At 46.9% G+C, this 116,477-nt stretch overlaps 3 protein-coding genes, 1 non-coding gene and 1 pseudogene across 7 annotated transcripts in view; 4 read left to right on the forward strand and 1 right to left on the reverse strand.

Moving 5' to 3' along the window:
• Positions 1-3,998, forward strand: part of MMP9 (matrix metallopeptidase 9) — an 11,543-nt gene extending 7,545 nt beyond the window's left edge. The window contains exons 10-13 of the mRNA XM_049779199.1: positions 94-233; positions 791-941; positions 1,025-1,128; positions 3,880-3,998. Of these exons, the coding sequence (XP_049635156.1) occupies positions 94-233; positions 791-941; positions 1,025-1,128; positions 3,880-3,998 (514 nt within the window). The remainder of the gene's footprint in view (positions 1-93; positions 234-790; positions 942-1,024; positions 1,129-3,879) is intronic.
• Positions 3,999-10,290: 6,292 nt separating this feature from the next.
• SLC12A5 (solute carrier family 12 member 5) lies at positions 10,291-57,039 on the forward strand. 2 transcript variants are annotated; one of them, XM_049779137.1, is made up of 27 exons: positions 10,291-10,438; positions 27,384-27,478; positions 27,903-28,034; positions 28,546-28,692; positions 29,783-29,837; positions 30,382-30,512; positions 35,356-35,597; positions 36,286-36,497; positions 39,054-39,224; positions 40,071-40,169; positions 40,303-40,360; positions 43,351-43,525; positions 44,261-44,379; positions 44,642-44,740; positions 45,509-45,628; positions 45,904-46,008; positions 46,823-46,991; positions 48,837-49,032; positions 49,733-49,902; positions 50,265-50,396; positions 51,619-51,726; positions 52,758-52,880; positions 52,972-53,171; positions 53,429-53,443; positions 53,764-53,897; positions 54,451-54,804; positions 55,907-57,039. In XM_049779137.1, the coding sequence occupies exons 1-26, from the start codon at positions 10,318-10,320 to the stop codon at positions 54,540-54,542; spliced, it is 3,420 nt and encodes a 1,139-aa protein (XP_049635094.1). In that variant the 5' UTR covers positions 10,291-10,317; the 3' UTR covers positions 54,543-54,804; positions 55,907-57,039. The 2 variants fall into 2 exon arrangements, with proteins under 2 accessions (XP_049635094.1, XP_049635095.1); XM_049779138.1 differs by lacking the exons at positions 10,291-10,438; positions 55,907-57,039 and adding an exon at positions 20,924-21,204 and having other exon boundaries at positions 54,451-54,683.
• Positions 57,040-58,094: 1,055 nt separating this feature from the next.
• NCOA5 (nuclear receptor coactivator 5) lies at positions 58,095-96,884 on the reverse strand. 3 transcript variants are annotated; one of them, XM_049781137.1, is made up of 8 exons: positions 96,751-96,884; positions 81,228-81,294; positions 71,992-72,300; positions 67,439-67,575; positions 62,643-62,769; positions 61,597-61,796; positions 60,401-60,721; positions 58,095-59,947 (listed from the first exon to the last, which is right to left on the reverse strand). In XM_049781137.1, the coding sequence occupies exons 2-8, from the start codon at positions 81,263-81,265 to the stop codon at positions 59,361-59,363; spliced, it is 1,719 nt and encodes a 572-aa protein (XP_049637094.1). In that variant the 5' UTR covers positions 81,266-81,294; positions 96,751-96,884; the 3' UTR covers positions 58,095-59,360. The 3 variants fall into 3 exon arrangements, with proteins under 3 accessions (XP_049637094.1, XP_049637095.1, XP_049637096.1); XM_049781138.1 differs by having other exon boundaries at positions 59,757-59,947; positions 60,378-60,721; positions 96,751-96,856; XM_049781139.1 differs by lacking the exons at positions 81,228-81,294; positions 96,751-96,884 and having other exon boundaries at positions 59,757-59,947; positions 60,378-60,721; positions 71,992-72,024; positions 72,141-72,631.
• LOC126019574 (uncharacterized) lies at positions 86,640-86,810 on the forward strand (annotated as a pseudogene).
• A 4,253-nt stretch (positions 96,885-101,137) lies between the features above and the next one.
• On the forward strand, positions 101,138-101,241 carry LOC126019849 (U6 spliceosomal RNA). Its single transcript, XR_007499467.1, has one exon. It is a non-coding gene; the product is annotated as a U6 spliceosomal RNA (small nuclear RNA).
• The last annotated feature ends 15,236 nt before the right edge of the window (positions 101,242-116,477 follow it).

Below are 116,477 nucleotides of genomic sequence, written 5' to 3' on the forward strand. Positions count from 1 at the left end.
TGACCGAGGAAGGGGTTGGAGAAGGGATCCATCCTGTCTCCCCAACACTGGCCTTCCGAGGAAGTTCAATGCTCCCCGTACCCATGTTCCCAGGAGGTACTGGAAACTGTCAAGAAACACCAGAGATAGGCTGCAGGGGCCTTTCCTTATCAAGGACACCTGGCCAGCGTTGCCCACTACACTGGACTCTGTCTATGAGGATCCACTAAGCAAGAAGCTTTTCTTCTTCTCTGGTTCGTTTTCTCCTTTACCCTACCCCACCCCTTCCCATCACTTCTGGGGGATCCCAAAGGCAGAGAAACCTAGAATTGTATTAGAAAAAGGCACCCCCTCCTGACCAGCACACTCAGGTACATTTGGCTGACACTGGGACTAAGGGATAGCACAGGTCATTTGCCGTGTGGCTGACTTGGGTTCGATCCCCGGTATCCCATAGTTTTGTGAGCCTGCCAGGAGTGATTTCTAAGCTCAGAGCATCGTCAGGTGTGGCCCCCAAACAAACAAACAAACAAACAAATATGACAGATACTTAAGTGCTGCCCAGTTGCTCACCATGAGAGGCTGCCCTTGCTCCTGGCCCTTGGAACAAGCAGAGCTGGGAAGGGACCTGGCCGGATCCCCCTTTTATACATTTAAAATGAATGTATAAAATAATACATAAAATATATGTAGTAAAATTTAATTTTAAAATACAAAATAATATATAAAATAAGAAATGTATAAAATAAATGGCCCCACCCACCCCCACCCGTTGCCCCTTAGACTAACATGTGACCCTTCTCCCCTGCAGGGCGACAAGTGTGGGTGTACACAGGAACGTCGGTGCTAGGACCCAGGCGTCTGGACAAGCTGGGCTTGGGCCCCAACGTGGCCCAAGTCACTGGGGTTCTCCCCCAGGGCAGGGGTAAAGCGCTTCTGTTCAGCCTGGATCGCTTCTGGAGGTGAGCGCCGCCGCTGCCGCAGGCTGCCGGCAGGGGGAGCCCGGGCGCCGCCTCACACCTGTCTCCTTGCTGCCTTCTTGCAGGTTTGACTTGAAGACACAGAAGGTTGATGCCCAGAGCGCCACCCTAGTGGACGAGCTGTTCCCTGGGGTGCCTTTGAATGCGCACGACATCTTTTGGTACCAAGGTGAGGGCTGAAGATGGGATTCAGAGGTTCCTTACTTGTCCAAACATAACACCCTTGCTCGATTCCTAACCTGCTTTAGTGTTAAGTCAAACTCTTTTTTTGTTTGTTTGTTTTAGGGGCATATCCTGTGGTGCTTAGTGTTTATTCCCGTTTTTGCACTCAGAAATTACTCCTGGTAGGAGAAGGAGACCATATGGTGTTCTGGGGGTTGAACCCTGGCCTGCCACATGCAAGGCAAATGCCCTACCGCTGTACTATTGTTCTGTTCCCAGTGTTAAGTAAAATTCTAGATTAAAAAAAAAAAGGCAGGATCCAAAAAAACCAGACAAACAAACAAAAAAGTGCTGGAGCGGTAGCGCAGCGGCGATAGGGCGCTACCCTTGTAACGCCTTGCATGCATTGACCCAGGATGGACCTTAGTTCAATCCCTGGCGTCCATATTGTCCCCCAAGCCAGGAGCGATTTTTGAGCGCATAGCCAGGAGTAACCCCTTAGCTCCCAACCCCTTGGCTCCCAAAAAACCAAAACCAAAACAAAACAAAACTAAACAAAAAGACAGGATCCCCTTAGACTGATGTAAGTGCCCCGGCACAGATAAGTTCTGATGGAGGTGGAAGGGGGCATCCCTACCTCCTGCAGTGACCCAAGGGCATGACCAAAACGAGAACCCAGATTTCCTGTCCTCCATGGAAGCTCTTTCCTCACATGGTTTGCAAGAAGAAAGACGTTGAGACTGTAATTACAAGTTGTACTATACATGAAGCCTCAGTTTTTGTATCTTTAAAATGGGGGTTATTAGGAATTACATGTCCCTTCTCACTGTTGACTGAGAAAGTGCATTGAAAGTTCTTGCCAAAAGATTCACTTTCACCATCTCCTTTGCAAACACACTAATCCAAGTCATGTAGGATATATAGTGCCTTTATCATATTTTGTGGGAGTAAGAGTGGAGGATAGAGGTCTGGGGTCACCCCACAGACCTATCTCAAGGTCAAAGAATTTCTCAATCCTCTCACTATCCTGTCTTTTTTGTTGCCCATACCCCGATTTGGGACTGGGCTCAAATTTGGAGCCCACATACTATGCATGTACTCTAGTCTTTAAGTAATCTTCCTTGACCCCTACTTATGAACATATCAAGTTCATTCCTCGTCTAGGGTGCCTGGTTGTCTCCTCAGCCCAAAAGATTCCACCCTCAGTGGCCACTAGTTGCCTTTTGTTCTTCATGTCTCAGTACTAAGGCTGTGTGGGATGTGGTCTCCCCCAAAAGGCCTTTACTGGGGGGCCACACCCAGCAATGCTCAGAGCTTATTCCTGACTCTGTGCTCAGGGGACTCCTGGTGGGGCTTGAGGGGTACCAGGGAATCAAATCTGAATTGGACATATGCAAGACAAGTACCTTACCCACTGAATTATTGCTCTGGGCCTCTCACAGAAGGTGCATGTCTAATGATAATCAGATTGGCACCTTTGACCTTCATCCAGCAGGGTAGGGCAGAGAATGAGACAAACAAATGCATAAAGAGACAAAAACACAGACTGTCCACACTTTAGGGATATTGGTGGTCTCATTGGCATGCCATTTAGTCAATGCTACTCCCCACAGAATAGCCATTAGTGAAGCTGACAGAGACATTAAGGACAGATAGTCAACACATCAACATTCACTAAGTACATGTTTTTTTTATTTTAGTTTGTGTTGGTCACACTGGCAGCGCTCAGGGGTTACTCCTTGCTCTGTGCTCAGAAATTGCTCCTGGCAGGCTCTGGGGACCATATGGGATGCCAGGGATTGAACCTAGTTCGTCCTGAGTCAGCCATGTACAAAGGCAAACACCCTACCACTGTGCTATCACTCTGGCTCCTAATAGGCACATGAAGAGCAGAGGCTGGGGTATTTCACAAAGCCTATCTAAAGGCAGCCTTAAAATATAAAGTTGTGAGACTAGAGAGATAGTTCAGTAGATAAGGTACTTATTTTGCAAGAAGCTGCCTGGATTCAATCCCTGGCATCACATAAAGTTCTTTGAGCACTGCCAGAGTGACTCTGAACACAGATCCAGAGGTAACCCCTGAGCATTGCTGGGAATGGCCTCAATATATATATATATATATATATATATATATATATATATATATATATATATATATATATATATATATATATATATATATATATATATATTGTGAGTTCCTATTCTATTTTTGCCCAGGCTGCTTGTACATTGAAGACCCTAGACCAGTGGTTGGCAACCTGCGGCTTGCCAGCCACATGTGGCTCTTTACACTTTTAATTTGGCTCTTCTGTGTGCCGGGCAGCTGCTCCAGGCGTCAGGACTCTGCTTCAAGCCTCTGTCAGTTTGCGCCCTGTGTGGCTCTCAAAATAAATTTCAATCGTGGTTTTGGCGAGATTTGGCTCAGTTGAAAAAAAAGATTGCCGACCACTGCCCTAGACAGTCTTATTCTGTTTGTCTGGCTCATTTGCATTTATTTGTCATCTATTCTGTTCTATTCTTTCCTGGTTGGTTGCAGTTTGCAAATCTTCTGTTTTCTACAACCTAAACCATTTTACCCTGGAGAATATCCTAATCTTGGGCTTTGAGGAAAAATGGAGAGGTTCTATGAGAACCTGGGAACAATTTGTAAGTTATAGGCCAGATGATTGTTGTGCTGTTCCAGAACTGATTCTCAAGTTTTTGGATGTGTATGGAACAAGTGGGGGCTCATTCTGTGTACCCCTTTGTCCTACAGGGAAAGCTTACTTCTGCAAGGATGAATTCTTCTGGAGGGTGATTTCCTGGTCTGATGTGAACAAAGTGGACAGAGTGGGCTACGTGACCTTCGACCTTCTACAGTGCCCTGAGAACTAGAATGTTCTATACTTTCACACTGTTCTGCACTTTCACACTGCAGGGTGGGTGGGTGGACCAACAGCTGAGGAAGGAGCCAGCTTGCTGGCTACAAACTGGGGATCTAGATGACAAGGAGGAGTGGACTTGGGCAAGGCCCACTTTTCACATCTTTTTTTATTGGTATCTTTTTAATAAAATTAATAATAATAACTTTAATAATCTTTTTAATAAACTTAATTCTTGGACTCTTTTTTTTTTTTTTTTTTTTTGGTTTTTGGGCCACACCCGTTTGACGCTCAGGGGTTACTCCTGGCTATGTGCTCAGAAATCGCCCCTGGCTTGGGGGGACCATATGGGACGCCGGGGGATCGAACCGCGGTTCTTCCTTGGCTAGCGCTTGCAAGGCAGACACCTTACCTCCAGCGCCACCTACCCGAGCCCTCTTGGACTCTTTTTTAAAATTAATTCACCATGAGATATACAGTTACAAAGTTGTTGATGGTTGTTTCAGTCATACAATATTCCAATACCCATCCTTTTACCAGTGCACATTTCCCACCACGATTGTCGCCAATTTCCCTCCTGTCCCCCTCTCCCAGCCTTCCTCTATGCAGATATCTCCACCTCTCCCTCCCTCCCTCCCTCCCTCCCTCCCTCCCTCCCTCCCTCCCTCCCTTCCTTCCTTCCTTCCTTCCTTCCTTCCTTCCTTCCTTCCTTCCTTCCTTCCTTCCTTCCTTCCTTCCTTCCTTCCTCCCTCCCTTCCTTCCTCCCTCCCTCTATAGTTAATATCTTCCTCCCTCCCTCTCTCCTTCCCTCCCTCCCTTCCCTTTTTGCCTTTTAGGTACCATGATTTGGATTCCTTTGCCTAGAGGAGCAGATTCATTCACAGATGTTTTAGGGAAAATCAAAGAATCAAGATTACAGCCAAAGCAGGTGAAACAGAAAGGAGTTTATTAGCATGAACCAAGAGTTCATTCAGGTAGCCCTGGAAACTCTCAGTCCTGAACAAAGGGTCCAATCCATTTTTATATCTTCAAAAGCTGGAGCAAACAAGAAAGCAGGTTTACATGAGCAAAATCACAGTTAAGACTGATGTAGCTTTGAAAAACAAAGGCTTTTTGTTTTGTTTGTTTTTGGGCCACACCTGGCCCAGGGGTTACTCCTGGCTCTGCTCTCAGGGATTGATCCTGGCAGGCTCAGGAGACCATCTGAGATGCCAGAATTGAACCCAGGTCGGCCCTGGGTTGGCCGCGCACATGGCAAAGGTCCTACTTATTGTGCTATCATTCTGGCCCAGAACAAAGGGTTTTACATTAAATTAATTAATTGTTTCGCTTTAGTTTCTATGCTCTAGTGACTCAGTTACTTTCATACCCATAAATCGTCTCTGCCTTGTTTTCACCTCTTGTTGTGACCATAAATATTCACCACCTTGTTTTTCTCATTGATGCTTGTAAGTCCTTGTCAACAGTTTCTCAATCCATAGTTTTCCTCAATTTCCCTCACATATTCGAGTTTGTATATGGATTGAAGGATTGCATGCTTACTCTGTGTGTGTGTGCCAGACATTTCATCAATATTGACATTTAGTTCTTCCTATCAGGGAGGTAGGCTGTATTTACTAAGAGGAAGTGGCCAGTTTAGAATTTATTCTTCACACACCCCTTTACATGGATGGACCCAGGCCCTAGGCTGGGTTTTGAGCATAGAAGGATGAAGTGGATAGTTTCTTAAGGACTTCTTAGTGATCGTTCCATATCAGGGTACATCAAACTCTCCTCAGAACATGTCTCAAATGCAGACTTTATACCATATCCAGAGTCCAATTTGATTTCACAGGTGATTCTGAGGCACAAAGGAAGGTGGCAAGAGTATAACCCCTCATCAGGAAGAGAAAGGAGGTGACTGTGTGCCATGGTTACAGCCAGGGAATGTTTTCCAGGTACCATGACCTCAGTTGTAGCCCTGGTTCTAGAAGGAGCAACATCTTCCTGAGCCTGCCAACTGTCTTTGGAGAGGGTATTTTACAACAACCACTGGCCCTAAAAATCACAATTCTCACACATGTGTGCACAAACCAAAACATAGGAGATGCTGAGGGCTGTATTGGATTCATCGAGAGAAATAGCCACTAACTAGAGTACTGGGAACAAGGTGGCTATGCCAACTCTGGATTATGGGCTAAGTGCTGGTCTCTATCCTTGGCCTGCCCTGATACATGCTGGGCTCCATTTTATGTGCTTGGTCATAGTTAATAACTTTAAGCAGTCCTAGGATGCAGGATTGACTCCTACCTTCTAAGTACTACTGCTGTCAGCAGTATCCTGACTCCTGTCTTTCTTTTTCTTTTGCTTTTTTTTTTTTTTTTTTTTTTTGCTTTTTTTTTGGGTCACACCTGGCAGGGCTCAGGCTCTACACTCAGAAATCGCTCCTGGCAGGCTAGGGGGACCATATAAATGCTGGGATTTGAACCACCATCCTTCTACATGCAAGGCAAACATCCTACTTCCATGCTATCTCTCTGGCCCTGACTCCTGTCTTTTAAAATGAGGAAACTGAGGCACAGAGTAAATCTCCCAGCTAGTGAGAGAGTGGGGCAGAAGAAAATAGGTATTTAGGACAAAGGCTGGAAGAGCAAAAGTAGGGGGTGCTGGGGAACAAAGTGCCTTGAAACATGGACTGTATGATTTGAGCAGGTGGAGGGAGCAGGGGTATTTTGGGATGGTTGAGCGAGGCATGGTGGTCTGGGGCAGAGAGTGGCACACAACCATCAGGGAAAAGGAGTTGAGAGCTGGAGCCTTTGGGATAGCAGAGAACCTTGCCTGAAGAGCCAGTGTAGAAGAATTCGGAGTGTGTCAGAGTTGTTCATCTTCATGCCACCCTTGGCATTTCTTCTGAAAACCCTCTGGAACCCTGGCTTTCTCTGGCTGTGGGGTTATTTTTCTAATTCTCTTTTTTTTTGGTGGGGGGGCCACACCCGGCAGTGCTCAGGGGTTACTCCTGGCTATCTGCTCAGAAATAGCTCCTGGCAGGCACGGGGGACCATATGGGACACCGGGATTCGAACCAACCACGCTTGGTCCTGGATCGGCTGCTTTCAAGGCAAACACCGCTGTGCTATCTCTCCGGGCCCTATTTTTCTAATTCTCACCCTCAGACACAGTGAAATGGCTACGAGGGCACAGAGATGACCCACTGGCTGCCAGCACCAAACTTCTTTCCTGTGACAACCAAAAACAGTTTCTGTTGTCAGACATTACTACCAGATAGTGCCTGGTGGGGAACACCACTGGAACCCCTGTTGTAGCTGTCATATTCTCAGAACTAGTTTCAAAATAGTTTCAATTGTTCTGAGAGAACAAATGTCACCCCACAAACAGGCAGAAAAGGTGACCCAGTCAACACGCACATTTCAAGGAGCTGGGATGTGACTTCACATGTCTTACATATGTGAGGCCCTGGATTTGATTCCCAGCATACAAAAGTAAATTTAAAAGTGCACCTTTCAGCATAATTGTGTAATCAAGCAGCATCCAGACCAAGAATTGACATCAAAGTGCCTAGAAGCCACCCCCTCACCTTTTGCCATCACTGCCCTTCACCCCATTCCCCCCCCCCCAAGAATTAACCACAAGCACTTTTTTTTTTTTTTTTTTGGTTTTTGGGCCACACCCAGCGATGCTCAGGGGTTACTCCTGGCTGTCTGCTCAGAAATAGCTCCTGGCAGGCACGGGGGACCATATGGGACACCGGGATTTGAACCAACCATGTTTGGTCCTGGATCGGCTGCTTGCAAGGCAAACACCGCTGTGCTATCTCTCCGGGCCCCCACAAGCACTTCTAATGGCTTCATTAGATTCATAATCTTCACTTCACCTTGATAGTATTTCAGTCCACCTGGTCTTTGGTGTTTGGCTTCTTTACTCAATGTTCTGACTGCCAGATTTGTCTGTATTGTTGGCGAATTACAGATGGTCTCAGTGCCACCACTGGTTCACTGGTTTGATGGTATTTGTGTAAGTTTGAAAATATAATGAATAATGCTGCAATTAACATTCTTGGAGGATTGGGCCACACCCAGTGGGGGTTAAGCTTATACCTTCCTGGCTGTGTCCTCAGGGATCACTCGGTGCTGATGGGGATAAAATTAGGGTGTCTACTTGCAAGGCAAATGTCTTACCTTACTATCTCTCAAGTTCTGAACATCCTTTTTTGGGGGAGTGTCCAAACCTGGTAGTGCTTAAGGGCTAATTCCTTCTGCACACACTCAGGGATCTCTCCTAGTAGAGATCAAGGGACCATAATGGATGCTGGGGATCAAGCCCAGGTCAGTTGCATGCAAGGCAAATGCTCTCTACCTACTGTACTATCTCTCTGGTATCTCACTTGGAACATTCTTTTTTTTTTTTTTTTTTTTTTTTTTTTTTTTTTTTTTTTGGTTTTTTGGGCCACACCCGTTTAACGCTCAGGGGTTACTCCTGGCTATGTGCTCAGAAATCGCCCCTGGCTTGGGTGGACCATATGGGACGCCGGGGGATCGAACCGAGGTCCTTCCTTGGCTAGCGCTTGCAAGGCAGACACCTTACCTCCAGCGCCACCTACCCGGCCCCCACTTGGAACATTCTTGTAAATAATAAACAAGGGCAACTATTTCTTTCAGTGCATATAACCAGAGAGGAGTTGCTGAGCTGAGTTAGTGATAGATAAGTGGGTAATGTTAATTGGTGTGATGACGAGGAGTTAGAGAGACAGTACAAAGGGTAGGGTGCATGCCTTGCATGTGGCCAACCAGGATACCATCCTCGACATTCTATATGGTCCTGGGAGCTCCACCAGGAGTGATTTCTGAGTGCAGAGCAGGAGTAAGCCCTGGACACTGCTGGATGTAGCCCTCAAACAAAACCAATTTGGTGTGATAAAGTTTTGCCTGCCTGTGTACCCACTATATATGAGAATTTCTAGAAGTCTTTCCTGATACCTCTTTCCATCATATCTCCTGCACCCATCCAAATCTAGCAGTAGATCCTGTAGTATTTTCAAGGCATTTCTGGAGGGGCTAAAGAGATACCGCAGCAAGTTGTTAAGGTGATTCCTGGCACCTCATATGGTCTCTCAAGTTACCAGGCATAATCCCTGAGTGCAGAGTCAGGAGTAAGCCCTGAGCACTGATGAATGTGGGCCCCCACCACACACACAAAAGAAAGAAGAGAAAAAAAAAACCTAAGTATCTGGAATCAAGTGATTGCTACTCTTCACAACCAGCATCATCCCACACACCCATCTGCAGAAGCCTGGAATTTGACTCAAGCTTCCACTCCTGCCCTTATTTCCTCATCTTCACCCAGTAGCCAGAGGGACTCTGTTGCAATGGAAATCAGATATCACCTTCCTGCTCAAAAACTTCTATAGGAGGGATGTGGAGAGATAGCACTGTCGTCCATGTATTATCACAAAACCTACCTGGGCCTCCAGGAGTGAGCGAGCACAGAGCCAGGGATAAGCACCAAGCACCTCCAGACATTCCCCTCCCTCCAAAACCCCAGAACTTCTGGAGGCTTCTCTTTAGAAAGGTATCCAGACGCCTCTCTGAAGACTTCTGCAGACCATGTGTTCTGTTCTATTCTCACTCTCCAGTTCACTCAGTTCCAGCAGAGCTACTCAAGAGAGTTTGGCTCCTCCTCAGGACCTTTGCACTCCCTGCTTCTGCTGCCTGACAACTCTGCAGAGTTGCGTTCTTTTCATCAGAGATCTGTACTCAAATATCACCTCTTCTGAGAGTTTTTCCTAGCCCACCCCTAGAGCAGACCTTTTCATAGTCATAATCTCTTGCCTTTTCTCCGTATATACCATAAACTCCATGATCTTGTTGTTTTATTTTTTTTCTCTTCGTGTCTCTTACGAATCTAAGCCACAGGAGGGCAGCTGTTCTCATTGAACCTTGTCTCCAGTGCTTAGCACCACTGTCTGAACTTTATGCAGATGTGCTGAAAGAAGCAGTGAACGAATCAACGGGTCCAAGAGATTCTGGAGACCCCATCAGAAGTGGGTCTGGGCTCCAAGAGTCACCCCCTGGGACTTAACGGTGCGGGGAGAACATCCAGGGGCGGGTGGGCTCATCCTCAGGGGGCTCTGGGTGGGCTGGAGAGCCCAGCAAAGGGGCCCGATGCAGATGTGCAGCCCAGCGGGCACTAGGACCCTGCGCGCGAGGCGGCGCGTCCAGCGGGGGGCGGCGGGCGAGGCGAGGGGGAACCCGCTCTTTCAGCCTCTTGGAGTCGGGCTGCGGCCACTTGTGCGACCGGCGGTGCCGCGGCCGTCCGTCCGGCTCCCTTTCGGCACCATGAGCCGCAGGTTCACCGTCACCTCGCTGCCCCGCGCGGGGCCTGTGGAGACCCCCGACCCAAAGGCCCACCGGCATTCGGCGGCGGACCTCCGCCACCTGGCCGGGGAAGACGCCAAAGGTAGAGGCCGCAGTGGGCGGGGCTGGCAGCCGAGGGCGGGGCCTGCCGCCGCTGTGGGCGGGGCCTGCCGCGACGAGAGGGTCCTCGCGTGGGCGGGGCCTGGCAAGCATGGGCGTGGCTCACGGGGGCGGGGCGGTGGTGGGCGGGGCTTCTCCTAGAAGAGGAGGAGGAGGTGGAGGAAGGTAATTAGGGCTGGGGTGGGGGTGCGGTACCCATGGAGGGCCAGTAAGAAAGAGAAACTGAGGCCCAGGGTCTGTTGGAGAGTGGAAGGCTGGCTGGGGGGGAAACATTGTGAAGGGAGGGGCCAGAGCTGACGTGGGGCGTGGCCACACGGAAGTGGGCGGGGCTACATGACAAATGGGCGGAGTCAGAGGCGAGGGGGCGGGTCTTGGGATGACAGCTCTAGGGGTGGGGGGGCTGCCGCAGCAGAGGGCTCTAAAAGGGCGGGGGTCATGGTGGGCAGCGGAAAGGGTGAGGAGTGGGCCCAGAGCCTTTGCAAAGAGCCAGGACTAGAGCGGTTTGGGGGAACAAAAAAAGGGCAGGATGGTAGAGGAAGGAATTGGGAATGATGGGGATTTATGTGTTAGGTAAGATAAAGGTGGAGGAAAAACAATCCAGCTCGTCCATCACCTAATCTTCGACAGAGTTCCGTTATTCCTGGCAGGAGACAGGAGAAAAAACGAAATTTGGAACCTGGGTAGCTCGATTCTGGGAGGATTCGATGAGAACTCCAGTCCTCACCCTTGGGGAAAGCCCCCCCCCCCCCCCGCACCTTAGCTCCAGCCTAAGCTGGGCTGGTGGAGCCAGCACCGCAGAGTCTGGGTTGTCTTCCTTGAGGGTCCACTGCTGGGTCTTGTAATGCAAGTTATACGCAGGGGAGGGGAGAGAGGGATGGGGGAAAAGATCTTGGGAACCTTCAGTGAGTAAGTGATATCCTGGATGCACATACAGTCAGATCCTCCTGAAGGGGCACGACTCTGGGGTCTCCTCCCTGGTCTTCTCCTTGGCTGGCCCCCCCCCCCCCCCGTGGCTGGGCGGGAACCTAAATTGTCTTGCGGTGGTCCCAGCCGGTGAGGCGGGAAAGCCTTTCTGCACCGCCAGGGGCCGCTGCTGAGCTGCAGGTGAGCTCATCCTGAAACACCCCCCCCCCCATTCAAAAAAAAAGAAACCCCACACACAAACCAAAAAAATACAAGCACAAAACCCTAAGAAGAGGTTCTGCAGGGTGGGCTCGCCCTCCCCCCACTTTCATTTCTTGGCAAACCTCCTGACCAAATGGAAATCTAGATTTTTGAAGGGATTCAGTTTTGCTACTCCTTCCAGTGGCAGCCAGTCATTGCTCAGGTCCTTCCACTGTTCATTGTCATCTCTTGACCCTTTTCTCATGGGGTGAATATTCTGATCATCTTGCCAGACTGAAATGTCAGACTTTCAAGTGTCTTTCTCAATGCATCCTTTTTTCTGTCTTTCTTTTTTCTTCATTTTGGGCCACACCTGGCAGTGCTCGGGGCTTACCTCCTGACTCTGCTCAGGGATTCTTTCTGTTGACCTGGGGTATTATATGCATATCAGGGATTGAATCCAAGTTGGCTTTTTGCGAGGCAAGTGCCCAATTCTCTGTGATATCTCTCCGATCCCTCATAGCCTCCTTTTCTTCTCCATCAGATTTTACTGGTCCACGTTTTACTCCCTCCACCACCAGCATTTCTCCTGACTGGTTCAAGTCATCCTCTCTCTCATGTAACCACAGCCACACCACTGGCCAATCTGCCTCTAGACCTCATCACCTTCCACACCAAAGCCCTGAAGCCCTGTAGCCAGTCATTCACTACCCAGCTGAATCTGCTCCTGGTCTACCTGTCTATCTCCCCTTCTCCATCAGCCAGGGAAACTGCCTTCTCACTCAGTTAGTGATCTTTCACCTCTTCTGTTTTCACCTTCCTTCTTCTGTAGCTGAAACATTCATCCTTTTTTTTTGCTCACCCACTGCAGCACCAGAGCACCTGTCCCTGGGGTGACACTAGTTTCTTAATGCTGCATTGCCTGCATTTTGACAGCAGGGACTGAATCCTTTTCTTTTTGTGTCCTGAAACCCAAAATCTGAGCCATTGGAGGTGCTGATTGCTCCGAAATGCTCCGAAACCAATGGGGTCTTAAACCCCAAGTTTCTCCACCCGTGCACCTTTCTCCTCTCACTCGCCATCTCTCAGTCTGAGAATTAACTGCTTCTCTTTCTTGTCCCAAATTGTATTTTGGTCTCCCCATTCCCATGTTGAAGTAAAAATCCTGCCTCCAGTTCGGGTGTTCAAGTGTGCGTGCAAACCGGATGTGAATCTGGAATGCCAGGGGGCAGAGCTCTGTGTGTGTGTGTGTGTGTGTGTGTGTGTGTGTGTGTGTGACTTGAGGGAGGCACCTCCCACACCAGCTTTGGTGGCCTGCAGGGCTGTCCATGAGTCAGAGCTGCTGTGTGTCATTGACTGTGGTGTGTGGATGGTATATGGAACCTGCCTTTCTGTCTCTCCATACAGGGGGTCTTTATGTGTGTGAGAGTGCAGAAGTCTCAACCTCTGAGATTTGGGGGCACATTCTGTTTATGTCCTGAAATAGATTCGTTCTTGCTCTTGGGCAGGTCACTGTATAGGGAGGTAGATGAGCTCCCTCAGGGATCCAACATCTGGTAGTATCTTTCTCACAGCTGTCCCTGTGCCAACCCTCTGGCCTGAGAGGCTCAATGAAGCTCTAGTCTTAACCCAGGCCTACAAAGAGAGTTGGCAGTATGTGAGGGGCAAGCAAGTTGGCCAGGAAAGGGTTTATAGCTCCTCACTTGCTAGCATTGTCTCCTGTTCAGGACCCAGGGAGGCACTTTCTTTTCTTTTCATTTCTTCTTTTTTATTTTATTTTATTTTTTTTTTTTTTGGTCACACTCAATGGTGCTCAAGGACTACCCTTAACTCTCCTTGCGAATTACTCCTGGTGGTGTTTAGGTGACTATTGGGGATGCAGAAGATTGAACTTGGGTCATGCAAGGCAAGCATCCTACCTGCTTTAGCCCAGGAGATGCTTTCTGCTGCCAGGATGAAACATGAATGAATGGCAGATGAAAGCAGAAGTCAGAGGTGGTACCTGGAATCTGCCATTAGTCCTCACTTTCCTCTTCTGTACCATGGGAAGAGGGAGTATGACCTGGCTAGGCAGAAGTGGACCTGAGAGTAGCTGTGACAGTACTAAATTACCTCCTCATTTCTTCACCATGCCTGGTGTGCCTTGGTTTCTCCTGGAGGATGTTAGGAGCCTAGAAGGAGCCTGGCCCGAGTTAAGATAACAGTAGGGGGGCCGGAGAGATAGCATGGAGGTAAAGCATTTGCTTTGCATGCAGAAGGATGGTGGTTCGAATCCCGGCATCCCATATGGTCCCCGAGCCTGCCAAGAGCGATTTCTGAGCATAGAGTCAGGAGAACATCTGAGCGCTGCCGGGTGTAACCCAAAAACCAAAAACCAAAAACCAAAAAAAAAAAAAAAAAAGATAATAGTAGAGACACATTTCCTTGGAATGAGGGGAGCTATTCAACATTGGGGCTCTAAGAAAGAGTGGCCTGTGTTACTCCTGATCTCTGAGATCATTCCTGATGGGGATGATGGGGATGATATGTGGTGCTAGGGATAGAACATGGGTCTCTTGTATGCAAGGCAGATGCCTAACTTGCCATCCTATCTCTCTGCCTCCCTGCCTCCCCCATCGCTACCCTTTCCTACTGACTGGCCCTTTAGTCTCACTTGGGAGTCCTGTGTACCCCCCTGAGAATATCCTGGTGGTCCTCAGTTGCCTTGAAGCCTCCATTGAGAAATATCTATCTAGTGTATCTACCTCTAACTCAACCCCATTGGTGTAGGTTCATGGGCAGTGTATCCTTTCTCTGGGCTTTAGTTTCCTCATCTGTAGATGACAGGAGTTGGGCTGGAAGTGTTCCATAGGAGTTTTAGAAGAGTGGCCTGATCCCATGCCCAGTCTACCTTTCTGTCAGATGGAAAGAGCAGTCCTGGGCTTTCACACCCTTCACTGGCCAGTACCTCTGGCCAAGGTGCGCCCTGGGAATCTCCATGGTAACAAACTGGTTATGAACGGGGCTGTGGTTGCCATGGTGATGGCTGCCTGCTCTCTCTCATCCTCATCTCCCCTCTTCTCAATGAACCAGAGCGATCTTGCAGGCCTAGGGCTCCAGGTGGGGAGGGGGTGGGGGCAGATTCAGTGAGAAGGGTCCAGATTGAGAAAGAGGGAAGTTGGGCTGAAGCTGCAGGGGAACAGGGGGCTGTTGGGGTGCCACTGTCATGGTGACAGGGCTGCAGCCTGTTAATTAAGCCCTCGGTTGCCACGGAGACGGTGGTGGTTGACGTGATCTGCAGTAAGCCCTGTGTGGAGTGTGCTGGGTGCGGGACTGGCAGGTTCCCATAAGGCTGAGGGTCTGGAGGTTGGGGCCTCAGGATAGGGAGAGCAGGGTGTGTCCTAGCCCCATGAGACCAGCACTGGGGAAACTGAGGGATTGAGGATGAAGCTATGGTGATGAAGGGGAAAGATGAAACCTCTCCTAGGAGAGATCCTCTGCTCTCTGTCCTCCCAGGAGTGCCAGCTTCTACCAAATGGCCCCATATTAGGGCACAGAGCTGGACCTGGAGGTTGGGAAGCTGAGTCCTGTCCCAAACCTGATACAAGTTCATCTTGTAAGAAATAAAGTTCTCATTTGGGCTAGAGAGACAGGTCAGTGGTTAAGGTCAGTGGTTCTATGTAGTCGACCCTGGTTTACTCTCTGTCACTACATATGATCCCATGAACAGTGCAAGGAGTGATTCCTGAGCACAACCGGTGGTCCCCCTACCAAAATGAAAGTATCTTTTTTCATTTCCAAACTCATTTTCACAGGCATGAGAAGTGGAGGGAATAATTTCTAAGGTTTGCAGTTCTCAAATCTCAGTACCTTGAAGGCAGCTTCTTTGAACTTTGTGCTCTCTGAGAAGCAGAAGACAGAACGGATGGAATAAGTGGAGACCTGAATTTAGAGCAAGGGCCCCATCCAAGGCTGTCTTCCATGTGGCAGGAGTGAGAGGAATTCTTTGCTCATGGTCTTTGGGGTGCTGGGTAAGGTTGGGGACCAAGTGAGCAGCTATGGTCCTGGGCTGAGAGCTGAGGATTGCCTTCTAAGTGGTTTCTTTGGGGGACACAACTGCAATGCTGGGGAGGGGGCACCTGCAGTGGGTTTTCTCAGAGCCTCACAAGGCTAAATCTGAGGCCAGAGCAGGGATAATCTCTTTAAGAGATGATGGAGTCAAGCAAAAATGCGGGGGAGGGTCCCCTGATCTGATTCTTTCAGGAATGTTTCTAGATATTAGTTCGAGATAAATGACCAAGCAATGAAAGAAGAAGAGGAGTCTCCCATCCTTGCTTCTGAGAGTCTGGAGAGACAAGGCCCACACAGGGCTCTATTATTCCCATACTGCTCTACATTTGGGGATAAGACCAGGAGTCCCCCTTTTCTCAAACCTGTGAGTCTGAAGGTCAAGGATACTGGAGGGAGGGGAAGGGAAGAGACCCTTCTACTTCAAGAAAACTAAATTGGTTATAGATTCCTAAAAGAGGGTCAAAACCAGATAAGTATAGGCACAGCCTAAGTATAGGCACAGCCCTCAGTGAAGATAAGTCTGAAGGTTCAGGTACAGTCCATTAGTGCAGGTACAGTTTTTTTGTTTGTTTTTTGTTTTGTTTTGTTTTTTTTTGTTTTGGTTTTTTGGGCATACCTGGCAGTGCTCAGGGGTTACTCCTGGCTCTGCACACAGAAATCGCAGGCTTGGGGGACCATATGGGATGCCAGGAATCAAACCACTGTCTGTCCTAGATTGGCTGCTAGCAAGGCAAACACCCTACTATTGTGCTATCTTTCCAGCCCGCAGATACAGTTCTTAAACACAGATACAGTCCCAGATTGTGAATACAGCCTGAGTGCAGGTACAATCCAAAGATGCAGATTTCAGAACAAAATAAGAATACAGGACAGTTCTGGAGTAAATTATAGCCCCCAAGTGCAGGTACAGTCTGAGAGAGCAGGTACATTCCCTGAACAACAGATACAGCCCCTGAGTGTAGGTACAGTCTCTGAGTACAGGTACAATCTCTAAGTGCAAGTATAGTTCCTGGGCCCTGAGAGATAGCACAGCGGTGTTTGCCTTGCAAGCAGCTGATCCATGACCAAAGGTGGTTGGTTCGAATCCCGGTGTCCCATATGGTCCCCCGTGCCTGCCAGGAGCTATTTCTGAGCAGACAGCCAGGAGTAACCCCTGAGCACCGCCGGGTGTGGCCCAGAAACCAAAAAAAAAAAAAAAAAAGTATAGTTCCTGTGTCTACATATGGGTACAGCCCCTGAGTGTACCTACAGTTCTTTTTTTCTTTTTTTTTTTTTTTGGTTTTGGGGCCACACCTGGTGACGCTCAGGGGTTACTCTTGGCCATGTGCTCAAAAATCACTCCTGGCCTGGAGGACCATATGGAATGCCGGGGGATCAAACCTCAGTCCATCCTAGGCTAGCAAGGGCAAAGCAGACACTTTACCGCTTGCGCCACTGCTCTGGCCCTGTAGCTACAGTTCTTGAGTGCAGGTACAGTGCAAGTGCAAGTACAGTCCTTGAGTGCAGGGACAGTTCCTGATTCCAGGTTCAGCCCCTGAGTGTGGGTATAGTCCCTGAGTGAGTTACAGTCCCTGATTTAATTACAGTCTCAGAGTGCAGGTACAGCTCTGAGTACAGGGACAGTTGCTGAGTGCATATACACTCCCTGAGTTTGAGGAAAGCCCCTGATGTCATTACAGTCTCTGTGAATACCATACTAGGTATGTGGAGAGTCCCTGAGTTCAAGTACAGATCCTGAATGGGGGACAGTTCTTGAGAGCAGTTACAATCTATGAGTGCATGCACAGTCCCTGAGTGCACTTACATTTCCTGTGTCAGTGAACCGTCCCTGAGTGCTCTTACATTCCCTGAATGCAGTGACAGTCCCTTCATTGGGGTCTGGAGGGCCACTTCTAGAGTATGGTGTTCCACGTTTGCCAGCTCAGTGCTGGAATACAGGCCTCCATCCCGGATTGTGAACTCTAGCCCACAAAGCACCAGGAGGGAAATCCTTCCCACCCTGGGGATTACTGAAATCTATTGTTTCTTACAGTCTCCAGGGTTCTTTTTAAGTATACCGTGTGTCCTCACTTCTTCCTATCTTTCCACGCTGTGGCACAAAGTATGGAGCTGTCTCAGGTGGTATTTGCACAAATCCAGCACTTTGACATTGTCCAGCACTGGCCTCCCTCTTGTTCTGCATCGAACATACCACAATCTATATTCATCTCTTTCTCCTCCTTTCTGTAATTTTTTCTTAGTGAGAGCCAAAAGACACTTCTCACTCATATCTTAAGAGCTAGCTCAACAATAGGGGAGAGCAATAGTACAATAAGTCATTGCCTTGCATGTGGCTGACCCAGGTTCGATCCCATGCAGCCAGCCAGGAGTGATTCTAAAACAGAGCCAGGAGTAAGCCCTAAATATTGTTGAGTATGACCCCCAAAACAATAACTAAAAACAAAGCTCCAAAAGTAACAACAAAACCCCTCTCTCTCTACTCTACAGTGCCCTCCAGCCTCCTGCGCCCCTCCTCATTTCCCTGTGGTGGCAGTGATGCCATAGTGGTGGATCTTGTAGAGACTTCTTCACTCAGCTACCAGACTCTGTGCTTCACCCAGTCTAAATCACTGAGTGAAGCTTAACCCAGTTAGAGCAATGGTCCCTGCTTTTGGTTATGCAGATATTCTGTACATGGGTCTCTACCCATATGAATACATATTAGGATCCCTTTCAAAGGGGAGCATACCCCAGTTTTTTGGGGTTTATCAGGCATATGCCTGTTGTGTTTAGGAGGCCACATGGTGCCAGGGATTAAACCTGGGGCCCAGTTCATGCCAGATATGCATTCTAGTCATTTGAATCAGCTCCCCTTACTTTACCCTTTCTTTTTTTTTTTTTTTTTTTTTTTTTTTTTGTGGTTTTTGGGTCACACCCGGCAGTGCTCAGGGGTTACTCCTGGCTCCATGCTCAGAAATTGCTCCTGGCAGGCACGGGGGACCATATGGGACGCCGGGATTCGAACCGATGACCTTCTGCATGAAAGGCAAACGCCTTACCTCCATGCTATCTCTCCGGCCCCTTTACCCTTTCTTTATTTCATGGTATAAGGAAGAGATCCCAGGGCCTCCTACCTTCGAGGTAAAAGCTCCATCACTGAGCTCTATCCCAGCTCCTTAGGGTCCTTGAGGTCTGTCCACTAAAGCCATCTGCAGCTACAGACTTAGAGCCCACTCCAGTCTCGAAACTTCAGAAGTTTGAGCATTGGGACATTAAAAGAAAGCTCATCTTTTACTCAGTGCTGCTCCTCTCAGAAAGAATCAGACATTACTGTAGATCAGTTTGGCTAGGATGCTCTTGGATACAGGGCGATTGAAAAATCAGTCTTGGACCAGAGCAATAGCACAGAGGGTAAGGCATTTGCCTTGCACACAGCCAACCTGGGTTTGATCCCATATGGCCCTTTGAGCCTGTTACAAGTGATTTCTTAGCACAAAGTCAGGAGTAACACCTGAGCACTGCCAGGTGTGGCCAAAAAACCAAAACCAAAAAAAAATTTTTTTTAACTTGGGCTGGGGCTATAGGAGAGTGTGGTTATGGCATTTGTCTTGCAAAGTTGAGCAGGGTTTGAACCCTGACATCCCATATGATCCCGAAAACACTATCAGGAGTCATTTTTGAATATAGAGCTAGGAGTAATGTCTGAGCATTACTGAGCTAGGAGTAACGCCAGTCCAAATACAAAAGAAAAATGAATACTAAATTGGCCACAAAGCTATTACACTGGTTCAGGCACTTGCCTCGTATATGGCTGTGAGCCTGGTTTGAGTTCCAGCACTGCATGTGGGTCCCATGCAGTACCCCTGAGCACAGTGCCAGGTGTGGCCTCTTAAGTACCACTCCATGTATCCCCCAAATAAAGATGATTGATCTGAGTGTCTCCAGCTCTGGAAATCTCCTGGAATTTAGGAGGGTGGTGCTGGAAGCTAAGTGAGTGTGCTATCACCCCCCTCATCTGTGCCTCTCTACGTGTATATCCATCATCTAGAAACTCAGAGGCTCCAGTCTTTGGAAGCTGGGTCCTGGGATGTCTCCACTATGGGCTGGAGTTTGTATTCTTGGGGTGCTGAGGGGATTCCAGAACCTTCCAAAGGACTGTTATTGGGGAGGGGAGGAACACAGAAAACATTTCAGCACTGGAATCCTCAGAAAGCAATCCGGGATTAGGGGATTAGACAACCCCTCACCCCCCAGCAGGAAATCTGGATCCAAGCTGACGGTCAGGTTGGGGGCTGGGGGCGGAGCGATAGCACTGCGGAAAGGGCACTTGCCTAGCACAGGACTGACCCGGGTTCAATCTCCAGCATCTCATATGGCCCCCCAAGCACTTCCAGAAGTGATTCCTGAGCAAAAGAGCCAGGAGTAAACCCCTTAGCACTGCGGGTGTGGCCCCAAACTGACATCCAGCAGCACTCTTTCTCCCCCACTCGGTCCCCTCAGTCTGCCCTCCCCTGAGGCTGCACCAAGCTCGGCCGGTGGGGCCTCCGCTCCCATCTCTCAGGGTCCAGCCGCCTATTTCTTGAGGCTCACTCCGCAATGGCAGCCTGTAGGTCTCCCGCTGTGGGCTCCGACGGGACTCCTGCGGGCCAGAGCGCGAGATCCGAGATCCGCAGCCTTCGGTGCGCTCCTCCCCTTCCCGCCCGGGACTAGCCAGACAGTTCAGCCCAGTGACCCTGAACCGCGCCAGGGGGCAACCCAGCGCCTCCTCCCAAAGCTCAGCCTCTGCGGGCGTCCCACCTCTGGAAGCGGCCGGAGATGGGGGTCTCGGTCTCCTTCCTTTAGCCCCTCTTCAGAGGCCGATCTTCATCTCCCAGCTTTGCACAGGTTCCCCAGGGACCTCTATTCCACGACACCCCACCCCGCCCTCTCAGTCCCCCCCTAGTTGCCTCCCCCAGGGGGGTCAGCCCAGATCCCCCAGCGAGGCAGCCGCTGCGGGGCCGCCTCCCCGCGGCCGCGACCTAGTTCCCTGCCGTTATTTTTAGGGCGCGGGATGGCACCTGCCCACGTGCCGGCCCCGCCTGCGCCCGGGAATGGGGGGGGGGGACGGCGGGCGGAGCTGCGTCTGCTCCCGGGAAGCCGAGGCCCCCCGATACCCACAGCACCCTTCCTTCCTGCCTTCCACCCCACCGCGGCACGCCTTCGAGCCCCCTCCCAGTGTCGCCGCTCCGGGGAGGGGGCCCCCAGGCGCGCGCTCCGCCCGTCCCCTCTTCTTCCTCCCTTCCTCCCTCCCGCGCTCTCCCCCCCAAAACCCCGCCAGTGGCTCACGCCTCCTGCATACGGGATGAGGTGAGCAGCGCCGCGGCTGCGAGGGGGCGCGCGCGGGTGTGAGCGTGTGTCCGTGTGTGAGTGTGTGTGTGGTTGTGTGTGTGCGCCGGGCGGGCACTGCAGCGCCTGCCTCGGTGGAGCAGAGAGCGAGCGAGCGAGCGAGCGAGCAAGAGCGAGCGGCGAAGGCGGGTCGAGGGGCGCAGCCATCCCCGGGCCCGGGTACCACCGGCGCCGTCACCATGCTGAACAACCTGACGGACTGCGAGGACGGCGACGGGGGAGCCAACCCCGGTAAGCGGCCGGTCCGGGGGCGGCGAGGTGCGGGGGCAGAGCGGGGGGCCGCCTCCTCGGGAGGAGGAGGAGGAAGAGGAGGAGGAGGAGGAGGAGGAGGAAGAGAGGCTGGGGCGCATCGGGGTGGGGGACCCCGCCGCGGCCTGGACTTGGCTCCATTGGAATGCGCCAGGCAGACGCTGTCCGAGGTGCTGAAACGCGCCGCGCCCGAGGGCAGGGCTGGGGGGCTCCCCAAGTGGCCAGTGCCCGGGGGGTGCCCAGGGTGCCCGGGGCAGACGTGCCTTAGCCTTAGCCGAGCCGGGGAGGTAGGTGGTGGTGGGAAGGGGTCGACTTGGAGCCCAACAGGCAGCAGGAGGGCCCTCCCCCACCTCCCCAGAAGGGACCCTGCATCCTGGCGTGGACCCTGGATGGGGGGCAGACTGCTGCAGTCCCTAGCTCTGAGGCTTCCAACGAAAAGGTGGGGGCAGGTGCCCATGGGGAGCCTGGAGCCCTCTGACAGCCCCCGTGTATCTCCTTAAGGGGCAACTTGGTGCAATCCGGGCCCCCTCCTCCCCACCCCCAGCTGCCCCGAGGTCCAACCTCAGACCATAGCGCACCTCCTCCGGGAAATATTTCAGCTCTACTTTGCGGATTCTCCGCCTTCCCACTCTTGTCCCCCTTTCTGCCTTCCCTGTCCACCCTTTCCTTTGGGCACCGCCGGGTGGCCGTGAGGTTGCCCAGCTGGGACCGAGAGAGCCGAGTCCTTCTGGTCTGCCCAGTTCGCTTCCCCAGGGAGGCCTCGGGAACGGGGTCCCGGCGTCTGAATTTTCTCAGCGCCGCGCCGCGGACACTGCGGACGCGCTGCGGTGGGTGCAGAGACTCGTGAGCTCGGAGCAAGCCTTTGGGTGTTCTGCAATCCCACTTCGCCCTCCTCCGCGGTTCCCTCTGCTTCAGAGGTCTTGGGGCCAGCCACCCCCTCCGGCGGCTCCCTGGCCCCCCGCCGCCCCCCAGCGGTCTCAGCCATCCATCACTGCTGTCAGCCGCCCCCACCCCCCACCCTCCAGCTGCGCTGAGTCCCTTGCGCACTAGCGCCTCCCGCTCCGGCTGTCTGCGCTCAGCACCTCCAAACGCTCTCCTGGGCATTGCTTGACCCTCTGGGCCGAGACTTTTGCTGACCTGGGGCTGGTGGTGGGGAGGGGGGCGACTTGGGAGCCTTGCCCAAAGGACCCCTAAGGACTGATCAAGCAGGATCTTGCAGGGTGTGGACGCCTTGACTTCAAGTCCTTCAGATCTTGGATTCAAGTCAGGGTCAAGTGACCGCTTAGGAAGGCTGGGCACCAGGGTCCTGATTCTTTGTCTCAGAGTCCCCTCTTCTCTGGGACTGGGAGGTGGTGGGGTAACACGGGTCATAACTGTTGGCTGGCAGCTCATCCATTCCACCCCCAGACCTTGGGGTGCCTTATTCTGCAGCTCCCTCCCCCAGGCTTCAGGATTTTTTTTTTTTCTTAAATTCTTTCCCAAAGTGGAATCTTCGGCAGTGCCAAGCAGTCCTACAGAACCCAGGGTAAGAAAAAGGGTCATTTTCCTCTGAAGACAGGTGCTGAGCTGGAGAAAAAAAAAATCCCTGCTCCCCACTACTGCCACCACTGCACACAAGAATCCCCTAGCCCCTACTTTCTCTACCGTGAAAATGGTACTTCTTGTGCCTCTGAATTTGCCTGGGTTCTCCGGATGCCTGGAGAAGAGCCATGAGAGGTTTTGGAATGGAGCTAGGAGCCCCCTCCAGCATTATCCATGCCCACAAGTCTTCAGTTCCAGAGAGGACGTGTGTGCCCTTGCCCCCTCTCCTTGGCTCGAGTACTCACAACTGGAGTGACCAGGCCCTGGGTCAGGCATTTTGGATCCCAGATAGTAAAGCTCCAGTGGCCCCTGGGGTGGTATTTGGGGTCTCTATTGACCTAGTGAGCTAAAAGAACAGGCCTATGGGACCAGGAACCCTTGGATGGGCTGTGATTCTGGGTTCTTGTTAATGTGTGTGTGTGTGGGGGGGGGTTGGACTATACAACCCCCACGCCCCCCCCCCCAATCAAGAGATCTCCTTGGGGCTAAAGAAGAGCCTGTTTCTGGGCCCCAGGTCATCTTTCCCCTTGGGGTCTGCTCCCACCCCTAAACCTGGCTCGGGGATTCCCTAGGCCCTGGGGGAGGCGCCTTCTCCGCCGTCTCCTGTTTCTTCCCGGGTAGCTCTGGCCGCCGCAGCTTAATTGAAAGCCGATTCGGGCTGAGCGCTCCCATGGGGCCTGAGGGCTCGGCCTCAGTTTGGCCCTGCCCTCTCGCCCGTCCCCCTCAACCCCCGCGCTCTCTGCTCTGCGCTCCCCGAGTGGGGAGACGCCGGGCTCTGGGGAATCAGGACGAGCCCCCCCACCCCGTCTCCTCTGCACCCCGGAAGATGTCCCCTCCCTCGCCTTCCGCCGTGCTCCCGGGAGGGGACGGCAGTCCACTGGCCCGGAGCCGGACGTCCCAGGCAGGTGGACAGGCAGTCCGGCCCCCTGAGCCGCCCCTTCCCCTGCCCTCCTCTTCGCCGGGGATCTGCCCGAGTCTGCTTCGCGTTGCGCGTCGCGTTACATAAGCGGCTGCGGGCTCGTGGCCTGCTCCGCGCTGCGCTCTGGGCCGGCTCCGTCGCCATGGAGACAGGCGCGGGGCTGCCTGGTTGCGGGGTCTGGGGCTAGGACGCCCCCGTTCCGGTCCTGCACGTCCCCTGGCCCCGGTTCTGCCGAATGAGGATGGGCTTAGCACAGAGCAAGAAAGGCAACCAGGAGGGCCTCTGGACTGGGTGGTCCTGGCGCACTGGGCCCACCCTGCAGGAAAGCGGCCAGCTCTGAAGCCCACGGACCTCCAAAGTCTTCTTGGGCTTCCGGACAGTTTGGCCAGTCGTCGCTATTTGAATAACGACCCTAGTAGTGGGGATGACTGCCTTGGCGCACCATCAGGTACAGCAGCACAGAGTCCTGCAACGAAGACCTCAACAGGATAGGATGACCCCTTTGTGCAAAGGAGGGCGAAGAGTTCAAAAGACTTGCCCAGAGGCTCCCTTTAGTGAAGCTGGGACTAAAACATGAGTCTCGACCCCAGCCCTTTTTCTTTAATATATATTAAATATATTAATTATGTCTATTAATATATTAAATATATATAATGGGCCCGAAGTGATAGCACAGTGGTAGAACGACAGCATGAGGCCGACCTGGGGCGGACCCGGGTTCGATCTGGTATCTCATATGGTCCCCTGAGCCTGCCAGGAGTAACCCCTGAGCACCGCCAGGTGTGGCCCCCAAACCAATATGTATATTATTGTGTCCTTCCAAGCAGCCTCTGGGAACCAGAGACCATCCTGGCCACACTTCTGGCCCGATTTGGAAGGGTCCTGAATTCACCACGAGGGATTTGGAGTGCAGTGCCAAAGTGCTCCTGTGCCTTTAGGATTACACCTGCGGTGCTGGGGTCCAACCCTTTTTGTAACCATTAAGAAATGTCATCTTGCTGCTCCCCCACCCATCCTGTGTCATGAGAACATGGAATATCCAGTCACTCACTTTTAGTAGGAGAAATTTCTATTTTTCCTGCTCTGGCCACAGTCTGCTATTCTGAGACCTTGAATGGGAGGGAGTGTCAGGAAGGACTTTACTTTCATACCCCCCAGCCCTGTGGGACACAGAGAAAATGCAGTGGGCAGATTGCATTTGGGGAGGCTTCATATATGCTCCCCTGAACCCCATGGGGAGTGATCCTTGAGCACAAGAGTCAAGAGGATCCCTGAACACAACTAGGTGGCCCCAAAACCAAGATTCCCCCCCATCTATTATGTCCCAGGTTTCCCCTGGGAGGTAAGGCCTGCAGTCCCCAGGAGCTTATAGATGTGAGAGGAAAAGCACAGGGTGGTCTCTGTGGGGCCCTGAAATTAATGACTTGCTGGATGAGACAGTGGAGGTGGCAGCATTTGGGTAGGTGATGAGTTTTTCTTGAGCAAATCTACAACTTGGCATCAGGGTGTGACTAGATTCCGCATAGATTATTCACTGGAAATGGGTGGGGGCTGAGCAAATTAAGTGGTAGAGAGATCGACAGGAGGATCTGGGCAGACAGAGATGAGGAGAAATATATCAGGAGCTGAGGGGACAAGAAACTCAGAATATGGACGGCCCCCACCTCTCGTGGGATTTGGTCATGGGGCGTCTCCCTGAGTCCAGAGAGACATTTAGATTCTACTACTGAATTTTGTCCCTGGAAATTTCTGGAGACAACGAATGTGCTTAGCGGGACCCTCTTGATCTCTCTGAAAGAATTTCTCCCCAAAAACCTCAGTTTTACCCTTTGCAGTGCTGAGGACAACACCCAGATCTTAAGCATGCAAAGGCACATGTGTGAAACGTGTCTAAAAAAAATCTGTTTAATGCTCAAGAGATTTTCTCCTTGCAACCCATCAGGCCTTAGCAACTTACCCTTGCCAGCATTATTCCTGTCTCCTTCTCCTGCCCTGTCCATCTCTCGTGTCCCAGACTGATCTGCACATTCAAGTGGCCTCTAGAAATAGTTCCATGAGTGTCCTTTCCCTCCACCCAACCCAGCATCTCTTCCACCTCTCAATTACATCCTTCCCCAGTGATTCAAAAGCACCATCCTCCCTCCCCCCCACCTAGGAACTCAAGCAGGAAACCCAGGCATTAGCTGAGATCCCTCCTTCTCTGTTCTCAAACAGATGGCATAGAACCATTGCCAAGCGTTTTTGAGTCTTCTGAATCCATTGTCCTGCTTCCATCTGAGCTGGGTCATCACCAGCCATTCTTCCTATGGCCATTGCAGGTCTCCAAGAAGCTTCTGCGTTCTTCCTAAGACCATAGCAATTGTTATACAGCACTCCTTGCCTGAAACTCTTCAATGACTTCCCCTGTCCTCTGGATGAAGGCCCAGATCCCTGGCATGGCCTGCCAATTGTTAGGGACCCAGTCAGCAAGGAGCTTGCCAGCTCATCTTTTCACACACCACCACCCATCCTTTAGTACCTTCCCACCCCCTCTTCCTCAGACTTCACCGGGTCAGACTTTTCTCAGCTCCTTGGACCAGCTCTATTTGCTCGCACCTCTGGGACACTGTAAGAGATGCCTCAGGCTCCAAAACTAGACCTGGAGAGATGCAGATCTGGAAGCAAATGTCAGTGCAGGAAATAATCCACAGTGACAGGGTGCAAGAACGGGTTCAGGAATTCCAACATTCAAGCCAGGAATCCCACCACAAAAAACTTTTGCTCCTAAGAAGGAAAGCAGCTTGATGGAAGAAGACTGAAGAATGAGCCCCTGCCTTCCTGAAACCCAGGTTTTTATTAGCAAGAACCAGACTACATCCTAGGGTGGAGAAGGAATACCAAGGAGGGGGGACCTAGTTATCCAATCACCAGATTACACCTTAGGTTGAAGGGTAGAACCAAATAATCCAACAGGCCACCTCACATGCTGTTCTGCTGCCTTTTCTGCCTGGAACACTCTCCCGCCTCCCTCTAAGTCTAGCTCTTACTCATCCTTCAGTTCTCAGCTGACACGTCACTTCCTCTGGGAAGCCTTCCGTGACCTCAGGCTGGGCAGAATGCCGTCCCGTGTTCCCTTGTTCATCACAGCTTAGCACTCTGGGCTAGAAATTCCCACTTACTAATGGGGTTTCCCAGCCTTTGAGTTCCCTGGGGCTGGCATGGTTGTCTGTTCTGTGTTTATGCTCTCCCATGCCCTTTGTGGCACATGCTCTACCTAGTCAATGTATGCAGCATGAAGGTGTGTGAGGAACAGAGACTAAGCAAAGGGGGATACTTTTCTAAGAGGTGGTACATTCTTGGGCTACAGTGTTCTTTGCCCCACACTCCCCTGCTAGGAGTTAGCCTGCTTCTACCTAAAACATCAGGATGGACCCAGTTTTGTTCAAAGAGGTATAATGGAGAGAGTTGGTGAATGACATAGCCTCCCATTCAGAGCAGGGAAGGAAAGATTCCAAACTTGCAAAGAACATTAGGCCCTTGAAAATGCTGCCAGCTCCATTTTGCAAGGAAGGTGGCATTAGCACCATTTCCCTGTGTGCAAACTGAAGCTTGGACAGTTGAGTGGTCACCCTGAGTGACTCTGGAAGGTGATGCCAAAGCCCTGACCCCTCTGCCTTTCCAGGTGATGGCAACCCAAAAGAGAGCAGTCCCTTCATCAACAGCACGGATGCCGAGAAGGGGAAGGAGTATGATGGCAAGAACATGGCCCTGTTTGAGGTGGGTTGTGTGGGGTGTGGTGCACCAAGTTGCACAGTTCTCCCCACTCACTGGCTGCTTCCTTCCTGTCCAGGAATGGTGCTTTTCTCTCCATTTCTCCCTATTTCTTGGAGACTTTTTTTTGTTTTGTTTTGTTTTGTTTTTTTTCGGGCCACACCCATTTGATGCTCTGGGGTTACTTCTGGCTAAGTGCTCAGAAATTGCCCTTGGCTTGGGGGGACCATATGGGACGCCGGGGATCGAACCACGGTCCTTCCTTGGCTAGCGCTTGCAAGGCAGACACCTTACCTCTAGCGCCACCTCGCCGACCCCGACTTTTTTTTCTTTTAATCACACCCTCCTTTCTTTATCACACCCCAGCCTCCTCCATGGGCTCCCCTTCTCTTCCCATCACCCCTCCTAATCACACTGTCTCCCTCTCCAGGAAGAGATGGACACCAGCCCCATGGTGTCCTCCTTGCTCAGTGGCCTGGCCAACTACACCAACCTGCCCCAGGGGAGTCGGGAGCACGAAGAGGCAGAAAACAACGAGGGTGGCAAAAAGAAGCCAGTGCAGGTGGAGGTCTTGGGAAGAAGGGATGAGCTGGGGAGAAAGGCTGGGGGTGTAATGGAACTTCAGAGGAGCATAGACTATTGGCTGGGGAGGGAAACGGAATTCAGATGTGGACAATCTATTGGTTGGGGGGGGGGGAGACGGGATTCAGATGTGAACAGATTATTGGTTGGGGAAGGGAAAGGAATTCAGAGGTGGGCAGACTTCTGGTTGGAGAGTAGTATTGGAAAAGGAATTTAGATGTGGACAGATTACTATTTAAGGGTGGAGGAAGGAGAAGGACAGGAGAGAAGAGATGGAGATGGAAGAGCAAATGGTTGCTTTGAGGGTAAGTGATAAGGCTGGAGGCCAGGACGTGGGAATTGGCAGAGAGGCGGGCTGGGGGCCAGAGAAAATGAGAGGCAAAGGAGATGGAAAGAAGAGGAGAGTGGGAATGAAAGACTTGGGGAGATGTGGGACCGGGGCGTTGGCAGTGGTCAGGTGCTCAAGAAACCAACCTTGACTTTTCTGGCAGGCCCCACGCATGGGCACCTTTATGGGCGTGTACTTGCCATGTCTGCAGAACATTTTTGGGGTGATTCTCTTCCTACGGCTCACATGGGTGGTGGGCATCGCCGGCATCATGGAGTCTTTCTGCATGGTCTTCATCTGCTGCTCCTGTGTGAGTGACAACTCCGACAATCCCACCTTCAGCTGAGGTTAAACAAGGGCATGGGGGTGGTGTGAGGGGAGGGGGCAGCCCTGAATGGAGCTTTTTATAGGAACCACTGACTCTGATCTTGGAGAGTGAATTAGGTCTGACTGGGCATCCTGGTTGCTCCCAGCCTGGTCCCTGATGGCTGGTAAGGAGGTTTTCCCTGGATCTCTGGGGCAGCTTCCGAGTGTGTGTGCCTGCATGAATGTCACCGCACAAACAGTGCAGATTCAGTGGTGAAAAAGCTGTGTGTGCAGAAAAAAAATTTCCAGGGCTGGAAAGCTCGTACAGGGTTGAAGGTTCTTGCCATACACACAGCCAACCTGGGTTTAATCCCTGGCACTGCATATGGTCCCCTGAGCACTACCGGATTTATCCCCAAGTACAGAGGCAGGAGTAAGCTCTGGTCACTTCAAAGTGTGCCTCCAAATTCCTCTCATCTTTCTCAAAATTTTCCTTATCATCTAGCATTTTAGTAGGTCCAGACTCATGAAACTTGGGATGAGGTACCCCGAACAGCTTTGTAATTGCATCCTGCCAAACCTAAGGAAAATCAAATGTAAGGGCGGCTGGAGCTTTACATTCAAGCTCCATACCAAATGTTCTTTCTCCCAAGCACTGCTGGGAATGACCCTGAGCCTGATCCAGGAACAGCTCCCTATAACACTGGGTATGACTCAATCCTCTCCCTCCAAAAAAAAACAAAAAAACAAAAAAACCCAAAAAAACAACAAAAACACTCAAATACTTGCCAAACATTTCTTCTCAGCACAGTAAGTCCTCTCACATATCACTTTTGAGCCTCTGTGTGTCAGATTTTAGGGCAGGGACATTATACTTCCTCCTTATAAAGACCCCAGGGCTTGGAGATAGGCAGGTTTGGGGCTGGGCAGAGGCCAGACCTAACCTCACATACTACGTGCTCATAAATAAGAGGTTTTCTTGACAAGGACTTGGCAGGAGTAGAAGTTGGAGCAGAACCAGGGAGAGGCTTCGCGGATGAGACCTTGTGGGTTTGGAGGGTGAGCTGCCCCACTGACAGTCTCTCTCTGCGCAGACGATGCTCACAGCCATCTCCATGAGTGCCATCGCCACCAATGGCGTGGTGCCCGGTAAGTCTCTGGGCTCCCTGAAAAAAATGGGGGTCTGGCTGGGAGGCCTTGCTAGTTGGAAAAAGAGAAAGTGTTTGGGGTTTTGAGAGGGTATTGGATACCCTGGAAGCAATATTGCAGATCTGGGGCTGAACTTTACTTTTTTTGTTTGTTTTAAATTTTTTTTGGGGGGGTCACACCCGGAAGTGCTCAGGGGTTACTCCTGGCTCTATGTTCAGAAATCGCTCCTGGCAGGCTTGGGGGACCATATGGGATGCCGGGATTTGAACCACCGTCCTTCGGCATGCAAGGCAACTGCCCCACCTCCATGCTATCTCTCTGGCCCCTGAACTTTATTGTTTGAGGGTTCATGGGAATAGCAGTATGTGTGTGTATGTACGTATCTCTGTTTTTAGTGTGTGTGTGTGTGTGTGTGTGTGTGTGTGTGTGTAGCCTATGTAAGGTGGCAGTCTATGAAGACAGAGTGGGCCCTTCCCACCTTTGCACACAAAAGGTAGCCCCGGGATCCTCTCAGCCTCTTGCTGATCCAAGATTCTCTCCACAGCTGGCGGCTCTTACTACATGATTTCCAGGTCCCTGGGACCAGAGTTTGGGGGTGCCGTGGGCCTCTGCTTCTACCTGGGCACTACCTTTGCTGGGGCCATGTACATCTTGGGCACCATTGAAATCCTGCTGGTGAGAAGGGCCAGGGGAATGGTGTGGGACTCTGGGCTACAGACAGCTGGGCACATGTCTTTCAGACTCACCTATCTAGCTGGGGAGATAAAACACTACAGTTATGTAAGGCAGACAACTGTCACCTCAGGCACCCAAAGAGCCCTGAGGACTTTAGAATCATCTGGAATATAATGAGGCTCAAGCACTTGCTTTAAAAGAAGAAGGTCAGAGCAATAATACAGTGGTAGGGCATTTGCATTGCATGCTGCTAAACTGGTTTTATCCCCAGCATCACATATGGTCCCCTGAGCAATACTGGGGATGATTCCTGAGTGCAGAGCCAGGGTAAACCCTGAGCATTGCCAGGTGTGGCCCCTAAAACATAACAAACACCACCCCCCAAAAAAAAATAGCAGATCCCAGAAAGATTGAGTGACTTGCCCAAGGTGGCCAAGATGGCATGGGGAAGGGTCACATCATATTAGAATGAGCTTTCATCAGGGCCGAAGAGATAGCATGGAGGTAAGGCATTTGCCTTAGATGCAGAAGGATGGTGGTTTGAATCCCGGCATCCCATATGGTTCCCCGAGCCTGCCAGGAGCGATTTCTGAGCATAGAGCCAGAAATGGCCCCTGAGCACTGCCAGGTGTGACCAAAAAACAAAACAAAAATAAAAAGAATGAGTTTTCATCTTCCTCAAGCAGAGCCCACTTTGGTGATTGCTGCCATGCACTAAGGACAGGCTAAGTACTGTGTGACAGGGATGGCCAAAGAGAAGAAGAGCACAAGGATGACAAGGCAGGAATGAGGCTTATGTAGTCAAGTACAGGCCTGCATAAGACACTGGGTTGGATCCCCAGCACCATATGGCACCACTGGGAGTGATCCCCACAGCTATCGAATGATGAAAGAATTCTGCTAAAAGGGATAGATGAAAAGAAATGGAGAGACTGGGTGGAGTGTGACATTCATAGTGGCCAATGCCCAGTTCTGCTCTTCCTGTCCCTTTAGGAGGAGGCAGGCATGGAATGAGCAACTTGATACAGAAAGAGTTGCTGATCATCTAGGGACCCCGGGGCCTGCAAACTATAAACTGTATCCTCCTGATCCCCAGGACTTAAGAGACCCCCATTTTACCGATGGGGGAAATCATTGTTCCTAGAGTTTAAGGACTGTGTGGGAGGGTGAGAGGGGCTTTAGTCTTTGCCTTTCTGACCCACAGCCATGCCTGTCTGCTCTGCCACATATTTGCACTGTGACACATTTGGTTTGGGAGGGAATAGAGGACAACAGGGTTAGGGAAGATGAACAGGAAGTGAAAGATCGAAGGGACCAAAGTATAGGGATTTCAATAGGTCCTCACAGAATTCTTGAATCAGAGACTAAAAATATTACTTTAAGGGGCTGGAGACCTAGTTTAGTAGGTCGGGGACTTGCTTTGTACATAGCTTTGTACATAGCTGGGTTTGATCCCCTGTACCTTGAATTAACCAGGAATGATGATCCTGAATGCAGAGCCAGGAGTAAGCTCTGATCATAGCTGGGTATGTCTCAAAAACAAACAAAAATACCATGAAAGGAAATTTTCCAACTGCATAAAATTGGAAGAATAGTGAATATGAATAGGGAAATAACTATCCACAGATAGTCACTATGAATATTTTGGTATCTTATTTCCTCCTAGTCTGTTTTCTTTGGGTGATATTGTATTCTGTGATTGTACATTGTAACTACATAAATTAGGCTAGGACGGACCTCGGTTCAATCCCACCCCCACCCTCCCGTGTCCCATATGGGCGATTTCTGAGCACATAGCCAAGAGTAACCCTTGAGCGTCAAATGGGTATGGCCCAAAACAACAAAAAGTAAAAATTGATGACATAAATTTATGTTAATAAAGATATTGATAGAGGAGGTAAAAAAAGATTTTCATAAATTCAGAACTCTATTGTAAGTATTATTTGCAAGTGAAATTAACTTTTGTAGGAATAGAGTGTGGTTTATTAATACAATAAAGTCTCCCCCTTTATATACAGGGATAAAAATGGGGATAGTATCAAACTTGATGCAGACCAAGTTTTTCTCATAAATTTAATTTACAAATTAGGCATGGTAGAGATAAAATAGAATGCATATAACCACATACCCTAATACAAGTTTGTGAATATTGTTTAATCTATCTCAAGATATCATATTGTGTATATAATTTTCCACATGCAGTGACCACAGCTAACCGACTTCATGCAAAATGAGGCAGCAGATAAGGTGTCTACTCTAGTACAGAAATTCTGGTTAATACAGTTCTGTTAAAGGGATAAGGAAAAGCTATGATGAACATTTTTTTTTTTGGGTCACACCCAGCAGCGCTCAGGGACCACTTCTGGCTCTATGCTCAGAAATCGCTCCTGGCAGGCTCGGGTGACCATATGGAATGCCGGGATTCAAACTACCATCCTTCTGCATGCAAAGCAAACGCCTTACCTCCATGCTATCTCTCCGGCTCTATGATAAACATTTTTGTTTGATTTTTGGGAGGGCTGTACCCTTGATGCGTGTTTATGAAAAGGTGATTAAAAATACGATTTCTTTTGTTTGTTTTTAGGCCACACCCAGTGACACTCAGGTTACTCCTGGCTGTGAGCTCAGAAATCGCTCCTGGCTTGGGGAACCATATGGGATGCCAGAGAATTGAACCACGGTCCGTCCTAGGCTAGCATGGGCGAGGCAGACACCTTATGCACTGTGCTACTGCTGTGGCCCCTAAAAATACAATTTTAAAAAAATCATTTTTTACCTCCTCTATCAATATCTTTATTAACATAAATTTATGTAATCAATTTTTACTTTTTGTTGTTGTTGTTTTGGGCCATACCTGTTTGACGCTCAAGGGTTACTCCTGGCTATGCACTCAGAAATCGCCCCTGGCTTGGGACCATATGGGACACGGAGGGGGGGGGGTAGATTGAACCAAAGTCCGTCCTAGCCTAATGCTTGAAAGTCCGACAGACACCTTACCTCTAGCGCCATCTTTCCGGCCCCCAATTTTTACTTTTTTGTACTTTTTGTTGTTGCTGTTTTTTGGGCCACACCCGGCAGCACTCATGGGTTGCTCCTGGCTCTGTGCTTAGAAATTGCCCCTGGCAGGCTCAGGGGACCATATGGGATGCCCGGAGTTGAATCTGGGTCTGTTCTGTGTCAGCCATGTGCAAGGCAAACGCCCTACTGTTGTACTATCTCTCCAGTCCCTTTTTTGTATTTTTTTTTTAATTTGGTAACATAGCTTTCAAGTTTTCATATCACTGTTCTATACTTGTAATGCCTACTTCATCATCCCCACTCCCAAAGCATCACTAGTGTTCCCCCTACTGTCTCTCTCTCTCTTTTTTTTTTTTTTTGGTTTTTGGGTCACACCCGGTGGTGCTCAGGGGTTACTCCTGGCTGTCTGCTCAGAAATAGCTCCTGGCAGGCACGGGGGACCATATGGGACACCGGGATTCGAACCAACCACCTTAGGTCCTGGATTGGCTGCTTGCAAGGCAAATGCCGCTGTGCTATCTCTCCACCCCCCCTACTGTCTCTAACTTCCCTCTCCCTGCCACTTTAAATGACAGGTGGTGATGTCCTCTCAGAGCTCTTTTCTGGTGGGATTGTCTTATTCTTTGCTTTGGTTCCTTATAGTTCTTATATGAGAAAGTTTTTGTCTTTTTCCTTCCAATGCACTTCACTTAGCATGATCCCTTTCTACTGCATCCATATGCCCTCCCTTTTAAGAGCTTCATGATCTTTACAGAAATATAATGCTGGATGCACCCAATACTTTAGTGATCAATCTCTAATGATTTTCCACCTTTCTGCTGGACAGAATCAAATTTATCTACAGTCATCATTAGATTTTATATAAAAGAATAGAAATAGAAAAAACATTTTAGGGCTGGAGTGGTGGCGCAAGCAGTAGGGCATCTGCCTTGCATGTGCTAACCTGGGACATACCGCGGTTCAATTCCCCCATGTCCCATATGGTTCGCCAAGCCAGGAGTGATTTCTGAGTGCATAGCCAGGAGTAACCCCTGAGCATCACCAGGTATGGCCCAAAAACAAAAACAAAAACAAAAAAGAAAAAAAAATTAAGAAAAGACTTTCTAGAGGCCTGAGAGGTGGCACAGGGTGTAAGGCATCTGCCTTGCTCATGCTAGCCTAGGATGGACTGCAGTTTGATCCCTCAGCATATCCCATATGGTCCCCCAAGCCAGGAGCCAGTTCTGAGTGCATAGCCAGGAGTAACCCCTGAGCATCACCAGGTGTGGCCCAAAACAAAACAAAAACAAACAGAAAAGCAAAAAGAAGAGACTTCTTATGTAAAAGAATAGAAAAAATAGAAATATAAAAGAAAGAAAATGAAAGTTAAAATCTTTCTGATCTTGGTAAATTAATAACTCACAATATTATTTTAGAAACTCTGGAACTTTCTTGTGATATAGACCACATCACCTTGAGCTGTTCCTTTATCACTAGGTGTCATTTCCTATATTACTATATTGCCAATATGCTGCCACGAGCATCACTTTTCTTCTTCTTCTTTTTTTTTTTTTGCCACACCTAGTGTTGCTCTGGGGTAACTCCTGGTGCTGCACTCAGGAATTACTCCTAGTGGTGCTTGGGGGACCATATTGGATGTGTAGGTTCGAACCTGGATCAGCCACATGCAAGACAAACAGTCTACCTGCTGTATTATTGCTCTGGCCCCAAGCATGATTTTTTTGGGTTTTCCCCAAGTCCTTGTACTTCACATTATTCCCTTGGGATTATTCTCAGTTGATTCATCCTGGGGACCTCACCTGACCTCCTAACCCTCTGTTTATAGGCTTACCTCTTCCCGGCCATGGCCATCTTTAAAGCAGAAGATGCAAGTGGAGAGGCAGCAGCCATGTTGAACAACATGCGTGTGTATGGTACCTGCGTGCTCACCTGCATGGCCACTGTGGTCTTTGTGGGTGTCAAGTATGTGAACAAGTTTGCCCTTGTCTTCTTGGGTTGTGTCATCCTCTCCATCCTGGCCATCTATGCCGGTGTCATCAAGTCGGCCTTCGATCCGCCCAACTTCCCGTGAGTGCTATGGCTCTGAGCCTAAGGCAGCTGCCATCTTCCTACCAGGCTAGGGTTTAGACTCCACACACAGCCACTGCCAGTTCCTGCCATTCCACCCCATCTCTCCCAACCTGTGGAGTTGTCTGTTCAAAGCAGCTCTTGTAGGAGGGAAAATGGCTCCTGGTCAGGAATTTCCAGGTGGAGTAATGTTGTGTCATTCATGAGGGGCATTTGCTTCCTGGTGAGGGGTAGACTGAGGAAGAACAAAGTGGGAGTAATTTCTGAAGGAATGGGTGCAGGAGATATTTTCTGGGGTGTGTGTATGGGAAACAGCTTCAGTGTTAGATGCCTTCTCTGTGACTGGAAAGGAGACAAGGTAGGTGTCCCACGGGAGTTATATCCCTGGTTCTGTCTCTCACCCCAATATAGATTCTGTCCACCCCACCTCTGGGCAGCACAGCCTTAGAGTCTACTGTCCGTGGTGCTGAAAGTCAGCTTGCGTGAATCAGTGTTTCTCTGCTACGGCTGCACATCAGAATCGCCAAGGGGAGCTTTGAAACAGAATTGGACTCTGGGCTCCCTCCCAATTAATTCTGAATCTCGGGAGCTGGGCTCTAGCACCTGTGTTTTATAAAGCTCCCCAGGTGTTTTTATTGTGGCAAGGTTATGTCCCTCCTGCATCTCCCTCCTGCGTTTCTCTCCGCAGGATCTGCCTCCTGGGGAACCGCACGCTATCTCGCCATGGCTTTGATGTCTGTGCCAAGTTGGCTTGGGAAGGAAATGAGACAGTGACCACAAGCCTCTGGGGCCTGTTCTGCTCCTCCCGCTTCCTCAATGCCACCTGTGATGAGTACTTCACTCGAAACAATGTCACAGAGATCCAGGGCATCCCTGGAGCTGCCAGTGGCCTCATCAAAGGTCTGGGGGAAGGAGGAGGGCTGGTGTCCAGGGAATTCTGAGGACAGTGGGTTCCACAATGAGGATTAAGGGATTCTTCTTGGGGATTCAGGTCAATTCAGACAGTGGTAGTCGAGCACTTACTCAGAATCGTATCCTGCCCATGGCATCAGGAAGGGATAGAGAGAAAATGGAGCCTATGAGTGTCTTATCACATCATAGGAAAGGAATTGATTTGACTGACTTGCACTGAGCACCGAGTAAGTGCTAGCATGATGCTCTCAGCACCGGGATCACAACAGTACCAGAAGTCACAGTTCTTGTCCTCCTGGCATCTAAATGGGAGACAGTTGTGTTAGCAAAGGAACTACAAAACTCCATGTGCTTGGTGGTAAAGAGGGCATCCTTTTTTTTTTTTTGGCTTGGTTTAGGTTTTGGGTCACACCTGGCAGTGCTCAGTGCTTACTCCTGGCAGCACTCAAGGTACCATATGGGGTACCAAAGATCAAACTTAGGTCAGTGTGTGCAAGGCAAGTGCCCTACCTTGCATACTATTATACTCCCATACTATCTGAGACTTCTCTCAGAAGGAATTTGGAGGGCAAATAAGAGATTTTTCCAGTTCTACGAGGTGAATCTGGGAATTAGAGGCAGAAGAACAGCTTGGCTGAGAGGACACAAGCACAGCTGAGCACATTGTGTCTTTTAAACCATAAGTAATTTGGTCTGACTGGGGCATTGAGTGCAGAGGGATAGAGTATGGTGGGAGCCAGGCTGTGTGGGCCTTTCAGGCGTGCTGAAGACTTTGGCTGTGTGCACAAGAGGGTTTTGAAGAAGGGAGGAGCGTGATGAGATCACCCTTCCGGAGGTTTGAAGAGAGCCAAGGGGGGGAGTACAGGCAGATGGAATGGGGTGCAGGTGAGAGGCGCTGCCTTTCTGACCTCAGATGATATCATCAGAGCAGCTGCTTCCCAAAGGTGCTGTTTGCTGCCCCCATCGCTCCCAGGAGTGAGGTGCTAATGTCTGGGGCCAATTTAGTCTTGACTGGAGCTGTCACAACCAAAAGGTCATGACTGACACCTGGTGGAGGTGGGGCAGCCAAGGTTTTGCTAATCACCCCACAGTCTCTGGGACATTCTTCTGCAACAGAGACTCATCTGGCCCCAAATGGCAAAGTGTGTCAAAGGAGATAGCTAAGAAATATGTAGGGATAGAAATGGTGAGGTGTTAGGGCTGTTTGACATGAAGATGGGAACAGTTGATGCCAGGGCTAAGGTGTTTGGGGACACAGGACTCCACCCCAGGTGTAAAATAAAAATATAATCCAGGGTTCAGGCCCCTGTTCAGATACCAGTTGTAAAATGAAAATATAAATATAAACACGAGTTGGGTGAGACCACACCAGGTGTCGTGTTTCTAACCCATTAGGCTGATCGGTCTGATGGAGCAGGGTAGCTTCATCAGCAGTCAGAAAAGATACTCACTGGAGTCAGCTCACTTTATTCCTCATGGCCTTTCTCTGCCATATGCTTTCACTACCCTGTACTGTCTATGCCATGTGCTTTCTTTTGCCCAAAGCCAGCACTCCTTTCTGTATTATCCAGAACTCTACCCACCAGGGTGGTGAAGGGAGGTCCTGTAATCCAGGTGGGCTTTTACATACCATAAGAAGAGTTTAGAAATAATGGAAGTTGGGGGAAGGGTTACTTTACGCCCAGGGATATGGAAAAGAGGCTGATTTAGAGTGGGGGATTCATTTGAAAGATACGGTGTCCATCTGAGGTAGGCCTGTATGTGTTACCACTCTTGGTGGGATGATTTGAGGGCAGGGACAAGATAGGATGTGGAATCAGTGTCTACATATGGCAAGAAAGTAGGAGATCAGGAAATAGCAGTGGAAATCAAAGGTCTTGGCACCTAAGAGGGGGTTGTGGGCAGTGAAAGGGGACCTGGGGGGCAGAGCAATAGCACAGTGGTAGAGTGTTTGCCTTGCACATAGCTGACCTGGGACCGGGTTTGAATCCCAATATTCCATATATTCCTCCAAGTCTGCCAGGGGTGATTTCTGAACATAGAGCCAGGAATAAAACCTGAGCACTGCCAGGTGTGGTCCAAAAACCAAAAAAAAAAAGGTAAAAAAGAAAAGAAATAAAGGTTGGGGCCGGGCGGTGGCGCAAGAGGTAAGGTGCCTGCCTTGCCTGCGCTAGCCTTGGACGGACCGCGGTTCGATCCCCCGGTGTCCCATATGGTCCCCCAAGCCAGGAGCAACTTCTGAGCGCATAGCCAGGAGTAACCCCTGAGCGTCAACGGGTGTGGCCCAAAAACAAAACAAAAAAAAAGAAATAAAGGAAGGAAGGAGGAAGAAAGGAAGGAAGAAGGAAAGAGGAAGGAAGAAAGGAAAGAAGGAAGGCAGGAAGGAAAGAAGGAAAAAAGGAGGGAAGGAAGGAAGGAAGGAGAAAGAAAGAAATGGGGTTTGGTTTGCCTTCACACTGTTTTGTGTCCACTGCATTCCTGGCTCCCAGATTTACTGGTTCCCTAACTTCTGGTTTTGCTCTGAACATTCTATGTGTCCCACAGAGAACCTGTGGAGTTCGTATCTGACTAAGGGGGTGATTGTGGAGAGACGGGGGATGCCCTCTGTGGAACTGGTAGACGCTGCCCCTGTGGACATGGACCACCCCTATGTCTTCAGCGATATGACCTCCTACTTCACGCTTTTGGTTGGCATCTACTTCCCTTCTGTCACAGGTGAAGGGGAATGGGGAAGGGGGTGCAACTGGGTGGGCTTGGGCAGCAGGGTGGATGAGGTCATGTTGAAGTGGAAGTTCTTCCTTTCTGTGCTCAGGATCATTCCTGGAAAGGCCAAGGGGACCATATAGAGTGCCAGGGATTGAACCAGAATTGTCTGCATGCAAGGCAAATGCCTTACCCACTATCCACAGCTCCAGCTTCTGGAATGTGGGATTCCTTCCTTCCTTCCTTCCTTCCTTCCTTCCTTCCTTCCTTCCTTCCTTCCTTCCTTCCTTCCTTCCTTCCTTCCTTCCTTCCTCCCTCCCTCCCCTCCCTTCCTTCCTTCCTCCCTCCCTCCCCTCCCTTCTATCCCTTCCTTTCTTCCCTTTATTCTGCTTTCCTTCCTTCCCTTTATTCTGCTTTCCTTCCTTCTTTCCTTCCTTTCTTCTTCCCTCCATTCTTCTTTCCTCATTCCTTCCCTTTTCTTTCTCTTTTCTTTCTGTTTTTGGGTCATTAGGAATTACACCTGGCTATGTGCTCAGGGAATTACTCCTGGCTGTCTCAGGAACATATGAGATGTCAGGGATTGAATTTGGGTTGGTTGTGTGCAAGGCAAGTGCCCTACCTGCATTACTATCATTCTAGCCGTTAGAATGTGGAATTTCTTAGTGCAACAACTAAGATGCAGGATGCAGGATGCAGGAGCCAATTGCCCCATGTCCCAGACAGACTGGTGAAGGAAGTCAGTCTGGGTGGTGGTGTCAAGTGACTTCCCCAGGCCCTTATAGTATAATAGGCCCAGATTATGTTTTTGGGATCTTTTCGCCACCTGTCTAGCCTCCTTAGCTGCTTCTCTGATCACAGGCATCATGGCTGGTTCTAACCGCTCTGGGGATCTGCGGGACGCCCAGAAGTCCATTCCCACAGGCACTATCCTGGCCATTGCCACCACCTCTGCTGTCTGTATCCTGCACTACTGGGCTGGGACCATGGTGGGCAGAGGAGAGTGAGTGGGAGGACAGCTGGAGCTGCCAGCTTGGGAGCAGTGGGACTCTGGGCTCTGCCTTCTGCTATTCTCCTTGATCCTCTACTGCAGACATCAGCTCCGTGGTTCTCTTTGGGGCCTGCATTGAGGGCGTTGTCTTGCGGGACAAGTAAGTGGGGGAAGTCATGGTTGCATTGATGGAGGGGGGGTGGTCCAGGATCCTGAAAAGAGAACCAAGTAGGGGTGACGGATGCACCTGTGATTTGGGATCCCTTGTGAGCAAAGTTCATCGACTCCCTGGATTTTCACCTTCTTCTCTTCTATTTCACCTGTACTGTCATCACAGCTCAAGAGGCTTGAGTGGCATATTTCCTGTAGGATAAAGCTTTTTCTTGAATGAACTATGAATTCTATGCTGAAGCCTTACAATAGCAAATAGATTGCTTGTCTTACATGTGGCCAACCCAGGTTCAATCCCTTGCACCCCATACAGTCCCCTGAATACCTCCAGGAGTGATTCCTAAGTGTAGAGCCAGGACTGAACCTAAACATCTCCAGGTGGTGACCCTTAACCCCTACTCCCAAATCTATGGTTACTGAATGTTTGTGTGGGGGTTACTGTCCAGGAATTTGGGGGAATTAAGCTCTATCCACTGCAATTTTTGTTCAGAAGGATCTCATAGGGAAGGGCAGGGATAAACACAGAGACCATAGATTCGCAGTATGTGTCTGTTGAGATGCTGAGGCAAAGCACAGCCCTTTGGAAACACCCAGAAGGGGTGTAGCCAGTTCTTGGAGGGTTGGGGAAGTCTGGAGGTGCCCTGAGCACATCCTACTTCTACTATAGATGTGGAGTTGTGTACCCTTAGGTGACTGGGGGTAAGGTGGGTACTGGGGGCATATGAGAAGAAGTAAAGGGGAGATACTCATGTGTGTATGAGAAACATGTGCTTCCAGCTCTATGAGCAGGTAGCTCTGAGTGCTTCCTGTCCTGTAATGTTTGTATGTGCACATATCAGCAAGGAGGTGGAAGGTGTAGTTTCATTCTGCAGCCTCCATAGCATCAACTTGGCTTCTGCAAAGTACAAATGGGCCACATGAAGCTGAACCTGCCTAAAGCCAGTCCTGAGGCTTGATTTGTAGTGTCAGGAAACTGGAGTTTTATTTAATAGAAAAATAGGGTGTGCTTAAGAATTTTAGGAGGGATGTAAACTGTAAAATCACCCCATGCACCATATTTCTAAACCCAGGCGAATGAATTTGAAATAGGGTCGTGCATGAAATATTCCAAATCAGGCTGAGGGTAAAACATGTGTAGTCTGGCAATATTCTACCTCTACCATGCCTGCCAGAACTGTTTTTTTATTGAGTATAGAGACCACCCCCAGGTGGGACAGTAAAGACAGAGTAAGGACAGATAGCTCAGACTATCCTGAGCCAGTTCTGACCCAGTTCTGGCCAGTTTACATGTAAGACAATCTCTATTTTAGGATAAAACCAAGTTGAAAAACAAATAAAAAGGAACCAGGGATGATCTTTGTTTTGGGTAAAACAAGGTGTAATCTAATAGAAAACAAAATGGACAAGTTGTATGTATCATACCTGTTGGTTTGGGGGAGGCTAATGTAACCTCTACTTTTTCTTTCTCCTTATTATGTATTTTCTTTTTTTTTTGGGGGGGGGCCACACCCGTTTGATGCTCAGGGGTTACTTCTGGCTAAGCGCTCAGAAATTGCTCCTGGCTTGGGGGGACCATATGGGATGCCATGGATCAAACCGCAGTCCTTCCTTGGCTAGCGCTTGCAAGGCAGACACCTTCCCTTTAGCGCCACCTCGCTGGCCCCGAATTTTTTGTTTTGAGGTCAGACTTGGGTGTACTCACTGCTCACTCCTGCGTCTATGCTCAGGGATCACTGCCAGTAGGGCTGGGGGACTTTATGGGTATCCTGGATCAAACCTGGGTCAGCTGCCTGCCAGGCAAGCTCCCTATCCACTATACTACTTCTCTGGCCTATCTGGCCCCTCTCCTTTATTTTGGTATAGACCTCCCATGAGATTGCTAGGGATGTGGTAGGACTTTGGGGAGCCCTCTCCCAGATCCTGACAGTCCTCAGACTCAGAGCCCATCATGTAGCTTGTCTCCACCTTCATGTCTTCAGGGATAGAGCCATGAGCTATTGAGGTGAGATGCCCTACCCATGACAGTGTCATGATCAAAAAATTCTTTTTGGGGGGTCCCACACCCAGTGGTCACTCCTAGCTCTGCTTTCAGAAATCACTCCTGGCAGGCTTGGGGAACCATGTGGGATGCCAGGGATCGAACCGGGGTCCACCCTGGATCAGCTGCATGCAAGGCAAATGTCCTATCGCTGAGCTATCACTCCCACCTCATTGTAAAAAAAAAATCTTGGCAGTGACTATTACACCACATATCATCACCCTGTGCAGAATCCAGAACCCTTGTCCTCTGATGGAGACATTGTGGCCCTGAGTGGCTAAGGGGACATCCTGTGACATTACATGCCCCAGACCCAGGACTCAGCATTTCATAGCTCCTGTGCTCTTTACCTATCCCAGGATGGGAGACTGCTTGGGAATAGCAGGTGCTGTAGACTTTCATGGCTGGAGATATAGTAAAGTGGGGAGGGTGTCTGCCTTGCATGTGGCTGACCTGGGTTTAACCCCCAGCACCACATAAGGTTCCCCAAGTCCACCAGGGGTGATCCCTGAGTGCAGAGCCAGGAGTAAGTCCTGAGCACTGCTGGGAGTAGCCCAAACTTCCTCCCCCCTCAAAATAAAAATAAACTATGAAATATTAGGGGTCTTGACTCCATTCCTGTCTTCTCTGTGTTGGCAATAGAGCTGAAGGGCCTGAAAGATAATATAGGCCTTTTCCTGGCATGCAGTCAGCCAACTCTGGTTAGATCTCTGGCACTACATATGGTCTCTGAGCACTACTAGGGATCACTTCTGAATATAGAGCCAATACTCCTGAGCATTGCTGGGTTCAGCCCCACAGAGCACCCAGATAATAGTAATAATAATGATGGTGATGACAATGACAATGATGATGAAATAAATGCAGGGACCAGAGCGATAGTCCAGCAGGCAGAGCACTTGCCTTGTTTGTGGCCAATGGTCCTTGCTGCTTCATTCCAGGTTCGGCGAAGCTGTGAATGGCAACTTGGTGGTGGGCACACTGGCCTGGCCATCTCCTTGGGTCATTGTCATCGGCTCCTTCTTCTCCACCTGTGGGGCAGGGCTCCAGAGTCTCACGGGGGCACCACGCCTGTTGCAAGCCATCTCCCGAGATGGCATAGTGCCCTTCCTGCAGGTCAGTGTGGGGGGAAACAACCCCCCTCCTCATGCCAGTGAGCCAGGCCAGGGGTGGTGCCATGGCCAGCGTAGAACTGCCTTCTAAATTCAGCTGCTCCGTGCAGGCAAGGTCTGAGTCAGTTGGGCTTTCACCTCTCTCAGTCCTTTGGTGGGGTGACTGTCTGGGTACTTGGCAGGGGTCGAGGGGCCAGAAAAGCAGAATAGGGTGGAACTTCTGCAGTGCTGCCAAACCAGGTCTCAGCACTTGTTTATTTTTCTTTTTTTAATAATTTGTATTTTGACCAAAGTGGATTACACATTTTTCACAGTAATATTTTAGGTACATAGTGACATTGAATCAGGGGCATTCCCACCACCAGTGTTGTCCTCCCTCCACCCCTGTTCCAAGCATGTATCCCATATCCCCCTCCTTTGGGCCCCCTCTCTCCTGGGCTGCTACTATAAGTGGTCCCCTCTGTGTCTAGCTTGTTTATTTTAACCTAGTTCTCCTCTCTGTCCCGCTGGAGATACTTATACTCCCTCTAGTGTCATTTAAACCTCACTGCCCTGGGGTTGGGGGGTGCTACCTGGTGGTTGGACTCGGTACAGCAACTCTGGTGCTCCTTTGGGGTGAGAAATGTCCTCAATGTTTTGGGGGCTTTTGATTCTATGGCTCTGTTCCCCAAAGTTGGAGGAGAGAGGCGCACAAATTGCCTCAGAGCCTCCACCCCCATGATGGTGTCTTTGTCCCCAGGTCTTTGGCCATGGCAAAGCCAATGGAGAGCCAACGTGGGCTTTGCTGCTGACGGCCTGTATCTGTGAGATTGGTATCCTCATTGCATCCCTGGACGAAGTGGCCCCTATCCTCTCCATGTGAGTGCTGACCCTTCTGGCTGTGACCCTTGGAGGCCCTTAAACCCCTGTCCACCAACCCATTACAAAAAAGGGCTCTATGTGTGCATATCTGCTCCAACTCCTGGATCTGGTGTGTGGTCAGGCTTTGGTCTTTGAGACCCTTCCTGAGTAGCAGACCTGACATGGCTGTCTCTCTATTCTCTTTCCTCTCCACTCTTTTTCTGTATCTCTTTCTGCCTCCCCTCACTTCCTGTCTCTCCTGGGCCTTTCTCTGTTTTAGGTTTTTCCTGATGTGCTACATGTTTGTGAACCTGGCCTGTGCCGTGCAGACTCTGCTGAGGACACCCAACTGGAGACCCCGCTTCCGTTATTATCACTGGTGGGCCCCCACTTGCCTTTCCCAATTCCACTGACCCTCCTCTCATTTCCTCCTGGTCTAAGAATCCCAGACTTAAAAAGGGGCCTCCCACACTCTCCAGCTAGCCTAAGAAAGGGGGTCTTCTAGTCACAAGTGATAATGAGGCCACACCGTATAAACGTCCTAGCCAGAACCTTCTTTGTAATGCTCCACCTCTTATCTAGAACTGGGACCCCTGCTTATGTATCTGTGAAATGGGACCCTACGAGCACTGCCGTGCCTGGTGTCAGGAGATGTTCCTTCCTGGCTGTTTCCACCCATCTTTCTGGTGCTTCATTTCCACCCAGTCTCCCTGGAACAGACAGGGCAGGAATATTCCTCCTTTTTCTATAGAAAAGAAATAGAGTATTAGCATGGGGAGAGACTGGGCTAAGGCCACCCAGCAAAACCAGGCACAAGTGGATGAGAACCTAGATTACCCAAGCTTTTTATGGGACTACTACTTACTTGGTCAGTGACCTCTTCTGAGGGACACTCTTCCTAGGAGGTTATGAACTGCCTTTAAGTTCACTGGCAGGGCTGATACCCGGGGCCCACAGTACTGTGGAGATTGAAAAGTTGGGTGGGATTTGAGGTGGGGTCTTCTAGAAAGTTCCACACCTTTGTGAGAAATAGTAGTGTGAGTGCCTCTAGACTCCCTCATGTCCCTGGTCTCCCCTCTAACATTTGCTGTCTGAGTGCAAGTAAGAGCCCCACCAAGCTCAGAGCTGGTGTTCTCATACTATGCAGGACACTCTCCTTCCTGGGCATGAGCCTGTGCCTGGCCCTCATGTTCATCTGCTCCTGGTACTACGCACTGGTGGCCATGCTCATCGCTGGCCTCATCTACAAGTACATCGAGTACCGAGGGTGAGGAAGGGGCAATATGCTGGGCAGATGTGGAAAGGGCAATACTGGTTGGGTGGTGGTGGAGAGGGTAAGGCAAAATGTGAGCTTGGGTCCTGAGGAAAGGAGGGGTGGGTTAGGGGCCAAGACAGAGAAGACTGGGAGTTTTGAGCATGGAGGGGAAGGGTTGAATTTCCAAGGAAATGGAACCAGGGTCTGGCTAAGCCAGGCAGTGGCAGTAAGGGGGCTGACTATGCCAGGGTGGATGTACCTCCTGATTTCCAATTTCTGGCCTCCAGGGCAGAGAAGGAGTGGGGTGATGGCATCCGAGGTCTTTCTCTCAGCGCTGCCCGCTATGCCCTCTTACGTCTGGAGGAGGGGCCTCCGCACACCAAGAACTGGAGGTCAGTGGTGACAGTGGGAATTGATGGCATAGGGCTGGTGGTTTTTTTCCTCACAGCTTAGTACCTGGTGCATCTATTCATCCCTGAATCTCAGCCTCCTTTGAACCCGTCAACCTGCCAGTCCAACCTCTCACCCCATTCGTCTCCCTTAGACTCACCTTGCCAAGAGCAAAGCTTGAAGTCACTCTGCTTTCTGTCCCCACCTCATTATTTTTGGCTGCTACTGGCCAAATTCAGGTTTCCATGATTTGGTCTGTTGTCCTACCAATCCAGGCATACCTTGCCTGTGAATTCTCAAATGTTTAGGTCAGGGTTAAACCCCCCAAATAGTTTCTTGTAGAGTGCCATTGAACTGGTGCGTGGTTAGAGGGATGGAGTAGCTCAGTGAAGAAGGAAAAGAACGGAGAGACAGATGGGCAGGTAGCCGGCTCAGGCTGCATATGAAGGGAGCCCGGCCAGAGGGACTAGGTGGGTGTGTGGATAACTCAGTGAATAATCTGCATTGAGGTGCATTCGTAGGGCTGTGCAGGGATGACTAAATGAGCAAATGGATGGGTTGGTGAGCGTTAGGATGGGTGAGGGGAGGTGAAGTGGATGGAGAGAAAGTGGGCAGATGGATGGGTGGGGGTGGCTGCGTTTGTGGGGATGGCTGGAAGCGTTGCTATTTGTGGCGATGGGCGGATGAGCATTTAGGTGGCTGAGTGGGAGAGTCTCAGCAGAAGAGGGGAGAGGGCGGATGGTCAGTGGGATCACCAGTGTGTGGTGTGAATGTTCAGTGGTGGGGGTGGATCACATGATCCCTCACCCTCCTTAGACCACAGCTGCTGGTGCTGGTGCGTGTGGACCAAGATCAGAATGTGGTACACCCGCAGCTGCTCTCACTGACCTCTCAGCTCAAGGCAGGGAAGGGACTAACCATCGTCGGCTCTGTCCTTGAGGGCACCTTCCTGGACAACCATCCCCAGGCCCAGCGGGCAGAGGAGGTGAGCACAGGCTATGGGGGATGTGTGAGGGGAGAATGGGGTACACAGGAAGTCTTGGTCCCTGCCCGTACCCTCAAGGGCACACTGGACTCTTCCATCATTCTGAGGAGGCTCAGGACTCAGCTGCCAGGCCAAAGTGCATCTGTTGGGTCTATTTTATACATGAAGAAATGGAGGCCTTAAAAACCCAGGTCTTGGGGCCGGAGAGATAGCATGGAGGTAGGGCATTTGCCTTGCATGCAGAAGGATGGTGGTTTGAATCCTGGCATCCTATAATGTCCCGAGCCTGCCAGGAGAGATTTCTAAGTATAGAGCCAGGAGTAACCCCTGAGCGCTGTTGGGTGTGACCCAAAAAGCCCAAAAAACAACAACCAAAGAAAAACAGGTCTTCTAAGGACAAACTCAAAGACTCAGATAAAAATGGCTTGATTCTCATGCCACATTTTCCTATGACCCAAGCAAAGGGTTTCACCTTGTGGCTCATCTGGCACAAGGACCCAAGGCCCCTTGCTGGAAGTCACAGAGCTGACAGGGACCAGCTGGGTTCTGACAAGGGATCCTTGTCCTTGCTCTTGTCCCCATCTCTGGGGCTGTATATGTGGGCTGCTTTGTACAGACAAGCATGAGACAGCCCTGACAGGTGTCTGGTGGGCAGGAGAAGTGGGTTCTTTCTGCAGCCCAGGCCTTAGCGAAGATAGGAAAAAGGGCATGGGGGAGGGGAGAGGTGAAACAGGGAAGGGCAACCCCCTAATGGTTTGTGACAGTTGTTGTTTTCTGCCTCACTGGGCTGTTCACACATATCTGTCAGCACCTAGGACTGGAGGTCTCGGCTGTTTCCATTTTACTCATGTTGTAGCTGAGGATGTGCTGGGTACCAGGATGACCAGTAGGGAAGGGAGCTGGATAAGACACTACTCAGTCCTCTGGGTGCTCACAGGCTTGTGGACATGGTAGAACAGACTCTACACCCAACTGGTACATGTTGTGAGGGTTTGTTTGCTGACAGAAGAACACCAGCAGCATGGGGTGTGCTGGGGTCCTTTCCATCCCATCACTCTCCTCATTCCTCAGTGTCTGAGCCTTAGATTCTAGAGATGAGGAAAGGGTGATTCAGCGATGTGAGGGGATCTGCCTGAGAGGTGGTGGAGGCAGTTCACTCTTAGTGAACCCTTAAATCACACCTATTAGCTGTGTGGTCTGGAGCACATCCTAATTGCTTGGAGTCCCCACTTTCTGTCTATCAGAGGGGAACAGTGCCCATCTCAGGGCATAGGTGGAAAAGGCAGTGAGAAGGCTTGTCATATCTGACTTAGCAAAATCCCAGATGGGACAGATTGCCTGGCCTGCAGAGACCCACTTCCTTCTAGTTTGACCAGTCGAGCTGGGCCTAGCTGGCTGTAACATACAATGGAGAGGTGGGTGAAGAACTTACAGGGAGACTGTGTGAGAAGTGGCAGCAATTTGGGGTGTGAGTAGGGCAAAATCCTATCATAAAGTACTTTAACAAAAACCTGGGTTAAGTGCTTGGGGCCAGAGCAGTGGTGCAAGTGGTAGGGCCTTTGCCTTGCATGCACTAACCTAGGACAGATCACATTTGATCCTTCAGCATCTCATATGGTCCCCCGAACCAGGAGCAATTCTGAGCACAGAGCCAGGAGTAACCCCTGAGCATCACAAGGTGTGGCCCCTCCCCCCCAAAAAAAACAGGGGCCCCAAGTGAGGAGGAATCACACAGGATTCAGGCTCTGGAGATTGTCCCAGTAAGACAGGATAGAGGGAAGGAGCCCGGGAGGTGGAGGGGCCAGACCAGTGACCTGACACCCCTTTTTCTTCTCCCTTCCCCAGTCCATCCGGCGCCTAATGGAGGCAGAGAAGGTGAAAGGCTTCTGCCAGGTGGTGATTTCCTCCAATCTGCGTGATGGTGTGTCCCACCTGATTCAGTCTGGGGGCCTTGGGGGGCTGCAGCACAATACTGTGCTCGTTGGCTGGCCCCGAAACTGGCGGCAGAAGGAGGATCATCAGACGTGGAGGAACTTCATCGGTAAAGCTGTGTGTGCTGGGGGTGAGGGCGGTGGAGGCTAGGGTAGCGGGGTCACCTGGGGTCATCTCCCAGCCATCACTGCTGTGCGTACTGTTGGGCGCCAGGCCCTGTGCTGGTGAGACACTTAGGAGCAGAAGGAAAAACTGGGGCACAGAGGCCGGGTCTGAATCTCTCTCCTGCTCTCCTTCACTGTATTATCATACTCAAAGGGCTCCCTTTCTGAGACTAAGATTCCTTGTTCATTTTCGGTAATAGTGTCAGAAGCAGCAACTCTGCAGATCAGTTAAGGCTTTCTGTGAGCAGGTTCTCCCAGCTGTTCTAAAGGGCTGGGACACTACCTCCATTTTATTGGTGTGAAAGTAAGGCCCAAAGAGCCAGTTGGGTGGGTCACAGTGCTGGTGAAGCCAGAAACTGCACTGTTCACTGTTGGGGATTTTTTGACCCCTATGATTACAGTTAGAGCATGACAAAGGTGGAAAGTTCTCAGCTATGATAAGGGCTGAGTGAGAGGCTTGCCAGTTTCGGGGCTTTCCTAAACCCAGATAACATGACTAGTGAGGTGCAGGAGGTGCTGCATTAGCCATTACTCAGTCCCAGGCTAGGGCTGGCTGGTGGGATGTGGTGGTGGAGGGACTGAGTGCTGCATTCTCGGCTGAGGGTCATTCTTTTGCCCTCTGGCTCTCTCCTTGGCCTCTTCCAGAGCTGGTCCGCGAAACCACAGCTGGTCACCTGGCCCTGCTAGTTACCAAGAACGCATCCATGTTTCCTGGGAACCCGGAGCGCTTCTCTGAAGGCAGCATCGATGTCTGGTGGATCGTGCATGATGGCGGGATGCTCATGTTGCTGCCTTTCCTGCTGCGGCAGCACAAGGTGAGCCTCTGTGCATGCTTGCAGATGGTGCTAGTGATGCAAATGCGCATCCACGGCCCATCTTGCCTCCCTGTCCTTGTCCCCTTCTGCACAATTGGGAAAGGGATTCTAGCATCTCCCTCATGAAGTTCCCTGGCAGGACCCTTTGCTTGGTAAAGGAGAGCACTACCTACCTCTCCTCCCAAAAAACTCTCAGCCCTAAGCAGACAGTTGTTTTTGTTTATTTTATTTCTTTTTTTTCCTTGGTAGGAAGTGACCTGTGAGATGTTTGGGGTCTGCAGGAATGTGTGGGAAGAGGGAGGGACGGCTTCTGGCTCTGGACCTTGTTGCTGCTCTGACTTGGGCCGCCTTACCCCTCGCAGGTCTGGCGGAAGTGCAAGATGCGCATCTTCACGGTGGCGCAGATGGATGACAACAGCATCCAGATGAAGAAGGACCTGACCACATTTCTGTACCATCTACGGATCACTGCGGAGGTGGAGGTGGTGGAGATGGTGCGTCTCTGGAAGCCTCTGCTCCCACGGCTTTGAATCCTCCCCAGTTCTCTTCCTTTGAGCTCTAGAACCCCCTACACACACTGACCCGTGATGCTGGATTCCTCCCCTCCCCAACCACATATTCTTACATTCCACCTTCACCTCAAAGTCACCCCACTTTCCTTTATGAGATTAGCATGTGGGCAACATTCATTCTATGGGAGGTTGCTATTCAGTGTTTATTAATACTCCCCAACTACCAGTTAAATCGGAACCCTGACCAGCACTTTCTTGTACCGAATAGAAAGTTGAGAGAGACCTGGAAAACTGAAGACATTTGCCTGACTATCCTCCACCTTTAGTGTCAGAGCTAGGATTCAGATCCAGGCAGATGGCCACTTGGCATCTTATTCTTCTATCCAACTACATCCTGTCCCTTTACCTCAAACTTTTGTTTGTTTTTGTTTTTTGGCCACACCCAGTGGCATTCAGGTGTTACTCCTAGCTCTGAGCTCAGAAATCGCTCCTGGCAGGCTTGGGGGACCATGTAAGATGCCGGGGATTAAACCTGGGTCTGTCCCGGGTCGTCTGTGTGCAAGGCAAATGCCCTACCACTGTGTTATTGCTCTGGCCCCTTTACTCCAGTCTTTTTTTTTTTTGAGGGGGGGTCACACCTGGCAGCACTCAGGGATTACTCCTGGCTCTATGCTCAGAAATCACTCCTGGCAGGCTCGGGGACCATATGGGATGCTGGGATTCGAACCACCATCCTGCATGCAAGGCAAACACCCTACCTTCATGCTATCTCTCTGGCCCTTACCCCAGTCTTTTATTCATTTCCTCTGCCCTGCAGGCTTCCATGAATTTGTCCAGTTATTCATTACTATATTTATTCACTCACTCACCCATTCATTAATGCACTGTTCATTCATCCCTTTGTTTCGCTGAAAATGTCTCTCCCTTTTTCATTCACCCAGGTAATTAATTATTCAGCCATTCATTCCCTGGTCCTGTGCTGGGATGAGGGTGGGTAAATGGTATTGTTTTCAGGGAAACCACCCTCAGCACTGACCTTGTTTCCCTCAACTGTTGCTCAAACTAGGCCATTGGCCAGGGAAGGCCGGGTATGGTAGAAGGGGGAGGGTACTCTGTCTTCCTTCCCTTCCCTGCGCCTGGTGCTAAGCTCAGAGCTCCCTTTCCTCTCCTGCCTCCTGCCCTGCCCCCTCCCATCCACCCACAGCATGAGAGTGACATCTCGGCTTACACCTACGAAAAGACATTGGTGATGGAGCAGCGTTCCCAGATTCTCAAGCAGATGCACCTCACCAAGAACGAGCGGGAGCGGGAGGTGAGCTGGCCCTATAGGGCTTAGGATACTTGGGTTTGGGATAAGCCAGCAGGGACCCTCCTGGCTGTTGGCACTGCTATTGTCCCTTAGAGCATTACTGACCCCATCCAAAACCCCTACTTCTACACTCTCTCCAAGCCTCTCAACCAGGCACAGAGGTCTTGACATGGGTCATTCTCTATATGTAACTCTGGGGACCTGAGGGAGAACAGTGTCAGCTAACTATGGTTGGATGATGGTTCCTCAGGCCAACAGGCTGCTGTATAGGTAGAAAGTTGAGGTCTGATGGGGCAGGAGAGATAGTACAGTAGTTGGTAGGGCACTTGCTTTGAATATGGCCAATTCAGGTTCAATTGCTGACATCTAGTCCCTAGTCTGTCAGGAATGATCATCTCTGAGCTCAGAGCCAGGAGTAAGTCCTGAGCACTTAAACCAAACCTCAAAAAAAAAAAAAAAAAAAAAAAAAAAAAGGATGAGGCTTAAAAAGTAGGCAACAGACCTTCTGGGAGTGAGTAACTCATAGACCATTTGGGGTTATGAGTAAGGGTATTAGTGATGTCTTCTAAGGGTTAATGAGCAGGTGTATCAGATTTTCCAGAAGTGGGACATGGATGAGGCCCCCTCCTCAGAAAAAGGGGTCTGGGAGGACAGAGCTGGGTTTGAAGAACTTCCAGAGGCAATGACAAGCTCCATGGGAACTGGTGTTTGATGCTGTAGGAGAGGACAGGAGGTCAGGGTGATGGGTCTCTGGGGTATGAGAAAATGTCCTCAGTTTGTGGTTGAGGCCTTCTGGGGGCATTGAGATCCCCTTTGAGGTGGGATGGATATGATGGCACTTTTGTGCTGAGCACTCAGAAGGATGCCAGCCTTAGGGCATGGAGTCTGATGGGATGCCTGTTAGTTCTTCGATAGACAGAGCAGGCAAGTTGGCACTGGCTAGGAGAGTGGGCATTGGTAGCTTGGATACATCAACGCCTTGAGTTCTGGCAGTGTGCACAGGCTGAAAGTCCCTTACTCCTGTCGCTCCCTAGATCCAGAGCATCACAGATGAGTCTCGTGGCTCAATCCGGAGGAAGAACCCAGCCAATACTCGGCTCCGCCTCAATGTTCCAGAGGAGACAGCTGCTGACAGCGAGGAGAAGCCTGAGGAAGAGGTGCAGGGGAGGAGGGAGGTTGGCCCTTGTGAATGGGGCCAAAACCTTGGGGTTCCAGAGTCTAGGAGCTATGCCCTGCCTCACCCTTCAGGTGCAGCTGATCCATGACCAGAGTGCCCCCAGCTGTCCCAGCAGCTCCCCATCTCCTGGGGAGGAGCCTGAGGGGGAAGGGGCGGCGGATCCCGAGAAGGTGCATCTCACCTGGACCAAGGACAAGACGGTGGCAGAGAAGAATAAAGGCCCCAGTCCCGTCTCGTCCGAGGGCATTAAGGACTTCTTCAGCATGAAGCCGTATGGGCCTGGGAAGGCTAAGGGCGGAGGTTTGGGGTAAACATGCAGGATCTTTGCTTTATGCAGAGATCCAACCGCAGAAGGGGGCCTGGTTTGGCTGGTGGGATGGGCCTGATGGCAGTGGCCTGGGGAAGGTAGAGGTTGGGACTGGAAGGGGGCAGGACTGACATGCACACAGAGTGGGTGATGGGGGCTCAAATACTGAGCGTTACCCTCTTTTTCTGATCCTTTCTTTCTTTGCTTCATGCTTTCTGAAGGGAGTGGGAAAACCTGTAAGTATTTTGAATTAAAAAACAAACAAACAAACAAAAATATTACCCTCTTTTCTGAATCAGCGAGAGTCTTCACTCTCTTATTCTAAACTTCCTCCCTTGGTGGCCCGGACTTTCAGGATGCCTGGATAGCTGTGATGTGCTCTTGAGTCACAGAGCAAGTCCTAGTGGCCCCGGGAGGGCTGCGGTTCCACGATCCCATGTGCCTGTCCCCCGCACACACCCACACCCGCTCACGCTCCCATGAGCCTGGATCCTGCATACTCCTGCACAGGTTCCCGTAAGCCTGGGCTCATGCGTGCTTTTGCTCGTTTCCACAGGAACCAGTCTAATGTGCGTCGCATGCACACAGCGGTGCGGCTGAACGAGGTCATCGTGAAGAAATCCCGGGACGCCAAACTTGTTTTACTCAACATGCCCGGGCCTCCTCGCAACCGCAACGGCGACGAAAACTGTATCCTGGATCTAAAGAGGGTGGAGGGGTAGGGGAGGGTCAAAACGCAGGAGTTGGGGCCGAAGCAGTGGTGCAAGGGGTAAGGCGTCTGTCTGCCTTGCCCGCGCTAGCCTAGAACGAACCGCGGTTCGATCCTCCGGCGTCCCATATGGTCCCCCAAGCCAGGGACGATTTCTGAGTACAGAGTCAGGAGTAATCCCTGAGCGTCACTGGGTGTGGCCCCAAAAACCAAACCAAAACAAAACAGAAAAAGACGCTGGAGTCCTTGTTCTTGGACATGGACCTATTCCGGATCAGCACCATGGACAGGGGCGAGGGCTGGCCCTCGAGCCTGTAGCCTAGGAGGGAATCGCTAGGGCTGACTTTCCTTTTTGGGGGGCTGCGTGGATGGGTGGGACCATACCTGCGGTATTCAGGGTTACTCTTGGCGAGGCTTGGGTGGACCACAGTGGGTGCCTCGGCTCGAACCCTGGTCGGCCTCGTGCGGGCAGATAGGCCTTGCCCACTGTCCTATGGTCCCTGGCCTTTTTTTTTCTCCTTGACCAGCGCACAGACATGGAGTTCCTCGAGGTCCTCACCGAGCACCTGGACCGAGTGATGCTGGTCCGCGGCGGCGGCCGCGAGGTCATCACCATCTACTCCTGAGAGCCAGGACCTGCCACCCGGGCCGAGCTCGCCAGGCCGGCGGCCCCGGAGCCCGCGCCGCGCCTCTCCCCCGCCGCTGTCACGGTTTACAGACCCCCGCACCCGCGCCCTTCCCCACCCACCCCTGCCCGCTGCCTGCAGCCCGGAGGCGGACTCGGAGACGACAGTGTGTGCGCCCCGGCAGCGCTGCCCCCTTTTTTAAGACCCCATCTCGTCCCCGCCCGCCGGAGGAGGAGACGCTGCAATAAAGGCCGAGGAGGAGGTGCGGAGAAGAGGGGGGCCCGGCTTTGAGGACCCCCCTTAGGTCGTCCGCGCCGCCCCCTTTCTCCCCTCTGCTCCGCGCTCCCCGTCCTCGCCCACCCGCTCCTCCGATGGGGGGATTCCACGTCCGGCCGCCCGGCAGGATGCGGGCTTGCGGGGTGCGGGGTGGGGAGGCCGCATTCTGCGTCGCCGCCCCAGCTCGCGGAGTCGCCGGGCGGGCCGGCCGAGCCTATATATAGTGTACAGGAGACATCGCGTGTATTTTTAATGTTCCCCATCTTTCTGTGACTAGAAGCGCAACGGACTTGGCGCCACTGTCGCGCTCTCCCGCTGGAGGCGCCCGGGAGACGGAGCGTGGGGGGGGGGGTCGGGGTCGGGCAGGGGGCTTTCTCGGAAGGATGCCCAACATTGAAGAGCGAAGTGCTTTAGGCCCAGGCGGGAGACGTGGTTCTGGTCCCGCTGACGCCTCTCGTCCCGCTCCGCGCGCCCTGCCCGTCCTCTCCCCCTTAGTCTTGGTGAGATGCGCGTCCAGCTGCTTTCTCCGGGACGCGCCTCCCAGCGGTTGTGAGGCTCTGGTTCTCGGCACTTAACGCAAGCTGGAGCCAGGGCGGGGCAGATGGGCGCTCCTCGAAGTGGGGGACACCCACCGAGAGGCCCTCGCCCCACCGAGGAAACCCCCGCCCCGGTGCCTTTGCAGAGGGAGTGGGCGTCTCGCCCAGCAGCTGGCTTGTCGCCTGCTCCCCCCTAGCCCATGGCTCCGAGCCAAAGACTGAAATCCCGGAGCTGGAGGGCGTCTCCTTTCCCGTCCCCCGTCCCCCCCAGTTAGCTCCCTGGGACCTGTGCGGGAAGGAAGGGCAGGATCCTGGGGGTAGGCGTCAGCCAGACCCATCGCGGAGGCCCGCACTTGCGCAGGATGTCCCCCTCCTTTGCACCCATCGGCAGCTCCTGCTCGGCTCCGGGGACCCAAGCCGCCTTCCGACATTGCGGCCAGGCTTCGCTGCCTAGCAGCAGCCTCTAGCTGCAGCTATCTCCCAGAAACCAGGACCTGGGGGAGGCCTGAGTGGCTCTGTGCTGCGTTCTTAGCGCCTCTCTACCTTCCCAAGGACCAAGGCCTCTGGCTTCTCCAATTCCAGTCCTAAGGCGCTTCTGCCCCGCCAGCCCAGAGGAGGCGCCCACTTCTGTATCCCCAGAAGGCGCTATGGCGGATTCACTCACCCCCACAGCCCCCAACGGGGCACATCACTAAAGGGGACTGGCACTGCATGCTCGTTCCACCAGCGCCCTCTCGGGCTGGCTAAGGTGCCTCCAGCCCTAGGGCCCGACTTCTTCGCACCTAGTTGACACCCTACCCCCCCTTCCCAGAGCTGTTGCCACTGGGAACTCCTGATTTCACCACTTACACTTCCTTTGAGCCCAAAGTAGAGCTAGCTGGAGCTGGTGCCGTCTAGACTTGGTCAGGTCTGGCCAAAGATCGAGCCTTCGGAAGGCTGGATCCATTCTTCCTAGGAGCAAATGGTAATGTTGGAAATTTCAGACACCAGTGCACCCCTCCCCAACGTGACAGCCCCAGGGAGGAACGGAGGCTTTAGCACCCCCGGGGGCGACGGGCACTCCATCCCCCAAGCGTAACTGGTGTGTAGGAAGGGCAGGGGGCTGTCAGCGCCAATTAGGGAACCAAAGTTGCACTTTCTGGGCCTGGACCGCCTGTGGTTGGCAAGAGCGAAGTTTCCGTTGATGGAAACTACTATCCCACACAAACACCCAAGTTTTCTGTGCTACATGTGCAATATTTGTTATGAATGTTCTCACGAGTCATCCATCCAGATTATCTTTATGACCATTGTAGCTGGATGTTTCATGTCCATTCAAGTGACTTTAATTCCGAGTGCAATATTTCAATAGCTTTGTAGTGATAACTAGTGTTGCTTTTGTTTTAGACGATCTATGTGCAGGGCAATGCAATGAAGTTGAAAACCCTTGTAAATAGGAGAGGTTGCAAAAATCAAGAGTATTTATTACTATTATTAGGCCTGCCTTTAATTTCCAGTGTAAGTGTTTCGGTATTCCGCATTCTGCCTCAGTATTGATCTTGTGTTCTTTGTGCCAATATGAAAAGGAGAGGGTTGGTTCTTTCCTTTATTGTTGAATGCTCCCATTTAATGCTTTACAGCTTTTACTGTATTTTTTAGACTCCCGTCTGCACAAAATGCAATAAAAATAATTTTATTATACCCTTCACAGCTGTTGGGACACTCAAAGTGGAAGAATTAATGTGGGATATCAAAGTGGTGCCCCAGGAGAAGCCCTTTATTTGGGGGTTCCATGCACTGCTCAGGCCAGAGGCCCCCTCTGATTGAGTCAATGTGCTCTGGGTTCAGTGCTAGGGCTGGAGGATGCAGTGCTGCTTGCTGGGTATTGGGGCCTCCAAAGGACTCAGGGAAACATGTGGTGCTGAGTTGAACTGGGTCAGCCACATGCAAATCATCAGTCCTAACTTATAATAGCTTTCAGCCCCCCACCTCCATCCCCACCCCAAACACTGGAGGAGTCCTCATTGCTTAGGGAACTCTGAGGCCACGACTGGTAATGCTCACTCAGCCTGGTGAGGCTTGGGCTCAGCAGTGCATGGGGCCACTGGGGCTCAGACTTAAGGACAGTCTTGGGGCCTGAAGGGGGATAAAGGAAATGGCAGCATAGTGGTCTCTGATGGCGCTGGCTATTAAAGGCTCTATACGGCACACTAGCTACTGTGAGTTTCCACCACATCTTTGAGATACGAGTACAACAGAGGTTGGCAATTGAGACACAATCAGAATAGGAGTGACCACACTCCACTGGCCACCTCATGGCAGAAATAGCAGGCTCATAGTCTCCCTTTCCTTTCTAAAGAGTTCGAAGACAGGCCTGCATCACACTGCAAGGATGTTCACATTACTGATCTACTGAGATATGTGGACTCTGAACTGATTTATTAAAGCTCCCACTACGTGTGTTATATAGAGAAGCTAGGGTTAGCGGGGTTTTGATGCTGAGGAAGGTGAGGAGACACAGGCTGGAATTAATCAGCACAGCACCAGAGAGCCCCACGATGGAGGGGGCTGTTCCTGCAGTCTGGGGCCAGCGAGATAGCATGGAGGTAAGGTGTTTGCCTTCTATGCAGTGATAGTGGTTCAAATCCTGGCATCCCATATGGTGCCCCAGTGCCTGCCAGGGGCGATTTCTGAGCGTAGAGCCAAGAGTAACCCCTGAGTGCTGCCGGGTGTGATTCCCCCCCAAAAAAAACACAACACAGCCTTTGCTTTTTATTTTAATTAAAAAGTAATCATATCATCTTATTAACAACACAAGAGTTTCAAAGAGGGAAAAGAACCAACACTATATAACACAAACAGGTAAAACGCTGCCATCTGGGGACCTTGAGTTTTGAAACCATTGTTTGTTCAGTCCCTGGCAGGAACCCAGCTGAAGTCACTGCTCTCTGCCCTCCTGCCAGGGGCCCCTTGAGACCGAGATCCACAGAGCTCCAATGAGCACCGTCCCTAGGGAGAAGGCAGCTTCCTTTGGCTCCATTTAGAGCAGTAGCCATAAGTCCTCCCTGTAGTAAACTTTACTCTGGCTCAAAAGTTATGAACAGCCGTCAGTATCAAGAACATGTCCTGCTACCAAAATTCTGACATCAAAATGGTCCCTACCTCCTGCTGCTCAGAAAAAGTAAGAATCTAGATGAAGAGCCTGATATGAGCCCAGAGCTCAAAACAATCACTGGGGAATTAAAAAATGGGTGTTTACTGCCAGAGTCTAGAGTTGCCACCTCAGAACCAACGCCATGAAATGATGCATGGAGAGGGAAAAAGGAACAGAAATGTTAATGGGAATCCAAAGTTAGCAAGATTGGGGGCTGTATTATATGTAGTCATGTATTAGACTGCTGGTGACTGGAGCTCTTCAATCCACTGGAAAAGTTTCCAATGAAATAAAAACAAAAGGAAAACAAAATCAACCCTGGGTTGGGTAGCAAAGTGCTGGCCAACTCTCCTATGCAGGAAGGGGGCATGGTGACACTGTGCCTGCCCAGCCCACCCCACAACCCTGGGAGGAGCTGCAGGCAGAAGGTAAATTTGACCAGCCTGCCAGAGGCTGGCAAAACTGGACAGGCTCCAAATGAAGGCAGAGGCTATTACCAAGAAAATGACATTCCAAACTCAGTCAACTGGGGTTTTGCTCCTTCTACAACCCCCAAACTGAGATGTCAAAGAACAGGGAAACCCCTAAAATAAGAATCGATGCCAGATACCTATACTGCCTAGTGAACCCAGAGGTATTTTCTACCCCTTAAGAAAAAAAAAAAGCCAGGAAAAAGATATACCTCAAAACAGTTTAAACTCTGGCTCTGGAAGAAATAAGCTACACAGGCTTGTGCAGAAGTGAGAGCAGGTGGTAGAAACTTACGACATTCTATGTGGACCTGGACAAGCGCAAAGGACATCCTCCAAATAACCCTTATTAGAATGCAGTGAGTGGGAGGAGCCAGGGGGCAGGGGTGGTTGAGCTTTAGCCTCAGTAATGCCTCTGGTAAGATCCTATGGGGGCCTGAGGCCGCCCCACCTGTGCTGTGGTCTGGCTAACCAGGTGGGAGAGTGCTGGACCACTCTGGATCAGGGTGTCCAGAGCTTTCTGTACACTTGGATTGTCAAAGTTGATACCTGTGGAAGATACAGGTCTCTGGCTAGCCATGCTGCTGGCAGGTGCCAGGCGACTGGGAGGCTGGCCAAAGAGCCCCTGGGAGGGAGCCCCAGGCCTGGGGCCCATGTTCCGAGTAGATCCCGCCTGTCCCAAAAGGTTTGGAGGCTGACTGCCAGAGGTCTGTGACCTTTGCTGAGGCTGGCTGTTCACTGCTGTGGAAAAATTCTGGTTCTGGTTTCCGGCAGCAACCGAGGGAGAGGCAGAGCTGCTATTGGCCGCAACCGTGCCACTATTGAAGAGGCTGAGGATTTTGGCCTGAAGCTCTTGTTGAGAGGTGGGGGGTGCAGTTGGAGTGGGTGCAGCAGAGGAAAGCACTTGGCTGCTCTGGAGCGACTGGGAGCTTGGCTGTGTCTTCAGTGAGGCACCCGAAGTCGCCCCGAGTGGTTGGCGGGAAATCGGGCCTAGAAGACAAAAGGAAGTGTCTGGTTGAAAGTGTCTGCCAGGGGTAGGAGGCTTCACAGCCCAGGGCAGCACAATAATCACTAGTCACATCAATCACACAGTAACAGATTATAACATCAATTTCCCAAAGGGGCCAGTGCATGGTCTGGATTTTCCAGAAAATGGCCTGTCTTCCCAAAGAACTACTTAGAAAAACAAAGGCAACCACTCTGGTTAGCAGGGAGCCAGCACTGCCAGTCCACCCACCACATTAGTTGTAGGGATCATAATTCAGCACCCCAATCTTAAGTAATTAATGTATTATATCCATATGGATGACCCGCCGGGAGCCCAAGGATGGGCTCATTTCCCTTATCCACCCAGAGGTCAGGGCTTGCCACCCTCCCAACAGAGTTTGGGGATTAGAGAAATGCAGAGTCAGAACTTCACCTCGGCCCTGCCACGTAGCTCACCAGGCAGAGAGTCGGTGCTGCTCCTCATCAGCCGCTCCTTCCGCTCCCGCAGGTAGTTGATGATCTTGTCAGTCTCTTCAGCCGTCAGGTACCGGTTGTCAGCCAGCAGATTGATGAGGCTCTGCATGGCTGGGGGGTGTCCCCCACGCAGTCCTTCCTCCGGGCCTCCGTGCTCTCGTTCCTGGAGGATGGCTTCATCAGCCATCTTGGCTGCCTCTCTGGCAATCTCCTCACGTTCCTTTTCCCGGCACTCATTCTTGTAACGCTCATAATTTCTGGCTACCAGCACCATGGCATCTGCCTGGGGCATGTTTCGATGCTCTGCAGGAGAGAAGAGCAAAAGTTATTTTCTCCAATGACTGATCTGCATGCCCAGCTGCTAAACACTGTCCAGCCTTCCTAACCTCAAACTAGAATGCAAACTATTTTAGGGACAAACGTCTTGGGAGGTCAGAGTGGGATAGTGTGGCTGGACAACAAGAAAGATGGAAAGATGAACATGCACCTTTGTTTGGAACTGACTCTTAGGGGACATTTCATGATCACAGACTTAAACCACAGGAACATGACATCTCCCACAGATTGACAAATACCATGTGAAAAACCACAGGAAGCAGCGGCAGGATAGCCTGGCTTTCTGCTGTGCTCCTCAGGATGGAACCAGACTTCTGTTTTTTAACTCATTAGTTCAAAGGTCACAGATTAAGATCAAACTGTGACCCTAAATAATCTCCTTTCCTCACCAATAAGCAATATAAATACACATACACAATAATGGACTGCCATGGTCTCTGTAAAGTTTAATGAGAGCAAGGATCCTATCTATCCTACTGAGTGCAGTATGTGTCCAGGTATGCTACAGCCAATTGCACACCAACTCTGAAATGACTTCACGTTAATAGCTTTAAACATGTTATTTACATATCCCCCATTGCCTAAACTGGCTGTTAAACATTCACCGTATACTGTAATATATCTAAGGACTAATATCATAACTAGTATTAAGCCACCCCAAACACTATCCATAGAATGGACCATCAAATAAAAGACTAAGTTTCCTTGAATGCACATCTAATAGAGTCATATATTTCAGTGATCAAAAAATCATTTGCACAACACCCACTTCTGCGTCTGGCACAAGGGAATGAATGGACTAGTGACTACACTGGGAATTCAGGCCCACTTAAACCCTGTACCTTGTGGGGTTCCAAACATGATGTTGACTGTGCAAGAACGGTGAATCTGGTGTTGCTGAGTGATGACAATAGCAAAGGGGGACCCTCCCCTGCTGACATCCTCCAAGGCTTGTGACAGAGACACCTCTGTGTTAAGGAAGATCAAGTCTACTACCATACCTAGGTCTCGTACCTTCCGCCCCACAGATTCAGCATAATCTCTGCAGAGAGAAACAGTATCCAGGTCAGTGCCCCTGCCCAACTCTAGAGCTGCCCCACTGACTCCTATGAAGAGTTTAAGTACCCAGCAAACAAGCTGCTATCCTCCAAGTAGTAAACAACACTGAAAATTCTGGCTGCGTAATCTAACGTTCTGAGAGCTGTGGCATGTCACAAAGAAGGCCAGCTACTCTCCCATCCAGTCTATAGTGGTAATCTCATCGTCACTAATTAAGAGGTTCACACAGGGCCCAGAGAGATAGCACAGTGGTGTTTGCCTTGCAAGCAGCCAATCCAGGACCTAAGGTGGTTGGTTCGAATCCCATATGGTCCCCCGTGCCTGCCAGGAGCTATTTCTGAGCAGACAGCAGGAGTAACCCCTGAGCACTGCCGGTGTACCCCCCCCCCCCCCACAAAAAAATGAGTTTGGGGCCAGAGAGATAGCATGGAGGTAAGGCGTTTGCCTTTCATGCAGGAAGTCATTGGTTTGAATCCCAGCGTCTAATATGGTCTCCCATGCCTGCCAGGAGCAATTTCTGAGCCTGGAGCCAAGGATAACCCCTGAGCACTGCTGGGTGTGACCCAAAAACCACACACACACACACACACACACACACACACACACACACACAAAAAGAGGTTCACACAAACCAATAACATCATCCCAGCACAGCTGACCAAAGTTCAGAAATGAAAAAGTGAGCCAGTTTTCAGGGGGCCTTCTGTCACCTACAATTGGAAGAACACAGGCTCACAGAACAGTACACTTCAAATTCAGTGGCTAGAGCCAACAAGAATTTAAATCTCTTCTCTGACCCTTGTCCTTATTGGGAGAACTGGGCTCTTACTTAGTCTGCTTGTTCACTACAATCACAGAACAATCAACAGGTCGCTCAGCATCAAATCGTCTCTGGATTTCCTCAAAATATTGACGATAAAGCTCTTCTCTACGCCGTTCTTCCCGTTTCAAACGCTCTGCAAGAAACCACCAGGGAAAAATAATACATATGCTATGCCTTTCTAAAAATAAGTCAGATAAAAAAATAAATAAATAAAAATAAGTCACAGTCTATCTTTTGAGTCCTAAGTTACCTAGGTAAGAAATAGGTTGTACTATAGTTAATCCCATGACAGTACACTTCAGGGGTGGAGAAGCCCTGTATCTCCTAGGCTAAGGGAATTCCCTCTATAATATCCCCAATATTTTATTTTAAATGTGCCTATCAGGGGGGAAAAAGAAAAAAAAAAGCACAAAATAATCATTTTTCCACATATATATTTATTGATCGATTTTTATTGACATCTTTATTTTGGTGTAGATATTGAAGTTGATATCTCCAATTTTATTTTATTTTATTTTATCTTTCTCTTTATTTTTGCACTCCAGCATGGTTTGATTTCAGAACCGAGACTATTGTGTGGTGCTTGTCTTTATTGCTGTAGTGCTCACTGGATATTTAATTTGATATTTCTTTCTGTATTGATGTGGTGCTTCAATTACCTTTTTTTCTCTTTTTTTGGTTTTTGGGCCACACCCAGTGTTGCTCAGGGGTTACTCCTGGCTATCTGCTCAGAAATAGCTCCTGGCAGGCACAGGGGACCATATGGGACACCGGGATTCAAACCAACTACCTTAGGTCCTGGATCGGCTGCTTGCAAGGCAAACACCGCTGTGCTATCTCTCCGGGCCCTCAATTACCTTTTTCATGTCCTCTCTCAAACTGAGGTTGAAAGCCTCTAGAAGGACTCTGCCCATTTTCAGCTTACTTGATTTATTTTTCTTATTTTTTACTTCATTCTATTGCTTTTCTTTCTTTTTTTTAAATTATCTTTATTTAAACACCGTGATTACAAATATAATTGTAGTTATATGATTACAGTCATGTAAAGAACACCCCCCTTCACCAGTGCAGGATTCCCACCACCAATTTCCCAAATCTACCTACTCCCCACCCCACCCACACCTGTACTTGAGACAGGCTTTCTTTTTCCCTCATTCATTCACATTGTTATGATAGTTTTCAGTGTAGTTATTTCTCTAACTGCACTTATCACTCTATGTGGTGAGCTTCATGTCGTTAGCTGCACCTACATGGGAGGATGGGGGGAAGTAAGGGATGGGACTGAGGCAGTAAAATATTAGAAATGAGCTTTGTAGGGCAGTATCAAGGTCCCAATACAAGATGGATATTATGGATATATAGAATATATGCACACAATACTATCAATATGAAAACAAAGAGAAAAAATTTCCACTGACTGTCCCAATATAAACCAGTGCTAGAACAGCCTGCCCTCCTCCCAGAGTGCATTCCCATTAGTGTAGGGAGAGATAGGGGGAAAGCCTGTTGACCCCTATAGTGTCCACCTAGACTGGTGCCCAGGGAAAGACTGAAGTCCAGGGGAGAAAAACCCTATACCTGGCAAGAGCTGGTCTCCAGAATCAAGGATGAAATCGGAAGCCAGATGTCTGCCCGCCCTACTCCCCATGTACCTCCCCCCTGGAGTACGGAGGGAGGGGGGAACCTGAGGACCACTAAGAGTCCACCTGAACCCTCTTCTGGCCATCTGAGCTGGTGCTTTTCTTTCCTTCAAACAAAACCATATAACTGGAATTATCAAGCTCCACCTCTCAAATTGAGGGGGAAACAAGGGAGGGTACCAGGACCAAACAGATATATGATCACTAATAGTAAGCTAGACAAAGAGGGGAGACCACCTACTCTAGCAGCGCGGGGGGTGATGGTGGGGGATATGGGTTGCAGGAAGGGAATGGGGATGGGGGAGGACAAAGTTGGTATGGGTATTCCCCTGATTCAATGTTAATATGTACCTACAATACTACTGTAAAAGATATGTAAGCCAATACGATCAAAATAAAAAAAAGAAAAATAATAAAAGAAAAGAAAACAAGGAGAAAAAAAAAGAAATAGGTTGTAATATATATATTCATAGACATTCCAAATTCTCTAGACTAGTAGTTTTCGACCACTGGTCTGCACAGAAACTGGTTCGCTGGTAGTGAAAAGGTTTAAAAACTGCTCTAGACGAAGGGCTTGTCAATCTTCCCACCTGTAATATCTTTTTCAACAGATAAATTGGGGGGGGGGATATAGATATATATAATAGGTATTTATTTACTGATAAAGATAGAGATTTGTTTTACAAACAGCTCTAACATTCAACTTGGAACCATGACCCCCAGTTTCAGAAGATTGATATCACAGCAAGTAAGGTGTTTGCTTTTGCACATGGTTGACCTGGGTTTGACCCCTGGCTTCTCTTATGGTCCTCTGATACTGCCAGGAGTAATCCCTGAGAGCTGCTGAGTGTGTCCCAAAACCCAAACAAAGCTAGTCCCAAGACTAGCACTCTTCCACCTCTTTATAGCCACAGGCTGGCAAATGGTCTGTATATTGGTCAATGAACTGGCAGGTGGTAAAACAGTGGCTAAAGAACACTGGCATTTAGTATTAGGAGACTACCTCCTAAAAATAACATTTTTTCTTATGAAAATTACAATGAAAAGGAATGGCTGATGCTATGGTCAGATAAATGCTTCATCTAGTAACCTGTTGCCAACATGTTCTTGACAAAGGCTGTTACCAAATTATTATTACAGAGGTGTAGGTCACCTAATACAACTTCACTACATCTTAGTAAAAATAAGGTACTGCTATTTAAAAGAAATTTCTACCAACTGGACACATAAAAGATAGCTTTTCTGTATTTTGTTTGTTTTAGGACCACAGCAGGCAAAGTTCAAGGCTTACTTCTGGCTCTGTGCTCAGTGTATTATTTTATGTTATTTTATTTTTTGGTTTTTGGGTCACACCCAGCAGCACTCAGGGGTTACTCCTGGCTCTGTGCTCAAAAATTGCTCCTGGCAGGTTTGGGGACCATATGGGATGCCGGGATTTGAACCACCGTCCTTCTGCTTCTAAGGCAAACGCCTTACTGCTGTGCTATCTCTCCGGCCCCCCAGTGTATTATTTTTTAAGGGACTCAGGGGACATGTGAGGTGATGGGATTGAACCCAGGTCAGATAGATGCAAGACAAGAGCCTTACCTGCTATACTCACCCTCCAGATGGTATTTCATTTTCTGTTGTTTCTTGGGCCACATCCGGTGGTGCCCAAGGGTTACTCCAGGTTCTGCACTCAGAAATTACTCCTGGCAGGTTTGGAGTTGAGATTGGGGGAAGGATAGGGACAGCTTGCATATGTGATGTCAAAGATCAAACCCGAGTTAGCTGCCTGCAAGGCAAATACTCTACCTGCTGTGCTATTGTTCCTACTCCTTAAAAAAAATTTGTTTTTTAGTTCTTGGACCGCACCCAGCAGTGCTTAGGAGTTATTCCTGGCTCTTCGCTCAGAAATTACACCTGGCAGGCTTGGGGGACAATATGAGATGCTAGAGATCAAACGGGTCCGTCCCAGGTTGGCTGCACACAAGGCAAACTCCCTACCGCTGTGCTATTGCTCCAGCTCCCATCCTTTAAAATATTTTTAGTCTGTATTCTTGAGAGTTATTTAAGATTTTTATTAACAGACACTTGTAATTTGCTTTTGTTTCGGAGAGAAAAAAAATCAGCTAGTGAAGTTTTAAATGAAGGTCTAAATCAATGTGACCATGTTTAAAACATTACAACAAAATGCCAAGATAAAAGTTTTGAAAAACCCTATAAGTCTTTACCTAAAAAAAAAAAAAAAAAAGTATGTAAAAACTATGAACAATGGGGCCGGGAAGGTGGTGCTAGAGGTAAGGTGTCTACCTTGCAAGCGCTAGCATAGGATGGACCGCGGTTCGATCCCCCGGCATCCCATATGGTCCCCTCAAGCCAGGGGCGATTTCTGAGTGCATAGCCAGGAGTAACCCCTGAGCGTCAAAAGGGTGTGGCCCAAAAAAAAAAAAAAAAAAAAAACTATGAACAAAATCCCAAGGTGGCCTAACTAGTGCTGATAATTGTGCTTTTATAGTCAATGGGCAAAAAAAGCAAGCACTTAACTAGTTTCAATTTTTTGTTAATTTCTTAATGCTGGGATTGCATATTTGTTTCTATTAGAGGACTAACCTAGATGATGGTTCTAACTTGTGTTTAAAAATTATTTTCAGGGCCCGGAGAGATAGCACAGCGGCGTTTGCCTTGCAAGCAGCCAATCCAGGACCAAAGGTGGTTGGTTCGAATCCCGGTGTCCCATATGGTCCCCCGTGCCTGTCAGGAGCTATTTCTGAGCAGACAGCCAGGAGTAACCCCTGAGCACCGCCGGGTGTGACCCAAAAACCAAAAAAAAAAAAAAAAATTATTTTCGGGGCTGGCGCAATGGCGCTAGAGGTAAGGTGTCTGCCTTGCCAGCGCTAGCCTAGGATGGACTGTGGTTCGATCCCCCGGTGTCCCATATGGTCCCCCAAGCCAGTAGCGACTTCTGAGCATGTAGCCAGGAGTAACCCCTGAGCGTCATCGGGTGTGGCCCCCCAAAAATGATTTTCAAGCTGACAATTCCCAATACATTAATAAGCTATGTGTATTTCTTTTAGTGAATTGCTTAAACATGGTATAAGTTCTTTTTAACTAGCTATTAATTTTCTTCTTTCTTTGTCAAGTTCTACCGATAGTAAAATTAAATAATTTCTTCTACTTTACCTTTTGCTCGGGAGTGACTTTCTGAGCCTGGAGGGCCTCGTCCATCGAAACTATCTCTGTAACGGTCAAAGTAAGAGTCATCTTTTCTCCTGCAATAGTCATCCATCCGTAGATATCGGTCATAAGAACCTTCTCTCCTGAAAAGTTAAAGAATTTTGTACAAAGTAAAAACTTCCTGTCCTGCAAAAAATCAGAAAAGCTTCATCCAGATGGAAGAGGTAAGGTATAAGGCAACGGCTTTGGTTAGGTAAATAGGGTTTGTATCCAGGACTCACTGCAGCCCCACCAGGACTAAAACCTGAGCATAGTCAGGTATGGCTTTGCATACATCCAACTTGAGTTTGATCCCTGGCATCTAATATGAAAATGGTTTTAATTCTTTAAAGCTTTTTGTGTTTGCTTGCAGTAATGTAAGGAACTTTGCAGCACTCCTACAGAAAAAGCCCTGTACACAGTCCTTTGAGCTTTCTCCCCAACACTAGGAACTAATAATGTGGGGCTGGAGAGATGGTACAGTGGTAGGGCATTTGCCTTGCACGCAGCCGGACCAGGACAGATGGTGGTTTGAATTTCAGCATCCCATATGCTCCCCTACCCCCAAGCCTGCCAGGAGCAGTTTCTGAGCACAGAGCCAGGAGTAACCCCTGAGAACCACCGGATATGACCCCAAAACAAAACAAAACCAAAAAAAGAATAATGTGTGTGCACATATATTTTTAAATACATGTGCGTGCATACACATAGTAAGGCCATAAAATGATTTCTCAAAAGCAACATCAATAATTACTACCATGGGGCTGGAGAGATAGCATGGAGATAAGGCATTTGCCTTGCATGCAGAAGGTCGGTGGTTCAAATCCCGGCATCCCATATGGTCCCCTGAGCCTGCCAGGAGCAACTTCTGAGCGTAGAGCCAGGAGTAACCCGTGAGTGCTTCCAGGTGTGACCCAAAAAACAACAACAACAACAAAAAATTACTACCAACTGTAAATTGAAAAAATCATTGCTTAAAACAAGAAGACAGCTAACTAAATAGGAAAAAATCTTTGCACTCAACACGTCAGATAAAGGGCTGATAGCCAGAATATACAAAGCACTCAGAAAGTTGAGCCCCCCAAAACCAAATAAAGCCATAGAAAAATGGGGAGATGAAATGAATAGACACTTCTCCAAGGAAGACCAAAAGATGGCCAACAAACACATGAAAAGATGATCACCTTCACTCATCATTAGGGAAATCCAAATCAAGACGAGATACCACCTTACACCAGTGAGGATAGCCCACATCAAAAATAACAAGAACAATCAGGGTAGAAACTCCAAACACTGTAATAATAAACATATATGGGGGAGTAGTGCCCAAAACAAATGGAAGAGAAACAACACAAAGCCCGACTACACATTATACCATATAGAAACCAGCAACAGCAGAAACAGCAGCATTGAGAGAACAGATAAGTAATCAGCCTTTTACTACAAAGCCCATAATAATTTCTTAGGGATCTTATACAGGATTACAGGTAAAGAAGACGAGAAATTACTGAATCCAACGGAAGCATTTCAAAACAATGTTTGAATGCCTTAACCTTACTATATTTAAAATAACCTCTCTGTTTTTCTGTCCATCAAGGCTCTTGGATACAAACAGTAGAAAACTTAAGGTGATAGATACCATACTCAGCTTGCACTATGAAAATGTCTGGATAAAACTCATTAACATACCCTTTATCTTTAGATTATGCCCCCTTTATAGGACCTGAAGCATGTGACCAGCCAGACCACTGAAGTAGCAACTGTGACCTCCAGACATATACTACAGGGCCTACTCATTGAATACATTCAAGCAAACTAACATTCCCTTGCTATTTCCTCCTCTCTTCTCACTACTTATTTTTTTTCTCTTTCTTTTTTCTCTCGTCTTCTACCTTTTCCTACTCATTATCATCAATTCAATCCATCTCAAATAAAAACCACACGGTTGCCTCCCCTATAGGAAAGGAAAGTTGATATATAAGGTGCTGTGGACAATACTGCTAAGGGTAAACACCCATATAAATAGACCTCACTAACACAATATTTAGTACTCAAGACGTGAAACCAGTATGTATCCAAAATTTGATCTATTAGTTTCTTTACCTTACATGTGCTATATTTAACTATCTTGCTGTCCTCAGCTTATCTCTTGCCCCCCACCTCTTTTCATTAGTATATACCTAAGCTAACTTCTATATTATTTATAAGGGAGCAAGAAAACACAGAGATAGGAATCCAGAGCCAAACCTAAATTATAAACAACCCATACCTATAGCCTATATAGTCCCTTCCATATACTATCCCCCCTCCGCCCTTCAGAAATCTGACTATTCCATCACCCTTCAAACCCATTCCCGATTTCCCACCTTATTAAAATTCTTCACCCTCAGTTCTTAATCCATTAGGCATCAAGACTGACCTCCTAACCCAACGAACTGGTACCCAGCACCCAAGTAAAGAGGCACCCACTCAAACTCACACCCCTACTGACTCATGCTATGTGGCCCTCCTTATCACCTCCCTAACGTGGACTGTGGCTTGATACCAGACTTGGTACCAAAAGGATCCCCACTGCAAGAACTCTACCCAAGACCTCCCTGCAGCAAATCTTTTCTCAATCTCAAGAAGCCCAGGGTGTGTGATGAAAAGGCACCCTGGAGCCCACATCCCTCAAGAAAATCTCAAAAGACAATGGGGAAGCCTATACTTTCATAATAAGTATAAGACCTTTGTAACACTAACTCTTAACCTGTTTTTTTTTCTTCTTTATATATATGTGAGCATATATATTTTTATTTTTGTCCTGTATCTGTTATCTTCTATCTCCAACCCCAAATGCACCGGCAATATAATGTAGCACCATTTCTTCCTGCAAAGGCATACTAAAAAAAGGGGAAATCTCACATATAAAAACAAGCTCTTATCTACTAGGGATAAGAACTCATACTTTTTTACAACACAGGAGCATCTCCTACCTTGAACATATGTCATGTGGACCCAACTTAGACCCCAGGGAATTAGATACCGATCGTCCAGCCTCGACTCCTGGATCCCAGACATAGAAACGACACAGTTCTCCAAAACAGCTCCAGGAGCCAAAAACCCTCCGGGGCATTCTTAATACTGCTCTGACACCAACATGAGCCAGTTCTAAAGTGGTATCCTGACAACAAGGAAATGAGAACAACCTGATCTAAGAGCAGGTTGTCCTACCTCAGTAACCAACAATAAGACAAAATCAGAAGACCTGTCACCCTTTGATCTGTGCAAAAGCCAAGGTCACTATCTACAGATGACTGGTTGTTACAACCATGACTGGACAGTATGCATCCAGGGACCAATAAAAAAGCTCTAGCCTAGGCTTTGGTATATGATCAGTACAACAAACAAGATCTCTAATTCCAGAGGTCTGACTGAGAAACAATCGCAACTGAACGGGTCTTCTGGAAACATAATGAAAGACTCTACCCCAGACTCCATCCTAAGAGCAGTGCAATGACCATGACCACCAACTACAGAAGATGGATTAAAACGACACTGAAGGAACAGAACTGCTAGAACCACAAAGAAAGAATTCAACATAAGCTCCATTCCTTGACCTGTGCAGATACCAAGATCTCTAAAAACAGGTATGATTTTACTACACATGACGAAGCAAAAGTCTTCCATACACCACAAAAGCACCGAGGGGAGAGTAAATGAACATGCAAGGAGTCTATAGTTAATCCCATGACAGTATACTTCAAGGGTGGAGAAACCCTGTATCTCCTAGGCCAAGAGAATTCCCTCTCTAATGCCCCAATATTTAGTGTGCCTATGCAGGAAAAAAAAGAAAAAGGCACAAAACGATTTATTTATCCATTTTTTTTTCTTCGACTTCCGTGCTTTGATGTAGATATTGAAGCTGATGTCTCCAATTTTATTTTATCTTTCTCTTTCTTTTTACACTCTGGCATGGTTTTATTTCAGGACCGAGACTAGTATGTGGTGCTTGTCTTTATTGATATAGTGCTCAATGGATATTTTATGATATTTCTTTTTGTATTGGTACGGTGTTTCAATTCCTTTTTTCCTATCCTCTTTCAAACTGAGGTTGAGAGCCTCTAGGACTCCGCCCATTTTCGGCTCATTTGATTTTTACCCCATTTTATTGCTTTTCTTTTCTGCAAACAAAACTACATAATGTGAACTATCTAGTTCCACCTCTCAAATAGAGGGTGAAATAAGGGAGGGTACCAGGACCAAACAGATATATGATCACTAAGTAGTAAGCTAGACACGAGGGGACCACTTATTCTAGCAGCCCGGGGGGTGAGGGTGGGGGATGTGGGATGCAAGATGGAACGGGGATGGTGGAAGGAGGACAAATTTGGTGATGGGAATTCCCGATTCAACGTTAATATGTACCTAAAATAACACTGAAAGATATGCAAGCCAATATAGTCAAAATAAAAATTATAAAAAAATAAAAAATATATACACACACACAGAGAAATAAGACTTATTTGAAAAAATTGTACCTGTAGACAGGGTCTCGGGAGTTTCTCATATCTCTGTATCTGTCATACATAGGATCCCGGTGATCACGAAAATCCCTAGAGTCTCTCAGGTCACGAAAGTCTCTAAGATCCCTCATGTCCCGAGCATCACGCATGCTTCTGTGGTCTCTGTGGTCCCGCATGTCTCTGCTATCTCTGTGATCCCGCATATCCCTGCTATCCCGGCCATCCCGGCCATCTCGACCATTCCTGGGTTCTCTCCTGGGACTTCCTCGAATTGGGGATCGGTCACGTCTTGAATCACGACTGTCTCCAAATCCATATGGATCTCTGTGGGAGGTAGCAAGAAGATGCTAAAACAAAGATACAGAAGGGAACCGATCCTTCCGCTTTTCACTGGAAGATCCCACCCTCCAAACATTTTTCTCTCAGGCACAGTGAGAACATTATAAAAAAATGTTAAGGACTTTCACTCATTTGGTGAGCTAATAGACATGAAAGATCTAGAATCTGAAAAGATTAGGATGTTAAGAAGCCATATTGTAGTTAAAAGGCCTGACCAAACTTCAGGGAGTGACTCAGTATTCCTTAGCTGTTTTTTAAAGTGAAAGGAACCCTCCTACTTTCTCCCACTAGACTTGGTTTATGATTTTATTATTTTTTAAATTTTAATTATTTATTACTCATTATTTTATTATTTTAATTTTTTTTTGTTTTTGTTTTTGGGTCACACCTGCAGCACTCAGGGGCTACTCCTGGCTCTACGCTCAGAAATCGACCCCAGCAGGCTTGGGGGACCATATGGGATGTCGGGATTCAAACCACCGTCCTTCTGCATGCTATCTCTCCGGCCTCTATTATTTTAATTTTTGGTTTGGGGGGCATACCTGGACATAATCAGAAATCACTCCTCGTGAGCTCAGGTGACCATATGGGATGTCTGGGATTAAATATGGGCAAGCTGCATGCAAGGCAGATGCCCTACCTGCTGTATTATCCCCAGCCCTGCTTAATAGATTTCCAAAGAGGAAAAGAAGTTGGAGGGGATAAACACCTAAGACTCATAAAAAGCAAATGACATGATTTCATACAAAGTAATGGTAATCAAAGATGTCCCAAGTATAGAATGCTTTTCTTGGGGCCGGGAAGGTGGCGCTAAAGGTAGGGTGTCTGCCTTGCAAGCGCTAGCGTAGGACGGACCACGGTTCGATCCCCCAGAGTCCCATATGGTCCCCCCCCAAGCCAGGGGCGATTTCTGAGCGCATAGCCAGGAGTAATCCCTGAGCGTCAAATGGGTGTGGCCCAGAAAACCAAAAAAAAAAAAAAAAAGAATGCTTTTCTTAAAAACATCTGCCTTTAATCAAATTAAAAACAGATAATTTGATAATGAAGTAAAAAAATACACTTAATTTCTTTTTTCAACATGGTTAAATAGTGAAAACTCTTGATCTCAACTTTATGTAGAACCTGATGTTTTTTTATTTACATAATATTTTGTATTATATATTTTCAGGACAAACAGTTTAAGATCAGATTATGGTTTGCTTTCTGGAGGGGGGAGGCTGGGCCACTCATGGATTAATCCCAGCATGGCACGTGGGGGTCATTGTTGGCAATGCAGAGACCATGCTATACCAGAACCTTGGCTTCCTAATGCAAACCACATGCTCAGTGCATTGATCATCCAGCATTCTGATTCACCTTCATTGAACTTAACTCCAAAATATCTAAAATTTAAATTTAATGCTTAGTCCCATTTCAGACTTTAACCTCTGCCAAAAATCATCTTCCTAGATACTAAGGTTTATTAAGTTCTTTAACATTAAGTAAGAGTCTTTCTTGCCTGTTCCTATTAAGTCACTTGAATTCTATTTATTTTTCCTCTTCATTCCCATTGGATGAACAAATTAATTCTAATCCCTCATTTCTATGGGACACCAATAATTTTCCAAAATACAATGTCCTTTTAATCATCATCCAGATTTCAATTTATTCAACATTATTACTAACAGACTACTCAAACTTCTGTTACCAATTATAACTTCGCCTTTTTTTTTTTTTTTGGTTTTTGGGTCACACCTGGCAGTGCTCAGGGGCTACTCCTGACTCTATGCTCAGAAACTGTCCCCTGCAGGCTCAGGGGACTATATGGGATGCCGGGACTCGAACCACTTTCCTTCTGCATGCAAGGCAAACACCCTACCACTGTGCTATTGCTCTGGCCCCATAACTTTGCTTTCATACTTCGGGTACTCCTTAACTAATCTGGTCCCTTTTTCAACTATTCTCCCCCCCCACACACACACTTCCTGATTCAATCCTCACTTTCTTTTGTTTTATTGGATCACAATTGGAAGTGATCAAGAAAGGATATGTGATGGTGGGAGATAAAATTGAGTATGGCCATATGCAAGGTACCATCACTCAAGTTTCAATCCACATTTCTATTTATGCTATTTTATTTATGCTACTCTTATGATTTAATTCACATGATACATCTGTCTCAACATTTGCTTGTATAGTATTTTTTGGGGGGAAGTGTCACACCCAGCAGCGCTCAGGGGTTCATATGGGATGCTGGGATTCGAACCACCGACCTTCTGCATGCAAGACAAATGCCTTACCTCCATGCTATTTGTCCGGCCCCATGCTTGTATGGTTTTTTAAGCTGGGATTCCCCCCCCCCACTTTTGTACTAATTTAAGTATTGCTCAATCCTACCAAGTACTTTATCTAATCTTCCTAATAAATGCTCTTCTACTCAGCACTTAAGAGCATGATTTCTAGTACTCATCTCAATTATTTGCCTTTTTATACCTTGTTTGATCCATTTTAAGGATTACTTCCCACATAAAACTTGTTCTAAACTCTTGATCTTTCTCAACAAGTATATTCACACGCACCCTTAATTTTTAAGTCCTGCATTATGGTATTCGTGTCTGTATTCTCTAAACCCATCTTACCCTCTTCCTGCTTCTTTCATAGAACTCTGAAATTATTGGTGCCATAGTGATACCACAGCAGGAAGGGAGCTTGCCTTGCATGCAGCTGATCCTCGTTCAATCCCCAACATCCCATATGGTCCTCCAGACCCGCCGGGAGTGATTCCAGAGTGCAGAGTCAAGAATAAGTAATTTCTTTTCTAAGCACCTCTAGTATGATCCATAAACCCCAAACCACACATATTAAAAACCCACAGAAACAAAACCTTTTAAATTACATGTCTATTTGTGTATTGGTTGTCCCTTTCTTGATTGCAAATCTGTAACAAGGACAGTTAATTCTGACTTTCCACTACATTCCTACTATGTAAACATATGGTTGATACATAGCAGATGCTCAATGAATGTGTTGACTGAATCTTGTTCCTGTATATACTCCTATTATTGCTCTTAACACGCTGTTCTGTAATTGTTTAAATACTGCTTCCCTACCTACCAAACAGTGAGACTCTCATATCTGTAGAGCAAACAGAGTTCAGTAAATGGTGAGTTAAACTAAACTGGAAGCCTCAGAGTAGTCACTATGCTTTGTTTATATTTTTGTCACAGTTATACATTCATCATAACATTAGAATATGTTGGCAGGAAACCCCAATTTCAACTGGTCCATACAGGCATACAAAAAATTTAAATACCAATTATGCTTCAATAGAGTCCTTGTCATATATTTAAGGCTCCTGACTTATGGCAGGAACTTTATAGGAGACATAAGGAATTTAATGTGGCAGCTATATACTTTCAAAACTATTAGAAAAAGTGTAGTCTAATCAAGATTTTTACTACTGTTTTTCTTATTAGGTCATATAATCTGTCTAACATGTGTAATACATAGAAAGTAGGCAAACATTCAAAACCCAGTGGGAAGAGGCAGCAGTATTTTTGGATTCATAGTCAGGATATAAACCTGCTCTGGGGAGAAGTTAGCAGTCATTTGAGGTGGAATCAGATTACAAGTGTTCTTGGCACTAAACGCTGAGAAAGATCATGAACTTGACAAACCACACTAAAAACTAAAGGTCAGAAATAATGGGGGTAGGAACTATCTATTCTTACAGATAAGAACCTCATGTCATAGTGCACGATTCAGAGTTTAGAATCATTAGGTCAAATTTGGTTTTTACTCTTTTAAAGCCACTGAAAACACCTTACTCACCTGTCACATCCCTGAAGGCTGAACATGACCCCAGGTTCCCAGAGTCTGGGTTTAAGTTTCCAGCTTGAGAAGGCAAGCGCTCCCTTCTCGAAGTGACTCAAAGGTCTGAATGCAACAAAACAACTAATTTCCCAAATTGCCTTCTGGATAAAAATGTGGAAGAAATGACATTCATAAAGCAAATGAACCCAAGAAGTTGTGGAAGTAGGGACAAAAATAATAATCCTCTAAAATAAAAAAGCAAAACTTTTCCTTTCTCCAAAAGATAAGCAGTGTGCAGGCTGCTAATCCCTTGGAGACAAAAAACAAGCCAAAAAAAAAAAAAATGTTAGGGTCACTTTAGGACCAAAGCAAAAAATCCCCCAGAAATAAAGAGCTTCTGCTGTTGGAACCAACGTTTTTCTCAGAACAAGAACCAGCTACAAAAGGATGGTACAATGTGCAGGATTTAGTGACACGAGGATGAAGCCTACTCAGATGCTGGACCTCAGATAAAAAGTAGGCTAGAAGGAAGTTTCTGGAGCACAATGAAGTTCACAGTATCAACTCACACCAAGGAAGATGTTTTACTTTATGCAGTGTGCCATCAGGTATAGGTCATTAGAGGCTAAAAAGAAATCAGAGTCCTTAAATGTCAGCACTCGAGTCCACAAACTGAATGGAAATAGGTGAAAACCATCATTAAACTTCCACTGTAATTCCTCCCTAGTCAGTAGAGGGAAAACACTAAATGCTCTTTGTTCGCCAGGAAATAGTCTTATCATTTGGAATTATATGAGAGGAAAAGAAGGGATGGGAGAAGAGAAAAAGCATGATTCAGATGGCAAGTGATACGCTTCTGGCAGAACTATTTTTCTTCCTGGGGACTTAGGGTGTTAGAAAAACAGACATTTGAGAGAGACAGAATTAAGAACTGACAGGTGATCATCCTGGATGAGTGATGAGCTTTAAACATTCTTTGAACATTCCAGAGACTAAAACCTGAAACTTTAAGCTTGGGATGGCATCCTTCAGCCTTGACTGGACAGAGGTCAACAAGGTAAGGCAGTCCTTTTCATCAACATTTCCTTTCAGCCAGCCCTTTTCTGCTCCTGAAAAAAATTTCTTCATCAGCTCTTTACATTTCTGCTGTCCCAGACAAGGTCCACAAATGTCATTATGTTGATTCCCAACCAAGATGGCTCCGTGCTGTTAGAAATGGAGACAGGAGATTTGCAGAGTTCTTTCATTAAGCGCAGACTGGCATCCCACAGATCCAAGTTTTTTGTTTTTTTTTTTTAAGTAGCCATGCTTCTCTCTAGGAAGCACACTGATGATTTTCTCAAGCAATAATATGATCTCTGTTGGTAGAGGTGGCACTAGCTGAGCTGACTTAAAGCTTTGTAGAGATAACCATAACTTGGAATCTTTCTTTGTGACGCTCATCTGCAGCAAGGGCTTTTTCATAACCAAGGAACAAGCAGTAACCAAACATGTGATATATAGAAGTGGTCTTGGCTCATAAAAGAAACTTGGTTAATGCTAAGTTATTTCTGATGAGTCAATTCCAAGTGACTTTCACCTGAGGCATCAGGCTAACTCCTTCGCAAATACACAGAAAGGATTTTTGGGTAGTTTTTCATGTAGACAAGTTCTTTTTCTCTTCTTTAGGTCATGTGAAATTCAGGAAATGGAGTCTCATAACATATTAGATAAGCTCTGACCCAGAATTGCAAAATGGTGAAGATGAACACTGGGAACATGTGAGATATGACCAGAATCACGATCTTTGAAGGTGAGGACTGATACAGTGTTCTCACAGCATTCAATGATGTGGTCCAAGAATTAAATGATGCTAAGTTTCTGCTAAGGTAGAAACTGATCTTTCTGAGGAACCCTTGGTGCAGTTTTGTGTTGGGTTGACCAAATGTTGTCAGAATTACATACTGACAGGTGGAGTCATCAGGGAGGCACATCACTGAATAAAGAGCAATGCCAGTGGAACAGTAGTTTACAGAAACATATGAAGAGGTGATAATCCTGCGAAAATTCCCAAAGATGTTTTGACACTCAAGGTGAAAGTCCAGCAAAACAAAGTGTTACAAAGGTCTTAGCAGTATATTTTAAGACAATTTTCTTAATAAAAAGGCAGCAGCATTGAAGACACAGATACAACTTATGGGAAATATCTGTCAGAGGCATAGTGATCACCCTGATACCTTCCTACTGCCCATGAAAATGCACTCACCACAACTGGGGAGCACATACTGGACACTTCTAGAATTTGATTGTTGTCAACATACTAGTACATGTGGAATTACTTCCTGCCTCCAAAGGGATTGAGATCTAATGCTCAACCTGCTAGGCTCATCTTGCCTATCAATTGCCATTAGTATTCTATTTTGAACATTTTAATTTGTCTGCCTTTAGGATTAACTATATTATTACTAAAGGAAAACAATTTACTATTGGATTTTAGATTTTGGACAGGGTTCAGAACTGATTTTAATGTGGACATCTCTCTTCCCTGAAGCTTATTTAGAATGACTATATGACATTTCATCAAGTCCTAAGTTGAGGAATTGATTGGGGACATTATCACTGAGGGGAAGACTTAATGAAATTTAAATCAAGACTGGTGACCCTATTACTGACTGCAAATAAAGCAGGACGTCAATGCCCTATTCACATTGCAACCCACCTTATTTTTAACTAATTTCTAAGGTGATATTTTAAAAGGTCCTTTTTAATACTACATTTGGGGGGGGGGAATGCAGAAGAGGCAATATTAAAGGAAAAAAAGCATAGTCTTTTTCTTTGATAATAAATGAAACTGCAACTGCATTACTATTTTAATTGTTTTTTTTTGTTTGTTTTGACTATTTTAAATTTAAGATCCTGGCAATGATTGTTAGATGCCAGTTTTGATTATTGTTCCAACATTCTAATATTACCAATATTTATTGAAGACTGACAATTGGAGATGTTAAAGTCATTTGTTTAAGTATTAATAAAAAGATTCTTCTAAATCCATATAACAAACAGGAATTAACTCTGTATTCTGTGATATATTGTTGGCCTTTCTGTTGTTTTTACCTAAAGAAATACTGTGTTATCTAGAAACCACAAGCATCAGCAGGGACCAGAAATGAAGGAAGATTTTATTAGTGGACTCAGTGGCTATAAAATTTTCACACACTGTTAAACACACAAACCTACTCTCTCTCTCCATTATCCGTGTTTATTGGAGTAATGAGGAGCAAGAAGTGTGGTTGTTCAACACCTGCAGCCTAGAAACAGTGTAACGGAAAACAGAAATAGTATGTAATTGCTAAAATTCCACACTATTTGTTTATGTTCTTCAGGATATTCACAATCACACAAAATCAGTAATAGAGTATTTACCTGCAACTGCAGGCTTTCCTTCTGGTGTTCGAGAGAACAGACAGAATACCAATATAGATGGTTCACTTCTGCAGTAAAATCAGTGTATGGCTCTGTCAAGTATAGCCGAGTTGTGTCATTTCCAATTATCTCTGCCTAAGCAGAGTCCTCAAATAATACAACTGAATTCAGCAGCATTACCTTGCTCCTATCATCTGCTTGAACACTATGGGTTAGACATGTATAATCTATTCTTAGTAATTTAGAGAATATGCACCCTTCATACTCCAGTAGAGGTAAATGGAAAGACAACTGTAATTTCCTACTATGTTATAAAATGAAGGTATATTTGTCCCAAACAGAAAGGCTGTGTGTTATGTGCAAGTAGATGTACTCCATAGGACTGGTAGAATATCTAGTACAGACTTGGATTCACTTAATATGAAGAGTATTTAGTTAACTATGAATGATGATTTATGGAAGTATATAATTTCTAAGTTAGCATTTTGGGGGCCTGAGGGATAGTACAGCGGGGAAGATGTTTGTCTTGCACATGGCCAATCCCGGGCATCTCAGATGGTCCACCAAGCCTAGCAGGAGTAATTTCTGAGAGCAGAGCCAGGAGTAACCCCACTGGGTGTGGGCCAAAAACAAAAACAAAAAAACCAACCAAACAAACAAACGTTAGCATTTTTAGTAGAAACAAAGGCAAAAATCAGTATAAGATTTTCCCAGGTAAGAAATATATCATTCCTGTATGTATTCACACAAAACTTTATATACTCCATTCATTGGTAAAATGTTTGTGGCCAGACAGTTTAAATAGAATATATTAATCTTTAGAAAAAGGTCTGCCACAGAGGCAGATGGGAGGGGGTAAGGGGAGAGGGGAAAGGCAGGAGGGAAATTGGGGGCATTTGTTGAGGGAAATATGCACTGGTGAAGGGTTTTGTACATTGTTTGACTGAAACTCAAATCATGAATAACTTTGTAAATTGTGTATCTCATGGTGATTCAATTAAAGAATTTATTTAAAAAAAAAAAGAATATATTCATCTTTGGTGTAAATATCAACGAGGCTCAAGAGCAAGGGCCAAAGTGATGCACACATGGACAGTAGACACATCAGGATTCTTCTGTATATAGTGGAAGGGAAACTGTTTTGAGAAATATTTTTAAGTTCCAGGAAAACTAAGACAAAGGGAGACTTCTGAGAGATGGAATTTACCCTTTTTATTTTCCCTTAGTAGGTAGCCCAAGCAAGTGAGAAATGGGATCAGCAGCACAGGCACAGCATCAATCTCTCGAGCAGCACTTTCTGTAAACTGGGTTAGCATCTGGACCGGCAGCCATTTGGAATGAAGAGTCGAATCTCTGGTGCCTGCTGCAGTGCAGCCTGGCACACACCAATGACCCCAGGTTATTCCTCCTGATGTGGAGGATCCCGTGGCATGAGAGCTGGGGACAGACAGAGGTTTATCCTCTTCCAATTGCCTGCAACTTGTGCTGCAAGCTGAAATTGCTGGGTTTGCCACCGAAAACACAAAGCTTCCTCTGCATCTCCTGATGTTATGATTAAAAAAGGCAGCAAGGCCCTTCATATATGGCTCATGTTCTTATTGCTTGCTTGAGATTTCTGATTTGTTGGGGGGAAGAAAGGACCCTTGGAGGTATGAAGCTGGGCTAACTCCCCAGAGCCCAACTCTCCCAAGGTAACTCACTGCTTCAGGGTACTTTACCTTCTTGAGGGACTGGGTCTTGATGGAGCCGTATTCATATTTCTTCTTTCCGCTGCCTTATTAATATCTGAAAAGAATAATCAACCCATCTGTTCAATGCTACGGAATAAAAACAAAATCATCAGCACATTTCAAATGAAAGCAACAACAAAAAACTACAATGACAACCAGATGGTGTAAGAAAATCCATTCAGCAGACACACTGTCACTTGGGAATTTTTATTAAGTTATGGCAGTACACTGTCACGGTTTGGTAAGGAATAGCCCTCAATTTTCTAGCTAACACACAATTTTTGTAAAATGAATTACGTCAATGTCTTAACACTCTTCCAAGTCCTAAACCTAACACCTGTCTCCTCCAAATGGGAAAAGGTTGTCTTCTAAACTTGAAACGCCAGCTATTTTTAGGGGAAGAGAATAGGACAAAGATAAGGATAACAAAAAAGAAAAGGTAAATACTTTAAATATTTTAAAGGCAAATATGTTGATTCTAGTTTAACTTTAAGGCAGTGGAGTCCAGTAGTAATAGCTGAACTCCACTGTCTTAACGCTTTCGATATTCTCCATGAAGCTAGGCCTCCTTTCAGTATGCTTTGTTTTGCATTCCATTAGCCAGAATATTCCAGAAAAAGAACTACGTAAGCCACAGTATTTACTTAAGAACAAAAACTGACATTTAGCATAGTAGTGTTAGGTAATGAAACACTCTTCCTAAGTTTTATCTAAAGAAACCTGGCATATAAATCAAAGATAAAGCCAAGTTGTATTGCTAAAAACAAAGTGAGCCAGTCTGTGAAACTGGAGCAGCTCATCATGTATACAAGTAAAAATTAATGTATCTAAAGGAAATGCCCACTATATGTGCTCAAAGATAACACCTGATAATATTTATATAACTTAAAGATAAATAAGTATACTAAAAACATATTTCAGTTCAATGAAGAAATAAAACTGCTTCCTTTCTAGTATAGTTTTTTTCTTATTAAATAATTAATAGCACATCTAATGATATCAGTGTTAAACACATAGAGTCTTAAAACAGTAATCATGAATTTGTACCAGAGTCTTCCATATGAAAGACTATTGTAAACAGCCAAAAACTTGAGTCTGAGAAGGCTGCCATGTGGCCAACTTTTGAGCTCCTATTTGAGAATAAGCTTCAAATACATTTTAATTATATCTCTTATTTTTTGATCAACTTAAGTCTGTTCTATTATTGCTACCTCTTATCTTCTCCACTAGGCACATACAGGAGCAATCATTATTTTGTTTGGGATTTTTTTGTGCAATACCCAGAGGTACTCAGGGAACCTTATGTAATGTTAAGGATCTAAGTGAGATCAGTAGCATGCAAGGCCAAGTGCCTTCATATCTAAATTCTCTCTTGAGTCCATAATCATTCTTTTAAGGAAATCTTCCAGGTTCTTCTCCTTTGGGTCACAGATCTCCACATTTCCCTAAATAAAACTATCTTGGCTTTAAAACCAAACAAACAAAACAAAACCACCACTACACCAGAATTTCTGGTATGGGGGAATCAAACTAAGGGCCTCATACATGAATTTTATCACTGAACCATATCTGAGCATCAGAAAAAATTTTTTTCTGGTTCCAAGGATCAAATCTTCAGCCTGAAACTTTCTATACAGATTTGGCTAACATTACCTACCCATTTTTGGATAAGGATGTGATATATACTCTTACTTTTTTTGGTGGGGGTGGGATGAGTTCGTTTTTGTGCCACACATGGCCATGTTTTAGACTTACTACTGGGTCTGTACTCAGGAATAATTTGAGCCAGGCTGCATGCAAGGCAAACACCTTAATCCTTACACTGCTTCCTAGGCTTCAATGCCCTCATGATTTACAGCCCTTAAAAATGAACGAATGAAAGGATGACATTATTTGATTATAAGAATACAGGAAATCTATTTCTTTTATGTCCAACTGTGAAGACTACCAGATCAGGTTTTGAAGGACTTAAACCTAGTCTCCTAATTTATAGTTTCTAATAAAGGAATATGTTATGATTCAGAGAAAAATGTAATAAATGTATTTGAGTTTTAAGTAGTCTTCAAAGTATTCCATTAATATACTGGGTGGTGATGGTTATTGACAATTTCTTTAACTAAGCACTATAACTCCCAGGAAGAATTCCATGTTGTTGGGCTTTTTTTTTTTTAATACCCAGCAGTGCTCAGGGCATACTCCTTGCTCTGCACTTTGGTGTCCTGGAGGGATTTGGAGACAAGGCAAGCTCATAGCCATTGTACTATCTCGCTTGCCCAAATTTCATGTAGTATTAAATAGTCTTGTGAAGATGATTAAATCCAACACAAACTTGACCTGGCAGCAATTTAAGGGAACATACAGAACATAGGTACTACTTTATAATCATTAAGTTTTCATTAATGTTATACATCCTTATCATATGAGCAGGAATATATCGTACTGTAAAACTATACTCAGTTCTGTGAGTCCTGAAGGACCTCCCCACCCCAAGCAGTCACATAATATATACATTTGGGGCAAAAATGATTCCAGGTAGAACATAGGCCATATATCTTTTGTTGGGGGACACAACCAGCAGTGCTCCTGGGATCATATGGGGTGCTGGGAATAGATCCTGGGTTGGCTGCATGTAAGGCAAGCGCCCTGCCTGCTGCACTCTCTCCCCAGCCCTATAGTTTTTTATAATCTCCTCCCACTACATGAAACCTCCTCCATTCTGGGTGAGATAAAAAAAAAAAAAAAAAAAAAAAGACCTGGGTAAATTATGCTATTTAATAGGAACCACTCCTTTCTGGGTACTCCTGGGTATGACAAACTTGGAGTGGTGCTTATGGGCTAACAAAATAAAGGATGGGGAGACCAGGTAAGATTAGAAAGAAAATGGTCTCAGGGAAAAATCCCCACAATAGTGTATAGAATATCACTAGAATGGGTTCAGGAAATGCACCGATAACCTCTTAATCCCAGTTTTATCACTTTGCATGCCTTAAAACCATGCAAAGTGCTCATCATTCCCTAGGGAAGAAGATATAAAAGGAAAAAAATTTCTACTTTTCTGGAATCCCCATGTTCAGCTACCCTCGTCTTCTCTTCCTTATTTTTTTTTTTTTTTGGTTTTTGAGCCACACCCTGTGGTGCTCAGGGGTTACTCCTGGCTGTCTACTCAGAAATAACTCCTGGGGGACCATATGGGACACTGGGATTCGAACCAATCACCTTTGGTCCTGGATCAGCTGCTTGCAAGGCATACGCCACTGTGCCATCTCTCCGGGCCCTTCTCTTCCTTTTTTTAAAGCCTCTATTAAATTCAACCAAATAATCTTTAGCCCTCTGCTTTTCATTCTGACTGACTGAGGAAAAGAACCTGAGTAATCTGAAAAAGCTACATTCCTGATCCCAACCTGGATATTTTTGATGGTCTGTCTCAAAAATGCCATCTAGGAGCCAGTGTGATAGCACAGCAGTAGGGCCTTGCACGTGACCAACCTGGGACTTACCAGGGTTTAGTTCCCGGGATCCTATATGGTCCTTTGAGCCTGCCAGGAGCGCTTTCAGAGTGCAGTCAGGAGTAGCCCCGGAGTGCCACTGGGTGTGGCCCAAAAACAAAAACAAAAAAGTCATCCAGGAGGGACTGCTCAGATTAGGAGTTGGGTTTGAGAAAATTAAATAAAAGTTTCAAAAAATGTCAACTCTCATTACCACCAATTTTCAAATGCAGAACTAATCCCAACATACATATAATTTTGTTTTTGTTTTTTGGGTCATGCCCGGCAACGCTCAGGGGTTACTCCTGGCTCTACGCTCAGAAATTGCTCCTGGCAGGCTTGGGGGACCATATGGGATGCCGGGATTCAAACCACTGTCCTTCTGCATGCAAGGCAAATGCCCTATCTACATGTTATCTCTCTGGCCCTATATACATAATTTTTTTTATGTTTGAAAAAACTTCTCAGAAACATAGAGATTAAAGAAGATATTGAGAATATAAACAACGTCAAGGAATTAATTAAAGTATAACAATGATTTAAAAAAAACTATGAAAAGAGTTTGCACCATCCTAACATAAGTAATACTAGTGGTAGTAGCTTTTGAACGATTCTCTTTGGAAATATAAGTAGCATCATGGACGTACGGTACTTAGATTAGGCACATCTCCACCAACTCATAGGGTTCCAAGGTCACGGGGGTGATTCCAGAATGCAAAGCCAAAAGTTATTGCTGGATGTGGCTCCCCTCACTCCCCAAACACTATTCCCTACAAGGTATTTAATTTTGACTATCTCCCATTTCCAAATGTTTTCTGAAAAAAGTACTTCTCAGGTATGGATTTTTTTTTTGTAAAAATAACATTGATTGTGGGCCCGGAGAGATAGCACAGCGGTGTTTGCCTTGCAAACAGCCGATCCAGAACCTAAGGTGGTTGGTTCGAATCCCGGTGTCCCATATGGTCCCCCGTTCCTGCCAGGAGCTATTTCTGAGCAGACAGCCAGGAGTAACCCCTGAGCACCGCTGGGTGTGACCCAAACCCCCCCCCAAATAATAATAACATTGATTGAATTTACATAAAGGAAAATAAACAAAATAATTTGAAAGCATGTTACACAGGAAGTGGTAGAGCTGTTTTAAATCACAAAAGAACTATGGCAAAGAACTCTCAAAGACACAATACCTAATCTGTTAGAACCAAAGAAAGACAGGATTCGCAATAATCCTTGAATAATGCTGTAAATAAAAACCCATGTTTCATTCATAATATCAATACTTTGCTCTCTATTTTCAATTGTGCCATCATAAAACAACTTTTTTGGGGGGAAGAAATAAGTCATATCACATGATTTTTTTCATTTTGTTTAATATTTTGGTTTTGGGGGCCACACCTGGTGGCTCTTAAGAGTTACTCTTGGGGCCCGGAGAGATAGCACAGCAGCGTTTGCCTTGCAAGCAGCCGATTCAGGACCAAAGGTGGTTGGTTCGAATCCCGGTGTCCCATATGGTCCCCGGCGCCTGCCAGGAGCTATTTCTGAGCAGATAGCCAGGAGTAACCCCTGAGCACCGCTGGGTGTGGCCCAAACCCCCCCCCCCCCAAAAAAAAGAGTTACTCTTGGTTCTGCACTCAGAAATCACTCCTGGCAGGCTTGGAGGAACCTTATTATGCCGGGAATCAAACCTGGATTAGCCTTGTGCAAGGCAATACCTTAACCACTGTGCTATGGCTCTGGCCCTATGACTTTTCTTAAACCTATATATTCCTCCTGGTAAGTGGATACACTACTTGAAGAAGACTAACATCTGAAAAGGGGAAATTACTAACCTGAATTCACAAAAGTTAAACTATTCTAAAAACGTTGAGTTACAAAAGTCAGGATAGTTTTATTCAAAACAAGCCAATTAAAACTAGAGCAGACTATACTTTCAGGGATCATTTCTATAGTATGTGACTAGAGAAGTTTCTCTGATCGAGCACCCGAAGCCACGAGGAGGAGCCAGAGCGTCCTCTCCTGAGCGTGAAGCTGATGATTGTTCTCCCTTTCCTTTGGAAGGGATAAAGGGAGAGGATGCAGTCTGAGTGGTAAAAAAAATAAATAAAACTAGAGCAGATCCTTAAAGAACTAAATTAATGAGGAAAGTCTACAACCAGTATATCAAATGTCTTTTATTTCCATGCCTAATCTTTGCCTCAAAAGGTTTACTACTTACTTAATAAAGGATAGAGTTAGGGCCGGAGAGGTAGGGTGTTTGCCTTGCATGCTGAAGGACAGTCATTTGAATCCCGGCATCCTATATGGTCCCCCAGGGCCTGCCAGGAGCAACTTCTGAGCATAGAGCCAGGAGTGGCCCCTAAGCGCTGCCAGGTATGACCCCAAAACCCAATAAATAAATAAATAAATAAATAAATAAAGGATAGAGTGCCACGTATACTATCCAATCTCAATATAATCTAAAGCAGGATAATGGCATAGACAACAATGGACTGCATGCGCATGGCATAGGATAGCAGGGCAGAGTCTGGCAAGAACAAGGAGTTCTGAAGGGAGGAGACTGAAGGATGAGTTTACCAGAGTCATTTTTTTTTAAAAACCTTTATTGATTGATTGGTTTTTGAGCCACACTCAATGGCACTCAGGTGTCACTCCTGGCTTGGCACTCAGAAATCGCCCCTGGCAGGCTGGGAGACCATATGGGATGGCAGGATTCGAACTGGATCCCTCGGAGGTCAGCTGCATGCAAGGCAAATGCCCTACAGCTGTGCTATCTCTCCGCCCCACCAGAGAGTCATTTTAACAAAGTAAAGGTAAACAGTGCTGGTGTTGAAGTGTTGTGTGTATATGTATGTGTGGCACCTGCAGTGCTCAGGGCTCCTGGCTGTGCTCTAGGATCATTCCTGGCAGGTGCTCAAGGAACCCTATGTGGTAAAGGTGATCAAAACAGTCAATCACATGCAAATCAAGCGCCCTATCTGCTGTATTATCTCTCTGGCTGCCGCACCTAGCACTGTTGTTAGAGCTTGCTCAGGTTCTTGTCCTCACAGAGTCAAGATTGGCGAAGGCCAAATTCAGTAGTACAAACTTTAAGGACTGGGAAGCTGAAGCCAGCGGTTTCCTTAAGTAGGATGAAAAATTAAAAACCTCCTTCTACATGTTTTTGGGGAGGGGGGACCTCTCAAATGGTATTCCCTGCCTGATTGGTCATTATTGTTCAGCACAAAGGCCCCACTTAAGGAGGTGATGCTCAGGGGGGAGGTGCATGGGGAGGAGGGCGAGCAGACATCTGGCTTCCGGTGTCCTCCTTGATTCTGGAGACCAGCTCTTGCCAGTTATGGGGTTTGGGAAGGCCCCATACCAGAGCCCTTCTCCCTGGCCTGGGGAGTGCTGGGAGGCTTGGCAGGCCCCCAGCCATCCTTGTCATTTTCCCCTGACTCCAGGCCTTCCCTGGGTGCCAGCACAGATGGCCAGAAGTGGGTTCAGGTGGACTCTTAGTGGTCCTCAGGCTTTCCCCCTACCTCTCCCTACACTAATGGAAATGCACTTTGGGAGGAGGGCGGGCCGTTCTAGCACTGGTGTATGTTGGGACAGTCACTGGAATTTTTTTCTCCGTGCTTTCCTATTGATAGTATTGTATGCATATATTTTATATATCCATAACATCCATCTTGTATTGTGACCTTGATACTGCCCTACAAATCTCATTTCTAATATTTTACTGCCTCAGTCCCAACCCTTATTTCCCCCCATCTTCCCATGTAGGTGGGGCTCATGACATGAAGCTCACCACATAAGAGTGATAAGTGCAGTTAGAGAAATAACTACACTGAATCATAACAATGAATGAATGAGGGAAAAAGAAAGCCTGTCTCGAGTACAGGTGTGGGTGGGGTGGGGAGTAGGTAGATCCGGGAAATTGGTGGTGGGAATCCTGCACTGGGGAAGGGGGGTGTTCTTTACATGACTGTAATCATACAACTACAATTATATTTGTAATCACGGTGTTTAAATAAAGATAATTTATAAAAAAAAAAGAAAGGAGGTGATGCTCATGTGCCACTAGAGATACTTGGGGGACTATGTGGGACTGAGAGTCCAACCAGAATACATGGTCCAGGCATGTCTAAGCACTGTACAACTCCCAATCCCGTTTTATATTCTAACTAGGGAGGTAGGTGAACATTTTGTATTGAATTTAAGGCAAGCAAAACAGTAAGATAAAGGGGCTGAGAAAGAGCAAGATGTTTGAAAGGACTGTCTCATATCCTGAGCCCATTCTATTTCTAATCTCACCCTCCCTAGATTCCTTCCTAGCCCAATATTGTTCTTCCATGCAAAAGGCATACGTAATTACAAAAACATTTTACTAATGGGATCACTTGATGAAAGAGCACTTGCTTTTCATGTATGAAGCCCTTCAAATACTGAGACAGCAAACAGAACAATAAAATCTTTGCTATAAAAAAAGGAAAGAAGGGTCGGAGCGGTGGTGCAAGTGGTAAAGTGACTGCCTTGTACACAATAGCCAAGGAAGGACCGTGGTTAGATCCCAGCGTCCCATATGGTTCCTCAAGCCAGGAGCAATTTCTGAGCGCATAGCCAGGAGTAACCCCTAAGCATCACTGGGTATGGTTCAAAAACCAAAAAAAAAAAAAAAAGGGGGGGGGGGGAAAGAAATTAGGGCCACAGCAGGTAGGGTAACTGCATTGTATGAGGCTGATACAAGTTCAATCCCCGACATCTCATGGTCCCTGAGCACTGTCTGGAGTAACTTTTGAGTGCTGAGCCAGGAGTAAACCCTGAGCACCATGGGTGTGGCCCAAAACCTTTTTTTTTTTTTTTTTTTTTTTGGTTTTTGCGTCACACCTGGCAGCGCTCAGTTACTCCTGACAGGCTCAGGGGACCATATGGGATGCCGGGATTCGAACCACCGCCCTTCATGCCCTTCCTCCATGCCATCTCTCTGCCCTGGAAAAAAGTTAAAAGTAAATAAATTAATAGAAAAGGAAGAAATTGAAACTGGAGTGACAGCATAGCTGGTTGGGTGTTTGCATCATATGCAGTTGACTTGGGTTTGATCTCTGGCATCCCATATGGTCCCCCAAGCCTGAATTCTGAGTGCAGAATTAGGAGAAACACCTAAGTACCATCAGGTGTGGCCACAAAACTTAAAACAAACAAAAAGAAGAAAAGGAAGCAACTGGTTGCAAGAAGGCCTATGAAAGATCTTAAAAACTATCAGTCTAGTATGGCTAAATTAATCAAAGCACACACACAATCTGAAGGGAAAATGTAGGAGAAACATTTAAAAGGTCTGGACTTTACCTTCAATAAAGGAAACTAAAGTGAACTGATGTGTAGGAGTCAATAACAAATAGCCAACAACCTCATCAACCTACATTCAAGAAGAAAACAAGTCACCCTTGTTTTTTCCCAGAATCTTAAAAATTGTTGGGCCCGGAGAGATAGCACAGCGGCGTTTGCCTTGCAAGCAGCCGATCCAGGACCAAAGGTGGTTGGTTCGAATCCCGGTGTCCCATATGGTCCCCCGTGCCTGCCAGGAGCTATTTCTGAGCAGACAGCCAGGAGTAACCCCTGAGCATCGCCGGGTGTGGCCCAAAAACCAAAAAAAAAAAAAAAAAAAAAAAAAAAAAAAAATTGTTGTAAACAATACTATTACATACAATTTATCATCTTAACCATTCAGGTCAAGTATATTCACATCGGTACAACGCATGTCCAGAATCTTTCATTTTGTAAAACTGAAGCTTGACACCCATTAAACTCCCCATTACCCAATCTCATTTGTGTACATGTATTCTTTTCATTCTAGACATCACGTTTCTTTAAAAGATATATGGGGCTGGAGAGATAGCATGGAGGTAGGGCGTTTGCCTTGCATGCAGGACAGTGGTTCGAATCCTAGTGTCCCATATGGTCCTTCAAGCCAGCGAGGAGCGATTTCTGAGCGTAGAGCCAGGAGTAACCCCTGAGCCAGTGGTCCTCAAACTTTTTAAACGGTGCAATTCACTGTCCCTCAGACCATTGAAGGACCGGACTATAGTGAAAATAAAAACTATGAACAAATTCCCATGCACACTGCATATCTTATTTTGAAGTGAAGAAACAAAACGGGAACATATACAATATGTGGCCCTCGGGCCGTAGTTTGAAGACCCCGGCCAGCGCTGCCGAGTGTGACCCAAACCCCCTTCCCCCACCAAAATGATATATGAACACCAGATAGGATGGTTAAAAAGCAGATTTCAGGTTCTGTCTATATAAAATTTTCATCCTTAGACTCTGAAAATGAAATCTCAGGAATATCTTGACAACTACTTGGGGATTCTATTCCTTTTAGTTTATGTATCATAATACATTCTATGGCCTTTTATTTAAGTATCTCTAAATTGCCATTTTTATTTGTTTATTTTTTTGTTTTGTTCTTGTTTGGGGGACACATCCGCAGTGCTCAGGGTTTACTCCTGGCTCCATGCTCAGAAATTGCTCCTGGCACTCTCGGGGGACCATATGGGATGCCGGGATACAAACCAATGACCTTCTGCATGCAAGGCAAATGCCTTACCTCCATGCTATCTCTCCAGCCCCCATTTTTATTATTTAACTTTTGTTGTTGTTGTTGTTTTTTGGCCACATCCAGCAGTGCTCAGTGCTTATGCTTGTCAGGCTCCAGTGATCATAATATCAGAATTTATACCAGAGTTCCAACCCAGGTGGGCTATATATGCAAGGCAAATGCCAAACCTGCTATATCAATTCAGCCTCCATCTTACCTAAACACAAAACTTAACAAAAGAAAAGTTACCATACTAATTTGATTTTCATACTAGTTCAAGTGATGCAAATCTAAAAACTTGAAAGCAACCTACTGATGTTGACAGGCATAATATATTGAAAATATTGCCTAACTTTTAACGATTCCTATTCTCTTTTTGTTGTTGTTGTTTGGGCCACACCCGGTGACACTAGGGGGTTACTCCTGGCTTGGGGGACCATATGGGACACCGGGGATCCACATCAGTCCCAGGTCAGCTGTGTGCAAGGCAAACACCTTACCGCTGCGCCACTGCTCCAGCCCCTAACGATTCCTATTCTAATTTAAACGTATGAAGTAAAAAAATACTTAAATTAAGGCCTTTCATAAAATGAATTTATCATTCATGTAAACCCAACCATAAACCAGAATGATCAATTCTGACTAGTAATCTGGGATATGAATAGGTAATAGATTGTTTTAACATTCTATTTCAAGTAGAAAAATGCATGTTGTAAAGACATAAGTCAGGGGTTCTCAAAGCTGCAGGGATAGTTTTTGAGGGAGATTGTCTAACCCTCAGTTTCAGTAGCTGGTTGTTAGCGTGTTCGGGAGAGGAGCTATATCTGAAAGTATTTCCAACAAGTTGTTCTGGTGACTAAAGATTGTTATATTTAAAATCTTAAGTTGGTGGCTGAAGCTATAGTATAATGCAGTGGGTGTTTACCTTGCACATGGCAGAACTTGTTTGATCCCTAGCATTCCAAAAGGTTCCCAGAACCTGCCAAGAGTGATTCTTAAAGGAAGAGCCAAGAGAACCCCTGGGCACTGCCTAGTGTGGCCAAAACTAACAAACAAAACAAAGTAAGATCTCAAGTTTGAATAGGAAAAATAAATTATGTTTTTCTGTATTTTCTTTGGAATATGAAAATAATTTTTAAAAGATTAAAATTCTTATGATCACATCTGGCTTTAAATACACATTATTGGGCCCGGAGAGATAGCACAGCGGCGTTTGCCTTGCAAACGGCTGATCCAGGACCAAAGGTGGTTGGTTCGAATCCCGGTGTCCCATATGGTCCCCCGTGCCTGCCAGGAGCTATTTCTGAGCAGACAGCCAGGAGTAACCCCTGAGCAATGCCGGGTGTGACCCAAAAACCAAAAAAAAAAAAAAAAAAAAAAAAAAAAAAAAAAAAAAAAACACATTATTATCTCAATTTCTAATTATGTAATTAAATATACTCACATAAGTATACTCACTTTAGATTAATGGTGTTTGTTTTTGGGTTACAAATGTCAGTATTCAGAGTTTACTCATGGTTCTATACTCAGCAACCACTCCTTGCATGCTCTGGGGATCGCTACAAGGCAAGCATTTTACCAATAGTACTATCACTCCAGCTCTTAAAATTCAAAGTTTTTAAAAGCTTTTTCACTAGCTGCAGGACCAACTTAATCTTCAGCAACTCCAGATCGAAACCTGGGGTTCAATCATCTGTTTTATAGTTGTTTCAGTCACTCTGGGACTGGTAAGATAGTATAGAATAGGGTGCTTGTCTTGCACACAGCCGAGCTGAGTTCAATACCTGGTAACAAATAGTCCCTAAGCCGGTCAGAAGTAATCCCTGAGCACAGAACCAAGGACTGGACCCTGAACACATTCAGGCATGGAACCAATACAAACAATTAAAAGGACAATTTGTAATTGGTCTCCAAATGTAACTTGATCCTGATCACATTGTCTTTTTAGAGGTCAACGATGTTACTTAAACTTGAAAAACAGTCTTTTAGACTGAAAGATTCTCTTAATATGGAAGTAATTGGTCCAGTTAATTTTACCATTTGCTCTTATTTTTTAAAGGATAGAATTAAAAAATGGAAATGACCATTTCTAGAAATATTCATATCTGGTGATAATAAAACCACCATTTAGAACGCAGCAGGCATGCTGGTATTATATAGTTAGCTGTCAGTGTACTTCATATTTCTCTAATATGATATTACTTCAGTGCAGTCTTACTCTGATCCTTTCACTGATGCCTCTCATTTAATGAGTGACATAAAGAGTAATTTTCTTTGGGTACCAGCTGTTAACTCCTAACAGTTTTAACTCTACTTAAGCCAAGAAGTCTAAACAAATGTGCAAGATGCTCCCTGAACAAATCTCTGACACAACAAATGTGACTGTACTTTAAAAGTACCTGTCTCTAGACCTTGTGAGAGGCCAACCCAGGACGGACCTGGGTTCAATTCCCAGCATCTCATAAGGTCCCCAGAGCCTGCCAGGAGCGATTTCTAAGTGCTGACCCAGGAATAACCCCAGAGTACCTCTGGGTGTGGCCCAAAAACAAACAAACAAAAAATAAAAGCAACTGTCTAGAAACACAGTATTTATTGAAAACCAGAGGGAAAACAACCTAGCAGGGAGCAGTTTGGGGACCACTAACACTTCAAGATATTCATGGAATGATGGCAAAAGAAAGGCACTTTGACATATTTTTAGGGATTTCTATATTGAACAATTAGCAAATTAAAGCCTGTAAATTGGGGGGGGGGGGTGTTTGAGCCACACCTGGACCAGACAGTAATGATAACTAAGCAGAGAGCCCAGAGTGACCTCTGTGCCCTGCTGGGAATGGCCCCAAAATTAAATATATATACGCATATATATATTTACATATCTATAATAGATTTCCTCCAAAGACTTTCCTTTCTTAAAAGTAAAAATTAATTCCAGTAATTCTCATGCTAGTATAGCAAGTCCTACAAAAGGCACTGCCATCTGCAGGCCAAAGAGCTAGAATGCCAGCAACAGTTATCTGAAATGAAGTCCAAACCATAAGATTCTTTTTCAGTAGACTACTCAAGCTTTCCCAAAAGATGTGGATTCTCAGTTTTCTGAGCATGGGAGATGAGGTTCCATTTGCTGAAATTTTGATATGGGCTAGAATGGAATAAAATTTTCATTTCTTCCTTACACACCACTTTTGCTTAGAAATGTAAAGAAAAATTCCTTGACCTTACAGAAATTCTACATAAATTTTTTTTGAGTGTGAAACTTAGGGGAGGGGAAGAATCCTATCCAAGCTAACTTCTTGGCATTTTCTTTAAACTGCCACTGCTCTTGTGCGTGCATGCACACGTATATACATACACACGTACACCATACGAACAGACTACAAGGAAAATAGATGATTAATTAATAAATTGAGCTGTCAATGTCTCCTTTGGATGTGTTCACAAGAATGTGCCTTGGAACAAGATGCACCTAGAAAACTTGCACTGTGCCTTGCACTGTGTTTCTCCAGTGATCCTAGAAATGAAAGCATTGCTTGTGTTTTTCACCTTGAAAGAATGGGGGGTGGGTGCTCCAAAGAAAGACAAAAAAAAAAAACAGAGAAAGGCAGAAACTATTTCACACATGCAAAACCCACACTTTTGCCCACAGTGGTTTTGAAAAGTATGAAGAAGTTGGTTTTCATACCCAGTGTGATTCACGCAGAAAACATCAAAAAAAGTTGTTAAACCCCAAAACAAAACTGCACTCTGTGTGTGTGTGTGTGTGTGTGTGTGTATGCGCGCACGCAGAACCAGCTATTTATGAACTCCCAGGTGTGAACCCACCACAACGCAACTTGAGAGGCGACGACAGACACGTGGGGTGCCCTTGGGCGAACAGTTCTGACCATTTTTCTGGAACTCTCCCTCCCAAAGTTACAAGTCAGCAACGCACCTAGAAAACTTAGAAGCCAAACAACAAACATATCATCTCTGAAACTCCAGGGCTCAATTCTTTTTTTTTTTTTTTTTGTGGTTTTTGGGTCACACCCGGCAGTGCTCAGGGGTTATTCCTGGCTCCAGGCTCAGAAATTGCTCCTGGCAGGCACGGGAGGACCATATATGGGACGCCGGGATTCGAACCGATGACCTCCTGCATGAGAGGCAAACGCCTTACCTCCATGCTATCTCTCCGGCCCCCAGGGCTCAATTCTTTTGTGTCCACCTTGCCTTCCAGGATAACTGTCCACCGAGCCAGAAGGAGGATGGATCCCAGAGCCAGGGGCAGCGTTTCCCAAAAGCATGGAACGCAGAATAATTTCAGCAGGAACCAGGAAGCACAGACAGTTTCATAGGCATTTTATTAGTTTTTAATGAACATTAGAAAGAAAAAACGGGCTTTCCAGGATGTGGTTTGTGACTTAACGCTTTCCACCTTAAGGCAGTAAGTACAACTGGTCGGCGGAGTTGCAGCTCGGACAAGAGGCTGGGGTTCAGGAAACGGACCCCAGGACTGTTAGGACCTGTGAGTGAGTTGGTCGCAGAGAGAGCGCCAAACTGGGGTGCAAGGTGAGTGGGGACCCCAGAGCGCCAGGTCGGGGACGCGGGCCTGGTGGGCTCCTCTCCGGGGGTCACTCTCAAGGGGGGAAGGCACGATGCCACTCCCACGATCGGTGGGCCCGGAGTGGGTGGGGTCCTCGTATAAAATAATGGGGGGCAGGGGTGTCACATGACCAGGAGTCACCCCCACACCCACCCACCACACCCCCGATCCGCGCGCGCGGGGCGGCCGTTGAACGCCCGGTAAGGCCTCGGGGCACTGGGTTTGGGCACTGGGGCCCGACTGGCGCCATCGACGACCCGCGGGAAAACGACAGGCGCATGGGATCGTTCCTTTCCGTTTTATTTTTTAATTACTTTTTTACGGGCATTGATTGGGGGGGCGGTCACACCCCAGAAATGCTCAGGGGAGTCACTGAGGGTGTGTGTGTGTGTGTAAATTACCCCCGCGGTGCTGGGGAATCGAACCCAGGATCCCCGCGAGCAGAGAGCAAGAGAGCAAAGAGCGTGTGTGGCCTGGCTGTGGAGCCTCATCCCCGGCCTCGATTTCCAGCAGCCCGTCGAGGCGGGCGGGCGGGCGGGCGGGCGGGCGGATGGGCGCGCGCGGGGCCGGCCCGACCCGAGAGCGACCCGGCCTGGGAGAACGACAGGCGCGAATCTGCAGTCAAGGCCACGACCCCGGCCGCCCCAGACCAGCCCGAGCCGGCCAGCACCGGACCGAGGCACAGGAGGCACCAGAGGCACCAGAGGCCGCGCCCCGCACCGAGCATGCGCAGTGCCGCGCGCACCCGGAGCCGAGCCGAGCCGAGCCGAGCCGAGCCGAGCGGCCCTGCGCACGCCAGTCCGCCGCTCCACAGGCCCGGGCCCCTCAGCCCGTCGCCATGGCGGACGGCCACCGCTTTCCCCCGGCACTCACCGCTACCAGTGCTGCGGGCTCCCCGGCCGATCCTACGCCTCAGGCCCTCCGCCGCCGCCTCCGCCTCCGCCTCAGCCCCACCTGCCCGCCGTAGGACAAAGGCGCCACCAACCGACCAGCGCGGGCACGAGGCAATGGCGGACGAGGCGGAGTATGTGGGGGGGCAGAGGGCGCGCACGCAGCGGCAGGCGCGGCGGTGTCGCAAAGACGCGCGGGTTTACGGCCGCGCTGAGGTACGTCGCCTCGTCGCCTTAGCAACAAGGGCGGGGGTTCCGACGCTCCCTGCGGCGGTTACGGACGCGAGGCGTTGCTTAGTAACAGCGTCCTCGGGCGGAGGAAAGGATTAGATCGGTTTCCTATTCCTTTGTTTGTTTGTTTTTGGGTCACACCCGGCGGCGCTCAGGGGTTCCTCCTGGCTCTATGCTCAGAAATCGCCCCTGGCAGGCTCGGGGGACCTCATGGGGTGCCGGGATTTGAACCACCGTCCTTTTGCATCTAAGGCAAACGTCTTACCGCTGTGCTATCTCTCCGGCCCCGGTTCCCTATTCTTATCCTCAGGGGCTTTGCCTGGCTTCTCTAAGTGTTCAGAGCGCTTTTGTAGTCTCTTGACTATAGAACTACATTTAAAGCATATGGGCCGGAGCGGTGGCGCAAGCTGTAGGGCTTTTGCCTTGCACGCGGCTTGCCCAGGACGGACCTGGGTTCGATCCCGGAGTCCCATATGGTCCCCCGAGCCTGCGAGGAGCAATTTCTGAGCGCAGAGCCAGGAGTAACCCCTGAGCCACCGGATGTGATCCAAAAACAAAAAATAAAAATAAAAAAGAACTACATTTGAAGTCTAAAATACTTTTAGTCTAGCACAGAAATGCCAGAATACCGCTAGGCATCTCTGTGTTGGCGATTATATTCCTGTGCCCTCAGAACCACAAGGAACTAATAGGGCACAGAAGTAGAGAAAATATTTCATTTGTTTGCATTTGCATAAGAAGTATACGCTATTAGTTTAATGGACGTGAAGCAAATAAAGGATTCAGGTGACAATAGTCACAGGATCAGAGATGGAGAGATGATAGTACAAGGGATAGGGCACTTAGGCCTAACACGCAGAGGACCCAGGATGACTCCTAGCATTCCTTATGGTACCGCCAGATCTCGCCAGGAGTGATTCCTGCAGGCAGAGCCAAGAGTAAGCCATGAGCACAGCCAGGTGTGGCCCCAAAGTAAAACAAGCAAGTCACAGGTTCTTCTGAGTTTTTGCTTGTTTGTTTTGGGGCCACACCTGGCCATGCTCGGTTCTGCATTCAGGAATTATCCACAGGACTATTTGGGATGCCGAGGATTAAACCGGGTCAGCCTCGTGCAAAGCAAGTACCCTACTATTGCTCCAGCCTGGTTCTTCTTGAGTTATAGAATGACAACCATTCAATAAATGATTGCATAAATATATTATGTAAATATATAATTTTATAAATTCAATACATTTCCTAAGGGGCTGGAAAGAGTAGGGCTCTTGCCATGTACGAGGTTGACCTGGGTTCCAACCCTGGCACCCACATAGTCCATGAGCCCTGCTAGGAATGATCCCTGAGTGCAGAACCAGGAGTATGCTCTGAACTCTAATGGGAGTGCTTCCCTCCCCCCCAAAAAAAAACCCAAAATAACATGAATTAATGAATAAACATCTATACAACTCAATAAAATGCCTGACATTTTTAAGAGGAGATACATTTCCTAGAATTCTACTGTTGACCATGGAAGCATGCAAAATGGTGTACTTGTTTAATTTGTAACCATATATTATAGGGATGAAATATGTTCACAGTTGTAAACACACTCCATTATTCACAGTCCTTGTTAGATGAGTACAGAGGTCAATCAAAAATGGTGATGTGGAATATCAACACTAAAAAAAGCCAGGGCTCTTTGACACTAACCTGTGTGCTCCATCACTCATTTATTCACCAAATATTTATCATACACCTACTATGTTTATTATACACCTACTTGCTGGGACTATCAGAGTCTCATGAAAAAATCCAAACCCATCTCTAGTGTCTAACAGTGAGAGATTTGGTTATAGAATCACATTTAAATGTGTGATCACAAACAAGTAAGTACTAGAAGAGACAGGAATGTGCTTTATTGCCTGGCCTTTTCTTTGTAAGCAGAGCAAGTTGTATCTGCTGCCTTGACCTTCAAATTCTTACCCAATAGTACCTGAAAAATGAAGATGGGTAATGATTCCCCCCCCTTCCACTTTTTTTTGTTTGTTTGTTTTGTTTTTTTGTTTTTGGGTCACACCGGCAGCGCTCAGGGGTTACTCCCTGCTCTATGCTCAGAAATCGCTCCTGGCAAGCTTGGGGGACCATATGGGATGCCGGGATTTGAACCACCGTCCTTCAGCATCTAAAGCAAATGCCCTACCGCTCTGCTATCTCTCCAGCCCCCTTCCACTTCTGTTGATCATTTTTGCAGGCAGACTGGATTTAAGCTCCCAGGGATTATAGATGCCTACTTGGCTTGCTTATTCTTGATTATGTAAATTCACCTGTCTTCTCAGAATATAGAAGATTAAGAACTTTCTGATAGATTCTGGGTCTTCCTGTGGTAACTTCTTTTGGACTATGCTATAAGGTCTTTCATTTTTTTGTACAGCAAATTTTGTTGAAAATTATTAAATTTATCTTTTTTTTTTTTGTTAAATCCATAAGGACAGGGATTTAGACTCAGCTTCCTCTTGATATTTTATCCACCCTGAAATTTAACATATTTACTTTTCACAACAATGTGTGTGATAGGTATCTTCTTATTTTTTCCCACACATTTCTTTCTTTATAACTTTTTTCAAATTTTATTTTATTGGTGCCGGAGAGATAACATGGAGGTAAGGCATTTATTTTGCATGCAAAAGGACGGTGGTTCGAATCCCAGCATCTCACATGGTCTCCTGAGCCTGCCAGGAGCGATTTCTGAGTATAGAGTCAGTAGTAACCTCTGAGCGCTGCTGAGTGTGACCCAAAAAAACAAAAAATAATATTTTTATTGAAACCATTGTGGTCTATAAAGTCCTTCATAGTTGAATTTCAGGTATACAGTGACATTCCCACCACCAGTGTTGACCTCCCTCCACCAATGAAACCATCCTTTACCACCAACCTTTGTTCCCTGGCCTGCCAATAGAACAGACCCATTTAAGTTTATATTGTTAAATTTTAGGTCTCTTGATTTTATTGTCGTAATTTAGCTTGGATATTTAGTTCTGTATTTTTTCTTCACCAATGCATCTGAGACCACTTAACCCCTGGCACTTAGCCTTTCTTTTTTTCCTTTTTCTTATTTTTATAGAAATATGCAGAAATATGTCATAAAGCAAAGTAATCCTTATCCTAAGATTCTATGAAAAAGATGGGTGCCCCTATTTAAAAGATTAGAAATAAAAAAAAGAAAAGAAAAGAAAAAAAGGGTGTATGTGGCAGCTTTTTTGTTTGTTTTGTTTTTTTTATAAGCATGGGGAAAATAGAAAGGAAAAACCTTTGCCTAAAAAATGGGAGACCTATCCATGAAGCATCCTGCCATAAGACCAACTACAGGCTCTGCATATACTAAGTTCTGTAACCCCAAATTCTTTCTTTGTGGTCCCAGTATGCGTTCTTTTACTATATACAATCATGGTTATCACAGTCAGATTTCTGTAGTTAGAGATCCTGTTTTTTGCACAGATCCTGTGTCAGGATACCATAGAACATCCTCTGGTTTCATCCCACCGTTAGGTGGCACTGTAGGGAACCCTGACCCTAAAATAAGTTGTTGCTGTTTCCAGGTCATCAGGATGTCATATGAACCCACTCTGGAGCCAACCAGTGCCAGGGCATTATTAGATTCTTCAATGGTAGAAATCCAATTCCTGGTGCTGGTGCAGAAAGCCATAGATGGGATCCATAGATGGGATCCAAATTTCAGGGTGAATGGCTGATGTCCAATCATTTGAAGTCTAAGCCAAGTCACTAAGACAAATGTTCAGGGTGAAAGGCTCCATTGCAATATAAAATTTATGAGTTCCTGGGGCCGGAGAGATAGCATGGAGGTAAGGCATTTGCCTTGCATGCAGAAGGTCGGTGGTTTGAATCCCGGCATCCCATATGGTCCCCCGAGCCTTCCAGGAGCGATTTCTGAGCATAGAGCCAGGAGTAACCCCTGAGTGCTGCCAGGTGTGACCCAAAAACCAAAAAAAAAAAAAAAAAAAAAAAGATGAGTTCCTATCCCTATTATAAAAATCCCTATAACCTGGTTCTAACATGAACTCAGAATCCAAGAGAAACTTATCTAATAGAATTTCCTACTAAACAGAATGGAGAAAACTACCTCTGCTTAAGAAAATAGACAATATGTGCTCACTTCAGCAGCACATAAACTAAAATTGGAATGATACAGAGATTAGCATGGCCCCTGCGCAAGGATGACACGCAAATTCGTGAAGCATTCCATATTTAAAAAAATAGACAATATGAATTATACCTATTAAGGAAATACATCTAAAGAAATATGCAAAGGACATGTACATACTTCTTTTAAGTCTTTTGAAATAGTCTGGGGGGAAGGATAAAATTTGTGGCACAGTTTCAGTCTGTGACAAGGTCTTGTGGAGTCTGAAAAATGGCTCCCAGCAGTCACATCTCAGAAAATGTCCTCAAGCTGGGGGTCTCTCAAGGAATGAATGTGGTAGCGAGCAACAGTCAACAGTGAAGGAAGGTGGGAGAAGGTGAAGGGAGGTGAACAGTGAAGAAAGGTGGACATTGAGAGCAAATGAACAGAAGCAGCAGTGGCAGACTGGGAATCTGTCTTTTCACTTTGAGAGCTGGTTAGTGCTTCTATATCTTTTTTTAAATAACATTTTTGTGATATATACAGGGCTTTTTGTTTTATTTATTTTTGTTAACTTAGTATTTTCTTTTTTTTTTCTTTTCTTTTTTTTTTTTTTTGGTTTTTGGGTCACACCCGGCAGTGCTCAGGGGTTATTCCTGGCTCCAGGCTCAGAAATTGCCCCTGGCAGGCACAGGGGACCATATGGGATGCCGAGATTCGAACCGATGACCTCCTGCATGAAAGGCAAAACGCCTTACCTCCATGCTATCTCTCCGGCCAGTATTTTCTACTGTATGAATTCCCTATCCCCTCACAACCTTGACATTTTTTAGGAGTGGATACACCATCACACCTGGTAGATCACCTAGTAGAGAACATATGGGGTGTTGGGGATTGGATCTGGGTCAGCCACAGGCAAGGCAAGCTGTACTGACGAACTCCAATAAACCTTGAATCTCACACTTGTCCCACTAATGTTCTCTGAAACAGAAAAATGTTCTCTTGTTTTTTCCTGTGGTTGTCCATTCTGCGGTTACATGTCATTTATACTTTTGGGGGGCCACGCCTGGAGGTGCTCAAGGATTACTCCTGGAGGGACCATATGGGAGGGATCTCAGGCATTGAACCCCATTTTTTTATGTCTTTTCTTTGGGTCACACCCGACAGTGCTCGGGTTAATCCTCGCTCTATGCTCAGAAATTGCTCCTGACAGGCTCGGGGGACCATATGGGATGCCGAAATTTGAACCACTGTCCTTCTGCATGAAAGGCAAATGCCTTACCTCCATGCTATCTCTCCGGCCCCGGCATTGAACCCCATTAGGCCTGGCTATGCAAGGCAAATACCCTACCTGCTGTGCGATCATTCTGGCCCCTTTGTACTTTTTTTTTTTTTTTTTTTGGTTTTTGGGTCACACCCATTTGACGCTCAGGGGTTACTCCTGGCTATGCGCTCAGAAGTCGCTCCTGGCTTGGGGGACCATATGGGACGCCGGGGGATCGAACCGCGGTCCGTCCTAGGCTAGCGCAGGCAAGGCAGGCACCTTACTTCTAGCGCCACCGCCCGGCCCCCTATTTGTACTTTGTGTGTGTGTGTGTGTGTGTGTGTGTGTGTGTGTGTGTGTGTGGTTTTTGGGTCACACCCAGCAGTGCTCAGGGGTTATTCCTGGCTCCAGGCTCAGAAATTGCTCCTGGCAGGCACGGGGGACCATATGGGGCGCCGGGATTTGAACCGATGACCTCCTGCATGAAAGGCAAATGCCTTACCTCCATGCTATCTCTCCGGCCCCATTATTTGTACTTTTAATACCTCTTTAGTTTCCTTCAATCTGAATCAGTTCTTCAGTCTTTTTTGTTTGTTTGTTTTGTTTTGTGTTTTTTTTTTTTTTTTTGGTTTTTGGGCCACACCCAGTAACGCTCAGGGGTTACTCCTGGCTATGCGCTCAGAAGTTGCTCCTGGCTTGGGGGACCATATGGGACACCGGGGGATCGAACCGCGGTCCATCCAAGGCTAGCGCAGGCAAGGCAGGCACCTTACCTTTAGCGCCACCGCCCGGCCCCTGTTTTGTTTTGTTTTTTTTTTGTTTGTTTGTTTTTGGGCCACACCTGGCGTTGCTCAGGGGTTACTCCTGGCTGTCTGCTCAGAAATAGCTCCTGGCAGGCACAGGGGAACATATGGGACACCGGGATTCGAACCAACCACCTTTGGTCCTGGATCGGCTGCTTGCAAGGCAAATGCCGCTGTGCTATCTCTCCGGGCCCAGTTCTTCAGTCTTTGTCTTTTATGGCTTTGAAGTTGGATTGTTGTTGTTGTTGTTGTTGTTACCAGGGGTTGGGGTTGGGTGTGAGGGAGAAGTGGGGTTAGTATGTTTTATTTCTATTTTGTGATTGGGGACACAGAACCCAGGGCCTCATGCAAGCACTCTATCACTTAATTCCCTAACCCCTCACAACCTTGACTTTTTGGGGAACTCATCTTGTGTGCTCAGAGGTCACTCTTGGCAAGCCAAGGAGTATGATGTGCCAGGATCAAAACTAGATTGGCTGTGGCAAGGCAAGAGCCTTAAAATGTTGTAATATTTCTCTGTCCTAACCTTGACATTTTTGAAGACTCCAGGCCATTTATTTATGGAAGACCCCTTTGAGAGGTTCATTTGATGTTTCTTCCCTGTTTGATTATATTTTTGGCAGAAATATGCCGAAGTGAGGCTGTGTCCTTTTCAGGCTATTTTGACTAGAATTCCTTGCAACAGCTTATTTATAAAAAAAAAAACATCTTTTTCCAACAAAGGGATTGATTTCTCTAATTTCTAATCCCCAAAGAAATTGCGTGAGTTGGCCAAGAAATCATTCATGACTCCATGGTTGTTTTATAGGAGTCCCTGACTGATAGGGCCATCTGGGGAGACAGGAGTGGTGAGCAGATGGGCCTGTTGCTTAGCTCCACAGGATTTTTAATCCCCTACCACCCTACTCCCCAGGATCTGCCAGTATTCCCCTGAATGGTCGGTCACCCAGTGCATCATGGGTAAAGATATTCCACCTTTCTTATATCAAGCATACTATGGGGATTAATGCACTATTTGCAAAGTCCTGTTTGTTTTATGTTTGTGGTCATTTGTGGTGATTCTTGACCGCTGCTCCCATGTCAGTGCTGCTTGGGATGGAATCATCTACATGCAAAGCATGTCCTCAGCCCATTGAACTATCTCACTGGCCCTACAAGTCTTAGTGGATCGGAAGATGGGTGTTATGAGATTGCCTTATATTCACACCCAGAAAAAGAAAAGAAAGAAAAAGAAAATCTAGTTTTCTTCCCCCATGTGGCAGTGGTAGGTATTGTGATGATTGGGTTTGAGCACTTTAGCTTCTGTGCCTGCAGGTCTCAAGGTCTCAAACCTGCAAGTCATAGACTGTCCCTTCTTTCCTTCCTTCCTTCCTTCCTTCCTTCCTTCCTTCCTTCCTTCCTTCCTTCCTTCCTTCCTTCCTTCCTTCCTTCCTTCCTTCCTTCCTTCCTTCCTTCCTTCCTTCCTCCCTCCCTCCCTCCCTCCCACCCTCCTTCCCTCCCTCCCTCCTTTCCTTCCTTCCCTTTTCTCTTCCCTTTTTAAATTTTATTTATTTGTTTGTTTATTTATTTATTTATTTGGTTTTTGGGTCACACCCAGCAGTGCTCAGGAGTTACTCCTGGCTCTGTGATCAGAAATCGCTCCTGGAAGGCTTGGGGGACCATATGGGATGCCAGGACTCAAACCATCGTCCTTCTGCATGCAAAGCAAACAACATACCTCCATGCTATCTCTCTGGCCCCACCTCCCTTCCTTTTCTTTGGTGGGGCTACATCTGGCTATGCTCAGGGTTACTCCTGGCTCTCTGCTCATTAATTACTCCTGATGTGGTGATCAGGGAATCATATGGGATGCCAGAGATTGAACCCAGTCAGCCTTATGCAAGGTAAAGTGCCTTACCTATGGTACTATTGCTCTGGTACTTCCCTCTTTTAGCTCTTTCCTTTTATTTATTAACTTATTATTATTTATGGGGGAATCTTAAAAGTTGACAATGTGTTGGGGTTGGAGAGAGATAACAGGTAAGGCACTTGCTTTGCACTATTGCATGACCAGGGTTCAAGCCTACACACTGTGATCACTGCCAGGAGTAATTCCTGAGTGCAGAGACTGGAGTAAGTCCTGAGCAGTGTTTTTGCTTGGTGGGGGATTCTTGGTGTTTGGTGCAGCTTTTCAGAGCTGCTGCATAGGGGACCATGTCATGCCAGAGACTGAACCAGACTTCCACACATGCAAGACCCATGCTTCAACCCATGTGTCATCTATTCTTGTAAAGCTGTGTATTTCTGTTTGGAAATTAATTTTCCCATGTAATTTTATGTAATAAAATAGGAGGAGAGATTCTTTCTTTGGATTCATAGCTAAGTATAAAGGGGTACTAGATAAATTATATAGTAGAGCAGGGATGTTTAACTTGAGACTCATGAAGTTAGATGGGATACACATCTATCTTTCTTTGACCCTGATTGGACCATTCCTCCACAAAAATATTAATGTAGGTAGTCAAGAGTGGTATGCAGTCTGTTCTGTTGACTCCAACACACCCGCTGAGGCTTCAATGCACATGACAGGCTTTGCAGATGTCTGGAATTATTGTTTGCACTCATCATGCTTTAGAAATTATGAAAATTTTAGACTTGCTCCTAGATCTTCTTATTTAATCCATTAATAAAGACACCACACAGTGCTGGAGCTCACATTTGTCTCTTTAAGATTTCGATGACGGCATCTCAAGATAATTGGTTTTCTTTGTAACTGCGTCTATCATATTTTATGCATTTACAAACACTTCTTTTTCTCAGAAGGGCCCAGAGGCTGCTCCAGATGGTCAGAGGAATAGCACAACACATACACAGACACAAACAGAATTAAAGAATCATGCTTAAAAGATTATGGTCAGGGGCTAGAGTGAGTACATCAGTGGGGAGGGTGCTTGCATTGTGTGCAGTTGATTTGGGCTTGATCCCCAGCATCCTATATGGTCGACTGAGGACTGCCAAGAGTAATTATGAAGTTCATAGGTAGGAATAACCCCTGATCATTATCAGATGTAGCCCCAAAACAAAACAAAATAAAGAACACAGCCAGAGGATGGAGAGATAGGACAGTGAGTAGAACGCTTGCCTTGCGGGGAGCTGATCTGGGTTTGAGGAGACTGAGATTCAGAGAGATTATAGTTATTTTCTTTCTCCATTTAAGTGACATAGTCAGAATTCAAACCCATGCTAGTCAGGCTCCAAGTGCCCCTGTGGAGTTAATTAAAGGTTCTATTGTAGGTGACTTAAGTGGAGTAGGGAGAATAGAGGTGGCAGCCTTGAGGGATTGTCTACTATGTCTACTATGATTCTCTACCCACCTTTGTCACCCGAGAAATGCCTGCAGAGATATAGGACTGATTAGAGTCTGCTATGAGCAACTGTATGGTACAGAACTTCCATCTTGCCAGCCACATGCGTCACCCAACTGTGCTGTGTCCACTTGCTCCACTCAGCATGGGAAATGATCCCTGCCACCCAATTTCTCAGGGAGCCATAAAACCAAAGCTAAAACAAATAGAGGCTTGCTTTGCATGAGTTTGCCTGGGTTTGATTCCTGGCACCCCAGATGGTCCTCCAAGCCTTTGAGATGTAGCTCAAAAACATAAAACAGGTGGAGTGAGAAATTAATCATCCTGCTATGGGCCTGGAATTATGTACCACAGAGACTTTTTGGGCTCCGCAAATGGGTCCCTCATTTCAAAGGTCTTCTCATGTGGTTTGGTTTAGATTCTAGGTGATGCTTTTCTCAATCTATTATATAAGAGCCTTGGTCTCTTCTGTAGAATGGGCATAACAGCTTACATGGCTATTTTAAGAATTACATCATTAGGTACTTTTGTTTTTGTTTTTGTTTTTGGTTTTTGTTTTTGGTTTTTGGGCCACACCCGTTTGACGCTCAGGGGTTACTCCTGGCTTTGTGCTCAGAAATCGCCCCTGGCTTGGGGGGACCATATGGGACACCGGGGGATCGAACCGAGGTCCTTCCTTGGCTAGCGCTTGCAAGGCAGACACCTTACCTCCAGCGCCACCTACCCGGCCCCTTGTTTTTGTTTTTGGATATTTTTAGGCCACATCGTTGTCGCTCAGGGGTTACTCCTGGCCCTGTGCTCAGAAATCGCTCCTGGCTTGGGGAACCATCTGGGATGCCAGGGGATCAAACCGCAGTTCGTCCTGGGTCAGCCGCATGCAAGGCAAACACCCTACCACTGAGCCATCCCTCTGGACCCCAAGGTACTTTTTCATAACAGCCAAAGTGTTACCATGGTCAAAGTGATATCAATCATTCTTATGAGGAATATTGGAAAGCAGAGTATTAAAGAGGCAGACTCTCACCTAAGATTGAGTGGAAACCTAGGATCCTTCTGCCCTCCCCAACTCTGTGTGTGTGTGTGTGTGTGTGTGTGTGTGTGTGTGCCTTTTAAGACTCCCCTAGCCAGGCACATCAGAGGTTTGGAGCTGCCCCTTCCTGTGCGTGGATCCTTCTAGACTTATAGGTTGAATTGTGTGTCTATCAGGTAAATACAATAGAATTTCCCTTGAGGGTGGGTTCATCTTCCATCTACATTGTCCTATTGGACACTGCTATGGACAATTGCTATGCTATTAGCTACAGGATCCCACTAAATATTTGCTATAAAATTTGTGCAGCCAAATAGTAGATTTTCTGATTTTTGTTTTTTACTCTTAAAATTGTAAACTATCCCATATAGCTTGTGGCTCCCAAAAGTAGACAGATAAGCTCTAGAGAATGGTGAGGGGGAAGAGGGAAAAGAAGTTCTATGAGCTCTATATTTCTCTCTCTAATTTCTCTTTGCTTCCTCTCCAGCAGCTCAGCACCCTCCACATCTCCCTTTTGCAAGCACATGTTGAAAGAGAGGCCTGTGACAAGCCCAGTAATTTTCATATTCCCAACCAGGTGTGCTGCAGACGGGTTAGTGTTGCTAAGCAGAACCTTCGTGGGGTCCGGGAACCTTTCATGGAGAGAGAAGTGGCTCTAGCGCGAGTGGACGAATATGAAATATGAAATAAATGAGACCACACAAAAATGCATTGTATGGGGACTCTCTCGCCCAAGGGATGAGAGACAAATTTATTTTTCAGCCGATGACATTTATAAGCACAAACTCTGGTATGCAAGGTGTCCTCAAAGAGCAGGAGAGCAATACAATGGGGAAACAAGCCTTGAATTTACATATTAAAAGACCGTTCTTCAGGTGAGAAAGAACTCTGCTGGAGGGCAGTGAAACCAGAACTGGGGATGTTTATGGTTAGCAAAAAGCAGGTTTTTCAAGATACCAGGAGGAGAGAGACAGATATTTTGGATGTTTATGTAGTAGCCGCAAAATAGATTTTAGGGGGGATGGAAATAATTGTTTACCATCATAGAGCTAGACTCAGAAGAACAAGCTGTTGGCGCCAGGCTATATGAACTAGCCAGCAGGGAACTTTTGGCAGGCTTTTGGTACTGACATTTCTTTGTAGGAGAGCTGAGGCTGGATTTCTATAGTGGCCAAATAGAGAGAAAAATGTAATGTTACAGCCATGTTGGAATTACTGCCAATGATCCACGCAAAGGATCAAATGATTGACTTTGCTAAGCGGGCCTTTTGGCAAATAATTTTTTTAGAGGAAAGCACTGCACCAGGGAAGGGAAAAACCATGTCTGGTGCGTGCTTTCCTTAAATGGGAAGTAACAGGTGAAACAAACTCTTTTGTGATGCCTGGGCTGAAAGACAAGCTGAATTCTTGCTATAAATAAAGCTGAATAGAGATCCTTTTCTAGATAGCTTCCATTGTTCTTGATTCCTTTCTAAAGTTCACACTGAGATAATTTCTAGCTTCTCAGATCCTGAATGGTTATAAAACATCCCATTACCTCACTTTCATTTCATTAGATTAGCAGGGCACAGGACAACTTTGATCCTTCCCAAGATCCTCATTAATGGCATCAGAATAATGACTCTTTCTATTTCGGCAGGAGCACAACACAGAACTTGCTACTTGCCTATTCTTTTATCTTCTGCTTCCTACTTTTAACTCTCTGTCTAGACAATAGCAGTTAATGGAGTCTACCGAATGCAGAGTGCATTTTGTATGCACAAAGATACTCCTGCATTGCTCTGCAGTCTCACAGCAAAAGCTGTGAACAACATTTCTTTCCAAATCATCTAATCCTGATGGACAGCATGAAAAGATCTGGCTCAGTCACATCTTATAACTAATTCTTATGCTCTCTTAGAGGCTACATATTCCAGTACTGTGGCAAGCAGGAAGATGTGTGTGTGTGTGTGTGTGTGAGAGAGAGAGAGAGAGAGAGAGAGAGAGAGAGAGAGAGAGAGAGAGAGAGAGAGAGAGAGAGAGAGAGAGAGAGAGAGAGAGAGAGAGAGCAGGGATTGTGTACTGGGAAAAGTACTACCTGGACTCTAAACCAGCCTACAAACAGGAAGGCCTTTGAGACACACACATCCAGGCAGGAGCAGGGCTGGATCCTAGGGAAAAGACACACTAGGACTGTAGGGATAAAGGCTGAGATAGGAACTCAAGAATGGGGGCTGAGAACTAGTACAGTGGACAAGGCACTTGCCTTGCACGTGACTGATCCAGGTTTGATCTCCTGTACCTATGTGGTTCCCTGAGCCCCACCAGCAGTGATCCCTGAGCACAGAGCAAGCAGCAAGTGCTGAATATCAACAAAGTTCAATTTGTGGTCAACAAACAAACAAAATACCCTGAAGGCAGGAGAGATAGCACTTAAGTGACCAAGGTTCAATTCCCAGCATTCTGCATAATCTTCCTGAGCTATGCCAAGAGCGATAGGAAAGCAGAGCAAGGAGTAAGCCCTGAGCACTGTTAGTGTGACTCCCAAAACAACAACAAAAGGACAAATACCTTAATATATATGTATGTAAGCATGCATTTTGTTACAGCATACTTTGCAGTGGAAGACCTGGATAGAATGGTTATGACAATTGTTTAATATTGTATAGTTACTAAAAGTTAGCATGACTGGACCAGGGAAATGGCTTAAAGGGCTGGAGCACAGGTTTTGAATGCAGGAGCCCTGAGTTTGATCCCAGCACTGCATGATCCTCTGTCCTGCCAGCAACAGTCTCTGAGTACAAATAGGGATAGCCACAAAACAAAGAGCAGAACAAAAGAAAATGAATCAGATGTGTGTTTACAATCCAAATGATAGCTATCATACATTGTTGAGAAAAATACTGAAAAATTTATAGTTATTCTTTATGAGTTGAGCAAACATCCTTAACTTTGTAGAAGGATTCTTACTAAGGCTGTCATGGAGAGGGAGAGTTATAAAGACTATAATAATAGATATTATATCTAAATTAGGAAATCTACAATATTCCAGGGAAAGAAAAAATGTGAAGGTATATGGAATATGATATTAGGTGGTAATACAAAACACTGACTTAATTTTGTGATATCATGAAAAAGATTTGGTTTTAAATTTGTACCATATATGTATACATACATATGCACATATGAATATCCATATGCATATATACATATTCGAACACATACATATAAATGCATATGTACATATGTGTATATATACCTGACTATCCTTATGGTGGCAGCTGGCTTCCCCAAAGGTGTAATGGGAGAGAGGAGAAAAGAGAAGAGAGGAAGAAAGAGAAAGAGATAATATATTATTCAATAACATATTATTGAAGAACATAAGCTCTGTCTCCTATTGTTGGTAAGGACAAGAACCAATAGAACAGGTTCTACCAGAAAGAAAAGCAGTGAGAAAGATAAGTTGATATAAGAAGGAATTCACTTTACTTTTTTTTGTTACACTAGAGTAGACAGTGCTCAGGACCTCCTGGTTTTGTGCTCATGAATCACTTCAGGTGGGGCTCAGGGGACCCAATTGGGTGCTGGGGATCGCACCTGGGTTAGCTATTTGCCAAGGCAAGTGCCCTACCTACTGTTTTATCTTTTCAGTCTGGAGGCATTCACTTTTTTTTTTTTTTAGTTTTTTTTAGTGCCACACATGGTGGCACTCTGGTTACTTCTGGCTCTACACTCAGAAATCACTCTGGTAGGCAAAGGGGACCATATGGGATGCCTGAATTCGAACCAACATCCATCTTGGATTGGCTGCTTGCATGGCAAATGCCCTACCACTGTGCTAGCTTTTCAGCCCCGAGGCATTCACTTTTGTTAAGGGGAGCAGTTTTGAGAAGGTGTCATTTGCCAAGAAAGAGAGTAGTAAAGAAGAATGAGCTGAGGGAGATTAGGGAGAATTTTTTAGTCCCCTTTGATAAGTCCCAACCAACTTTGTTAAACCAAAAGAAAAGATATCCCCCCCTCCACAGTTGGGCTTGGGAAGTCTGGCCAGAGAGAAGGGTCCCCATGGGAGTGTATGAATGAGTTGTTCAGATGATGTTTTTGGTATTATTATGATGATGATGATATTATTATCATTATTATTATTATTATTATTATTATTATTATTATTATTATTATTATTATTATTTCAACATCCCACATCGACTCAATGGACTTATTTGGCATGCTGACTGTGTCTGGCTCCATGTGGAAGAGGCTAGAATGACTTTCCTCTCCAGGAGCCAGGTCAGGTTCCAGGCCTGGCCCAGTTCTAATTCCCTGTGTGTTAAGAATTGGCACTGTGGGGGGCCGGAGAGATAGCACAGCGGTAGGGTGTTTGCTTTGCAAACGGCCAACCCAGGACCAATGGTGGTTCGAATCCCGGCATCCCATATGGTCCCAGTGTCTGCTAGGAGCAATTTCTGAGCAAATAGCCAGGAATTACTCCTGGGCACCTCCAGGTGTGGCCCCAAAAAACAAAACAAAACAAATTGGCACTGTGACCTACATGCAGCCAAAGCCAACTGCTCCTATGAACCTGGGATTCTAGCTGAGAGTCAGATACTTTCCCTCCAAGATTTACTGATGCAGGGCTGAGCTGATCAAGTAAAACTTCAATTTCCTTGCCCTTATGTGGGAAATCATCTCCCAAACAAAAACCCCAAGGTTGGGATATTCCCTTGGGTAAAGCAATTTATTTAGTTATTAGAAAATTAAGGGTTGAAAATCTGCACCCACCAAAGATAGAATAGTAGGAAAGAATAAACTAGATGACAAATATTTGCCATTAGGCAATTATAGAATAAAACTATTTAGGGCATGATATTTTGGGGTGCCACACACAGTATCACTCAGGGGTTACTCCTTTACACTCAGAAATCACTCCTAGCAGGATTGGGGGCCATATGAGTGAATGAATCAAACCCAGGTCCATCCTGGGTCGGCCACATGCAAGGCAAACACCCTGCTGCTGTGCTATCTCTCTGGCCCCTAGGAAATAATTTTTAATTAAAAATATTTTTTGGGGCTGGAGAGATAGCACAGCGGTGTTTGCCTTGCAAGCAGCTGACCCCAGGACCTAAGGTGGTTGGTTCGAATCCCGGCATCCCATATGGTCCCCTGTGCCTGCCAGGAGCTATTTCTGAGCAGATAGCCAGGAGTAGCCCCTGAGCGCCACCGGGTGTGGCCCAAACACCAAAAAAAATTTGGGGGGGGCAGAGAGGTAGCACAGCAGTGGGGCATTTGCCTTGCATGCAGAAGGATGGTGGTTCAAATCCCGGCATCCCATATGGTCCCCCAAGCCTGCCAGGGGCAATTTCTGAGCATAGAGTTAGGAGTAGTCCCTGAGCGCAGCTGGGTGTGACCCCACCAATTTTTTTTTTTGGCCACACTTGGCAGTACCCACAGGTAACTCCTGGCTTTGTGCTCAGGAATCACTCCTGGCAGTGCTTGAGGGAAACCAAACCCAAGTCAACTACATGCAAGGCAAGCCTCTTACTTACTGTACTATCTCTCTGGCCCAATTTAGGGTCTTTCAGATGTAGAGGGAAATGTGGACAAAAATAGAATAGGATGCTGTCACAGTTATATACTGTAAAGGTGCTGAGGGTATCTGCCTACTGATTGGCTATCCTCCTGCCCCATATCTATTCTTCAGGTACCTATTGAGTGTTGATTTGTTAACTGAAATCTCTGTTAACTTAAAGTTTCACCTGTTGGGAGCCGGCTGGAGAGTGATATGGTATTGAATAAATGGCCAGTCTGTGAGACCATTAATAGCTGCCCTGGTGACTCTAAAGCTTGGAAAGTGTGTGTGTGTGTGTGTGTGTGTGTGTGTGTCTGTGTCTGTCTGTCTGTCTTTGAAAACAGTCTCGCTGGGCAGAGGTGTGGAAGGAGCCTATCCAATTGGCATTAGACACTCTTATTGAGATTAAAATCCTCCAAAGGGTGGGGTTATTTCATTTTATTGTGAAGTAGAGAGTTTATGGTAGATGACAGTGACTCCTTTTTAACTAAGAGGATGCCATCCACAGATGTTGAATGGTGCAGATGTTAGGATACTATTGTCCAATGGGGGTCTACTTAACAGTGGACTTGTTAATAGTATTCCTTTGCTATCTGATCCCAGGAGATGTGAGATGAGTGAGGAAATGTTGAGTTCCTGTGGGTCAAGCGGACCTGGTAGTAGTTAGCTAAGCATTCTGATAGGCCAGCTTTCTAATCAGTCTGAGCACCTCAGGTGGCAGGGAAAGGTAGGAGAATTCAAGCTTGAGCTGGGTTTTACTGTTTGTCTCTTGGGTTTGGGGGCCTCACTCAGCTGTGCTCAGGATTTATTCCTGGCTCTGGGCTCAAGGGTGACCTTGGTGAAGCTTGAGGGATCATATAGAGTACTGGAGATTGAACCCAGGTTATCCATATGAAAAGCAAGAGCTCTACCTGATGTACTGTCTTTTCAGTTCCTAAAAGATGGCGTTCAAGACAAACATTCTCTATGCTCTATTATTTCTTCAAACTCAAGCTTGATCTGGATGTTAAGGAATAGTGAATAGAGAAGGTAGAAAAAGCCATAAGAACTGCATGCTGGGACTGGAGAAATAGTACAACAGGTTAGACACTTGCTTTGCACACATCTGACCCTTGCTCCATCTTTGGCATTTCATATGTTCCTCTGCACACCACCAGTAGTAATTTCTGAGTACAGAGCCAGGAGTGAAACCTGAATGGCTCAAAAACCAAAAGCAAAACGATACAAAACAAAACAAAGCAAAGAACCTCAGTGCTGTAGTCCCAGGAGAAGCCTGAGTCTGGTAGCTTGCTGTGGCTGGTTGAGCAGGGAAGCAGAACTACCTTACTTACAGAGGGGACTAGTGAAGGGTGAGCAAAAATTACTGACATTTGCTCTTCTCCAATTTGAATAAAGGAGGCTGCAGGGCTTGTCGCTCTCCCAGCCTCCCCACTGCCAGTTTACCTAAGTAGGCAGTGTTCCCACTCAGGTCAACCTTGAATGAGTTAGAGGGAAGATAAAATGAGATCTAAATTGACTCTAAGAATAAAGCTTTCAAGGATGGAGCTTTCACAACAGAGAGTGATGGGAACTATGCAATCTGTCAGGGAAGTCTTGAAGGGATGGATAAAACCTTCAGCTCATCATGCCTGAGGGCAGAGATTAGGGGATGCTGCATAATTACACCCCATCCACTTGAGTGGCCTCTATAGGAATCAAGAGAATAATTGAAATCCAGTGTGGCAGTGCTAGAGTCTTGTTTAGGTCTAGGCAGAAGAAGGTGTCAGGGGTTGTTGGTTGCACATTCCAGAGGGGCTGTTAAAGAGGACTTTTGGTGTAGAGGTACCTGAATTGAGCCCTAATGGGTGAGAAGGAGCTAGTTCCATGAAAGGAGCTATAAGAGGCTTTTCAGGCACATGTAAAAGCAGGGTGCATAGAGTGTTGGGGCAGCAAATGAAAGTGGAGATGGGCAGTGAGAAAGGCAGGCCTTTCCAATTAAGGCAGAAATGAAAATATTATAGAAATATGCTTTGGGGGCCAGAGAGATAGAACATCTTGTCTTGCATGCTGTGGACCCTGTTTCAGTCCCTGTCACCCAAAGAGTCCCACGAGTGATTCCTGAGCATGGCCCTGAGGCCTTAGGCATTTTAGGAATATTAACTCTGGGGAGTTGCTTCAATCCTAGAAGTAACACATCTGGGGGGACACTCGTGGCAGGCTCAGAGAACCACATGGGGCTCCAAGGTTTGAACCTGGGTCTGCTGTACTATCTCTCTAGCTTCTGGTGGCACTTTTTTTTTGGGGGGGGGGGTTGGTCACACCCGGCAGTGCTCAGTGGTTACTCCTGGCTCTACCCTCAGAAATCATTCCTGACAGGGTCGGGGGACCATATGGGATGCTGGGATTTGAACCTTGCATGCAAGGCAAACACCTTACCTCCATGCTATCTCTCTGGCCCCCTGCTGGCACTTTCCGAACTTGACTGCTTCACATCTATATACCTAGCCCTGAGATCATCCCCTGCTTCCCCAAAACCATTTTCTCTGTTAGTTCCAATTCCCGAATCACTACTCTTGAATATTCTTTGATATACTCCTTTCAATGAACCTGCCATAGCTCCCCTCTTGATGGAGTGCTGAACTCTTGACTCCCTTCCCAGAAATCATCTTTTTAGCTTATTCTTTTGGGTCCAAAAAGATTCTGTGCCTTCCCTGGGTCTGTGCCAGGCTGCACACGTCTGCTCAGGATCTGCAGCTACTAAAATATCTTTCTTTTATCTTCTCTGGTCTTCTCCCCATGGGGCAACCGGAGGCTACTATTTATTCTTTCACACATTAATTTAAGCGACTTTAATTGCTGCTATGATATGTTTTATATAATATAATTAATGTTTTAATTCTGTGTACTTGCCTCCCAAGGCAGCTTTGTGAAGGGCCCAATTTTGGAATCAAGCAAATAAAGAATAAGTAACGGCCAAAGTTATTATTGTAACGCCTCCCTCTCCTCCCAAAGGAATGAAGACTGCGTTTGTTTCTCCAAAAGGGGGGTGGAGAAGAAAAAGATGTTTTAATATTCACTTTATCCCTGGTATGTTTGAGTGGCTTTCAGGAAATTCTCCGATTTCAAGTGTTTCTGGATTATCGGTGTCTTTGCATCCGCTTCAGGGCGGTGCTGGGAAGGTCTGCATTGCTGTCTCTTCTCCCTACACATCCTTCTTGTGATCATAAAGGTGTGTTAAGAATGAGAAGTTACTGGGTTAGAGAGACAGTACAGAGTTAAGGCATTTGCCTTGCATACAACTGGTTCAATTCTAGCATCATATATGGTCTCCTGGGCCAGAAATATGGCCCAGAAATCAAGAAAAAGAACAAGAAAAAAAAAAAAACACCCTTATTTTCTCTTT

Source organism: Suncus etruscus, chromosome 9 (genome assembly GCF_024139225.1).
Source record: "Suncus etruscus isolate mSunEtr1 chromosome 9, mSunEtr1.pri.cur, whole genome shotgun sequence".
Classification (NCBI taxonomy): Eukaryota; Metazoa; Chordata; class Mammalia; order Eulipotyphla; family Soricidae; genus Suncus; species Suncus etruscus.

Coding starts and splice junctions, on each gene's coding strand:
- SLC12A5 (XM_049779137.1), top strand. CDS start 10,318: ATGAGCCGCAGGTTCACCGTCACCTCGCTGCCCCGCGCGGGGCCTGTG. Junction 30,513..35,355: donor GCACCATTGAAATCCTGCTG/GTGAGAAGGGCC, acceptor CTCTGTTTATAG/GCTTACCTCTTCCCGGCCAT. Junction 49,903..50,264: donor TCCTGCTGCGGCAGCACAAG/GTGAGCCTCTGT, acceptor TACCCCTCGCAG/GTCTGGCGGAAGTGCAAGAT.
- NCOA5 (XM_049781137.1), bottom strand. CDS start 81,265: ATGAATACGGCTCCATCAAGACCCAGTCCCTCAAGAAG. Junction 72,301..81,227: donor AGACCCAGTCCCTCAAGAAG/GTAAAGTACCCT, acceptor TACCTCCCACAG/AGATCCATATGGATTTGGAG. Junction 61,797..62,642: donor GTAGTGAACAAGCAGACTAA/GTAAGAGCCCAG, acceptor TTCTCTCTGCAG/AGATTATGCTGAATCTGTGG.